The 121,573-nt window shown below is 47.5% G+C and overlaps 3 protein-coding genes, 1 long non-coding RNA gene and 1 pseudogene across 9 annotated transcripts in view; 3 read left to right on the forward strand and 2 right to left on the reverse strand.

Annotated features, from left to right (window-relative positions):
- Positions 1–3,462: 3,462 nt before the first annotated feature.
- LOC149122212 (uncharacterized) lies at positions 3,463–68,882 on the reverse strand. Of its 3 annotated transcripts, XR_016220308.1 has the most exons (4): positions 68,277–68,881; positions 44,085–44,136; positions 4,176–4,287; positions 3,463–3,700 (listed from the first exon to the last, which is right to left on the reverse strand). It is a non-coding gene; the product is annotated as an uncharacterized LOC149122212 (long non-coding RNA). The 3 variants fall into 3 exon arrangements; XR_016220310.1 differs by lacking the exon at positions 44,085–44,136 and having other exon boundaries at positions 68,277–68,882; XR_016220309.1 differs by lacking the exons at positions 3,463–3,700; positions 4,176–4,287 and adding an exon at positions 42,543–43,224 and having other exon boundaries at positions 68,277–68,584.
- Positions 6,688–7,257, forward strand: LOC100357536 (peptidyl-prolyl cis-trans isomerase-like 1 pseudogene; annotated as a pseudogene).
- Positions 7,683–24,698, forward strand: LOC100358832 (uncharacterized). The gene is made up of 12 exons (XM_089312860.1): positions 7,683–7,718; positions 8,425–8,700; positions 9,051–9,273; positions 9,364–9,981; positions 10,201–10,308; positions 12,600–12,649; positions 15,073–15,229; positions 16,327–16,428; positions 16,966–17,237; positions 17,625–17,692; positions 19,522–19,715; positions 22,646–24,698. Exons 1-12 carry the CDS (start codon positions 7,683–7,685, stop codon positions 24,430–24,432), a joined length of 3,891 nt encoding a protein of 1,296 aa, XP_089168986.1. The 3' UTR covers positions 24,433–24,698.
- Positions 68,883–99,771: 30,889 nt separating the features above from the next.
- LOC138845117 (uncharacterized) lies at positions 99,772–106,282 on the forward strand. Its single transcript, XM_089313351.1, has 2 exons — positions 99,772–100,718; positions 102,496–106,282. The coding sequence occupies exons 1-2, from the start codon at positions 99,772–99,774 to the stop codon at positions 102,533–102,535; spliced, it is 987 nt and encodes a 328-aa protein (XP_089169477.1). The 3' UTR covers positions 102,536–106,282.
- Positions 106,283–119,479: 13,197 nt separating this feature from the next.
- LOC100358570 (zinc finger protein 510) overlaps positions 119,480–121,573 on the reverse strand; it is a 21,814-nt gene continuing 19,720 nt past the window's right edge. For all 4 annotated transcript variants that reach the window (XM_051838697.3, XM_017339038.4, XM_070056286.2 and 1 more), the window contains one exon: positions 119,480–121,573. This exon is cut by the window's right edge and continues 559 nt beyond it. In XM_051838697.3, the coding sequence (XP_051694657.1) occupies positions 120,373–121,573 (1,201 nt within the window). In that variant the 3' untranslated portion in view covers positions 119,480–120,372.

The raw sequence follows: 121,573 nt of genomic DNA on the forward strand, positions 1-121,573 counted from the left end.
GAGAGAGGGGCGGGGGAGAGAGGGGGAGAGGGAGAGGGTGAGGGAGAGAGAGAGGGGAGAGGGAGAGAGGGGGAGAGGGAGAGAGAGAGGGGCGGGGGAGAGAGGGGGAGAGGGAGAGGGTGAGGGAGAGAGAGAGGGGAGAGGGAGAGAGGGGGAGAGGGAGAGAGAGAGGGGCGGGGGAGAGAGGGGGAGAGGGAGAGGGTGAGGGAGAGAGAGAGGGGCGGGGGAGAGAGGGGGAGAGGGAGGAGGAGAGGGAGAGGGTGAGGGAGAGAGAGGGGAGGGGGAGAGAGGGGGAGAGGGAGGGAGAGAGGGAGAGGGAGAGGGAGGGAGGGGTGGGGAGGGAGAGGGAGAGAGAGAGGGAGAGGGAGGGAGAGAGAGGGAGAGGGAGAGAGAGAGGGGAGGGGGAGAGAGGGGGAGAGGGAGAGGGAGAGAGGGGGCGATATTTCATTTGCTGGTTGTTGGGGAAATAAAGGTGGTCAGGCTCCCCATCCAGATGCTGATACAATTCTCTGTGTAACTATGTGGCGGGCTGCCATGTTGTGAGATGTTGGGTGCAGGGACCTCTGTGTGCTCGCCCACCACCATAATAGAGAGGTGTGAACCTACAGTCGGCTCCACAGCTGTTTACTGGCCTGTCCGAATCCAGACGTGACCTTCTTGGGGCTGAGCTCCTGCAACACACCTGGCATTGTGGGTAAGATTTGTCTCGGGCCAGTGTGGAGCCTTCTGCCCGCCAGAGGTGGGATTTGGGGTGGCTGACCCTGAGTGTGTGGTGCTCTGTGGCAATGGCCTTGTCTGCCTGGGTGCCTCCCAGGAGTGGGCCCCAGTGGATGGCTCACCCCCAAGCACGCAGAATGAACATGGCCAGGCAGCAACAGGAACCATGGGGTGGGTCTTTCTAACTGCCTGGTGGGCAGAAAGTGATGCTACAGTGCGACCAGAGACCCGAGAATGGAGCTTGCAGGGCAGAGAGCATCAGAAGGCGAGGAAAGACCCCATTCATGCCGTGGAGCTGAGACTGCCACTGGCGGGACCACCCCAACGCCGGAGACAACCCAGTGGCTGCAGCCACGTGAGTCCTCCAGGGACAAGGACGATCCTGAGCCCCCATTGCTACCCATTAGCCCGGGCAGCAGTCACTCACAAGGTTAGGGTTCATCAAGAGAGAGTTCCTCAGGTCAGCCGCTGCCCCTCCTCGTTCCTTCTGTACCCCCAGGCAGAACTAGCAGATCGCAGATGTGCGTTTAGGCAGAAGGCCCCCCTGCATCTTTGCAGTCTGGATTCTTTGATGAGGATGTAGGGGTGGACAGGATTTTGCTCTAAGCCTACATACGGACTGGAGACCTGCGCTCATGCAGAGTGGCACAGCCAGGTATCCCGGCTCAGCAGGGCCCACACCACACCTCCTCCACCCGTCACCCTGGCACCACACTGTCTGCCCCATCACTGGGGATCAGGGGACCCCCAGTTCAATTTTTCATGTAGTTTCAGCAAAGCTCTAAGGACATTGGCCCTTTAAAATGTCCCACTGCCTCGGCGATACTAACTTAGGACTCTCACAGATTTGGAAGCAGCCATACCCATTCTTCTAAGCCACTTCAGTCATGTGGGCTGAGCAGTCTAGGGGTCCAAGATGCAGGGACAGGGACTGGTGGGTAAGATGAAGGTCGTTCCTGGGGCAGTCACAGACAGAATTCACGCCTTCCTGACCCCAGTGACCACGAAACAGCCTCAGAAGTTTGTAGGCTGGCTGGGACACGGGAGAGTGTTTATCCTGCTACTGGCACAAATTCTGGCCTTTGTACCATTAGTGTCAGGTAGAAATGGGGCAAGGAGCAGCCTTCACAGCAGCTTAGCAGGACGTACGGGCTGCCCAGGCCCTCAATACGTTTGACCTGTGGGAGACGGGACACCAGGGAAAAACTCACTGTGTACCATGTGATGAGCCACTTGCCACTGGCCCAGCCAGGGAATGATGGGGCTGGCCCCCTAGACAAAGTGCATTGGTTGGAAAAGGCTCCAGAAAATCATGCTGTCCAATGGTTACGTTGGCAACTGCTACACACAGAACAAAGGCCGATGTGGGCTACAGTGAAGTCCTAGAATCTGCCGGAAGGATCTAGACACTTGTAAAAGCTGTGCTGTTCATTCCCAGGAGTATCCCTGTCGAGTGGCAATGGTCACCAGAACAGTGATGTGGGGGCGGCACTGTGGCATAGTGGGTAAAACCATCACCTGCAATGCAGGCATCCCCTGTGGGCGCTGGCTCGCGACCTGGCTGCTCCACGTCTGATCCAGCTTGCCTGGGAAAGCAGCAGCAGATGGCCTCAGTGTATGGGCCCCTGCCATCCATGTGAGAAACCCAGATGGAGCTCCAGGCTCCTGGCTTCCAGTGCTGGCCATTGTAACCATCTGGGGAGTGAATCAGTGATGGACAATTCCCTCTCTCACTCGCTCTCTGTGTAACTCTTTCAAAATAAATAAATACATCATTTTTACAAGGTGGCAGGTAGACATTTCTGGCCTCTGCCACCATCTGATGGCACAAGCACACTGTAGACACTGTGTAGACACTGCTGTGGGGCTGCTTTTTGCTGTTCCCATTAGGTAGCACCACCAGTGAGTGGTCCCGTGTGTCTAGGAAAGATTGTGTGCCACATGTGGAAGACAGGTTGCTGGCAGTGACTGTGGGGCCCATGTTACAGGCTCAGCAGTGCAAACTGGGACGCGATGTCTTGGCACTGGCTGGAAATTACACCTATACCTTCCCGTCCACACGGAGCTGGAACGGTTGTCCTTAGCTTGGAGCTGTGAACACCCTGGTGGACTGCACACACACCTCTGCAATGGTAACCACCAGCTCGGCTTGCTGGGTGGGCTCTGCTACTGGACCACCCTGGGAAGTCTCTACAGCCAGTAACAAAAGCTGGACTTGGTTGGGAAGTGTTCTGACCATTACAGAACAACACTTGGACCCACATGAGCCCTAGCGCAGGAGCAGCACCACCACGGCTGTGGTATTCTGTGTGTGTGGGTAGTCTGAGTTGGCTTTCTTTTCTCTCTCTTTTTTAAATTTTTAGTTAGTTTTTAACAGATACAATGTGATTTGTGGATACAAGTCTTTTTTTAAAGATTTATTTATTTATTTATTTGAAAGTCAGAGTTACACAGAGAGATGAGAGGCAGAGAGAGAGAATTCCATCCACTGGTTCACTCTCCAATTGGCCACAATGGCCGGAGCTGTGCCGATCCAAAGCCAGGAGCCAGGAGCTTCCTCCGGGTCTCCCATGTGGGTGCAGGGGCCCAAGGACTTGGATCATATTCCACTGCTTTCCCAGGCCACAGCAGGGAACCAGATCAGAAGTGGAGCAGCCGGGTCTTGAACCAGCACCCATATGGGATGTAGGCACCTCAGGCCAGGGCATTCACCCGCGCTGCGCCACAGAGCTTGCCCCGCAAGTCTTTTTTTTTTTTTAAGATTTATTTATTTATTTCAAACACAGAGTTACAGAGAGGCGAGAGAAAGAAACAGAAAGAGAGAGTCTTCCGTCCACTGGTTCACTTTCCAGATGGCCACAATGACCAGAGCCAGGCCAATCCAAAGCCAGGAGCCTGGAGCTTCTTCCTGGTCTCCCATGTGGGTGCAGGAGCCCAAGGACCTGGGCCATCTTCCACTGCTTTCCAAGGGCATAGCAGAGAGCTGAATGGGAAGTGTAACAGCCAGGACTCGAAGTGGCACCCAAATGGGATGCCAGTCCTGCAGGTGGCAGCTTCACCACAGCACCGGCCCCTGGGTTGGCTTTCACTGCATGCTCACTCATGTTTGGTTTTCTTTGTTTTTGTTTGTTTGTCTGTTTGTGGCAGGTAGAATTAAAGACAGTGAGAAAGAGAGAGAGACAGAGAGAAAGGTCTTCCTTGCATTGGTTCACTCCCCAAATGGCCACAATGGCCGGAGCTGCGCCGATCTGAAGCCCGGAGCCAATTGCTTCTTCCTGGTCTCCCACGCGGGTACAGGGACTCAAGCACTTGGGCCACCCTCCACTGCCCTCCCGGGCCACAGCAGAGAGCTGGACTGGAAGCGGGGCAACTGGGACTAGAACCGGAGCCCATATGGGATGCCAGTGCTGCAGGTGGAGGATTAACCTAGTGCGCCACAGCACAGGCCCCTCACTCACGATTTGTTGCTGTAGCTTATGATGCTGTTGTGGACTTCAGACCCAATGTTCCACGCTCTTCACACGCAGATTCTCCTGGAGTAACTGACCACAGCCTGTGAGGTGAAGAACCCTGAAAAGACAGAGTATTTAGAAAATGAAGTTAGTCAGGCTCCCTCACCCAGAAGCTGATACAATTCTGCTACTTAACTATTTGGCTGCCTGCCTGCGTGCTGGGGGCAGAGATGAGTGCAGATTTTCACCGCAGATGCCCTCTGTGTGCGCTCCCCCAGGGCTGGGTGTTGGGCTGATCTGCGTGTGTGCCTCCTTGTAGCAGGAGTCTCCTAACAGGAAGTAGTCTTCTACATAAGGCCCAGGTGGAATTTCTTACCAAAATCCTGAGCTCTGAACAAAGAAGGGTTTTCCCTCGCATATGGTTTTAGCCTCCTTGTCTCCCTTACAGGGACTGGGAATTCTAATGTAACATGGCGGCCACAAGATGGATACATTACACATGGGAACAGAGTTACTGAAGATGTTTTCTTTCCACACTCTTACTTGTTGCAGTGGATTCGTTTCTGAGAGGAGGAGCGTGGTGGGGGCAAGAGGCGCAGAGTCACCACCAGAACCCAGGAGTCAGGTGAAAGCAGGCCTGAGGCAAGCAGCCTGCAGACTCGTTTATTTCAGTTGCTACAACAGCTTATATAGCCAAGGCAGCCAATCTGGTCAAGGAGCGGTCTGTGCCCTAACCAATCACACCCTGTTGCCAGGTAGTTTCTGAAGCCATCCAATCACAGCCTGTTGCCAGGCAGACTCCGCTGTCATGTGGTTTCTGAAACCATCCAATCATAGTCTGTTGCCAGGCAGTTTCTGTTGCAGCCATCTTGGCACGGCCTTCTCATTCCACCACACTTACTGAGCTGTAAGCTGTCTGGCGAGGGTTAACATCATTGCATCTTCTCTTGAAGTAGAACAGCTGGGACTAGAACCGGTGCCCATATGGGATGCTGCTGTTGTGGCAGAGGCCACTGCAGCAAGAATCGAGAGAAGCGGATCTGCAGTTAGCTCTGGAGTGGTTCTGCAGCCGGTCAGAAGTCAGAGCCGGGCCATGCCAAATGCAGGAGTCAGGAACTCAAGTTAGATTTCCCCGGTGAGTGGCGGGATCCAACCACTTGAGCCATAACCGGCTGCCTCCCAACGTGTGCATTAGCAGGAAGGTGGAATCAGGGGCAAAGTGGGGACTTAAACCCAGGCAACTTGAAGAGAATCACTGAATCCAGGCTAAATGCATGTCGTCTCCTTCCTTCTGACTAGTTTACTGTAGAATGTTAACTTTATTGCTTCTATGGCTGAATAATATCCCACTGTGTGAGAGAATGTCAACAAGCTCATAGAAAGTGCGCTATGAAAAAATGTGCATAGATTTCATACATTTTTGGCAGCAAAATAAGCATCTTTTAAATTCATTTTCCATGAGCTTTTTGAAGTGTCCTCATATGGATACACAAATTGTGCACCTGTTCACTCACTGATGAACATTCAGGGAATTTCCAATTTCGGTTATGACAAACAGTGGGTCTACGGATACACAAGCACATTTGAGTGCAGCCTGCACTGCACAACGTTTCAGTCAGTGAGAGCCCAGATACACAACAGTGACCTCATAGACCGTACCACCGAGGCACGCTGTAATCATCTTAGTTTTTGTAGTACACAGCATGGCATTTACACAGCCAAAGCTGCACGATGGTGGATTTCTCAGGACATAAAACTCTCATTCATCAACGCATGAGTGTACTTGCTTTCAATTGTTTCTAGACGTGGGACACCGGTCCATAAGGTATTTCTGTATTTAACTTTTTGAGAAAATCCCAAACTATTTTTCATAGCAGCTAGCTATGTATGTATGAAGGTTTTAACATATTAAGGCTCTAATGTCTTCACATCCTTTCCAATAATTATTTTCCCTTTCACAGTCTCCAACTGGGTGTGAAGTGGTATCTCCCTGGGTTTTTGATTTTCACTCCCCTAACTGGACAGCTTTTCACATGCTTGGTGAAAATCTGTACATTCTGACAAAAAATGATTGTGAAGTTTGTACTTTTGTTTCCATCCTATAAAAGTTGTTTATATATTCTGGGTACTTGACAGAAATGGGTCTCCAACTTTGTGTGCTACCTTTCCATTTTTAAAAAATTATAAAATGTACTATAATTAACTGTACTTGGATCTCGAATTTATTTATTCTGTTTAGCTGAAATTTTGTGTTTTATTAACCAAGACAAAGATATTCAAATGTATATCTTTCTCCAAATTTGGAAGGATTTGTGTTTTTTTAAAAAATGAGCTTCTTTAATTTTTTATCATCCTCTTCTCCAGCTGGAGTTCCAAGAGTTCAATATACATATTTGCTCTTTTGACACTATATCATAAATGCTTGCTTTATTCCGATTCATTTTTTTCTCCTCTGGCAGTGTAATTTCTTTTTCCCCATTTTTAATATTATTTATTTTTTATTTTTAAAGGTATTGGTTAGAGAGAAGGATTCCGCCAGCCTCGCCATGGCGGCGACTCCCCCAGACTCCTGGCAGCCGCCCAACGTTTACTTGGAGACCAGCATGGGCATCATTGTGCTGGAGCTGTACTGGAAGCATGCTCCAAAGACCTGCAAGAACTTTGCTGAGTTGGCTCGTCGAGGTTACTACAATGGCACCAAGTTTCACAGAATCATCAAAGACTTCATGATCCAGGGGGTGACCCAACGGGCACAGGTCGAGATGGTGCATCCATCTGTGGCAAACAGTTTGAAGACGAACTTCATCCAGACTTGAAATTCACTGGGGCTGGAATTCTCGCAATGGCCAACGCAGGGCCAGACACCAATGGCAGCCAGTTCTTTGTGACCCTCGCACCGACCCAGTGGCTTGACGGCAAGCACACCATTTTTGGCCGAGTGTGCCAGGGTATAGGAATGGTGAATCGAGTGGGAATGGTGGAAACCAACTCCCAAGACCGCCCTGTGGACGATGTGAAGATCATTAAGGCATACCCTTCTGGGTAGACCTCGTGGGCACACCCAGGTCTTCGGCCAACCAGCTTCCGCGTGACCTAGAATGACATGTAACTCTACAGCTCATTTTGGCCTGGCATATCATGGAGTTAGGGAAGCCTGGGCAGAAGTGCACCCTGACAGGATGCAGGTCACTGGGTGTGACCATCCTTCTCCTCGTGTGTGTCTGCTCCAGCCCACCTAGGACAGAATGAAGCAGACCCACTTCTGAGTGCTGGACCAAACTCCTTCCTGGGAGATTCATATTCTGGCCCACACTGCAGTTGTTTAGTGGCTGACAGTCACAGAATTCAAAACCAAGTCATGCCTCTGTGTATGCCCCCTTTCAGTCCCCTGTATTTGTAGGGAATGTATGCATCTCTCTTTCTGTTTTCCTCTCAAAACCAGAAATCAGCACTGCTGTTCCTGACACTTAGACATCCCACGCAAAGCCACATTGAATTTTTGCCAAGTGCAAAATGCATCCAACAATCAAGTTTTTAAGGAGGTGTCAAGTGAGGAATGATAATGTGTAATCAAGAAGTGAACTTATTTAAAGGAAGCAGAAGCATTGACCATTTTTTCCCTAGGAAGGAGTAGACATCTGTAGTGAATACAAGGATAGATTGAAAAAAAAAGCAGTTCTGTGGTAAAGAATCTTCCATTAAGTTTTTTTTTTTTAACCTAAGACTTTAAAGAAATCAGATGAGATTTTTATACATGAAGTTTTGTTTTCTTCAGAGTCTTTTTTGGGGCTGGCATTGTTGTGAAAGCAGGTAAAGCCATTGCCTGTGACACTGGCATCCCATATGGGGTCCCGTTCAAGTCCCAGCTGCTCTACTTCCGATCCAGCTCCCTGCTAGTGTGCCTGGGAGAGCCAGCAGAAGATGGCTCAGCCCCAGCCGTTGTAGCCATTTGGGGAGCGAACCAGCAGATGGAAGATCTCTCCACCTCACCCTTTGTCTCTCAGTAACTCTGCCTTTCAAATAAATAAAAATAAATCTTACAAAAAAAAAGGTATTGGTTAATATCTTAGATTCTCAGGGTTACAGAAAATGAATAATTCCTACAACACAACTCTCATATTAATGTGATATTAATAAAAAGAAAACAGACTCCAAGTAATTCATAGATACAATTATAAGAATAAAATGATTATTTCCTCCCTCGGCTCAGGGGCGGGAAACCTCAGTCCAGCTCTGGGGTACCGGTGACGGACAGGCATGGCTCCGCCCCTTGTCCCGCCCCAGTAGCTCCCCGACCAATCGGCGGCCCGCGCCTCCCGGGGCGCCCCGCGCGGGTCTGACCTCCCCCACACGAGGGGCTCGCAGAGGGCGCGGCCGCGGCGAACAGCGCGTGAGGCGAGCGGGATGCACCGACGGGAGCCGGGAAACCCTGAAACCCCCAGCCCAGCGCCTCACATCCCCACCGCCTGAGAGACCCCGGATCCTGCCACCCCCTAACCTGATGGGCCCCCAAGGCCCTCAGCCGGGGACCGTGGGCGCGCCCCAAATCCCCAGCGCCTCACATCCCCTCCGCCTGAGAAACCCCGAATCCTGCCACCCCCTAAGCTGATGGACCCCCAAGGCCCTCAGCCGGGGACCGCGGGCGCGCCCCAAATCCCCTGTGCTGGTCCCAAACCCCTCAGCATGGGGGACCCCGAATCCTGCCACCCCCTAAGCTGATGGACCCCCAAGGCCCTCAGCCGGGGACCGCGGGCGCGCCCCAAATCCCCTGTGCTGGTCCCAAACCCCTCAGCATGGGGGACCCCGAATCCTGCCACCCCCTAACCTGATGGACCCCCAAGGCCCTCAGCCAGGGACCGTGGGCGGGCCCCAAATCCCCAGCGCCTCACATCCCCTCCGCCTGAGAAACCCCGAATCCTGCCACCCCCTAAGCTGATGGACCCCCAAGGCCCTCAGCCGGGGACCGCGGGCGCGCCCCAAATCCCCAGTGCCGGTCCCAAACCCCTCAGCCTGGGGGACCCCTCAGCCCTCACCACAGAGACCCGGTTTCCCCACCGCGAGAGCCGCTCAGCCTGGAAACAACCCTGCGGCTTCCGAGGCCCCAGTGACCCCTCATGAGGGACCCCAAAACTCCTCGGCCCGAGACCCCAAACCTCGGCCTGAGAGACCCCAACCTCCGCCGCCTGTGGGGAAGTCCCTCCCTCTGACCGGCGGGGCCTGGACGGTCCACAGGGTCGCACCCCCACCCCACCCACCCACCCCGTCCAGCCCCGCGTCCCCGACCCCGCGACCTCGGGCGCCCCGCGTCTTCCCTGCACCACGAAGCGCCAGGGGGCAGGAGGGACGCGGCCTGCGAAGCGCCCGCCAGCCCCGGGGCTGCCCGCTGGTCCGCCCGCCCCGGCGCCGCCGCCCCGAGACGGGCCTGGCTCAGCGCCTTCTCTCCCGCAGGAGCCCTGGACGCAGACGGGAGTTGTGCGGGGCCCCGACCATGAGCGCCGCGGCTCCCGCGGAGCCGAGCCCGGGGGCAGACGCAGGCCAGGCGCGGGGGAAGCCGGAGGTGAGAGCCCGGGCCGCGCAGGGGTCAGCCCGGCGCGGGGAGGGCCCGACAGACGCTCCGCGCGGGAAGACAGGCTGGCTCCGCGCTCCGCCGCGACTCGGGCGTCGCCCAAGGGATCCGGCGTCTTTCAGGTCCAAGATGCCTTCCGGGATATTTCCATCTACTTCTCCAAGGAAGAGTGGGCAGAGATGGGCGAGTGGGAGAAGATCCGCTACCGGAACGTGAAGAGGAACTACTGCGCGCTAGTAGCCATAGGTACCCGGTCGGCGTGAACCCCTCGGTGCCTGCCTCTGCCCACCGTTCCCCTCTGCGCGGGGACGAATCTGGACGCGGAGTTTTGCAGTCTGGCCGTACAGAGCTCGCATCTGGACCTGGACTCTCCCAGTCCATCAGGCTTCGGGGTGCTTGTCCTGCCACCCTCTTTGTTCCTCCTCCCAGCTCTGCCCGCAGGGTGAAGATGTCGCTTCTTTCCAGGTCTCAGAGCCCCGCGACCGGCTTTCATGTGTCACCGAAGGCTGGCAGTCAGAGCCCGGGCGGATGACACGGAGGACTCCGACGAAGAATGGACGCCTAGGCAGCAAGGTGAGCGCCAGGAGGGCTCAGAGGCGACCGGAAACCAGTCTAGGGATCAGGCCCAGCAATGTCTCCAAGTTAGCAAAGGACACCTGTTACCTTCAGCACAGGGTGCAGCAAAACACCACTGCAGTTAGAGGCAACATCGTAGAACAGCAGCTGTGTTATGTAGAGACAACAAGTGGTACATGTATGAAATCTGAAAGTGCATGAAATAACAAATTCAGGGCAGCTTTGTTACTAGAAGGACGGACTGGCAGGTGGCTTCACGGTAGTTGGTTAGTTTTTTGCTTATCATTTTGAATTTTGTTTTTTGATTTTGAAATGAAGATAAAACTATCTAAAGCAGCCAAAATTGGCTGAATGGTGATGGATGTATAGATTTTTCAGTGTCACTCTCTATTTTCTCTATGTTTAAAATTTAACACATTTCTTTTAAAACTTATTTTTATTAAACATTGTTAATCAAGAGGCAATTAATCTTAAATTGCACATCCTCCCAAAAGCTTCCTAAGACTAATCTCATAAGTTTGATTACTGAATTAAATGTTTTAGAAGAAGTAACATAATATATAATCTATCCATGTATACTTAATCACACCACCTCATACTGTCACCTAAGAATGAACCTGTTTTCATTCTTGGAAAAGATTTGAGAGAGCTGTTTAATTTCCCTGATCTTTCCAACAAGTCACCACAGTAGGCATCCTGGAAATAAAAAGATGTGTAATTGATATAGAAGTGAGCAGTTCATTTCCTCTTCTACTGCTTGGGCAGGACAGTTTAGAAGATAAAGTCGATCTTCCTGAACTGGAGAAAGCCAACTTGGATTAAGTCTATGGTTTCCCATCTATGGATTTCAGATTCCTTAGGCTGTCGAGAGTAGAGTAAGAGGTGTGAAAGCCCACTGTTTGGTTGCACACAAAGACTTCAAAGTGAAAAGAAAGATTTTAGTGGGTAACATACCTCCATGGTTTACCACACATCTGTGCATCTTTATCTGGACTCAAAGTTTCCACCTTACTACTCAATTTGTTGTTGTTTTTTTTTTTTCATGTGATGAGAACTCACATAACACAACTGTACCCTAATGGTTTTAACAGTTTTAAGTGTTCAGTGTTGTTAATTATATGTACATTATTGTGCAACAGAGCTTTCAAACTGTTTCATCATACATGACTGAAAGTGTACTTGAATAACCACCTCCATTTCCTCCTTCCCCTATGGACTGAAATCAGCAATCGTGTTGGAGAATCAGAAAGTCAAAGTGAGGATTCAAGCACACAAACTTCTGTTTGGTTACAAATTTTACACATGTCTTACAGGGCTGGTGTGTGCATTGAGTAAGGTTTAAACAAAATAGATTTATGTCATGGTTACCAATCAGATTTAAAAATCAAGGAGAGATACAGTAACAGTTACAGTCTGGGTTTTTTATTAAGGGAGCACACTACAGTCTCAGGTTCTGATGTTGCCTCCATGCAGGGAGAGGCAAACAATGCTTTTGTTAATCATTTTTCCTATAAAGGCCCTAAAACAGAAGGCTTACTCCTGCTTAAGTTACAGCAGATGTTTCCTGTGTCATAGTTCAAAAAATGTGTTGCAGCTGAGGAGCTGAGTGCATGGTATCCTGCAGCAAAGACAGTGTCCTGATGACTTATGCCTCTTCAGTCCCCTTTCACGCTCAAGTCTGCATCCAAGACCCTTGAAAACACAATTCTACTCTGTTTCTATGAATTTCATGACTTTAGATACCTCATATAGGTGAAATCACCTATTTGTCTTTGTGTGTATTTGTCTTTTTGTGACAGGCTTACTTCATTTACTAAAATGTCAAGATTTATCCATGTTGTAGCATGTGGCAAGATTTCTTTCAAGTCCTCAATCCATTTTGAATTAATTTTTGTACAGTCATCCCTCAGTATCAACCCAGGTTCAGTTAAGTTTGTTTTTAAGTATTTTATTCTTTTTGATGCTGTTGAAGAGGAGGTTCCTTTCTTAATTTCCTTTTGGGATTTTTCATTGTTAGTGTACAGAAACACAACTGAGCTTTTTTAAAGATTTGTCTATTGTTATTTTTTATTTGAAAGGAAGAATTACAGAAAGGGAGGGAGGGAGAGGGCGAGATCGTCTGACGACTGATGCACTCCCCAAATGGCCACAGAAAGCATTGTTATGTCACATCGGGATCATATTTGGAATCATCACTCTACTCTCTGGCTCAGAATTCTTCCTCTAATGAGGATTTCCAAAGTTTTGAAACATTTACCAACCAACACTGATTTGTTGTCACCTTCCAGTCAAACCTCCTTGGATGGCCTTCAGAACGGAACACAGCAAACACCAGAAGGTGAGTATCTCCCAGATCCCTTTCACTAGAAAAATTTTCCTCATGGGCCCATCACGGGCAAGAGGAGAAGGCACAGCGTATACTAGGAGCTGCCATTTCCTCTCCGGGTCTCTTTAGCATAATGTCTGACAGCATCATGGAGAGGAAGTAAGAATGGCAAAATAATCACTACCACTTGTTTTGTTTTCATAGTATTTCAGGCCTTATTTTTAAGCATTTTACGTGAATAAACCCATTTAAACCTTCCAACAACCCTGTGAGGCAGGTACTAAAATATACTAGTTTTATAGATGAGGAATCTGAGGCACAGAAATGTTGAGTTATGTGCTTGAGATTACAGTGAGTGGTTGTATAATCCAACCCAAAACTCCTCATCTAGAGCGCTTCCAAGCTCATTAGCACTTGCATAGCTTTGCAAAGTTTGTGCTTTTTAAATCACACATGTTTACATCATTCTTCTGATTATCTCAGTCTGTTTTTCTCTGCTGTAGTAAAGTGAGAGATGCATTAAGCAGTCTGAATAAAGGAAGCTTATAAAGATACGGGCAATTTGTACTGTGAGTGGTCCAAATGAAGAATGAGAAGGGGTCCCCACCTCATAAGGGACCCGTTCTGATAAGAGGAAGCAGTTCCAAGCCCTGATGAGTTTTGGGTTTCCTGATTGAGAAGCAGGAAGTAAGATAATGACTTCAAGTTTCAGACAGGTTCATATGTTCAGTAGAAATGTATCTTCTGCAACTAATTTCAAATCCTCATTCCTGAAGGAGGAAATGACAGCTTCTTCCTCTGAGCTCTATTTAGGCAACTTATTTTTTTTGTTTGGAATTATTTATTTGGCCTGTTGCCTCTGCATTATGAGTTGAGAGCCAAGTTCATTCCAATTCTTCTCTCTCTCTCTTTAACTATTTATTTATTTGAAAGTCAGAGTTACACTCAGAGAGAAGGAGAGGTAGAGAGAGAGAAAGAGAGGTCTTCCATCCACTGGTTCACTCCTCAGTTGGTCGCAACGGCCAGAGCTGTGCCAATCCGAAGCCAGAAGCCAGGAGCTCCCTCCAGGTCTCCCACGTGGGTGCAGGGGCCCAGGGACTTGGGCCATCTTCTACTGCTTTCCTAGGCCATAGCAGAGAGCTGGATTGGAAGTGGAGCAGCCAGGTCTCGAACTGGCGCCATATGGGATGCCGGCACTGCAGGTAGCAGCTTTACCCGCTACACCACGGCACCAGCCCCCAATTCTTCTCAGAACCATGAAGAACCTCTCACTGTTTTCTGGGATACTGATTCAAAATTTTACTAATTAAACAAGTAGTAATAGGTCCAAGGAATGCTGAAGATAAAATCTTTGAGTCAGATTTCAACTTTAAAGATTATTGAAGAGGTAAATTAATAATAGGACTGTAGGAAAAATTATTAATCTCACATTCGTGCCATATTCAATAGCTCATAATGAACATTACCATATCACATGCATATCAGTTTACAGATCAAGAAAACAAGCTGAAGAGAATTAACTAATGGTACACCCTGATTCAACAGAATTGACACAGACACCCATGAATTGCAAAGTCAAATATTATTCTCAGGATATTGCAATTTGCAGATTGAGCACCATGCTCCATTTCCACCAGTCTCACTGCTTCCACGTCCTCCCAGCCTCACTGATGCACATTTATGTTCCAGGTCTATTTTATGCCCTCTCTGTTCTACGTTTCCCCTTCCACCAGATGTCGACTGGTTTATGGAAGATAGCTTCCTTTTCTCTATAAGCCCTTCTGCCTTCTTTCACAGACTTTGTCTGTTCTCTAGCTCATCTTCCCAAGTATTCGCTCTCCCTCACTTGCATCTGTACAAAAGAAACTGAAAACCAGTTGGAGAGAAAGAGCCTTAAGGCATAGATTCTAGCCCTGGATTCAGTGAGATTCTTCATGGCTCTAAGAATTGGGGGCTGGCGCTGTGGTGTAGCAGGTAAAGCTGCCACCTGCAGTGCTGGCATCCCATATGGGCGTCAGTTCGAGTCCTGGCTGCTCCACTTCCAATCCAGCTCTCTGCTATGGCCTAGGAAAGCAGTAGAAGATGACCCAAGTCCTTGGGCCCCTGCACCCACGTGGGAGACCTGGAGGGAGCTCCTGGCTTCGGATTGGCACAGCTCTGGCCGTTGTGGCCAACTGGGGAGTGGATCAGTGGATGGAAGACCTCTCTTTCTCTCTCTCTGCCTCTCCTTCTCTCTGAGTGCAACTCTGACTTTCACATAAATAGATATTTAAAAACACCCACTTAGATGTTGCTTTTCCCTCAAGTATTCACACATTAGATATTTCCAGAGACGATGAAGCACTAAATAAAGTCATGTGTGTGAAAACACACTGCAAGCCCTAAGGAACTAAAGAAATGAAAATTATCTTTTTAATGTGACTCTTACATTAAAGGGGATGCCCAGGTTGCCTGTAAATAATGAATCTAGTTTGAAGGAATTGTCAGGAACAGCAAATTTGCTGAAGACAACTGGCTCAGAGGAGGACCAGAAACCATCGTTCCCTCCTAAAGAAACGAGGACATCTGGACAGCACTCCACACGAAAATTGGGTAAAGAGAAAGTACTTTGGCGACTTCAGTCCCTCCAGGCCCTCTGGATGAAGGCTGATGAGGATGACTGAGATATGTGGGGCATACTTTGAATGGGTCTGGACTTATGCTGGATTAAGCTAGGAGACCAAAAATTGATTGTAATATTGAATAGCAGGTGAACACATTAATTCTGAATTCACGTACTTGGGTTATAGTCCACACAAAAGTATTGGAGCCTTTGGGAAATCATAAATTCTCTGAGCTCCTGAGTGCTAACATGCAAAATGAGGATAAGGATACATAGCTGATATACAACAATTTCCCAGACAGGAAATCAGTTGGCCTAGTAGTGAAGACGCCCATGTCTGGCTCTGCTGCTGACACCAGCTTCATGCTGATATAACCCTGGGACACAGTGATGACTCAAGTGAGTGGGTTCTTGCCATCCATGTGAGAGATCTGGACTGAGTTCCCTGCTCCCAGCTTTGGCTGCTACTGCAGCTATTTAGGGAGTGAACCAGTGGATGGCAGCTTGCCCTTTCACTTCCTCTCTCTGTCTCTCTTTGCCTCTTAAATTAACAATTTTTTAAAAGTTCATGGAAAAGGAATTAAAACCTAAGTTTATTTTAGTGAAAAACCATTTTTTAAATCCATGCGGTTTTTCTGTGAACTCTTTGAAGACACTTCATATTATTTGAAAGCATTAAAAAAATAAAATAATTGATACATGCAAGGTGGCCAATAAATTGATCTTTGATGGTACAAACCACATTTTCTTAGTGAGATATGTCTAGGCCTCTGCTCAATACTTAATATGTACTATATCCTCAAAAATGTTTTATGAATGAACAAAGTGTTTTTATAAGTATAAATGTTGAGAGATTAAATCTGCTGATGGGAACAGTTAGAAACTTAAATTCAGTTAGACATTGTCATTTGGTAAGTGTGGAGCCTTGGTCTCTCTGAGCCAATATTTAAGAGCAGGAGATGAGGTAGAGGGAAGATATGTAAAAGCATAGGTGATAATTTGATGATAGGAGGTTTCACATTTTCAGATAAAGCAGGAATAAACATTCTGTACTCCTAACTTCACTCACCTACTCTCTCCAACTCAGGACTTAGAAGGAAGAATATTGAAGTGAAGATGTACAGCTTTCGAAAAAGAAAGAGTCAGGCATACAAAGAGTGCAGTGAGCCTCAGGATGACGATTACCTCTGTAAGTGACCCTCTGGCCCACTCACACTCAAGGCTCCTATGTCCTGACTCAAAATTCATCTCATCATTTGGCCCCACTTCGTCCCCTTCCTCTTATAACTTGGAGTGCAAGATTGAGGCTGGGGGCCGGCGCCGTGACTCAGTTGGTTAATCCTTCGCCTGCGGCGCTGGCATCCCATATGGGCGCTGAGTTCTAGTCCTGGTTGTTCCTCTTCCAGTCCAGCTCTCTGCTGTGGCCTGGGAAGGCAGTGAAAGATGGCCCAAGTGCTTGGGCCCCTTGCACCCATGTGGGAGACCAGGAGGAGGCGCCTGGCTCCTGGCGTACTGCCCGCCATAGCGGCCATTACGGGGGTGAACCAACAGAAGGAAGACCTTTCTGTCTCTCTCTCTCTCTCACTGTCTGTCACTCTACCTGTCAAATATATAAATAAATAAAAGATTGAGGCTAAATGATGTGAGTGCTGGGCTGTTCCTGAAGCTCTCTATACCCAGCAACAAGCAGTATACTTTTACTAATCCTTGCTGCTCTCCTCTCCAGATTGTGAGAAGTGTCAGAACTTCTTCCTAGACAGCTGTGCTGTTCACGGACCACCCATATTTGTAAAGGACAGTGCAGTGGACAAGGGGCATCCCAATCGCTCAGTCCTCAGCCTGCCCCCTGGGCTAAGAATTGGACCATCAGGCATCCCTGAGGCTGGGCTTGGAGTATGGAACGAGGCATCAGATCTGCCACTGGGTCTGCACTTTGGTCCCTACGAGGGCCAGATCACAGAAGAGGAGGAGGCAGCCAACAGCGGGTACTCCTGGCTGGTGAGAAGTGCTTCCCTCGCCTGTCTTCTGGCTCCCCACATCCCTTCTGTGCCTTTGGTGGGATGTCTCCTCCCACGTATTAGGACATAGATGGGGACAACATGATTAGCTCACTCAGCAGTCTTTGCACAGATGCGGAACTCCTGTGTAAAGATGGCAGGTTACGACAGAGCAGGGCCGTAAGAGACAAAGCAGGTGTCCTCCCTGTGGTCCTCTGCTCTGACTATAAATCAACTCAGATGTCTGCTGATGAGCAGGAGATCAACATGTGGTCACAACTCGTTTCTGAATCCATGTAAGCCCAAAGAGCACTGATGATAGCTGAGTAAAGTAATTCTGAATTCTTCCCACTCCAGGGAGAGTTTAACTTATTTTTCTGAAATTCAGATCACCAAGGGGAGAAACTGCTATGAGTATGTGGATGGAAAGGATAGATCTTGGGCCAACTGGATGAGGTAAGGCCCAGAGCAAGTCGCGTTCTGGGGAGGACGCTTCTCTCTCACAAGCTGAGATTCCTTTCCTTCTCCTTACGCCTCCCTCAGTGACCCCATGCTCCTCGGTTTTCTCCAGACACTGCTCTTCAATATCATGGCCATTTTTAAAAAGATATAAAATATAAATACTATATCTTTTATCAAAACATAAATCTATATGCTAGACAAAACTGGGGCACAAGGATAAGCTTTGAGGAGCCTAGATCTACTGGCTACTCACCCTTTGTCTAATCAACATTTATTAAGCACTTCCTTTGTGGAAAATGGATTTCAATACCTGGACAGCCCATGAAACCTGTGTCCTTAACTATAATTTTCCCATTATTTGGAGAAGTGCACAGTGCCTGAACAACTTAAAGCACAGGAAGTCGGCCGGCGCCACGGCTCACTAGGCTAATCCTCCGCCTGCGGCTCCGGCACTCCGGGTTCTAGTCTCACTTGGGGTGCCGGTTCTGTCCCGGTTGCTCCTCTTCCAATCCAACTCTCTGCTGTGGCCCAGGAAGGCAGTGGAGGATGGCCCAAGTGCTTGGGCCCTGCACCCGCATGGGAGACCAGGAGGAAGCGCCTGGCTCCTGGCTTCAGATCAGCGCAGCATGCTGGCTGTGGCGGCCATTGCGGGGTGAACCAACGAAAGGAAGACCTCTCTGTCTCTCTCTCTCAGTGTCCACTCTGCCTGTAAAAAAACAACAACAACAACAACAAAAAAAAAAAAAAAAAAAAAACCATAGGAAGTCTTCCCAGCCACAGTGAAATCAAAACTGGATTCTGGAGACTGGTGTTATGGTGCAGCAGGTTGAGCCACTGCCTGTGATGCCAGCATCCCACATGAATGCTGGTTTGAATCCCATCTACTCCACTTCCCATCCAGCTCCCTGCTAATGTACCCAGGAAAGCAGCGGAGGATGGCCCAAGATTTTGGACCCCTGCACCTACCCTGGCTGTTGCAGCCATTTGAGGAGTAAGCCAGCGGATTCACTATCATTCCCTTTCTTTTCCACCGCCCCCCATCATTCTGCCTTTCAAATAAATAAAAATAAATATTTTTTTAAAGGATGGGGTTCTGAATCCAGCGGAGAAGTGAGCTGTGGCAGGGCCATGGGTCTCTGCCGAGTGCCCCAGCCCTGCTCTGCTCTGTAAGGGGTTCCCCCTTCATCATGGGATAGGGAAATTGAATAACGAGGACATTGGCCGTTTCTGTGGGAACCTGGGAAGGTAGGGGAATGGCATCTGGGTACTGTGAGGAGATTAAAGGAAGGCAGACTTCAGCCAGTGACTCTCTGGAGGCAAAAAGCAGGCTCACACGGCAAGTTCTGTGGCACCAAACAAATTAGTTTGGAGTTTGGAGAAGCTAGGCATCACTGTACTTTGTGGCCAGTCAAGGTGGAAGTCTGGACTGGGTTTTTAAATGGTTAATTAGGAAAGAGAGAAAAGCGTGCTTGGCAGGATGAGCACTACAAATAGGACTTGGAACTGGGAACTCACTGACCTTGTGAGAGAAACCTGGGCAGAAACAGAAGGTTCTCCCTAGGTACAAATAGGACTTGGAACAGGGAACTCACTGACCTCGTGAGAGAAACCTGGGTAAAAACAGAAGGCTCTCCCTGGATACAAACAAGACTTGGAACAGGGAACTCACTGACCTTGTGAGAGAAACCTGGGCAGAAACAGAAGGTTCTCCCTGGGGCAGGGGTGGGGGGAACCAAGGGGGAGGGTGGAGGCCTGGCCATCATGTGATGAGTTAGACTCAAATCTGACATGGAATGGGAACTCAGCATCTGTCTCCACCTCAGGTATGTGAACTGTGCCCGGAACGACGAGGAGCAGAACCTGGTGGCCTTTCAGTACCACAAGCAGATATTCTACCGCACCTGCCAGGTCATCAAGCCTGGCTGTGAGCTGCTGGTCTGGTATGGGGACGAATATGGCCAGGAGCTGGGGATCAAGTGGGGCAGCAAGTGGAAGGAAGAGCTCACAGCAGGGAGAGGTAGGTAGCACTATTGTTCTTTAAAATGAAAGAAAAGAAGCATTCTTCATGGGAATTTTTGTGGTTCAACTCTAAATAGATCAAATGTAATATAAAGTCAGTCAAATTTCACATCAGGTGTTTTTTAAATTAAGGATTCTTTTTTGAATATTTATTTATTCATTTGAAAGGTAAAGTTACAGAGAGAAGGAGATGGAGAGACAGAGATCTTCCATTCACTGGTTCACTCCCCAAATGGCTGCACCAGCTGGGGCTGGACCAGGCTGAAGCCAGGAGCCTGGAATCCATTGGAGTCGCACAGCGGTGCAGAGCCCCGAGCACATGGGCCGTCTTCCGTTGCTGTCCCAGGTCCGTTGCCAGGGAGCTGGACGAAGTGGAGCAGCCAGGACTCAAACCAGCAAGCATATCAGTATTGCAGGCAGCAACTTAACCCATTGTGCCACAACACTAGCTCTTACAGATTTAAAGATTCATTTTATGGGGCTGGCACTGTGGTGTAGTGGGTAAAGCCACAGCCTGCAGTGTCAGCATCCATTTATGGGCGCTGGATCAAGACCTAGCTGTTTCACTTCAGATCCAGCTCCCTGCTATGGCCTGGGAAAGCAGTAGAAGATGGCTGGCCCAAGTGCTTGGGCCCCGGCATCCACATGGAGACCTGGATTCAGAAGCTCCTGGCTCCTGGCTTCAGATCAGCGCAGCTCTGGCCATTGTGGCCATTTGGGGAATGAACCAGTGGATGGAAGATCTCTCTTTGCTTCTGCCTCTTTGTAACTCTGCCTTTCAAATAAATAAATATAAAAATTTCATTTTATATGTCTGACTCTTAGAAACAACTGTTATATTTCAAATTTTTTTCTGTTTTTATATTTTAAGTACTTTATGCATAAAATGTCCCACAGCACACTGCGTTGAAAGTGTCCAAGGCAAAAAGGACTTCTTTGGCACCTGCCAGCTCTCTCATCAAGGAAGGTTCTTCTGCTCTTTTAGCTGTTTTTTTTTTTTAGATTGATTTATTTATTTGGAAGTCAGAGTTACACAGAAAGAAGAGAGGGAGAGGGAGAGGGAGAGGGAGAGGGAGAGGGAGAGGGGGAGAGGGAGGGAGAGGGAGGGAGGGAGGGAGGGAGGGAGAGAGAGAGAGAGAGAGAGAGAGAGAGAGAGAGAGAGAGAGAGAGGTCGGTCTTCTATCTGCTGGTTCACTCCCCAGATGGCCACAATGTTTGGAGCTGCACCAATCTGAAGCCAGGAGCCAGGAGCTTCCCCTAGATGTTCTTGAATTTTTTAAAAAAGATTTGTTTATTTATTTGATAGGCAGAGTTACAGAGATGGAGAGACAGAGAGCTTCTAACTGTTGGTTCACTTCTCAAAAAGCCACAATAACTGGGGCTGGGTCAGGTCAAAACCAGGAGCTTCTTGGTTTCCCACATGGGTGGCAGGGGCCCAGAGACTCGGACCATCTTCCACTGCTTTCCCAGTGGAAAGATGGGAGGATCAGGGAACTGGATCCAGCAGGGAGCTGGATCAGAAGTGAAGCAGCAGGGACTCCAACGGGCACCCATATGGGATGCCAGCACTGCAGGCCATGGCTTAACCCACTGTGCCACAGCACCAGCCCCTAGATTTTTTTTGAGTGAGATGAAGACAGCTGTGGAGGTTTGCGTTCTGTGTTGAGATGATGCTGTGGTCAGCTTTCAGAAAACAGAGTGTTGAGGGTGACCCCTTCAGAGCGTGTACCTGAGTGAAGCTGGGATCAGAGAGGTGAGAAGTCTGATACAAGATGTATTTTTCAATCAGGACTTCATACTGCATGGGAAATGGGCAAATGCTGAATAAAATAAGTTAGGAATGAATGGCGTGAGGCCTGAGGACATGTTTTCACTTTGTGATTTGCAAAGCACTAACAAACAATTCATGGCCTAGTTGAGGCAGCAAAACCCAGAGTCCTTCAGTCCCTGGAACCTGGATGCTCTCTTGCCCAGCCTGAGTTCCACCTCCCAGTGAGATCAGGCACGTGAGCCCTCTTTCTGAATGGAGAGACTAAAACACGGATCTACTCTCAGGTGCTCTCTTAAACACTATGTGACTTCCACATTTGTGTGTCTCAAGGGTGAGTGACTCCCAACTTAATAGATCCCTTTCTCTTCAACGGGAATGTCATGAGAGAAAATCCACCCTAAGTGACCAGTGTAGTTGTTTCTCAACAGAATAAAATAGCCATAGACATGTCAGGAAAAGTGACCTCCCCATGTGAGCGGAGGAAGGTACAGCAGATGATCAGGGAGGGTCCAATGAAGAAAGCATCTGGGATGTGGGTAGAGGTCTCTGGAACCCCAGCTATGACACAGTGAAGTTGCAGGATGCTACTTGAAAACCCTTAGTCTTAGGGCTGGCACTGTGGAATAGTAGGTAAAGCTGCTGCCTGCAGTGCCGGCATCCCATATGGGTGCCAGTTCGAGACCCGGCTGTACCACTTCCGACCCAGCTCTCTGCTATGGCCTAGGAAAGCAGTAGAAGATGGCCCAAGTCCTTGGGCCCCTGCACCCATGTGGGAGACCCAGAGGAAGCTCCTGGCTTCGGATCAGCTCCGGCCGTTGTGGCCAATTGGAGAGTGAACCAGCAGATGGAAGACTTTTCTCTCTCTCTCTCTGCCTCTCCTCTCTCTGTGTAACTCTGACTTTCAAATAAATACATAAATCTTAAAAATAAAAAAGCCCTTAGTCTGGCCGATACGTAGAAAAGGCCTCTGATGTGGGCTTTCTGGATATCTGAAGATGTAGAGAAAAATAGAATGAAAAAAAAAATACACCATACAGGAATGCTTGGGTTGCTAACATGTACAGAACAAATAGTGGAGCTGGCCTCACTCATGGCAATGCAGATGGCCAGCCTGCTTGTCTGTTTCTGCCCTAACCAAAAACCTCCTCTTTCGGCAGAGCCAAAGCCAGAAATCCATCCCTGTCCCTCGTGCTCTCTGGCCTTCTCCAGTCACAAGTTCCTCAGTCAACACATGGAGTGCAGTCACTCCTCTCAGATCTTCCCAGGAGCACCTGCAAGAAATCACCTGCAACCAGCGAATCCCTGTCCAGGGAAAGAGCATCAGAAGCTGTCTGATCCACAGAGCTGGAATGACAAAAACGAAGGTCAAGATGTCAAAGAAAAGTCCAGATTCTCGTCCAAAAGGACAAGGCAGAAGGCGATCTCAAGGGCTTTTTCCAGCCTTCCCAAAGGACAAGTGGAGACCTCAAGGGAGGGTGAGAGAATGATAGAGGAAGAGCCTAGAATAGGCCAAGAACTGAATCCAGAGGACACAGGCAAATCATCTGTGGGGGCAGGGCTGTCAAGAATTGCAGGAGTCAAGTATAGAGATTGTAGGCAAGGCCTCAGTGACAAGTCACACCTCATTAATGGCCAGAGAGCACACACAGGGGAGAAGCCCTATGCTTGCAGGGAGTGTGAGCGAGGCTTCACAGTGAAGTCAAACCTCATCAGTCACCAGAGGACACACACAGGGGAGAAGCCCTATGCTTGCAGGGAGTGTGGGCGAGGCTTCACAGTGAAGTCAGCCCTCACTACTCACCAGAGGACACACACAGGGGAGAAGCCCTATGCTTGCAGGGAGTGTGGGCGAGGCTTCACAGTGAAGTCACACCTCATCAGTCACCAGAGGACACACACAGGGGAGAAGCCCTATGCTTGCAGGGAGTGTGGGCGAGGCTTCACAGTGAAGTCAGACCTCATCAGGCACCAGAGGACACACACAGGGGAGAAGCCCTATGCTTGCAGGGAGTGTGGGCAAGGCTTCACAGTGAAGTCAAACCTCATCAGTCACCAGAGGACACACACAGGGGAGAAGCCCTATGCTTGCGGGGAGTGTGGGCGAGGCTTCACACAGAAGTCACACCTCATCAGGCACCAGAGGACACACACAGGGGAGAAGCCCTATGCTTGCAGGGAGTGTGGGCGAGGCTTCACAGTGAAGTCAGCCCTCACTACTCACCAGAGGACACACACAGGGGAGAAGCCCTATGCTTGCAGGGAGTGTGGGCGAGGCTTCACAGTGAAGTCACACCTCATCAGTCACCAGAGGACACACACAGGGGAGAAGCCCTATGCTTGCAGGGAGTGTGGGCGAGGCTTCACAGTGAAGTCAGACCTCATTACTCACCAGAGGACACACACAGGGGAGAAGCCCTATGCTTGCAGGGAGTGTGGGCGAGGCTTCACAGTGAAGTCAGACCTCATCAGGCACCAGAGGACACACACAGGGGAGAAGCCCTATGCTTGCAGGGAGTGTGGGCGAGGCTTCACACAGAAGTCAGCCCTCATCAGGCACCAGAGGACACACACAGGGGAGAAGCCCTATGCTTGCAGGGAGTGTGGGCGAGGCTTCACAGTGAAGTCAGACCTCATCAGTCACCAGAGGACACACACAGGGGAGAAGCCCTATGCTTGCAGGGAGTGTGGGCGAGGCTTCACACAGAAGTCAAACCTCATCAGGCACCAGAGGACACACACAGGGGAGAAGCCCTATGCTTGCAGGGAGTGTGGGCGAGGCTTCACAGTGAAGTCACACCTCATCAATCATCTGAGGGCACACACAGGGGAGAAGCCCTATGCTTGCAGGGAGTGTGGGCGAGGCTTCACAGTGAAGTCAGACCTCATCAGTCACCAGAGGACACACACAGGGGAGAAGCCCTATGCTTGTAGGGTGGATGGGTAAATCAGGGGGAAAAAAATCACATTTCAGCAACCACCGGGGGACAAGTGTGGCCACCACACACCTCCACACTGCAGCTCAGAGAGGTCTTCCAAAGTCTGCTGACTCCTGACCTTCCTCAATAGTGCAGAGATAAGAAATAACTGATTCAACATCCCTCCACTTTTATAAGAGATGAGTTAGAAAAACAGGAGAGTTGCCTGAGTGTTCATGGGATGTTGACTTGTGTTTGTTTCCCACACCAATCCCGTTTTGTTTTATTTATTTCTTGGTCTCTTCTAATAAAATTTTGTCTCCATGCAAATCTGAAGCCCAAGCACATGCCTATTCTGCTCTTACTAAGGACAAGAGTTCCAGCTCAGGTCTCTACAGGAATTTAGCCCTGAAAAGCTGTGAGCCTGCAGTCACTCTGGCTAAATTACTGGAGGATCAGCTCAGGGCTCTGGGAAAGAAACCCAGGAACTGATACACAGTCAGGGCCAGGAAGGGGTTGTCTGTCTCCTGGAGTGTGGCTGCTTCCGCCTGGCCTCCACTCTGAGATCCTCCTACCTCGGCTTCTCCTGGCTCCTTTCCTGCTGTCTCCAGCCTCTGCGCCCTCAGAGGCAAAAGCCAGAGACATGTTTGTGTGTGTGTGTTGGGGGGAGTGCAGGTGTGGTGCATCTGCATGTTTGTACCTTGCATGTCTGTGTGGGTGCATGTGTCCCTGCATGTGTGCACAAGTATTTGTGTGTCCTCTTGGAGGCACCAATTACCCCCTTCCTCTGGGTCCTGTGGAGGAGGGGCCAAGGGTCCTGGGACAGGGTCTTTTAGCCCCGAGCTGTGCTGATGGGGGCTGGGGAGTGTCAGCGAGGAGAGGCCCACCAGCTTGTGGGTAGCCCCGTCCCCAACTCATGAATCCATGCATGTGGGCAGTGCATTAGTGTGGGGACAATGGTTGCTCTCATGAGAGGCGTGGAAAACCAGGGAGGAGCAGCAGCCAGTTCCGGGGCCCATCCCAGGCAACACCACTGGAAGTGGGGTGTGGTGGGGGGCGGTGGCATTGCCTTGGCCACCAGCAGAGAACCTGGACTGTGTTACCGGGGGCGGGGGGGGTTTCAGCAGGGGTGGCTCCAGAACACTCCTGGCACCTGCTACCTCTAGCATGTGGTTTTAATGGAAAAAGGATAAGGACTCAAAAGATCCCCAGGGAAGGTGCTAGGGCTGGGGGCCAGGAGAGGCGAGAGAGTCTGGAGGGGCCAGCAAGTGTCCCGAATCAGTGGACTTTGTCAAGCAGGGAAGCCAGGAGTCCATTTGGGGTAGGGCCTGAGGGACCTGCAGGAGGAGGTGTCCAGGACCCTTCAGCATGACTGAGAGCTCACAGTAAACAGGGACTCCAGACTCCTCCTCTGCCTGCACCGGGGCCTTGCAGCCCAGGCAAGCATCTGTGCCGGATCCACCTGCTGCTCCCGGCTATCTGCAGGGCAGGAGGGTAAGCACAGGGTCGTGTGCCAGATAATGAGAGTCCTGTGGCCCCATCATGGGCTCTTGTCCCGACTGACATCCACAAGCAGACCACCAGTGAAGCTGCCCATGACGAAGCTATGGCACAGCTGTCTGTGACCAGCCCCATTGGAGATCTCCTGGCCCAGACCAGAAGCACCAAATAGCCAACTTGGAAAATCAAGGGTATGTGGATGGTGGTTGTTTCACACTGTAAAAGTTTCCAGTGTTTTTTAGAACAGCCCTTAACTCCCTTGCCTCTCTCACTTTGCCTTTCTCCATACTGTTTAAAACCAGTTCTGGGGCCAGGGCTGTGGTGTAGTGGGTAAAGCCACCTCCTACAGTGCCAGCATCCTATACGGACGCCGGTTCTAGTCCCAGCTGCTCCACTTCCGATCCAGCTCTCTGCTATGGCCTGGGAAAGCAGCAGGAGATGGCCCAAGTCCTTGGGCCTCTGCACCCACGTGGGAGACCTGGAAGAAGCTCCTGGCTTCAGATTGACCCAGCTCCAGGCGTTGCAGCCAATTGGGGAGTGACCCAAAGGATGGAAGACCTCTCTCTCTCTCTCTCTTGCTCTGACTCTCCTTCTGTGTAACTCTTTCAAATAAATAAATAAATCTTTAAAAAAAAAGAGAAAGAAACAGTTCTCTTCTTGTCCTGCACCAGCACCCCTGCAGAAAAATGTGGCCTGAGCTCTAGTGACAAGGGGCCTGTGATGTCCCTCCCCTCACTGCTTCTCATACATTCCTCACTTCTGTCCTCAAACTGCCAACAGTTCCTCTCTTCCTCTATCAGCCAGTGGCCTGGCACCTGCTGCACCACAGCTGTCCTCCACACCTCGCCATGAGCTGACCTCATCTGAAGCCAGTCCTGCACCTGGGGCAGGAAGCCAAGCCTTCCTCACCTACTCAAGGTGCTGCCGCAGGAACCTCAGCTGCCTCTCACATCCCCAGGTTCCCCTCTTGGGTTACTCCCGTAGCAAGATAACCTACCTGATTCCTCTCAAATGCTCTTGACACGGTGCCATCAGCTGCTTTTTTCCCCTTTGCAACAACTCTACTTGAAAGATCTGTCTGGAGCTGGTGCTGAGGCGCAGCAGGTTAATGCCCTGGCCTGAAGCGCCAGCATCCCATATGGGCGCCGGTTTGAGACCCAGCTGCTCCACTTCTGACCCAGCTCTCTGCTATAACCTAGGAAAGCAGTAGGAGATGGCCCAAGTTCTTGGGCCCCTGTATTCATGTGGGATGCCCTGAAGAAGCTCCTGGCTCCTGGCTTCGGATCGGCGCAGCTCCGGCCGTTGTGGCTAATTGGGGAGTGAACCAACGGAGGGAAGACCTCCCCCCCCCCCGCCTCTCTCTCTGCCTCTCCTCTCTCTGTGTAACTCTGACTTTCAAATAAATAAATCTTTAAAAAAGAAAAAAAGAAAGACCTGCCTGCACTCAGCCTCCAGAGCTGCTCCTGGATTTGTACCAGTTTCTTCCCTGACCCCAACGGGCCGCCTCCTCAAGGTTTCCAGTGACCTTCAGAGCGGCCTCAGCCTACCTGAGTCCAGGCCCACACTCCCCTGCTCCACCCTGTGCCGCACCTTCCCAGCCCCTCTGTTGAGTGCCCCTTCCCTCCCAGCTGCTCAACCTTGATTGTTCTGTATGCAATACACCCTGCCACTGTGACACTGTCAGTGAGAAAAACACTTCTTTCTAGCTTGTGGGGAAATTTTTCACCAATGAAAGGCCCAGAGATTCACTAACATTCTCAAGGAGAAAATCTGTGAGTTCAGAGCCCCTGACTATTCAGGAAATGAATTGTTAATAAGGCCTTGGGCTGGCTCCCAGCCAGCCTGCACATTTGCTAGCCCACATTCTCACACACAAGGCCTGCCCATAGGGGGCACTGTTCTCAGAATGGCTTCTGCCCCTCCCAGCTTGTCCTGAACACAGGAATACTGTCCAGGCAGTTTTGTTTCCTTGGCAAAGATCTGACTGCTGTCCTGAATCTGGATTGGGAAGGCGGGGCTTCTGCTCGCGTCCTGGAGAACTGGCTGCTGGGGTTTGGGACCACCACGTTGAGCTCTTGACACTTCCTTGAGGGCAGCAGTTCAGTGAGTGATGCAAGTGGCCAGTTCCGTGTGTGCCTGTGGAATACCATGGAGGATGCTTGCCTGTGTTGTTGCTGTCAAGCCTGGGGTTAGATTTCAGAGAACTTCAGAGTCAACATGTTGGCTACAAACACATTGATTGCATTTAGGATGCAGGGACAGTTACAGGACACTTAGCACACACTAGAAAGCTGATTTAAAAGACACCCAGAGGGGCTGGTGCTGTGGCGTAGCAGGTAAAGCCACCACCTGCAGTGCCGGCGTCCCATATGGGCGCCAGTTCGAGTCCTGGCTGCTCCACTTCTAATCCAGCTCTCTGCTATGGCCTGGGAAAGCAGTGCAGGATGGCCCAAGTCCTTGGGCCCTGCACCCATGTGGGAGACCCGGAGGGAGCTCCTGGCTCCTGGCTTCAGATCAGCCTAGCTCTGGCCGTTGAGACCATCTGGGCAGTGAACCAGCAAATCAAAGATATCCTCTCTCTCTCTGCCTCTCTGTAACTCTGCCTTTCAAATAAATATATAAATCTTAAAAAAAAAAAAAAAGGCACCAGGAGCTAGAGTAAAGTTGCTGTCTTTTCACACAATTAAGTCAGTGCTCATTGGATGCAGATTGTGACAAGTTAAAGGGGCATAACTACAAAATAGCTCAAGGGTATACTTTAAAAATTATTTAAAGCAAAGTAAGGAAAAAAAGAGAAATAAGTATCTAAAATAATGTAAATCAAATAACAAAATATCACATTTAAATCCAACCATATCAGCCGGCGCCATGGCTCACTTGGCTAATCTTCCGCCTGCGGCACCGGCACCCCAGGTTCTAGTCCCGGTTGGGGCTCCGGGTACTAGTCCCGGTTGGGGTGCCGGATTCTGTCCTGGTTGCTCCTCTTCCAGTCCAGCTCTCTGCTGTGGCCCAGGAGGGCAGCAGAGGATGGCCCAAATGCTTGGGTCCCTGCACCCGCATGGGACACCAGGAGGAAGCATCTGGCTCCTGGCTTCAGATCGGCGCAGTGCCAGCCGCAGCGGCCATTTGGGGAGTGAACCAACGGAAGGAAGACCTCTCTCTCTGTCTCTATCTCTCTGTCTCTGTCTCTCTCTCTCACTGTCTAACTCTGCTCTCTCTCACTGGATAACTCTGCCTGCCCCCCCCAAAAAAAAAACCATATCAATAATTCCATTAAATACAAATGAATTAATTTTCCAGTCAAAAGATGGTAGTTATCAGAGTGGATACAAAAGCAAGATCCAACTATAGGATATATAAAAAAGATACACAGCACACCTATGTTAAAAGTAAAAGAATAGAAAACATGTACCGGGGCCAGTCCTGTGGCACAGCGGGTTAATGCCCTAGCCTGGGACACCAGCATCCAGAAGGGCGCCAGTTCTAGTCCCGGCTGCTCCTCTTCTGATCCAGCTCTCTGCTATGGCCTGGGAAAGCAGTAGAAGATGGCCTAAGTCCTTGGGCCTCTGCACCCACGTGGAATACCCGGAAGAAGCTCCTGGCTCCTGGCTTCAGATCGGCACAGTTCCGGCCATTGCGGCCAACTGTGGAGTGAACCAGCAGATGGAAGACCTCTCTCTCTCTCTCTGTGTAACTCTGACTTTCGAATAAATAAATGAAATCTTTAAAAAAAGAAAACATGTACCATGCAAACAGAAACAATAAGAGATCTAGATACTATGTTAATGTTAGATAAAATATACTTTAAAACAAGTAGGCCACTGTTTGCAATGCCAGCACCTCATATTGGAGCACCAGTTCCAGTCCCAGCTGTTCTGCTTACAGTTCAGCTCCCTGCTAATGTGCTTGGGAAAGCTGTGGAAGATGGTTCAAGAACTTGGACCCCTGCACCCATGTGGGAGACCCAGATGGAGTTCCTGGCTCCTGGCTTCAGTCTAGCGAAGCCCCAGCTACTGCAGCCATTTGGGGAGTGAATTAGCAGATAGAAGTTCTTTCTCTCTCTCTGTCTCTCTCTGTCTCTCTCTCTCTCTGCTTTTCAAATAACTAAAATAAATCTTTAAAAAACCAAGAAATATTACAGTGAATATAAGGATATTTCATATGAAAAATGACAAAATGCATCACAGCTATCCAATAAAGTATAAGTACCTAACGACAGAGTTACAAAGAATATGGAGCAAAACTAACAGAACTGAAAGGATAAAGAGGAGCTGGGGGGTGGATGCTGTGGCACAGCAGGTTGAGCTGCCCCTGGGGATGTGCCAGGGATCTGTCCTGCTCTGCTCTCTGGGAAGGCTTGACTCAAGGACTCGGGCTCCTGCTTCCCACACAGAGACCCAGGTGGAGTTCCTGGCTCTTGGTTTCAGTGTAGCCCAGCCTGGAAGTTGTACACATGGGAGGAGTGAACCAGCAAAGAGAAGCTTGCTCTCTCTGCCTATCAAGTAAATACAGATACATAAAGTGTAACTGGATATTTTAATACTTCTTTATCTGTGATTCATGGAATAACTAGAGAAACACAATATGGACATGAAAGACATGAGCAACACTATCAGCCAAGCTGACACAGCTGAGGTGGCCAGGACACTTCATGCAGCCACAAGGAAGCATATTTGATGCAAGGACTCAAAAAACATCTTGTAGAGGACATATCTTTTTCATAAAATAAATCTTGAAAACATAAAGAAAATCATACAAATATGTCCTCATAACCATGCTGAATTAACTTAGAAATTGGCTGAGGAAAGAAATGTGGTAAATACTCATGTATTTTTAAATACATATTTTTAAATAATCCACAGGTCAAAAAAGAAAATTGGAAAATATCTTGAACTTGATGAAAATGAAACACAAAGTATCAAAATATCTGGACCATAGTTGAAACAGTGTTTAGGGTTATATTTTTAGTTTTAATTATAAAGAAAAAAGACCCATAATTTCAGTGAATTATATGCCATCAGAAGAAGCTAATAAAAGCGAAGGAAATCAAACCCAAAGTAACAGGAAGAAAAAAACACTAAAGATTAAAGAGGATACAAAAAAATAGAGAAAATGTAATATAATCAACATTTGGTTCTTTACAAAGACCAAAAAATTTGGTAAACCTTTAGCTAAGCTGACCCAGTAAGAAAAAAGCTACAATCTACCAATGCAGACCTCAGATAAATGTGTAGATGATACAGAGTTAGATATAGATTACAAATTGATTGAACAACTTTGTTACAGAAGATTAGACAAGCTAGATAAAATGGATAAATTCCTAGAAAGACTCAAATGATCAAGAATGAATCAAAGGGGCTGGTGCTGTGGCACAGTAGGTTAATCCTCTGCCTGCAGTGCTGGCATCCCACATGGGCACCAGTTTGAATCCCAGCTGCTTCTCTTCCTACCCAGCTCTCTGCTATGGCCTGGGAAAGCAGTGGAAGATGCTCCAAGTCCTTGGGCCCCCACACTGGTGTGGGAGACCCAGAAAAGCTCCTGGCTCCTGGCTTTGGATGAGCCCCAGCTCCGGCTGTTGCAACCATTTGGAGAGTGAACCAGTAGAAGGAAGACTTTTCTCTGTCTCTCCTTCTCTCTGTCTCTACCTCTCAAATAAATAAATAAAATATTTTTTAAAAAGTGAATTGAAAATAAGTAGACAATTTGAATTGACCTATATCTTATAAGGCAATTAATCTGGAATGTAAACATTCCCACAAAGTAAAACAAGACCAGCTGACACTGTTGGTGAACTCCATCACCCACCGGCACAAGACAGCAGTGTGGCCAGCACCACAAAAACCCTTTGAGACAGCAGAGAACGTGGAGACACTGAGATCCGCCCTATGATGCCAGCATCACTCTGGTATCAAAGCCAGACAAAGGTGTCACAGCAAATAAAATTGCAGACCAATTCTTCAACAAATGTGTACTGACACAAAATACTTAGGAGGTGGAAGCCAGCAATATCTAAAATGACCAAGTAGAATTTATCCTAAGAATTCTAGTTGGTTTAATATCAGAAAAAAACACAATACTGATAGAAAAAATGATGAGAACAATACCACTATCTCAATTGATGAAGTTAAAATATTGACAAATCCAATTTTCATTCATCATAAAAATCATTAACAAATTAACTAGAAAGAGGCTTTTCCCACATGATAAAAGATATCTTTGAGGGGCCGGCACTGTGCAGCCACTGTCTGCAGTGTCAGCCTCCAATATGTTCACTGGTTCGAGTCCCGGCTGTTCTGCTTCCAATCCTGCTCCCTGCTAATGCACCTGGGAAAGCAGCAGAGGATGGCCCAAGCACTTGGGCCCCTGCACCCACATGGGAGACTCAGAAGAAGCTCCTGGCTCTTGGCTTCAGCCTGGCACAGCCCCACCCATTGCAGCCATTTGGGGAGGAAACCAGCAGATGGAAGACCTCCCTCTCCTCTCTCTCTCTCTGTAACTCTGCCTCTCAAATAAATCAATAAATCACTTTAAACAATCTTTGAAAATCCTACAGTTGGCACAATGCTCCACAGTGAAAGGCACTTCTGACTCCAAACCTTAGGAACAAGACAGATGTGGCTGCTTCAGTTGCTCCTGTTCAGCTGTTCTGAACGCACGTCAGTGTGATGAGGCCAGGAGGAGGCAGAGACTACCAGGAGGAAGATAATGGGGTCGGCACTGTGGTGTAATGGGTTAAGCTGCTGCCTGTGATGCCAGCATCTCATGTGGATGCTGGTTAAATTTCCATATATATATGCTCACAAGACTAGATATAAACAGAAAATACTGTTAGACCTAAAGGGAGAGATAGACTCCAATACAATCACCATGGGTGACTTCAACACCCCACTCTCATCAATGGACAGGTCACCCAGATAGGAAAAACTCAATAAAGACACATCGGAGTTCAAACATGCTACATATGCAGCCATTTCACCAGCAGCCAAAGCACACACATTCTTCTCGTCAGCACGTGGAAGTTTTCTAGGATAGAACACATATCGGGCCACAAATCAAGTGTCAGCAAATTCAAAAAGATTTAAATCACACCATGTATCTTCTCAGACCTTCCACAAAGGAATAAAAGTAGAAACCAACACAAGAAGAACAGTATAAAACTTGGAATTAAATACTTGGAAATTAAACAACATGCTATTGATAAATCAAGTGAAGAAATTAAAAAGGGAATCAAAACTTTCTTGAAATACATAAAAATGAAAACATAACATACCAAAGCCTGTGGGACACAGCAACAGCAGTATTAAGAGGGAAGTTTACAGCATTCAGTGTTTACATTAAAAAAAGAGTCTTGAAGATCTACTGATCCATCGTGAAGACTTAGAAAAACAGGGATAAACCAAGCCCCAAATCAGCAGGAGGCAAGAAATAAGGATCCGAGCAGAAATAAATGAAATTGAAACTAAAAACAATACAAAAGATCAACAAAACAAAAAGTTGGCTTTTTGAGAAGATAAACAAAATAGATAAACCTCTAGCCAGTCTAACAAAGGAAAAAAGTGAAAAAGACTCAAATAATAAAATTGGAGATGAAAAAGGAGACATTGCAACTAACCTCACTGAAATACAAAAAATCGTAATAAACTACTATGAAGAACTAAATGCTAATAAATTGGAAAACCTAGAAGAAATGGATAAATTTTTGAATTCTTTTACCCTACCAAAATTAAATCAAGGAAGATATATATAATCTAAACAGACCCAGAACAAGAAATGAGATTGAAGCAGTAATCAAAATCTTCCATCAAGGAAAGGTCTGGGACCTGGTGGCTTTACTACTAAACTCTACAAAACATTCAAAGAGGAAGTAACTCCAACACTCTTCAAACTATTCCAAAGCATTGAACAGTATGGAACTCTGCCTTACAGTTTTCATGAGGTCATAATTATTTTTGAAAACCAAAGATATGACACAAAAAGAAAACCACATACCTAGATCCTAAACGAATATAGATGCAAAGATTCTCAACAAAAACTAGCAAACTGAATTGAAAACCACATCAAAAAGATGACACATCACAACCAAGTGGGAATCATCCCAGAAATGCAAGGGTCGTCCAACATTCGCAAATCAACAAATATCACAAATCACATCAATAGAATGAAGAACAAAAACCACGTGGTCATCTCAATAGATGCACAGAAAGCATTTGATAAAATTCAACTCACCTTCATGATAAAAACCCTCCACAAATTAGGTATAGAAGGAACACTCCTCAAAAGTATGAAGGCTGCCCATGACAAACCACCAGCCAGCGTCACACTGTAAGGGGAAAAGCTGAAAGCAGGTGGAGACCAGCATGTCCAGGTTCAGCACTCCTGTTCAGTACAGCACCGGAAGCTTTAGCAAGAGCAATTAGAGGGGAAGGAAACAAAGAGCAGCAAAAGTGTAAAAGAAGAAGTCGAATTACCCATGTTTGCAGATGACACAATGCTGTACGTGGAGAAACCTAAACACTCCACCAAAAAGGTGCAGAATTGATAGACCAACTCAGTAAAGTGGCAGGTTACAAAATAAACAAATATACAAAAAATAGTAGCTTTTTAGTAAGCTAATGATGAACTTACAGAAAGAGAAATTAATAAAGAAATCCCATTCACAACAGCCACAAACATAATAAAAATTTAGGAATAAATTTAACCAAAGAAGTGAAAGAAATCTACAATGAAAATTATCAAACATTGATGAAAGAAATCATCAAGGACACACAAAGAAATGGAAAGATATTCCTTGCTTATGGATTGGAAGAATCAATGTCACTAAAATGCGAATCAATGAGAAATCACCTCACCCCTGCCAAATTGACTAAAATGCAAAACACAGAGTAACAAATGCTGGCCAGGATGTGGAGAAAGGGGACACTCACATGCTGCTGGTGGGAATGCAAACTAGTGCAGCCACTGTGGAAAACACTGTGGAGATTTTTTTTAAAAACTAGAAATAGTTCTTAGTTTTTTGCCATATGATCCCACAATCCCACTGCTGGGTGTTTACTCAGAGACTTGGTTGCAATGCATCAGAGAGATACCATACCTCCATGTTTACAGCAGCACTGTTCACACAGCCAAGATTTGGGACCACGCAAGTGTCCATCATCAGTGGATGGACATGGGAAATGTGGTATGTATACACAATAGATTATTCAGATATGAAAAAGAATGGAATCTCACCATTTGCAGGAAAATGGACACAACTAGAGGACACCATGTTCAGTGAAATAAGCCAGACCCAGAGAGACAAACACTGCATGTTCTCCCTCACAGGTGGGAGCTGATATTTAAAAATCCAACAAAAAAAGAAATGACTGTATCGGTACTGCTGCAAAAATAGTTTTGTAAATCCTTTTTTTATACCTTTGTCAAACCAATGGTTAAGAATGTCATACTTAGTTTTAATGTAGTTTTAATGATCTGTGATTACTTTAAAATTCACTGAATATGTGTGAAATGGTCATTTTTCCATTTAATTATTGTTTATAGCTGTTGTCTATATTCCTCTAAACTGGGGACTTTTTGCTTTTTACCTGTTATACTTCTTATACTGAGAAGTATTAAGCCTTTCTACTATAATGTAATTTAAAAATATGTTATCTCAAAAACTCAATAGAAGAGAAGAAGGTGCTGGCGCCATGGCTCACTTGGCTAATCCTCCACCTGAGGCGCCGGTACCCTGGGTTCTAGTCCCGGTTGCTCCTCTTCCAGTCCAGCTCTCTGCTGTGGCCCGGGAAGGCAGTGGAGGATTGCCCAAGTGCTTGGGCCCTGCACCCTCATGGGAGACCAGGAGGAAGCATCTGGCTCTTGGCTTTGGGTCGGTGCAACGCACTGGCTGTAGCGGCCATTTGTTGGGTGAATCAATGGAAAAGGAAGACCTTTCTCTCTCTCTCACTCACTGTCTAACTCTGCCTGTCAAAAAAAAAAAAAAAAGGAAGAAGGAAAGAGGATGGGAGGGAGAGGAGGGGACTGGGAATATAATCATGTTCTTAGAATTTTATCTACAAATCACACTGAATATGTTAAAATTAATTAAAAATAAAATTTGAAAAATTAAAAAAAAACTCTTCTGTCAGTGCCCTGAGGGTATGTGGGGCCTGCATGGCATCAGCCCATCACATCAACCATGATGGCATCAGCCCACGACCATAGCCAGAGCTCGTAATGGTTCCATGTCATTGTATTGGATGAAACAGTTCATGTTCTGTGATCTTTATACCATGGAACACATCAATTTATGATGCATGCATATTGCTTATATATGATTACGCTAAGGTAGACTTTACACATAGTTTTGGTAGGTATTTCACTGTTTAAAAAAGGCTTATTCCACCAATAACCACCAAACAATACATGAAAGTTTGTTGTTGCACAAACCTGGCCAACACTAATTTTAATCCTTGAGCAGAGTATGGTGATCTGTTCTAGGCTTTAATTTGCATGTACCTTACATGTAATGATTCTGTGTGCTTATTGGTTATTAGGATATCTTTTGTGAATCACTTCAACCACTTTTTTTTAATTGAAGGGTTTCATTGTGGTTCCTTATCAATGTGTGTTCATCTACATATATACATACAAAAACTGTAGATTGGCATGGAATTTGTATACGTGCTTTCATATGTAAATAACAACTTGTACAGTATATATACAGGTAAAATTTCTTAGTCCTGGCGCTGTGACACAGTAGGTTAAAGCCCCAGTCTAGGCTTGCGCCGCGGCTCACTAGGCTAATCCTCCGCCTTGCGGCACCGGCACACCGGGTTCTAGTCCCGGTCGGGGCACCGGATTCTGTCCTGGTTGCCCCTCTTCCAGGCCAGCTCTCTGCTGTGGCCCAGGAGTGCAGTGGAGGATGGCCCAAGTACTTGGGCCCTGCACCCCATGGGAGACCAGGAGAAGTACCTGGCTCCTGCCATTGGATCGGCGCGGTGCGCTGGCCGCAGCGCGCCGGCCGTGGCGGCCATTGGAGGGTGAACCAACGGCAAAAGGAAGACCTTTCTCTCTGTCTCTCTCACTGTCCACTCTGCCTGTCAAAAAAAAAAAAAGCCCCAGTCTACAGTGCTGGCATCCTATATGGGTGCCAGTTCAAGTTCTGGCTGCTCCACTTCTGATCCAGCTCTCTGCTAGGGCCTGACAAAGCAGTAGATGATGGCTCAAGTCCCTGGACCCCTGCACCCACATGGGAGACCTGGAGGAAGCTCCGTGCTCCTGGCTCCTGGCTTCAGATTGCTGCAGCTCCAGACATTGCGGCCATCTGGGGAGTGAACCAGTGGATGGAAGACCTCTCTCTCTGTCTCTGCCTCTCTTTAACTCTGCCTTTCAAATAAATACATCTTTTAAAAGAATTTGCTAGTCCTTGAGCAGCTTGCTGTACTTGTGATCATGGATATGACCTGCAATAAGAAACCAACAAGACAGCACTGTTGAGAATACAGCTTGGCCACGACATTTCAGCTAAATGCAAGGCATTTTACAAGAAGGCAGTCCACTTGTGGCCAACCCCACAGGTTCAAGGAGGGCTGAAATGCACTGTGAAATGCTGTGTTTCATGTCTTTTACCCAACTCCTTGCCTTACATAGCACTCAAGGTCCATGGTTATTGGTGTTGGAGGATCCTACTCAGCTTGGGAATGGACCTGGAATCCTGACACATCCTCCTCAGGACCAAGGTAGTACTTCTATTACTGAAGCAGCCTCACCTGGCCACACTGATTTATTACTCCACAAATTTAAAGTTTCCCCCTTTTGATTCTAGAAGCATTTCTCTTTCTTCTTCGATTTGTTTTCCTTTTTCATTTGAGGATGCTTTGTCTTCTGTACATTTAGGGTATAATCTTGTGTTACTTAGTTTTTTTTAAGATTTATTTACTTATTTATTTAAAAGTTAGAGTTACACACAGAGACAATGAGAGGCGGGGGGGGGGGTGTCTTCCATCTTCTAGTTCCCTCCCCAGTTGGCCGCATGGCTGGAGCTGCACCCATCCGAAGCCAGCAGCCAGGAGCTTCCTCCAGGTCTTCCCACATGGGTACAATGGCCTAAGGACTTGGGCCACCTTCCACTGCTTTCCCAGGCCATAGCAGAGAGTTGGATTAGAAGTGGAGCAGTTGGGACTCAAACTGGCACCCATGTGGGATGCCTGCACTGCAGGCGGTGGCTTTACCCGCTCTGCCACAGTGCTGGCCCTTAGTTTTCATAGCTCACAGTGCCTGACACATGAGTGTTATACAGGTACATGACTCTCTGTGCTGGCTGAGCAAGCAAATCAGAGTGTTTCACACTGTTAGAACTCACGCAATGCAAAAATACATACGTATCTGACTATCACCTGAGTACTTACCTACTTAAAAGTTTGCTTTTCTACATATTGATTTTACAGGTATTGAATCCCTTGAGTGAGCTTAATGGGAGCTTACATTTATCAAAATTGCATTGGCAAGATGGAGACAAAAGATAATCAATGCTAATATTGCTGAGAGGAAGGTCAGCACTTTGCTTCTATTTAGGTTTTCAAATGACTCAAGAGCTTAGGCCTTCAACAAAATAAGGACAATCTGCTGTACTTTGTCTACCTATTCACATGTCAGCCTCTTCTAGAAATACACACCAAAAAAACTACAAAAAATGTCTGGCCAAATATCTGGGCACCCAGTGGCTGAGTCAAGTTGATAACTATCGAGTCACATTGAAAAACAAGAATGTCAGGAATCAGCCAAGGTTTCAGCACTGATAGCTGTAAGATGTTATAGTACATAGAAAAAAAGAAAGAGGGAGCTGGAATGTGGAGTGAGGAAGAAGGAAGGAAGATAGGAGAGGGGTGTTGGGTTGGGAAGAACGGTGAAACAAGAAAAAAACAAACTAGGAGATCCAGAGTGGCGAAGTGTACTGCATGAAAACAATTCAAGAACCAGGTTGCAGTGGCCCGAAGATGGTGTCTCAAACCTTAGCTGAATCCTTGTCCTTTACTTCTTGGTGACAAATACTACCTGGCAGGTCCTTAAGCCAATTTTAATGAATTGAGGCATAAAGTGACAGAGTAGAGATTTTCAGGTGTTTCTAAAGAAACTTTCTCAAATACACACAAAATTCTTCATACACAGGCTGCTTCTCAGTTGTCACAGGAGGGGGAACTGAGGTGTCTTCCTCTCTGCTGGATGTCTACTGAGTTCAGTGTAACAAAGGCAGAGTAGACATAGGTCTACATGTTTGCCTCTCAGTATGTGCACACACTCACCACGGAGGGGCCTGCTTTCAGGGACGGATGCTTCCTGAAGCTTGTTCTCGGATGGTAGAGAGGAGTTCTTGGCCAACACACACTGCACATAGCTTCAGGTTTGTGAAAACAGACAAAGGCTTGCCTGGAGAAGAGAGTGTTTTGACTCTCACAAATTTATACTCCAGCAATGAAAGACAGCTGATGATCACTAAGAAATATCTCAAAATTCTCCCTTACCTGAAAGAATTCCATATGGAAGTGTTCTATCTTAAACTGCCTGTGTGGCTCCACCTTCTGTAACATTGAGAATTCCTCACATATGTCCTTCAGAGGTCAGAGCCTAGTACTTTGCCCCACTGGTGATAGTCTCCAAGAAAAGATTTTAAGTTTCTGCATCCAAAAGCTTGAAATGAAGGAATTCATACCCGCATCTGTACATTTCAATGTTACCTACTATGGATCTGTGTGTTTCAGTTCTTCATCCCATAACAAGCAGAGTTCCCCATACTCTGCCCTGTGTGCTTACACACAAGGAACTCGGGTTGCAGGCTGCACCTTAGTTCCTGGTCAGACTCTGGAGCAGGCTGGCTGATATGACCTCAGAGATGTATCAGTGCATCAGTGAATATGACTGAAGCCAATCACCATCATCAGTAGTGCTCAGTCTGCAGCCCATGTGCTGCACAATGCTGGCTGCTAGGAAAATGGTGCAGTCTTATCTATGGTGCGATCTACACCCTGATCTACATCCTAGACCCTAGCCCCCGCCGCCATTGCTGAAAGCCAGGTAGCCACATGGCCCAACCACCGGTGTCAAGCTCCACCCCCAACCTAATGGGATTCCCTCTCCCTATTTCCCTGCCTGCCCCCTGGAAAAGGGATATTAGACCCACTTCCTGGACACGTGCTCTCCTTTTACTGTCCTCACCCCTTCCCTCCGGTCTGCTGGGTTTTCCCCAATAAACCCTTTCCCTCACTCTGGTGTCCGGTGTGTTTTGTGCCAGCCTTACACTGACACCTCCCCAACCCATCCTCATACTGCTTGGTACCTCAACACAGGGCCAACTAGCAGCAGCTCGACACACGCCTCTCCTAGGAGTGTCTCAGGAAAGCAGTGGGCTCTTTCTGATTGCCCTACTTATTTTCTCATCTGTTCAGCGTGGTCCAGTCCCAACACTTAACAATATTTGGAGAGTGAACCAATGGATGACACATGTTCATCTTTCCATCACTGTCTCTGATAGCTCTTTTAAATTTATATAAATATATATGTGTGTGTGTGTATAGAGAAAGGTCAGAGATTCATTTATAAAAAGAACAACACTGTGAATTAGATGCATATCAAAGGCAGGAGTGAAGAATAGAGAATAAGAATATATTGGATCAAGACTTACGAGAAACTGTCAGAATCATGGTTTCCAGGATTGCCAGCTTTGGAAGAGCTTTACGTCACCACTCCAGAGTCGAAGCCTAAAGTTACTATGACAAAAGCTGTTGTAAAGTCACAGCTACTTGCTGAATCTGATCTGTTGTACATGGCCAAATCACACTTTGATTAAGCCTGTGAATTGGGAGGTAACTATTAAAGAAAGGTATTTCCCATGAAACTTTCTATGTTTACTAAGCATTCAGATGTGTCTTTTATTTCCCTTTACATCAATTCCAGCATTATAAAAATCTAAATATACTAGTGTACTTTAAGAATTGATTTATGTGTGGGCATACACGGATTGCACAGGAGGTGGTACTCATGTCTAGACCTGTTGTTTTTCATTCATTCATTTTAAGTGCATCTTAGCCTCTGTTGTTCCTAATACTGGTACAGTAACATCCCAGTCTTCCTTTTTCAGAAGCTCAGCTTTAGATGCTGATACTAATGGCCACAGAGGCAGCACTGGCCATTTGCTGATCCCCAGTTCTGCATGGACCTGGCACGGTGCACTCCACATACACTGATTCACTGATTTTTTCACTCCTCCCTGAAAAGGTGCGGGCACGTGCTGCTGCTCCTTCACTTCTGCGGTGCGGTCTGCTGAGTGGCCCTGGAATGCAGGACAAGAGCCTTACCTCTTGTAGCATCAGTTTTCCTAAAGGAAATGTCACTGTGCCTTCCTCTGTGATTTTGTGAACATGGTGGTGTCTGTATCTGAGGTACTTAGAGCAAAGCCTGGCACATAATAACAACTTTACGCTTGGTGACAACACCAATGTGGAAGGAGATCTTTGTGCCCAGACATTCCCAAGGTTCATCTTCCAAGATAAAATCCATGTTAGTGAGCTGGGGGCCATAATTCTAAAAGTTCCCTAGACCCAAAGGGACATTTATTTTGATGGAGGACATTCCCTTATGAATTTTTGGAGGAACGCCATCATAAAATTCCAAGAGGAGGTAGTGACAGAGAAAGTTATCTCTTCCGGGTTCTGGACACTGAAGTCAAAGAGCAAAGTCCTGACCCATTTGGTTCCTTCTGGGCCTCTGTGCTTGCCATGCAGATGCCCTCTCACTGTGTCCACACCTGGCTCTTCACCACTACATCCCTGACGATTCTTTGTGGAAGCCCTAGTCTTCTGCTTCTTTGTAAAGCACTCCAGCTGGATTAGGACCTACCCTAGAGGCCTCATTTGAGTTCTACTACTTTTTAAAGCCCTAGTAAACAAATACAGTCACATTTGAACTAGTGGAGATTGGGGCTTCAGGATCAATTTATAGGGATTGGGGAATCCAACTCATTTCAGATCAGTTCTCAACCTCCCTAAAATAACCATGGAAACAGAATGACAGCATTGTGGGATGGCAGGCCAGCATGAATCTGACATGAGCTTCTACAAATGTGGACAGTGGTGCTGAGAAACCTAAGCACTTTGTCCAATAGCCACAATGCCTGTGGGTTACATGTCTAGGCCTCCAACTGAAGAGTGCCAATTTTTAACAAAGAAACTTTATGAGACATTTAAACAAAACGAGGAGTCCAAAAGGTAAAAATAAGAAGGGTTAAGCAACTGAGATCTGCCTTCATAACCGAAATCACATTCATGATACTATCACAGGAAATTGAAGGATAGGGAATTCTAGGGCTTGAATCTTTAATAATAGCAACTGAAAACCTAGAAAATCACATGGGAGTCTAATGTGAAGAACTCTTTACTGGATTTAACCATTTACAACCATCAGGGGAATGTTTAATAAGGAAACTGTGGCTCTGAGTTAACAAAGTGCTGTTCCAGTTTTTTTTATCTTTTATTTAATGAATATAAATTTCCAAAGTACAACTCATGGGTTACAATGGCTTCCCCCCCCCATACTGTCCCTCCCACCCACAACCCTCCCCTTTCCCACTCCCTCTCCCCTTCCATTCACATCAAGATTCATTTTCGATTATCTTAATATACAGAAAATCAGCTTAGTATACCTTAAGTAAGGATTTCAACAGTTTGCTCCCACACAGAAACATAAAGTGAAAAATAATAGATGATTTTTTTTAAATGATGATGAAATCAGATCAGACCTATTGTCATGTTTAATCCCAGTGAGAGTCAAGTTGGGAATTGATAATTTCTTTTTTTTTTTTTTAAGGCAAGAATATATCTGAATCACATAAACAAGTAAGAAGGTATTACATAAGAAAAAAGATATAGCAATTTAAGTACCTAACATGAGCATACTGTTATATCTGAAACAAAAAACGGTAACATTGGTGTGTGTGTGTGTGTGTGTGTATAAAAATATATACAAAATGTGGCCGGCGCCGCGGCTCACTAGGCTAATCCTCCACCTTGGGGCGCCATCACACTGGGTTCTAGTCCCGGTCGGGGCGCTGGATTCTGTCCTGGTTGCCCCTCTTCCAGGCCAGCTCTCTGCTGTGGCCCGGGAGTGCAGTGGAGGATGGCCCAAGTACTTGGGCCCTGCACCCCATGGGAGACCAGGAGAAGCACCTGGCTTCTGCCATCGGATCAGCGCGGTGTACCGGCCGCAGAGCGCCGGCCGTGGCGGCCATTGGAGGGTGAACCAACGGCAAAGGAAGACCTTTCTCTCTATCTCTCTCTCTCTCACTGTCCACTCTGTCAAAAAAAAAAAATATATATATATATATACACAAAATGCATTAAAGAAATCTGTAATATAAAACATTTAAAATGTGGGGAATACTTTAAGATACAGAAGACAATTGTTAAGGCAGGCACACCCACAACTCATAAAAACACGTCTGCAAAGATAAAATGCAACTGAGTACTCCTCAGATGTACAAAAGCTACAGAACTGTTAATTACTGGATATTGCTTCTCACTTGTGCAATGTTTGGGCTGCAACACTGATGAATTCTGAATTAGTTTTTTTTTTCAGTCTTCCTGTCATGAATGCATCTATATAATTTGAATACTTAAAACAGCAACATTATCTGTATCAAAGTCACTTCCTTATGTTCATTTTTTCTTATTTAAAAAAGGCACTCAATTTTACAAAGTTCCCTAGACCCAACAAATAGTGCTTTTGAAGATCTGAAACTCCAAATCAATGTATTCCATCAACTACAAGTATTATCAAGAAGCCCTAACTAATAACACAAATGTGAAAAGCTGGTAAGATTAAAGATTATAAAATTGGTTTATTGTAAAAGCAATTCAAGAATACCCAGTTAAAATTTTATTACAATGCTTCCCAATACAACCAAGAAGCAGTTAAACACTTTCATATGTCACTTTCAATGACATAAAACAAGAAAGACCACATCAAGGCTGTGAATCAAACTAAACAAGAGAAAGGACTCTTAGGTCTCACTAAGGTCAGCACAGGAGGTTTGGTAACATCACGGCACGGTGTCAGGTACCACAGTGTTGCTGCAGCACTGAGGTAATAACTGGGAAAGCTAAAGTTAAGGGGAAATGAAAAGCTGTGTATTCTTGTTGGTGCATATACTTACGTGACGGAAATTTCAGAAAATGTCCTCAATGATAACAAGATGCAAGAAAGGTCTGTATTAAAGAGAAAGAAGTTTATAAAGTTCTCTATCAAGGTCCCACTAAATCTTCACAACCCACTCTCACCCTCCCTCCGAGCTAAAGTTATCCTGCTGATATATAATATAGGATCTTATTTTGTGGCTTACTGGCAAATTGTAGGCACTCCTTCAAAGCAGCTTAAACAACATGCTTTATCATTCATATACTCAATTTCACATTCCAGGTAGAATTTCATTATTGCTCTAAAGCTCAGTGCATCTGTACAGTGGCCATTTCCTCCCAGACTTATGCAAGATATAATTATTTTTGACAGGCAGAGTTAGATAGTGAGAGAGAGACAGTGAGAGAGAAAGAGAGAAAGGTCTTCCTTCCATTGGTTCACCCTCCAAATGGCCGCTATGGCCGGCACATTGCACTGATCAAAAGCCAGGAGCCAGGTGCTTCCTCCCGGTCTCCCATGCGGGTGCAGGGCCCAAGCACTTGGGCCATCCTCCACTGCACTCCCGGGCCACAGCAGAGAGCTGGCCTGGAAGAGGGGCAACCGGGACTAGAACCCGGTGCCCCAACTGGGACTAGAACCCGGGTACTGGTGCCACAGGTGGAGGATTAGCCTAGTGAGCCAAGGCACTGGCTGCAAGATATAATCATTCTGCTGTTTACTTAATAAAAGCCTTAGAGTCAACTTTGTGAATGATCAACCAATGAATCATTATATACAACACAGTGATTGCATTTTTTTCAGTACTGAAACTACTAAAATAAAATTTCTTCCATTTTTACTTATTTGACAGGTAGAGTTACAGTGAGACAGAGAGAAAAGTCTTCCTTCTGTTGGTTCACTCCCCAGATGGCTGCTACAGCTGGAGCTATGCCGATCCAAAGCCAGGAGCCAGGTGCCTCCTCCTGGTCTCTCTTGTGGGTGCAGGGGTCCAAGCACTTGGGCCATCCTCCACTGCCCTTCCAGGCCACAGCAGAGAGCTGGACTGGAAGAGGAGCAGCCAGGACTAGAACCCGGTGCCCATATGGGATGCCGGCGCCATAGGCAGAGGATTAACCTGGTGTGCCATGGCACCGGCCCCCTTACTTCCATTTTTCTACTCCTCCAAATCAAAGGGCAAAAATATTTAGATACAATAATTGAAAAAAAAATCTATCCTCCCAAGCTGAGGCTTTTCATAGCAGCCTTAGCCAGGAAAAGTGATTTTGCTCTAGAAAGCAAAAGACCCTTAAATCACAGGGGTGCTAGCTGGTGCAACTACAATTCATAACCAACTATTACTTCACAGCTTGTACTGAAGAGTTAATTCACGCTCATTTTGTTCCTTTAAAAAATACTCTTTGGAAACCATTACTACTGCTGTAGACACATACTCTAATTATATCTCTTCCTGTAAAAATAAAAGTATATAATCATGATTATCTGTTTCTTTGCTAATTTCAACTACCAAGGTACATTTTTCAGTCTGATCACCTTACCAGCTGACTCATGGTCTTATGGTCTTCTAGATACTATCCATGGTCAATTTTCAGCATATGGCAGTAGGAGCAAGTCTTCTAATACAATTTTACAGGTAATATTTCAATTTAATCTTTAACGTGTTCTTTACAAGTGAAACCAAAGTACTAGAATTGACTTTCAAGACTAAGGTGAAGCCAGCGCCGCAGCTCAATAGGCTAATCCTCTGCCTTGCGGCACCGGCACACTGGGTTCTAGTCCCGGTTGCCCCTCTTCCAGGCCAGCTCTCTGCTGTGGCCCGGGAGTGCAGTGGAGGATGGCCCAAGTACTTGGGCCCTGCACCCCATGGGAGACCAGGAGAAACACCTGGCTCCTGCCATCGGATCAGCACAGTATACCGGCCGCAGCGCACCGGCCGCGGCGGCCATTGGAGGGTGAACCAACGGCAAAAGGAAGACCTTTCTCTCTGTCTCTCTCTCTCTCACTGTCCACTCTGCCTGTCAAAAAAAAAAAAAAAAGACTAAGGTGAAAGTGAACTTCAAAATCTAATGGCAGCAAACCATTATAAAGCTTACTTCTGTCGTGTACGTGATAAACCTACTCAGTGATTTCCCATCAAGACTCAAAATCAGTCCAGGGAAGTTCCAGGGGGAAAATAATCCATTTCTCGTTTGCTCCTTTCTAATCCATCAGAAACTACTGTGTGTTCAGAGGGCATACAGTACTCCTCTAGGCACTGTCCATATTAATAGCCCTCTCTAGAATACTAAACTACCTCAAACATCTACAGGTTGCCCCAATTAAGTTTAGACCACCTGTGAAATATTAACTACAAGCCACATACTCTAACATTCAAAGCTACCATTTAAAAATAAGCTGGAAAGTAGAGAAACCTAAAAGCAAAGATATATTCTGCTATCACACTATTATAAATATTTCAGCATGTGTGTATGTGTGTGTATAGACAGAGTGAATAATCAAGATTTACATAAGATGGCAAAAAACTAAGAATTATAGATTTCACCAAAAGAACTACGTAACTGCTCCAAGCTACAACTATAAACAGACTAATATGGTTAAATGCCTAGGTTCCAACAAAAACATAAAAAATCCACCAAAATCTATACTAGAGTATGTGGCAATAATTAATATATTTCAGGGCCAGTGCTGTGGCATAGTGGGTAAAGCTGCCACCTACAGTGCCAGCAACCCATATGGGTTCCAGTTCAAGTCTCGGCTGCTCCACCTCCGATCCCGGTCTCTGCTATGGCCTGGGAAAGCAGTAGAAGACAGCCCAAATCCTTGGGCCCCTGCACCCACAGGGAGACCCAGAAGCTGCTCCTGGCTCCTGGCTTTGGATCAGTGCAGCTCTGGCCATTGCAGCCACTTGGGAAGTGAATCAGCTGATGGAAGACCTCTCTCTGTCTGTCTGTCTGTCTCTCTTTGTCTCTCTGTCTCTCTTTGTCTCTCTGTCTCTCTTTGTCTCTCTGTCTCTCTTTGTCTCTCTGTCTCTCTTTGTCTCTCTGTCTCTTTGTCCCTCTGTCTCTCTGTCTCTTTGTCCCTCTGTCTCTTTGTCCCTCTGTCTCTCTGTCTCTCTGTCCCTCTGTCTCTCTGTCTCTGTCTCTCTGTCTCTGTCTCTCTGTCTCTCTGTCTCTGTCTCTCTGTCTCTCTGTCTCTCTGTCTCTGTCTCTCTGTCTCTCTGTCTCTCTGTCTCTTTGTCTCTGTCTCTCTCTGTCTCTCTCTGTCTCTCTCTGTCTCTCTCTGTCTCTCCTTCTCTGTAACTCAAATAAATCTTAAAAAAATAAATAAATAACGGGGGACATCAACACCACACTTTCATCCATGGACAGATCAATTAGACAGAAAATCAACAGGGGTCATGCTGTGGTGCAGCAGTTTAAAGCCCTGGCCTGAAGCGCCAGCATCCCATGTGGGCACCAGTTCTAGTCCCAGCTGCTCCTCTTCCCATCCAGCTCTCTGCTATGGCCTGGGAAAGCAGCAGAAGATAGCCCCAAGTCCTTGGGCCCCTGCACCCATGTGGGAGACCCAGAAGAGGCTCCTGGATCCTGGCTTTGGATCAGCGCAGCTCTGAGTGTTGCAGCCATCTGGGGAGTGAACCAGCGGATGGAAGACCTCTCTCTGTCTCTGTCTTTTAAGTAAATAAAATCTTAAAAAAAAAAAAAAAAACAGAAACTCAGTGAAGAAATGGAGCTGATCTGTACTCTGGACCAAAAGGACCTAATTGATATCTATGGCATGGTTTTATCCCACAGTTGCAGGATACACATAGCTTTCATCAGTGAATGAAACCTTCTCTAGGATTTGTTGAGGTGAAGCCTCAACAAATTTTAAAAAATTGAATTCATACTATCTTTTCTGACCACAATGGAATGAAGCTAGAAATTAACATAAGAAATTCTAGAAAATATGCAGCCGGCGCCATGGCTCACTAGGCTAATCCTCCACCTGTGGCGCTGGCACCCCGGGTTCTAGTCCCGGTCGGGGCGCCAGATTCTAGTCCCAGTTGCTCCTCTTCCAGGCCAGCTCTCTGCTGTGGCCTGGGAATGCAGTGGAGGATGGCCCAAGTGCTTGGGCCCTGCACCCACATGAGACACCAAGAAGACGCACCTGGCTCCTGGCTTTGGATTGGCACAGCGTGCCAGCAGCAACACGCCAGCTGTAGTGGTCACTTAGAGGGTGAGCCAACAGAAAAAGGAAGACCTTTTTCTCTGTCTCTCTCTCTCTGTTTAACTCTGCCTGTCAAAAAAAAAAAAAAAAAGAAAATATGCAAACACATGGAGAATGAACAGAATGAACATGCCCCTGAGTAAACTGTGAGTCAGAGAAAATTAAAAAAGCAAATTCAGAAATTCCTGGAAATAAATGAAGATGACAACACAACATTTTAAATGTTATGAGATATAGCAAAAACTGTTTAAAAGGAAGTTTACAGCAGTGGTGTCTACATTAGGAAATCGAAAAGGCATGATAAATAATTAAGGCAAGTCAAAGTCCCAAAACTAAAAAAAAACCCTCAAAATTAGGAGAAAAGAAAGAATTTAAAAAAAAAAAACTCAGTAAGAGAAAGGAAAGAATTAAGGAGAGAATAAAAATCTAACTAAAAACAATGATACAATCATGAAAAGACCTTTTTTTTTGGAAAAAAAAAAACTGATACACCATTGCCCCAACTTAAAAAAAGAAATATGAGAAGACCCAAATCAATAAAATCAAAGAAGGGGGATGTAACAAAGGATACTACAGAAATAAAAAGAATTATCAGAAATTACAGCCAACAGCTCTCTGGCTACAAATTGGAAAATCTAGAGGAAACAGATAGATGATTGGACATAATTTACCAAAATTGAGGCGTGAAATATAGAACACCTAAACAGATCAATGAGGAAGGAGACTGAATCAGTAATAAAGACCCTCACAACAAGTAAAGCACATGGCCAGATGGCTTCACTGCTTTATCCCAGCAAACTTTTAAAGAATAACTATTTTGGGTCAGTGCTGTGGCATGGCTGGTAAAGCCACCGCCTGCAGTGCCAGAATCCCATGTGGGTGGCGGTTCAAGTCCTGGCTGCTCCACTTCTGATCCAACTCTCTGCTGTGGCTTGGAGGAGCTGTGGAGAATGGCCCAAGTCATTGGGCCCCTGAATCAGCGTGGGTAGACCTGGAGGAGTTTCCTAGCTTCGGATCAGCACAGCTAGAGCCATTGTGGCCAACTGGAGAGTGAACCAGTAAATGGAAGACCTCTCTCTCTCTCCCTGTCTCTCCTTCTCTCTCTGTGTTGCTCTAACTTTCAAATAAATAAATCAATCTTTAAAAAATGAAGAATAACTAATTCCAATTCTTTTCAAACTATCCCAAACAACTTAAAGGATCCTCCCCAGCTCTTTGTCAGGCAGGCATCACCTTGATTCCAAAACCAGAAAATGATACAACAAAGAAAGGAAAGTACAGAACAATATCCCTGATGAATACAGCTGCAAGAATCTTCACACACACACACACACACACACACACACACACAAACACTATCTAATCAAACCCAACACATTAGAAAGCTCATTCACACAGACCAAGTGGGATTTTTTTTTTTTACAGGCAGAGAGAGAGAGACAGAGAGAAAGGTCTTCCTTTGCCGTTGGTTGACCCTCCAATGGCTGCCGCGGCCGGCACGCTGCGCTGATCTGAAGGCAGGAGCCAGGTGCTTCTCCTGGTCTCCCATGGGGTGCAGGGCCCAAGTACTTGGGCCATCCTCCACTGCACTCCCAGGCCACAGCAGTGAGCTGGCCTGGAAGAGGGGCAACAGGGACAGAATCCAGTGCCCCAACCAGGACTAGAACCTGGTGTGCCGGCACCGCAAGGCGGAGGATTAGCCTAGTGAGCCGCGGCGCCGGCCTCCGAGTGGGATTTATCCCTGGTATGCAAGGTTGTTTCAACATATACAAATAAATATATTTGACACATCACATGAACAAATTGAAAATTAAAAACCATATGATTATCTCAATAGGTATAGAGAAAGCATTTGATGAACTAAAACATCATTTCATGATAAAAATCTCAAGAAATTTAGGAATATAAGGAACATTCCTCAACTCAGTCAAGGCAATATATGACAAACTCACAACCATCATCATATTGAGTAGAGAAAAACTGGAAGCATTTCTACAGAGAACTGGAAAAAGAAAAGGATGTCCACACAATTGCTATTCAGTATAGTTCTGGTGGTTTTATTCAGAGCCATTGGGCAATAAAGTGAAATCAAATGGATACAAAATTGGGCAATAAAATAAAATAAAATGGATACAAAAATAATGGAAAAAATGGATTTATCCCTGTTTGTAGATGACATGATTCTGTATAAAGGTTCAAAAGTCTCCAACTTTGGTAATATTCTGGTATACAGTCAACACCCCAAAATCAACAGCTTTATATACACAAACAATGCCATGGACTGAGAAAGAACTTCTAAGATCTATTCCATTCACAATAGCTATAGAAAATTTTAAATACCTTGGATTTGATTAACCAAGAAAGTGAACTATCTCTGCAGTGAGAATTCAAAAATATTAAAGAAAAAAAGACCAAAAAATTGACAAATCTTCTGTTTGTGGATTGCAAAAATGTATATTATCTAACATCTATACTTCCCAATGCAATTTATAGATTCAATGTAAACCCAGTCGAAATACCAAAGACACTCTTCTCAGATGTTAAAAAAAGACTTCTGGAGTTCATATGTAAACTCAAGTAATCCCTGAATAGCTAAAGCAGTCTTAATTTAACTCCAGAAGCATCACAATATTATATTGAAAGCCGTACTACAGAGCAGTTTTTATAACCAAAGCAGCCTGATACTGGCACAAATACAGGCACGTAGACCAATGGAAGAAAATAAAAAACCCAGGAATTACTCCCTGTGGATACAACCACCTAATCTTTGACAAGTGAATTAAAATTAGTCCCTGGAAAAAGGACCATCTCGTCAACAAATCATGCTGGGAAAACTGGATCTGAAAATGTAGAAGTATGAAAGAAGACCATTATTATATACCTTGTACAAAAATCAACTCACAATGGATCAAGGCTCTAAACCTGCAACATGATACCACCAAATTATTAGAGATACATTGCTAAAAACTGTAATACATTGGCACAAGCAGACTTCTTGGGAAAGACCCCTGAAGCACAGGCAATAAAACAAAGCTTCGACAAATGGGATTACATCAAGAAACTCTTGTACTGCAAAGTAAACACTCAGCAAAGTTAAGATGCAGCCAACAAAATATTTGCAAACTATGCAACTTATAAAGGATTAATATCCAGGACCTATGAAGAGTTCAACAAAATCTACAACAATAAAACAAATAATCCAGTGAAGAAAAGTGGCAATGGACACAAATTCAAATGGCCAACAGACACGTGAACAATGGATCCCTATCCATCAAGAAAATGCAAATAAAAACCACAATGAGGTTTAACCTCATCCCATTTAAAATGGCTACTTTACAGTTAATATATTCTAAACCCGAAAACATAATATCCATTACAAGCATCACTGGGGGATTTAATAAACTTTTATTAATTGTGTTTAATTCTAAAGTGTGTGAACCTTAATTCTTTCCCTTAAATTACCTGTATACACAGATGTTTCTGTTTTTATCAAGGGGGAGCAGATAGATAACTGTGCCTGCTTTTTAGCTCCTTAAGTGTGTCTGATGTAGATTTAGGGTATGTTAACTGAGAAGTAGGTGACACAATCGAGAAAAGCTGCACGAGTCACAATATAAAAATTAGAACTGTGAAGTTTACCATATTTAACTCTCATTCTAAAGGTTGCCACAAGGCTGAGTTGGAAGGCTCATGTCTGCATGAAACTTTCATTATTTCTAATGTCAATGATGGATGTATTTTTCTGGAATATTGAAGTCTCCCAACTGGTATGAATCCAGATAATAACTAAAAAGTGGTAAAAGACCTCAACAATATTTTCATAGTAAAAAATTCAAATGACTGAAATTTATATGAAAGGCCTCTCAACACTGCTTATCATCAGAAAATGTCATGTTAGCATGGCTAGTACCAGAAATTCAAAAGAAAACAAATGTAGATCAAGATACAGAGAAGATAGAATGCTTGTGCCTTGTGGGATGTAAAATCCAGAGCCAAGAAGGAAAGCAATGTGGAGGTTCCCCAAAATTTTTTTTTATTTTTTATTTTTTTCGCGGGTCAGGGGCCCATGGACTTGGGCCATCTTCCACTGTTTCCCAGGCCATAGCAGAGAGCTGGATTGGAAGTGGAGCAGCCGGGTCTCAACCGGCGCCCACATGGGATGCCAGCACCTCAGGCCAGGGCATTAACCTGCTGCGCCACAGCGCCGACCCCTCCCCAAAATTTTAAGCCACTATCAACAAGATCTGGTAACCCTAACCCTAACCCTAACCCTGGGTATATCTAAATCTGGGTATATGCTAAAGAGCTAAAATCATCATCTCCAAAGTATCTGTTCCCACCTTAACTGCTGCTGTATTCATAACAGACAACATATAAAAGCAACCTGTTTCTGTCATCAGGTGACTAAATAAACAGTGTGTTACTGCTGAGAAACACGCATGTGCATGTGTTCAATGTATGCACAATCACACAAGTATATAAATACAGGATAAGGGATCTTAAAAGGTCATGGGAGGTGAGGGTGTGACTATGCCAACAGAGCTGATCAAACTCTCCCCTCAGATAAAAAAAGAGAACCACCACACAGGATACTCACCCAACCCTGGAGCAATGAACAAGCCTCCTTGGCTACACCCAGCACACACCTCTTGGTATACACTTAAAATGCAGACATTCTCGGCTGGAGCCGCAGATCACTAGGCTAATTCTCCACCTAGCGGCGCCGGCACACCGGGTTCTAGTCCCGGTCGGGGCGCCAGATTCTGTCCCGGTTGCCCCTCTTCCAGGCCAGCTCTCTGCTGTGGCCCAGGAGTGCAGTGGAGGATGGCCCAAGTGCTTGGGCCCTGCACCCCATGGGAGACCAGGATAAGTACCTGGCTCCTGCCTTCGAATCAGCGCAGCGCGCCAGCCGCGGCAGCCATTGGAGGGTGAACCAACGGCAAAAGGAAGACCTTTCTCTGTCTCTCTGTCCACTCTGCCTGTCAAAAAAAAAAAAAAATGCAGACATTCTACTAAGTCACAGAGGCATAGTTCAAAGATAAAAGCCGTCAGGAAAAAAACACATTTCCACAGATGCCCACAAATAAATGCAGAAATTCAAGAAACAAGAATAAGGAAGACAATATGACCCCCAAAGGAACACAACAACATTAGAATGTGAAGGTGGGGGCCAGTGGCAAAGCGGGTAAAGGTGGCACCTGCAGTGCTGGCATCCCATATGGGTACTGGTTGGAGTCCCAGCTGCTCCACTTCCAATTAAGCCCTCTGCTATGGCCTAGGAAAGCAGTGGAGGATGCCCCAAATCCTTGGGTCCCTGCACCCATATGGGAGACCCAGAAGAAGCTCCAGGCTCCTGACTTCAGATTGGTCCAGCTCTGGCCATTGTGGCCACTTGTGGAGTGAGTCAGCAGATGCAGGACCCCCTCTCTCTCTGCCTCTGCATCTCTGTTACTCTGCCTTTCAAATAAATAAATCTTTTTTGACAGGCAGAGTTTGACAGTGAGAGAGAGAGACAGAGAGAAAGGTCTTCTTTTCTGTTGGTTCACCCCCTAAATGGCCACTACGGCCGGTGTGCTATGGCTGGTGCGCTGCACCAATCCGAAGCCAGGAGCCAGGTGCTTCCTCCTGGTCTCCCATGCAGGTGCAGGGCCCAAGCACCTGGGCCACCCTCCACTGCCTTCCCGGGCCACAGCAGAGAGCTGGACTGGAAGAGGAGCAACCGGGAGTAGTACCCAGCGCCCCAACCAGGACTAGAACCTGGAGTGCTGGCACCACAGGCGGAGGATTATTCTAGTGAGCCACAGCACCAGCCTCAAATAAATAAATCTTTAAAAAAAAAAAAAAAAGAATGTGAAGATAAAGAGACTAATGAAATGCCTGAAAAAAAAAATTAAAGCTGATCATGGCCAGAGCCACGGCTCCTCCTATGGCACTGGTACCCTGGGTTCTAGTCCCAGTTGGGGTGCTGGATTCTGTCCCGGTTGCCCCTCTTCCAGTCCAGCTCTCTGCTGTAGCCCAGGAGTTCAGTGGAGGATGGCCCAAGTGCTTGGGCCCTGCACCAGCATGGGAGACCAGGAGGAAGCACCTGGCTCCTGGCTTTGGATCGGTGCAGTGTGCCGGTCGCAGAGCACCGGCCGTAGCGGCCATTTGGGGTGTGAACCAATGGAAGGAAGACCTTTCTCTCTGTCTCTCTCTCACTGTCTAACTCTGCTTGTCAAAAAAAAAAAAAATGTGATCATAGGATGACTTAGAATTAGAAGCAAATTCATGAACTAAAGAAATCTGTACATGACATGAATAAAAATTTTCTCCACCAAGTTGAGATTTTTAAAGAGAAATCAAAACAAAACACTAGAAATGAACAGTCCAATAGAATAAAAATACAGTGGAGAGTCTTAAGAACAGACTCGGAGAGGTAGAAGAAAGAATATCCAAGTCAGAAGACACATCTCTGAAAATTTTACAGTCAGACCAAAAAAAAAAAAAAGAAGAAGAAATTAGAAAAGTAAATAGTGTTGGAGATTTATGGGATACTATCAAATGATCCAACATACAGGTCTTAGGAGTGCCTGGAGGCATGGAAAGTGACGATGGATTAGAAGGCCTTTTTTAGTGAAGTAATTTGCAGAAAACTTCTCCCATTTGGACAAAGAAAAGGACATCCGAGTACAGGAAGCACATAGAACTCCTAACAGACACGACCAGGAAAGACTTCACCATGACACACTGTAGTCAAACATTCCACAGTAAAACAGAGAGAAGATTCTAAAATGCGCATGACAGAAACGCCAGATTACTTCCAAAGGGTCTCCAATTAGGCTCACAGCAGACTCCTCATCAGACACCTTACAGGATAGGAGAGAATGGCGAGATATATTCCAAGAATTAACAGGAAAAAAATTGTCAACCCAGAATTTATGAATGAAGGTGAAATAAAGACCTTCCATAACAAAATAAAATTCAAAGAATTTGTCAGCACTCATCCAGCCTTACAGAAGATGCTTGAGGATGTGTTACACACAGAAACATGGTCATCAACACAAAAGGGGGTGAAGGCAGAAAATCTTCCAGCAAAAGTATAAGGAAATCTAAAGCAAACAATAGGAATATTTATGGAAAAATGGCAGGGCAAAGTCGTTACTTATCAATAGTCACCTTGAATCTAAATTCAGTTCTCCAGATAAAATACATAGATTTTGTTTTTAATCCGTGGAGCCAGTCTATCTATTTGCTGCTGAGAAAAAACACATCACACCAAAGATACACCAAGACTGAAAGTGAAAGATAACAAACCAAAGAAGAGCTGGTGTAGCCATCCTAATTTCAGACAAAATAGAATTTAACACAAACACTGTTAAAAAGTGACAAAAGAGGGCACTATGTAATGATTAAAGGATTAATTCAACAGGAGGATGTGACTATAATAAACATATATGCACCTAATTACAGGGCACCTGGCTATTTAAAAGAAATGTTAGTGGATCTAAAGGGAGACATATACTCCCACACAATAGTAATGGGAAACTTCAATACTCCACTTTCAGCATGGACTGATCAATCAGGCAGAGAATCAGCAAGGGAACAGCAGAGTTAACTGGCGCTACAGGCCAAATGGACCTAACAGATATCTATATAATTTTTCAGCCTACAGATGCAGAATACACATTCTTCTCACCCGTGCATGGAACTTTCTCCAGGATTGACCACAAGCTTGGCCATAAAGCAACTTTCAACAAATTCAAAAAACCTGAAATCATACCATGCATCTTCTATCATCACAATGCAATGAAGCTGGAAATCAACTCAAGAATCTCTAAAACATATGTAAACACCTGGAGACTGAACAACATGCTACTGAATGAACAGTGAGTCATTGAAGAAATCGTAAGAGAAATCAAAAAATTTCTGGAAATGAATGAAGTTGTCAATACAACAGCAAAAACAATGTTAAGAGGAAAGTTTATAGCAACTGGTGCCTACATCAAGAAATTGGAAAGGCACCGAATAAATGAGCTATCAATGCATCTCAAGAATCTAGAAAAACAATAGCAAGCCAAACCCAAAACTCATAAAGGAAAAGAAACAAATTAGAGAATAAACAATTTGAAACAAACAAAAAAATCACCAAAATAAAAAGCAGGTTTTTTTGAAAAAAAAAAAAAATAAATCAAATTGAAACCCCACTGGACCAACTAACAAAAAAAAGAGGGAGAAGACTCAAATCAATGAAATTAGACATGAAAAAGGAAATGTAACAATAGACACCACAGAAATAAAAACAATCATCAGAAATTGCTACAGGGGCCGGTGCTGTAGTGTAGTTGGTAAAGCCACCATCTGCAGTGCTGGCATCCCATATGGGCACCGGTTCAAATCCTGGCTGTTCCACTTCCAATCCAGCTCTCTGCTATGGTCTGGGAAAGCAGTCCAAGATGGCCCAAGACATTGGGGCCTGCACCTGCATGGGAGACCCAGAAGAATCTCCTGGCTCCTGGCTTCGGATTGGTGTGGCTCTGGCCATTGCAATCAACTGGGGAGTGAAGCAGCGGGTGGAAGACTTGTCTTTCCCTCTCTGCCTTCTCTCTGTGTAACTCTTCTTTTTTATTTATTTTGAAAATCAATTACTACAAAGAGTTGCATGCCAACAAATCAGGAAACCTAAAAGAAATTAATAGAATCCTGGCACATACAACCTACCGAAATTGAGCCATAAAGACATGCAAAACCAAAACAGACCCATAACCAAGATGGAAACTGAATCAGTGAAAAGAATCTCCAAACAAAGAAAAGCCCAGGACCAGATGGATTCACTGCTGAATTCTATCAGACATGTAAAGAACTAACTCCAATGATTCTCAAGCTATTCAACTAAAAGGGAGGTAATTCTCCTAAATTCTTCCTATGAAACCAGCATCACCTTAATTCCTAAACCTGAAAAGATACAGAGAACTACAGACTAATTTCCCTGATGAAAACAGATGCAAAAATCCAACAAAATACTAGGGAATTGAATCCAGCAACACATGAGAAAGATCATTCACCCAGACTAAGTGGGATTAATCCTTGGTATGCAGGGGATGGTTCAATGTTTGTAAATCAACCAATGTAATACATCACATTAACAAATTGAAGAACAAAAACCATATGATTACCTCAATAGATGCAGAAAAGGAAGTTGATAAAACATTTTTTCATAAAAGCCTTAAATTAGGTACAGAAAGAATAGTCCTCACAGTCAAGGCAATTATGAGAAACTAACAGCAAGCATCTTACTGAATGTGGAAAAGTTGGGAGCATTCCCACTAAAACCCAGAACCAGAGAAGGATGCCCACTCCCACTATTTCTATTCAATACAGTCCTAGAACTTTTAGCTACAGCCTTAAGCAAGAAAAAGAAATCGAAGAGATAGAAATTGGAAAGGAGGAAGTCAAACTATTCCTATTTGCAGATGACATGATTCTATATACAAGGGATCCAAGACTCCTCTAAGAGACTGTCAGGAGTGGGCACTGTGGCATAGCGGGTAAAGCCACTGCCTGCAGTGCTGGCATTGAGTCCTGACTGCTCCACTTCCAATCCAGCTCTCTGCTATGGCCTGGGAAAGCATTAGATGATGGCTCATGTCTTCGGGCCCCTGTACCCATGTGGGAGACCCTGAAGAAGTTTTTGGCTTGTGGCTTCAGATTAGCCCAGCTCCAGCCAGTGTGGCCATTTGGGGAGTGAACCAGTGTATGGAAGACTTCTCTTTCTCTCCCTCCCCTTCTCTCTCTCTCTCTCTCTCTCTCTCTGCCCATTAACTTTCAAGTAAAATAAATATTAAAAAATTAACAAATCTTTTGACAGGCAGAGTGGACAGAGAAAGAGAGACAGAGAGAAAGGTCTTCCTTTTCTGTTGGTTCATCCCTCAATGGCCACTGCAGCTGGCGTGCTGTGACTGGTGCACTGTGCTGATCCGAAGCCAGGAGCCAGGTGCTTCTCCTAGTCTCCCATGTGGGTGCAGGGGCCCAAGCACTTGGGCCATCCTCCACTGAACTCCCAGGCCACAGCAGAGGGCTGGACTGGAAGAGGAGCAACCAGGACAGAATCTGGTTCCCCGACCGGGACTAGAACCCTAGGTGCCGGCGCTACAGGTGGCTGATTAGCCTGTTGAGCCACAGCGCTGGCAATAAACAAATCTTTTTAAAAAAAGATTATCAGAACTGATAAAATTGTTTGGTAAAGTGCCAGAACAGAATAGAAAATTAACACACAAAAATCAATAGTTTTTGTACACCCAGAAAACTCGATAGCTGAGAATGAACTTACTAGAACAACGGCATTCACAGTAGTTACAAAAGATTAAATATCTTGGAATAAATTTAACCAAGGATGTCAAAGATCTCAATGATGAAAACTACAAAACATTTAAGAAACAAAGTAAAAAAGACACAAAAAAATGGAAAAAGCTTTCGTGTTCATGGATTGGAACAATCAACATCATCATGAAAATGTCCATACTACCAAAAGTAATTACAGATTCCATGCAATCCCAATGCAAATAACAAGCACATTCTTCTGAGATTTTGAAAAAGATGCTGAAATTCATATGGAAATACAAGAGAAGTTGAATAAATAATCTTATACAACAAAAACAAAGCCAGAGGCATCACAATTCCACATTTCAGGACATACCACAGAGCAGTTATACTCAAAAGAGCCTGGTATTGGCAAAAAACAGACAGCAGACCAATGAACAAAAGAGAAAATTTAGAAATCAATCCACACATCTATAACCAACTTATCTATGGCAGAGGAGTTAAATTCAATCTCTGGAACAAGGACAGTCTTTTCAACAAATGAAGCAAGAACCCTACCTTATACCTTACAGAAAAATCCACTAAAAATGGATTAAGGACCTGAATCTATGACATGATATTATCAATTACTAGGTAACACTGCAGAAACTGCAAGACATTGACATAGGCAAAGCATTCATGGGAAAGACCCCAGAAGGACAGACAATCAAAATCAAAATTGACACATGGGATTACATCAATCTGAGAAGCTTCTGCACTGCAAAAGAAACATTCAGCAAAGTGAAGAGGCAATCAATAGAATAGGAGAAAATATTTGCAAGCTACACAACTGATAAAGGGTTAATATCAAGAATCTATAGAATTGAAAAATTCAAACAATAATAAAACAAACAATCCAGTAAAGAAATAAGCAGGGGCCAGCACTGTGACATAGCAGGTAAAGCTGCCACCTGCAGTGCCAGCATCCCATATGGGCACTGGTTTGAGAACTGGCTGCTCCAATTCCAGTATAGCTCTCTGCTATGGCCTGGGAAAGCAGTAAAGGATGGCCCAGGTCCTTGGGCCCCTGCACCCACGTGGGAGACCTAGAAGAAACTCCTGGCTCCTGGCTTCGGATCGGCGAAGCTCTGGCTGTTGTGGCCATCTGGGAAGTGAATCAGCAGATGGAAGACCTCTTTCTCTGCCTCCCTTCTCTCCATGTGTAAATCTGACTTTCAAATAAATAAATCTTTTTTAAAAGTAAATAAGCAAAGGACTTCATCAAGCATTTTTCAAGAGGAAATTCAAATGGCCAACAGACACTTGGAAAAATGCTCCGGATCACTAGCCATCAGGGAAATGCAAATCAAAACCACAATGAGGTTTCCCCTCACCCCAATTAGAATGGCTCTCACACAGAAATCAACAACAAATTATGGCTAGGATGTATGGGAAAAGGTACCCTAACCCACAGTTGGTGTAATGCAAACTGGGGCAGCCACTGTGGAAGACGGTATGAGGATGCCTCAGAAATCTGAATACAGACCTACCATTTGATCCAGCCTTCCCGCTCTGGAATTTACCCAAACCAAAAGAAATCAGCCTATGAAAGTGATCTGTAACCCCATATTCATTGCAGCTCAGTTTACAATAACTAAGATATGGAATCGACCGGAGACTGGAAAAAGAAATTATGGTATAGAAACATAATGGAGTACTACCCAGGCACAAAAATGTCCTATCTTTTGCAATAAAATGAATACAACAGGAAACCGTTGTATTTAGTGAAATATGCCAGTCTAAAAAGATACCATGTTTTCCCTGATCCGAGATAACTAATAGAGCACATACAATGTAATATATTAGCATAAAATGGAAATTTTGAGATTCAATGATTGTTTATAGCCCTGTATCTTCTGTTGAGGAAGTCATACTATTCGTTGAATTCTATTTAATGTAGGGTTAGCTTTATGAGTATTAAGTGAAATGAAAATTGATCTTTGTAAATATTGAGTGGGAATAAGACAGGGATGAAGAAGAAAGTTTGAAGTGTGGGCAGGAGGGAGGGTAAGGTGGGAAGTATCACTGTGTTCCTACATCTTTATGCATGAAATGCATGAAACTTGTATAACTTAAAATTTAAAAAATTTTAAAATTCAAAAAAGACAACAGTCAAAAAATTGGGGGTCTGCATATTCTGAGCCTCAGGTATTAAAGCCTTCACCCCCAGGGCATTGATCCTGGGAGTGGTGGAACCATTAGCAGGTGTGATGTGGGAGGTCACCACATCATTGGGGGTGTCCCCTGGAAGGTAGTTCTCATGAGAGTGTTGTCATTAAGAACCTGACGCAGGGCTCAGCCTCCATCTCCAATTCCTTGCTGGCCACATGGTCTTTCACTCACTCACTCCTCCACTGCCACCCACTCCTCTCAGCACAGGACAATGAGGCTCCCCTGTCATGAGCAGGAATGTCCAAACCCTGAATTTACAGCAAACTCTTTCACTCATCAGTTAAGGCAGATCTGTTACTACATAATAGTGATGAAAAGTTGATTAATGCAGAATCACTCAGAATATACCCTTTTAGGACTGGATTATTTTCTTTGATGAGTATAAGGCCAATGAGATCCATGAAAATTGTTGCTTTTATCAGTAGCTTATTTCATTATTGTCCGATACTATTTTGCTGTATGCTGTATGTTCACACATTGCTGTTTATCCTTTCATGTTTTGGTGGATATTGGTTTTCAATTAATTTAAAAGGCATAGTGATGGAGACAGAAAAAGAGGCAGAGACACAGGCAGGGACAGAGAGACAGAGACAGAGGTCTTCCTTCTGCTGTTCTACTCCCAAATGGCCACCATGGCTGGAGCTGGGATAGGCCAAGGTCAGGAGCCTGGAACCTCATCCAGATCTCCCATGTGGGTGGAGACAGAAGCACACAGGCCATCAAACACTGCCTTCCCAGGGACATTAGCAGAGCACTCAATTGGAAGAGGAGCATCCAGGACTCAAATTGGCACTCTAGCCTGTGAGGCCAGCATCCAACGTGGTGCCTAAAACCCCCACACCACATCACCAGCCCCCGGGGCTCTGATTGACCCTCCGTGTGTGTGTTGAATTAAAAAGCTGCTAGGAACAAGTGTTCAGGGTATTTTGTCAGGTCAGTATAACTTACACATTTTTCTTTTGAGGAGCCTATCAACATCCGATTGTTTTAGTGCCATTCCTCAAGTGTCACATTCCTGGGGCCAGTATTGTGGCACAGCTCTTGCTTGTGATGCTGGTACACCCAACACAATGTGAGCTTGAGTCCAGCTGCTACGCTTCTGTTCTATTTCTCTGCTAATGCACCTGTGAAAGCAGCAGAGGATGGCCCAGTTCAATGGCCCCTGTGACATATAGGGGAGAGCTGAATGGGTACCATGCTCCAGGCTTCACCAAGGACTAGTCCTGAGCTTTTCAGCCATTTGGGGGAATGAACAAGTGGATGGTAGATCTCTCCCTCTGTCACTCTACCTTGAAAATAAAAGGAGTAAATATATTTGTGAACTTTTTTAAGTAGTGTTTTTCTGCCTGGCCTTGCTTTTGTACTTTTATCCAAACAATCTGTGATCAACAACTGCAGCACAGCCACTAAGTTGCTACTTGGGAGGCCACATCAGGTACCAGAATGCCAGGCATGGTCCAGCTTCCTGCTAATCCCCCCAGAAGGCAGCAGGTGTCAGTGGAATACCTGGGTAACTGCCACAAAGGTAAGAGAACAGGTTGGAGTTCCCAATTTCCCCTGTTCACTCTCTACTCTCTTCCTGTCATTCTCACCTTACAATCAATATAAATCACTATTTTTTAAAAGTCCTAGTCTGCATACTTCACTGCACTGAATTGTCAACTTACAAACCTCAAAGGCAGAGAATGCATTGAGTTGGAGATTTGTCACCCACTACTTAGTGCCCCAAGGTCCACAGATACCTGAGAACTGAGGCTGGGCCAGATTGAAGCCAGAGGACCAGAACTCCATCAGAGTCTCACGTAAGCTTCCTCAAACCGGTAACTTGACACTGTACTTGCAGCCTCCAAGGATATACAATAAGCAGGAAGGTGAAGTTAGTACTGGAGACTGGTCTCACACCCCAGCACTCCAACATGGGATGTGGTTATTCCAGGAACATTTTTTAAAAGATTTATTTGAATGACAGTTACAGAGAGAAGTAGAGACAGAGAGAGGTCTTCCATCCACTGGTTCACTCCCCAGATGGCTGCAACAGCGGAGCTGTGCCGATCTGAAGCCAGGAGCTTCTTCCAGGTCTCCCATGTGGGTGCAGGGGCACAAGGACGTGGGCCATTTTCCACTACTATCCCAGGCCATAGCAGAGAGCTGGATAAGAAGAGGAGCACCCATATGGGATGCCAGCGCTTCAGGCCAGGGCTTTAACCCACTGCACCACAGTTCCAGCCCTCCAGAAACATTTTAATCAGGTCAAATGCCTGCCTCCAGTCAGTTTTTATCCCTGGTATTTTCAAACTTCAGTTCACTGATGGCCCATAAGCTGCACCTGTATATGTAGGTCTGAGTTTATATTTTATAGTTTCTCTTATTTGGGTTAAAACAAGATGTATGTAAATGACCAGAATTGACATTTTGAGACTGCATTATTTTTTACAGCCCTTAACTACACTCTTGAGAAACAATGCTTTTTCTAATTACTAGTTGTTGAATTCTGTATTTAGTGGAGGTTAAGCTTGTGACTACAGAATAACCTGAAAGTATGTCATAGTAAAAATTATATCAAAAAATGAGGAAGGAAGGGGAGTGGGAGCATGGGCAGGAGGGAGGTTATGGTGGCAAGGATCACTATGCTCTTATTTCTGAATATATCAAACAGATGAAGCTTATTCACCTTATAAAAATCACTTTTAAAAGACTAGAAGATATTACAACTGCAAGACCAACATTTAAAATCCTGAGATAATTTGCAAAGGGGGACTAGCCCCATAGCCGTGAGTGTGGAGGAGAAAGGGACACACTGCCTGGTTCCTCGAGAGAGGGGCAACTGAAGTCATGGCAGATTTCTCCCAATGCTGCTCAGGGTATGTCCTGGTCCACTCTGACCCTGGAGTCCTAAGTTTAACAGGCACAGGATTTCGTCAAACCCTGAAAGCAGAGATGCCCACAGCAGGACAGCCCAAGACTGAGTCCTCCTATGCAGCATTTGTCTTCACAGAGCCAGAACACCATCCCTAATAGGAACAAGCATCATGAAAGGAGAGTTTAGAGCAAAAGAAATGCGGCTTCTCTGCATCCCCACTCACCACGCCCTCAGCTGCAGGGAAGGCCCGGTGTCGTGGATTTGGCTTTGATCCCTTCCCAGAGCAGTCCCAGGTGGGAATTTCTCCCAAGGGAGAGGACAGATCCCTTCCACACAATTCACCTGGCTTCTACTCAGAAAAAAACACAGTGAGAAAGGATTGCAATCCTTCTTCCATAGCCACCTGGTATTTCAAGCAAAGCAATCCACAGCCTTTTTGCCAAAGCTACCAGGATAAGCTAAAAAAAAAAAGGGGGGGGGACAAAGCCAAACGAGGACAGAAAACACCTACAATGAATCGTGAGCATGCACATGTGACTGCAGACAATACATTCCAAACCTAAACCAACATTGTCTCCTAGACAGCACTGCTATTAATACGGCTTTGCTGTAAAGAACTCTTTGAGAGGACATTCTTCTTCCTTAGGTCACTAGGCCCCCACCTTACACACTTGTATGGTAAAATCACCTGAGTTCTGCTAGGATCAGTAAGGCTGGGGAGCCACACCTCCTGGCAATCACGTTGGTGATTTTCACCATGAAAGACTCACCTGCCTGGATCATGCAAGTCAGATGAGGGCAATGTTCACTTCTGTGACTTTAGTATCTCCTGGGTTTTACAGTTCTCACACATTCCATCCAACCAGATGCATTTTGTTAATTCTTTGTCCTTCATATATCAGGCCGCAATGGCCAACTTATGTGACATTCTCATGGGGCTATATCCGTGTTCCAATTTATTCACCACATAGAATCTATGATGATGACTTAATGCTCAGCCCCTCATATCATCTCCAGAGCACATTCACTGTGGGCCAAGGCAGTATTTCTACTAACTGCCCCAATCCTTGATTCAGAGGTGTCACAGAAGCCAAGAAACTGACAGTGGTTAAGCAGTGCTGTGGTTTCCAGGTGTCCACTAAATAACTGTGGCTTGGAACTTGAACTGTCCAATGGGGCAGGATTGGGAAGTGGCACCTAGTGGACAGTGTGTCAGTAATAGGAGCCTGGATAAATTAATTCATGTCTTTTTCCCAGAAGTGAGTGCTTGCTCTTCCAGAACTGGATGTGTTAGCCCAAGACTGAATTGGGGGGGGGGGCGCTGCCTGCAGTGCCAGCATCCCATATGGGCACTGGTTCAAGACCAGGCTGTCCACTTCTGAACCAGCTCTCTGCTGTAGCCTGGGAAAATAGTAAAAGATGGCCCAAGTCCTTGGGCCCCTGCACCCGTGTGGGAGACCTGGAAGAAGCTCCTGGCTTCAGATTGGTGCAGATCTGTCCATTGTGGCCATTTGGAGAGCGAGGCAGTGGATGAAATATACCTCTCTCTCTCTCTCTCTCTGCCTCTCCTTCTGTTTAACTCTTTCAAACAAATAAATAAATCTTTTTTTAAGAAAGTGAATTGGGATAAAGCCAGGCTACCTCCCATATGCTGGCCCCTTCACTCTCCTCCACTGACTCTCCGCATTCTGCCATGAGATGAGGCAGCCTCAGAGCCTCACCAGCTATAACTGCCAGTTCTTGGAATTCTTGGCTTACAAAACCAGGAGCCAGAGTAAACATCTGTATAAATTATCAAGTCTCATATCTGGCTTACATCAAGAGAGTGGAGCCAAACCAATGGAAAGCCTGGAAAAACAAAAAATTCACATTTATCAGCTGACTTCAGATAGTCAAAGTCCCTAAATGAGTACTGAAAACATGCTAAATGGTCCAGGAGTTCTCTTGCAGAGGACTTGGCATGTCACTCTATAAAAGTAATTAAAAATGAACCTTAATGAAGAATGGTATGAGAGGGAGTAGGAGGTGGGACAGTTTGGGGGTGGGAGGGCGGGAATGGGGGGAAAGCTTTCTATAAAAAAAAAATCTTTTCTTAAAAACAAGTGTTGAGGGAGTAATCAGACCCTCCAAGACAGAAAACCAATGAACATATACCTGAATGCTTAATTAACTTTCCAGTCTTGAATCTCAAATTTTGAAATGTCAACCATGAACCAACAATGGTTTCGCCACCAAGGAAACACCAGAAAAGTGGCATCGATAGTCCTACTTACTCAGGAGCACCTGGGGTGTCTCTCCATCTTCAGAGATCCTTAACTTTTCTATCAGAAACATCCATGGCTCAGGATAGCCAGTGGCTCCTCTGTGAATGTAACACATACCCCTTCTCTGAGTCATGTGTCATCCCAAGGGTATATGCCAACTGGCTCCGGTGTGATGAATCTTTGGAGTAAAAGCCAAGTGGAGAATGGTTCCTATGCTCAGAATTTACGAGATGCAGCAACAGAATATTCTGAGGACCCTACTATTGAGAGAATGCAGCACCTGCCAGCTGGGTCACTCGAGGCACAGTCTTTCACTACCCCGGCCCTTAGTTCCCACTGATGTTCCATGAAGGAAGTACATGACCTGCACTGGTCTTGAATGTTCATCATTTTGCCAGAGGATAATTTCAGAAGTTTGTTATGACACTGATTTGTGCATGTGGAAGGGACTAAGGCTGGCATTGGGGACCCCTGAAAGTGCCACTTCAGTGAACTCCCCAAGACATGTATGCCAGTGTGATACATAAAGGACCCCCAGACCAGTGCAGATTCATGTGTGGGTGGTAGAGTGGCCATGTGTTTGTTAGAAGGAAATATTTAACACAGAATCCAGAGCACTGTGAACAAAGGCAGGAGACCGTGCTTACTTTGAGAAAAGGCCTCGTTCTGAAAGCATTCCCCAAAGGAGAGAGGAAACAGCAAAGTTAATGCCACTGTGAAAACAAAGTTCACCATTATCCTGCTCAGCCCTGCTCTAGGTGAGAGGATGGTGACAAGTGGACGGTTTTGAAGGTGTCCATCCTTTCTTGGAAGCTTCTGGCTGAGGGAAGAGCGATCAGCGAGACACAGCTAAAGAAACCTTGATTTTCAAGATGCCCTATCAGCCTGGTAATTCTACAACTGAGAACAGAAGTTCTCATACTGCACTTAAGTGGGAAACAAGACCCCTCAAACCATGATAGGCTTTTTCTTTCTCAAACAGGCATATGCCATTTAAAGGTGTCTAAGGATATTGCCATTTGGTTTCTTGGTAGGACCAAGAAACTGCTCCTACCGAGCCTCGAAACAGGTGAGTTAATTTGAGTCTTGAACTGAACACACTTGGCCCGCTTGCTGATTACACAGGCCCAAATTTCAACTGTGCTCCTGCTTTGTGAGACAAAGCATTTCTCTGCACTCCACTTTGACTTGTTACCTTCTTAGGTGAGTTTGCTTTATCTACCCAACAAGCTTGTGTGTTCAGGGTGCAATGTTGTTTCTTTCATCTTCATAAAACCACAGTGCCTGACACCTTAGCATAATCCAGGTCCTCAAGATTTCTAAAGAAATTAACCAGAAATGGCAATGTAAGTAGAAACGACAGAATGCAGACATCTCCATGTATGTATATCAGTATATCTATTTAAACATCCATTCACCGCTCTATGTAACTGTCATTTCCCTGTACTGGCAAGGAAAAAACTGCATTATACAGCTACTGACACTCCTAAGCCACTGAAGGAGGATCCCAGGTATACCAAGATGTCTGTGTCCCTATCTGGAGACCCAGGAGAGCCATTCCTTCAATTCTAGGACACTATTAGAATATTCTAACATCAGTTATCTAAGCACTAAGGGAGGAGCTGTCCTCTCTTGCTCACAGACTGCATAGCCCTTCTCTAATCAAGTCTCACCAGGAGGGGCAATTTCCTTTACAAGGCCTACAGGTGTTAAGCCTAGCCAGAAATACCCACACAGAAACATCAAAATTATGCCTGGCCAAATATATGGGCACTTGGTGGCCCAGTCCAGTCATTACATAAAATCACCTTTCACACTAGGATCACCCATGAAATAAAAACGCCATGATTAAGGCAGGACTTTGGCATCCATAGCCATAATCCTTGATATGCATAGGCAGACGGGAGGAGGGAGGGCTGGAAGGGGAGAAGGGTAAAAAAGAGAGGCAAGGGGATGAGTTTACTGGAGGACAGGAAGTGGAGAGTTTGGAAACACCAAGAATCAGAAGACGAAACAATGTCATAGGATGAGCAGGAAGAGTGAACTCAGAGTGCGAGCACAGCCCCCTGAGGCAGAGCCCGAGCTCTAGCTCAGTCCCTCACCCTCACCCCATGGTGAGCAGCACTGCAACCAGGGCCAAGTTTCCTGAACTCAGGAAGCAGCTAGCAGAGATGTGCAGCCTTCTCCTAACAACCCTTGCATGTGGGCAAAATGTGCTTTCACAGGCATCGCCTCAGTTCCCACAGCAAGGAAACTGAGGTCCCTGCCTTCTCTCATCCCAGGGGGTCTCTGAAGCTCAGGACAGCCCAGGAAACCACAGGCACGTAATGAAGGCAAGGCCACGCAAGTTTGCCTCTCGGGGAACACACACACTCACCACGGGCGGCCCTCCATTGGCTGACAGATGACTCCTAAAGCTCGGTCTCTGTGAGAAACAGCCTCACCCATCCACTCAAGCGATTGACTCGACTCAATGAGTGCAACAAGAGCGAGACCTGACACCCGATCTTGCAACGCCTTGTGCTGGTGGCCAGCACACCAGGAGCAGGTTCCAGCAAGCTGTTCATTTCCTAGCAAGCAGATCCCTCCCCCAGTTTCTCACTGGCTGAGTAACAACAGCGTGACAATCTTCCTGGCATTTGCTTCAGCTGTTTGGCCACTAACTTCCTGGTTCTCTAAGCACTCTCAGGTGCATGGAATCTACCAGTCTTACTTTGAAAACAAACCAAGGGTTTACTTCTCACAGCGAGGAATGATGGAAAATTCTTGGGCAAGGCACCTTTGTGCAGAGTAGCTTGCAAAAGAGGGGAACAAGGGCTTGTCTAGGAGAAGATATACTATACTGGCTAACACAGTCTGCACTCAGGTAGGAAACTCACACTCTGATCTGTCGGAAATTTTGCTAAATGCTCCCACTGCTGAATATTGCCTGGGAAGGGTCTATCACGAACTGCCTGCATGTGTGTATTCTCCAACAAATTGCAAATTCCCAAACACACCCCCCGACAGTCTTAGCCTAGTACTTCTCCCAGTGGTGGCACAGATTCCCAGAAGTAGCTTGGGGGTTTTGCCCCCACATGCTTGAAACAATGGGATTCAGACTCATCTCTGTGCCTTGGTTTTCAGCTTCTAAGCAGCTGTGTTTCCGGCTCCCATTCCATGACAAGCAAAGTCCCGTATCATCCACGCCCACCCACACTCCAACACAGGAGCCCACAAAGAACTGTGGGCTGCGTTTTGGGCCCTTGTGAGACTTGCTGTCTCCCACAGTGCACATCAGGAGGAAGCTGGAATCAGGACTGCACCAGATGTAAACCCAGGAAATCCTATGTGGGATGTGGACACCAGGAGGTGACTTATTGCTGCCCCAGGAATCCACCTTTTACTCCTACAACACTGAAGAGGGAATTACATAAAATTAATTATACACAGGCAAGTTTGTGCACACAAGGCATGACTATGTTATCAATAACAAGAAAAGCAGTATTGGACCAGGGCACATAGGAGCAGAATTTTTGTATGCTATTGTAGGTGGCATTGATTCAGACTAAAGGGCTATAGATTTAGGATGCTGTATCTGAACTCAGTATCAACATATTTTTGATAATATTTTAGAGATTTATTTTATTTGTTTGAAAGGCAGAGTTACAGCAACAGAGAGAGGGAGAGGCAGCTCTTCTGTTCACTGGTTTGCTCCCCAAATGGCCTCCTGGCTAAAGCTGGCCCAGGCCAAAGTCAAGAGCCAGGATCCAAGAGCTTCTTTCTTCCAGATCTCACATGGGTGCAGGGGCCCAAACACCTGTGCTATACTCCACTAATTTCCCAGGTGCATTAGCAGGGAGCTGGACTGGAAGTGGACTTGAACTGGTGCCCATATGAGATGCTGGCATCACAGACAGCAGCATTACCTGCTATGGCACAAACACCAGCCCCTAGATAATTTTCTGTACATGTTTCAGGAATTCATCCATACTGGTATACTAAGAGACCAAATTCCCACCCCATGGTGTGTCTTCTTGACACAGTAATTTTCCTCAATATATAATATTTTCATCTCATATACTAATTTCACTAGGACAAGTATCCCCGATACGTACATAGAGTATCCCAAATATGTACCAAGAAGAAAATGAGGCATAAATCAAAACTTTCAACTACAAAAATTCAACTGAATGGAGGAAATGCAGTAAATGGTGCAAACGAGGGACAAAAAAGGTATCTTACAACAAACAGGAAAATTCCAGAAGTAATATCCTAATTGTTTTAATATACATATTTTTGACTCTCCAATGAAAAGGAAGAAATCAGAGTGAATTATTTTTGAAGATTAATTTATTTATTTGAAAGACAGATTTATAGAGAGGTAGCAGCAGAGGCAGAAAGAGAGGTCTTCCATCCACTGGTTCACTCCCCAAGTGGCTGCAATGGCCACAGCTGTGCCATTCCGAAGCCAGGAGCCAGGAGCTTTCTCTGGATCTCCCACAAGGCTGCAGGAGCCCAAGGACTTGAACCATCTTCCACTACCTTCCCTGGCTTCTGCCTCTCTGTAACTGTCTTTCAAATACATAAAATAAATCTTTTTTTTTAAAAAAAGCACTGTTTTGAACAAAAAGCCAGACAATAAAAACAGAGAAGACTCAAGTCAATGGTAGCAGAGATAAAAACGAAACAACGTAAATGATAACACAAAAACATCACCACCCATTATAGATTATTGCAAAAACTACATGCCAACAAATTTGAGAACCATGAAGAGAAAGATAAAACTCTATACATGTGACTTGCCACAGCTGTAGCATGAAGGTACAGGAAACCTGAAGAGAGACCAATAATAAGCTGAGAGTTGGAAGCAGTAAGAAGAAAGCTCCCAGCAAGGAGAAGCCCAGGTCTAGAGGGTTTCGTGGCTTCATTCTAGCAAACTTTCAGTAAGAACCAAACTGATTAAACTCAAAGTAGTCCCTAAAATGCAAGGGGTGGGGAGAACCTTCCAAATTCATTCTAGGAGGACAGCATTACCTTGATTTCAAAAACAGGCAAGGACACAACCAAAAACTAAAACTACAGGTCAGCGTCCCCAGTGAACACAGCAGCAAAATCCTCAACAAACAAAATGAAATTAACAACACACAAAAAAATAATTCATACTGATCAAGTGGGAGTTATCACAGGAATTCAGGTATATTCAACCTGTGCAAACCAAGAACCTATCACAAATCACCTTAAGAAAATGAAGGAGAAAGCTCATATGGTCACCTCAATAGACAGAGAAATCACTTGATACAATTCAACAATCATTCCTGATTTAGAAACCTTGAACAAACTCAGTGCAGAGGGATATACCCCAACACAGTACAGGCTATGTGGGACAAATTCACAGCTAAGAGGATTTCCTCAAAGATATGGAGTCTGAAAAGAATGTCTGCAATCACCACTCTTACTCAGTATAGCACTTCAAGTTTCCACCAAAGCAACTAGGCAACAGAAACAAGTAAATGCATACAAATATGCATAGCAAAGGTGGAAGCCAAATTGTCCCTGTTTGCATGGACATTTTAAATATATACATACTTATATTAATGTTCATTTACTGAGAGAAACACAAGAGGAGGGGGGACAGAGAGAGAAAGAGAGAGAGAGGAACCTTCCATCTGCTGTTGACTCAACAAATGCCTGCAATAGCCATGGCTGAAGCCAGGATCCAGGAATTCAATCCAGGTCTCCCATGTGGGAAGCAGAGACCCAAATACCAGGGTCATTACCTTCTGCCTCCCAGGGTGAACATTATCAGAAAGCTTAAATCCAAAGAGAAGCCAGAATTTTAAACCCAGCACTCTGATGTGGGATGTGGGCATCCCAGTGAGTATTTTTTGTATCTGAAAGGCAGAGCATCAGTGAAATGTAAAAGAAGGGAGAGGGGGGAAATAGAGATCTTCCATCACTGGTTCACTAAATGGCAACAACAGGCAGCTCTGGGCCAGTCAAAGGTCAGGGGCCAAGAACTCAATTGTGGTGGCTCACAGGATGCCACACATGCACAGGCGCCCAAGGGATGGCAGGGGCCCATGAACTTGGGCCAAATTCTGCTGCCTTCCTGGACACATTAGCAGGGAGCTGGATCAGAGATGAAGATGCTGGCACTGCAAGCAGTGGCCTAACTGCTGTGCCACAAAGCCCCCTGCCCCAAGCATCATCTTAACCACTAAACCAAACACCTGCCCCTAAATTATTTTCTGAACACGTTCCACAAGTATGTAACTGCCATTTCTGAAAAACATCTTATAAAGTCTCAGGAAAAATCAAACTCTATCATATTCCATTGTAATAATTACTACATGCTTTACAATCCTGGGGGATCAAATGGAACAAAACCCACTACATATGTAAGTGGCTCTATCTAGGTAGCTCCTTTGAAAGTGAAAATCATGGCTGGCGCCGCAGCTCAATAGGCTAATCCTCCACCTGTGGCGCTGGCACACCGGGCTCTAGTCCCGGTTAGGGCGTAGGATATTGTCCCGGTTGCCGCTCTTCCAGTCCAGCTCTCTGCTATGGCCCAGGAGGGCAGTGGAGGATGGCCCAAGTCCTTGGGCCCTGCACCCGCATGGGAGACCAGGAGAAGCACCTGGCTCCTGGCTTCAGATCAACGCGATGCGCCAGCTGCAGCGTGCCGGCCACAGCTGCCATTGGAGGGTGAACCAACAGCAAAAAGGAAGACCTTTCTCTCTCTCTCTCTCTCTCTCTCTCTCACTATCCACTCTGCCTGTCAAAAAAAAAAAGAAAAGAAAAAGAAAGTGAAAATCACATCTTTATTAGTATAGAAGTAGGAGAGCAAAGTTAAGAGTGTTGAGTCACTGCCAATTTGTCAGTTTATGTGCAGTACATGAAAACATCATGTCTCTTCCTTTATAAACCACAGTAAATGCAAAGCAAGTGCAAGTGGGGACCACACATGCATGCTTTGTGGCTCACAGGTAGAAAAAGTACGGCCAGCCAAAGCCATTACAATTCCAACTGGGGGCCACCTGTGCACATTTGGTGGCTTAAAGGTGACTTACCTAGTGGCCGCCAAAGCCATTGCAAATCCAAATAGGAACCAGGCAGCCTGAGTATACACAGTCACTGACCAAGACATTACAAATCCAACTGGGGGCCACATATACACCTTTGGTGGCTCACAGGCTGCCCACAAATGGGCAGTGGATGCCCAGGCCACTGAAAACCCCAACAGGTGGCAGTGCATGCATTGTTGGTGGCTCACAGGACGCCCATACATGCACAGTGGATGGCCCAATCACTGCAAATAAACCTGGTGATCAAGCATGCAGGCTTGGTGGCTCAAATGTGGCCTCAGCATTGCAGTTTCTGCCCAAGCCATTGCAAATCCAACTGGGACTGTGAATGCATCCTTGGTGGTTCACAGGCTGCCCACACAGGTGCCCACATAGGTGCAGTGGCTGCCCAAGCCATTGCAAATGCAACAGGGGACCACAAATGTAAGTCTGGCAGCTCAAAGTAGGCCTGAGCATGGCCCACTCATAGCGCAAGCCATTCAAATACAACTGGGGACCACACATGCACATGTGGGGGCTCACAGGCAGCTCATGGAGGCATAGGGGCCAACCTAAGCCATTACAAATCCAACTGGGTACCAGTCATGCAAATTCTGTGCCTCACTGGAGACCCGAGCATGCACAGTGACTGGACTACTGGTGTTCTGTGCACATGAGGTGGCTGCCCCCACCAGAAGACACCGCCTATGCCATTACAAATGCAGCAAGTGTCTGCTCATGCATATTTGGTGGCTCACAAGGAATCCACACATGTACAGTCACCATCCAACCAATTGTAAATCCAACTGGGAACCAGAAATGTGTATCTGATTGTTCACAGGCTGCCCAAGAATGCACAGTGGCTGGCCAAAGTCATTGCAAGTCCAGTGAGACTGTGCACACATCTTTGGTGGCTCAGACGGCCCATGCATGCATGGTAAGCTCCCAAACCACTGCAAAACCAACTGGGATCCACACAGGTGTGCTTTGTGGTGCAAAGACAGTCTGAGCATGAGTAATCACCATCCAAGGCCCCGCAAATCCAAATGGGGACTGTGTATAGGTGTTTGGTGGCTCACATGCAGCTCACTGATGTTCAGTGGCTGGCCTAACCCACAGCAAATCCAACTAGAGCAAGTCCAGTGAGGGCCAGCAGATTCAAAGTAGCCATCCACACCTGCAGACCATGACCATTGCAAATAGAGCTGGGGCCCAGACATGCCCATTTGGTGGCACTCAGGCAACCCAAGCATGCACAGTGATTAGACTAATGGCAGCCTGCACTTGAGCAGTGGCTGCCCCAACCACAGGGCTTGCATGAGACATTGAAAATCCAACTGGAGACAATGCATTCTCATTTGATGGCTCTCAGGCAGCTGATGCATGTGTAGCAGCCAGCTCAAGCCACTGCAATTCCAACTGAGGACTGGCGCATGAGGTTTTGGTGGTTCAAAGCTGCTCCCAGAATGAGCAGTCTCCACCCAGGCCATTGTAAATCCAAATATGGGGAGCTGGCACTGTGGCATAGTGGGTAAAGCCCCTGCCTGCAGTGCCAGCATCCCATATGGGCACTGGTTCGAGTCCTAGCTGCTTCACTTCCGACCAGCTCTCTGCTATGGTCTGGGAAAGCAGTTGAAGATGGCCCAGGTTCTTGGACCCCTGCACCCACGTGGGAAACCCGGAAGAAGCTCCTGGCTCCTGACTTTGGATCAGTGCAGCTCTGGCCATTGCACTCATTTGGAGAATGAACTATCAGATGGAAGAACTCTCTCTCTCTCTCTCTCTCTCTCTCTCTCTCTCTCCTCTCTCCTCTCTCCTCTCTTCTCTCCTCTCTCCTCTCTCCTTCTTTCTCTCTCTTTCTTTCTCCCCCACTCTCTACCTCTCTGTAACTCTGCCTTTCAAATAAATAAATCAATCCTTTAAAAAATCCAAATAGGAACTGTACATGTGAATTTGGTGGCTCAATGGCAGCCCAAACATGTGCAGTGACCAGCCCAGGGATTGTGAATCCAACTTACAAGCATGCACAAGTGTTTGTTGTCTCAAAGGTGGCTGGAGCATGGGCAGTGACTTGCCAAAACTATTTCAAAGCCAACTGGGGACTGAACATGCATGTTTGGTGGCTCATAGGAGAACCAAGCATGCACACTCACTGCTAAAGCCATTGAACATCCAAGTTGGGGTTGTATATGCACATTTGGGGTTTCAAAGGTTGCCGCATATAAGTGGAAGGTCCAAGCCATTGAAACTTCAACCAGGGATGACACGGTGCATATGTGTTTGGTGGCTCACAGACAGCCCAAGCATGGGCAGCAGTGGCTGGCCCAAGCCATTGCAAATCCAACTGGGGACCATGAATGTGGGCTTGGTGGCTAAAATGTGGCCCAAGCACCACACTCGCCACCCAAGCCATTGGAGAACCAACTGGGAACAGCACATGTGCGTTTGGTGACTCACGGGCTGCCTGTGCATGCGCAGTCACCACCCACACATTGCGAATTCAACGGGGGCCCATGCATGCACATTTGGTAGCCCATTGGCCCAACCATCGCAAATCCAGCGATCTAGCCGGGTATACAAATGTGGTTGCTCACTGGGGACCACAGCATGCAGAGTGACCAGAGTAATGGTGGCCTGTGCAAGTCAAGTGGCTGTCCCCACCAGAAGCCTCTGCCTATGCCTTTGCTAATCCAACAGGGGACTGAACATGCACATTTGGCAGCATGGGTAATGGTCGGCCTGAGCACCCACAGTGACACTCCTAACTGCAGCCTGCATGCCCAGTAACCACACCCACAAGAGGAAGGTGCACGTGTCCTTGTAAATCTGACTGGGGACTGCAATGGCCAGCCCAATCCATTGCAAATCCACCTGGGGCCAGACAAGTGAGAGTCAGCGCATTCAAAGTGGAGATCCCACCTGCAGACTACCCATGAGCCATTGTGAATCCAACTGGGGACTATACAAGCCCATGTGGCTGCTCACAGGTGACCCAGCATGCACAGTAATCAGCCTAATGGTGGTCAGCACATGTGCAGTGGCCATCCTCACCACAGGTCCCTGCATTAAACATGGAAAATCCAACTGGGAAACACACATGCTCACTTGGTGGCTCACCTCGAAACCAAGCATTCATAGCGACCAGCCTAACAGCACCTGCACATGATAAGGGCCATCCCCACTAGACGACCTTACAAGGTGCAGTACAAATCCAACAGGAGATCGCACATATGCATCTGGTGACTCACAGGCAGCCCACGCATGTGTAGTCGACACCAAGCCATTGTAAATCCAGCTGGGGGCCCAGCATGCACCTTTGGTGGCTCATGTGTGGCCAAAGAACGTGCACTGACATTTCTAATTGTGGCCAGCAATGCCTAGTAGCTGGCCCCGCCAGAGCAAGGCCATTGCATAATTGGAAATCCAATTGGGGACCGCACTTGTGTGTGGCAGCCAAAGCATGAGCAGTCGCTGCCCAAACGCTTGTAAATCAAAATGGAGACTGCACATGCATGTCTGGGGACCCAAAGACTGCCACGCATATGCAGTGGGCAGCCCAAGCCATTGCAAACCCCACTGGTGATGGTGCATGTGCATTTGTGTTCTCATAGGCTGCCCACCCATGCACAGTGCCAGGCTGAAGCCATTCCAAATCCAACTGGGGATGATGTATGCAGATTTGCCTGCTCACAGACTGCCCACACATGCGCAGTGGCTGCCCAAGGCACTGCAAATCCAACAGGGGACCTCCCATGCGAGTTTGGTGGCTCAAATAGGCCTGAGCATGCGCAGTCACCACCCACTGCCACTGTAAATACAACCAGGGCAAACCCAGTGACAGTCAGCTCATTCAAAGCGGCCATCCCCACGCATAGACCCTGCATGAGCCATTGTGAATCCAACTGGAGGACCAGACATGAACACTGGATGTCTCTCAGGTGACCCACGCCCACAGTGACCAGCATAATGGCAGCATGCAGGTGTGCAGTGACCATCCCCAACACAGGACCCCGTGTGAGCCATTGCAATTCCAACTGGAGGACCAGACATGAGCACTGGATGTCTCTCAGGTGACCCACACCCACAGTGACCAGCATAATGGCAGCATGCAGGTGTGCAGTGACCATCCCCAACACAGGACCCTGTGTAGGCCATTGCAACTCCAACTGGGGACAGCACCTGTGCACTTAGTGGCCAAGCGGCACCTTCCCTTGTGCAGCAACACTCCTAATTGCAGCCCGCACATGCCCATTAGTTGTTCCCAACAGAGGAAGGCACAAGCATCCTTGTATATCCAACTTGAGACCCTAACTCTAACTCTAACACCCTGACCCTTCACCCAACCCCAACCCCTAACATGAACCCTAAACCCTAACAGTAAACCATAACCCTAACCTTAACCTCCAGTTTCTAACCCCTAACCCTAATCTTGAACCTCACCTGTCATCCTAACCCAAACCCTAAACCCTACCTCCAAAACCCTAAACCCCAAACTTTGTATCCTAACCCTAACCTTCACTCTAAACCATGATTGCCTAAAACCTTAATATTAATCTTGAATTCACACATAACCTCCAATTCTAATTTCTCCTTGATGCTACTTGCTAGCTCCTAAAAATCAATCGGGAGGCCAGCGCTGTGGTGTAGTAAGAAGCATCCACCTGCAGTGCCAGCATCCCATATGGGCACCAATTTGAGACCCAGCTCCTACACTTCCAATCCAGTTCCCTGCTAACCTGCCTGGGAAAGCGGCAGGAGATGGTTCAAGTCCTTGGGCCACTGCACCCACATGGGAGACCTGCAAGAAGCTCCTGGCTCCTGGCTTTGGATCAGCCCAGCTCCAGCAGTTGCAGCCATTTGGGGAGTGAACCAGTGGATGGAAGACCTCTCTCTCTCTCTCTCCCTCTCCCTCTCTCTTTCCCTCTCTCTCTCTCAGTAACTGCCTCTTGAGCAAACAAATAATTTTTTAAAAAAACCAATCTTTTCACCATGACATTGTGAAACTCAAATCCCTATTGTTTGTGTGATAATTTCAACCCAAAATCAAGCCCAGCCCCCACATTGCAACCTCAATTACATGACATCACATGACAGAAAACTAGAGAAAACTGTTAGAAGTGCATATCCAAAAACCTTCCACAACAACAAATGTAAAGCGATAGTACATTAAAAGCATTACATGCTATATTAAGATACCTCTTTCAGAGGGCTGGAGCTGTGGCATAGTGGGTAAAGGTGCCGCCTGCAATGCCAGCATCCCATATGGGCATGGGTTCAAGTCCCAGCTGCTCCACTTCCTGTCCAGCTCTCTGCTGTGGCCTGGGAAAGCAGTGGAAGATGGCCCAAGTCCTTCGGCCTCTGCACCCACGTGGGAGACTCAGAAGAAGCTTCAGGATCCTGGCTTTGGATCAGCGCAGCTCCAACCATTGGGGCCAATTGGGCAGTGAACCAGCAGCAGATGGAAGACCTCTCTCTCTCTGCCTCTCCTTTTCTCTCTGTGTAACTCTGACTTTCAAATAAATAAATAAATCTTTAAAAAACAGTTATCTCTTTCAGAAAATCAAGGTTGAACAATAAAACACTCATCCACGTAAAACATCACATTTACTGAACCATGGAAAACACCACCTGGTGATCCCAGATGCAGAAATGGCTGGAATAAATCCACAACCACGTAATGATGTTTAAAAATGCCCATTGATCAGATAAAGAAGGGAACTTCCAGGCCTGACACTGGGTGCAGCAGGTGCAGCTGAGGCTTGTCATGCCCGTACCCATATGGGGGTGCTGCTTTGATTCCCAACCTTTCCACACGTGTGACCCAGCTTCCTGATAGTGTTCCTGGGAGGCAGTGGGTGAGGGCTCACGTATTTGGGTTCCCACCACTTACAGTGGGAGACCCAGATGGAGTTCCAGACTCCTGGCTTCAGCTTGGCAGTGTCCTGGCTGTTGTGGCCATTTGGGGGAGTGGTTCAGGGTAGGCAAAACCTCTCTCTCTCTCTCTCCTTCCCTCCCTTCCTCCCACCCTTTCTATCACTCTCCTTTTCAAATAAGACATAAATCTTTAAGAAGAGAGCGAATTCTGGAGAGAATTTCAACAGGATAGGGTGGTTGGGCAAACCACACAGCAAACATCACACTCGGTGATGCTACCTGAAAGCTGTAGGCCTGAGCTGAGGGGCAGGGCAGGGCAGGGCAGGGACGCCCACATCCCTTGTGTGTTCAACACCACACTGCACTTCTCTGCAGAGCAGTGATGAGACAGGAAGATGACACTAAGGAAAACGTGACACAGCATCAGAGCTGGTAAACCCGCCCAAGGAAGTGAACACCACAGCACCAATACACAGAAATCCACCTCACACCAGGAACGAGCAATCAGGAGAGTAAATTTTAAAACTGTATTTTAAATTATGTCAACCCCAACAACATGCTTAGGAATAAATTTGATGTTGGAGCAAGACTCTCACCCTGAAGATTATAAGTTATTACTGAATGATATTAAAATAAATAAATGTGAAGACACACCAACCTCACCCAACAGAACACTTAAAACTGTTTGACTGTGGTCCCACAATGCAAAGCAAGCTGCAGGGTCAACGCGATTCTCATCACAAAGATCGGGCCCAGAGATGGGGAAAATTACCCTACATTTCCAGGGACACTACCTAAACGGTGAAGCAATCCTGGAGAAACATACACTGAGGAGATTCACACTTCCCATTTTCAAATCTTAACACAAAACAATGAGACTCAAATAAAGTGTGATGCGGGCAGACTGGACCCCACACTGGAGGAGGAAACGCTGCGCAGGGACCTGGGGCGCTTCTGGGTCAGGCGCCCCCTGGCGGCCACGGGGCGCGGCACAGGACCTCAGCGTGCTCTTTGCAGTGCCTGGGCGCCCCCTGGTGGCAGTTCCCCTGATCCTGCAATTCACGGCCCTGGTCATTCCAAGCCCTAACTCCGGAGGGAGATTCAGTTGGAGACAGAGCCCACCTCCCTGTGCCGTGACAGGTATGGATGCAAATGACACGAGTCAAAGTACAAGGCCAGTGCGCAAAAGTCATTTGATTGGCTCTACATCAGTAATAAGGTATAAGAAAAATTCAAATTTGAAAACTGGAATATGAAAATTTAAAAAGCAATACTTTCAATAATTGCACTGGATAAAATGGAGGTCCTTAAAGCAAAATTAAAAATTTAAGTATAAATATGTGTCCAGAAAATCCTTAAACACTGTCCAAAGAAGTCAAATGAAATACAGATCAAGGCAAATATTCATTATTCATTGGTCAACTCAATGTTGTTAAGATGAAAATTCTTTTTAATCATTAAAAATATTTATTTATTTACTTACTTATTTGAAAGGCAGAGTGACAGAAAGTGAGAGACACAGAGAAAAAGACAGAGAGAGATCTTCCATCTGCAGGTTCACTCCCCAAATGGCTGCAACAGCCAGAGCTGGGCCAGGCTGAGGCCAGGAGCCAGGAGCTTCTTCTGGGTCTCCCACATGAGTGCAGAAGCCCAAGCAATTGGGCCATCTTCCACTGCTTTTCCAGGTGCATTAGCAGGGAGTGGAACAGCTGGGAATCAAACCGGCACCCATAAGGGATGCCAGTGCAGTAGCTGGTGGCTGCTACACCAAAAGGCCAGCCCTGAATATACTTTTAATATTGATGCAGAAACTAAGTGAAACCACAGATTCCCAGGAAACTGTATCAAATCCCAGAACAGATGGCATTTGCTTGACAAAGTCCAGCTGTGAAAACTAGCACATCTGGATGCCTGGATCCCAAAGGTTAACATGGAGCCATGGTGATGGAATGTGGTGCTAGTGTTGGAGTGGACAGATGGCTAGGTAGAGGTGAATACAGGGTCCCATACTGACCAGTGCAAAAGCAGCCAACTGTCAGTGGGACAAAGTCAACTCAACAGAAAAGGAATGTCTGCTCCACAGCTGGTGATGGGACGGACAGCTGGAAACCATGTGGGGAAAAACAGACACACACCTTAGAAAATTAAAAACTCATTCAAAGTGAACCGTGTGCTTGTATTTAAAATGTGACCATAAAAATTCTAGATTAAAATGAATATGAACATGTACTTCATAAGTCTCTAAGTGTGAGCCTAAAAACCAACCCATAGGAGAAAATAACTGACAATGCAGACTTTGTTAGAACTAAAAATCTGCTCTGTGGGGCTGGATGTTGTGGCTCCATGGGTTAAGTCCCCACGTGGGATGCCGGAATTCCTGTCCAAGTGCCTGGTTCAGGTCGCAGCTACTCCACGCTTCCAATCCAGATTCCTGCTAAGGCACCTGAGAGGCAGAAGGTGGCCCAAGTGCTTGGGTCCCTGTCACCCAAGGGGGAGACCTGGGTGGGGTTTCTGGTTCCTGGCTTCAGCCTGGCCGAGTCCCAACTGTTGCAGGCAGTGAATCAGCAGATGGAAAATCTCTCTCTGCCCAGTTATGTGTCACTCTCCCTCTCAAATAAATCTCTTAAAACTTCTATTCTGAAAAATACGATAAAGCAAACAAGAGGACAAGCCACAGACTGGGAGACATCACTAAAACGGGCATACCTTGAAAAAGACTGTGTCCAAAACACACTAAGAAGCTGTAAAATTCAACAGCAAGAGAGCAAGCAATCAAATCACAAATGAGGAAGACCTAACAGACACCTCACCACAGAAGACATGCAGGTGTCAATCAAGCACGCAAAATAGGGCCCAAGGTCACTTCCATGAGGAAGAAGCAAATGCACACAAGGACGTAGCCCTGTGCCCTGATACAACTGCTGTGAAGGGTGTGGAACCGGAGCTCGCAGGAGCTCACCGCTCCGGAAAGCAGCCTGGCGGCTCTCCAAAGCTGAACACGGTCTCACCAGATGACCCAACACTCGTGCCCTAAGAATTTAGAGACAGGTTTGAAGAGGGATGTCCAATAGCAGCATGTAATTATGCACAGCAGTTCTACTCGTAATGGCCAAATCCTTGAAGCTGTCAGTGTTCCTCCAATGCGTGGGTGATGACAGCATAGTGCATCCCTGAGCAGTCAAGCAGATGGGACCTTCTGTCTGTCCCTGTGCCACTCAAATACACATCACACACCACCCACCCCTCCTTCCAAGAGTTAACTGGGCGGGGGGAGGGGGTTGGCCAGTGCGGAGTGGGCAGGAAAACAGCAGCAGTGGAAAATCTCCCCTTCAGAAAGCTCCACTGCATGGAACTCACCAAGAGCTCAGCTCCCCGGCCACCCCTGCCCGATGGGACAGGCCATCCTGCACTGACCACACCACTCACCTGAGGGGACAGGCCACCCTGCTCTGACCACACCGCCCGAGGGCACAGGACACCCTGCTCTGACCACACTGCCCGAGGGGACAGGCCATCCTGCTTGACCGCACCGCCAAGGGGACAGGCCACCCTGCTCTGACCACACCACCCGAAGGCACAGGCCATCCTGCTTGACCGCACTGCCAAGGGGACAGGCCACCCTGCTCTGACCACACCACCCGAAGGCACAGGCCGTCCTGCTCTGACCACACCGCCCAAGGGCACAGGCCACCCTGCTCTGACCACACCGCCCCAGGGCACAGGCCACCCTGCTCTGACCACACCGCCCCAGGGCACAGGCCGTCCTGCTCAGACCACACCACCCGAGGGGACAGGCCATCCTGCTCTGACCACACCACCCGAGGGGACAGGCCGTCCTGCTCTGACCACACTGCCCGAGGGCACAGGCCATCCTGCTCTGACCACACCGCCCGAGGGGACAGGCCATCCTGCTCTGACCACACTGCCCGAGGGCACAGGCTGTCCTACTCTGACCACACCGCCTGAGGGCACAGGACACCCTGCTCTGACCACACCGCCTGAGGGCACAGGCCACCCTGCTCTGACCACACTGCCCGAGGGGACAGGCCACCCTGCTCTGACCGCATGCGCAGTTCTCACACTGCTTCCTCCAGGACAGGGAAACTTGGCCAAATTGTTCACACATGCAAGGGGCCAGCAAGCCCTCCCTGCCTCTCGGGAGACCCCTCAGGGAATGCTGGGGCACCTATCTCTATTCTGGATAAAGCCCTGTAACTCACTGCTACACATGAACAAAACACACACCTCCCCTCCCAGGGAAACTGGCTCAGCCCAAGGAGCATCCTGGCAGAGGCCACCATGTGGGACACCAGGCGACAGGGGCCACCCAGCCATGCTTTCTACCACACAGCAGGAGATGTAGGCACCTGATACAGACACTGGAAGATTCTCCTCCGTGAGCCCCACAGGTGTAGGGTGTTAGGAGGGGCAGGGTCACGTCTGGGTCAGAGAGGGCAGCAGGGCAGGCTCATGGAGACGCAGCCAGGGAGCACGAGAGGGAATGGAAACACTGATGGAGGAACAGGCCTGCGGCGTGAGGGAGAGCAGAGGCCACAGCCGGGACGGTCGCTCTGGACAGCACTGGTGGTCGCTACACGGGTCAACCCCTGCCCAGCCTGGGACTGACTCCTAGGTGTGCAGACGACACGTGCACAGGGCCAGCCTTACCCACACGCCCACCCCCAGGGACTGGACGAGCAAACTGCAGTTATGCACACCACGGAGTTCGCTGAGCAAGAGAGAGAGCAGTGAGGCACCAGCGACAGGGACGGAGTAAATGACAGCAGCGTCTCCAACACGAGCTGAGGGCGGAGAGGTGAGGCGCACAGGAAGCTCAGCCCAGCGGCGCTGTGTGGGAGCTAGCAAAGCCCTGGCCTGCGAGGCGGGCATCCCATGTGGGCGCCGGCTTGAGTCTCGGCTGCTGCACTTCCGACCCAGCTCCCTGCTATGGCCTGGGAAAGCAGAAGATGGCCCAGGTGCTTGGGCCCCTGCACACACGTGATGGACACAGGAAGCTCCTGGCTTCCGCCATTTCAGCTATTTAAGGAGTGAACCAGTGAATGCAGGATCTCGCTCTTTCTATGTAACTCACTTTCAAATAAATAAATAAATCTTTAAAAAAAAAGAAGCAGCTCAGCCCTTCTCTGTCGCACCAGGTGCTCCCACATAAATTTCAAGACTGGAGTGGGGTTACAAGGCGCAGCTGTTCCCTCTCATTTTAAGTCTTTGCAGTCTTACTTTTCTGTCATGGGCTTTTCTTTCTTCCTTTTTTGGCAAATTAAAATAAGAATTTAGATGTTTGTGGGAAAAGTAGCTGTTTGAGCTGGACTGGCTCTGAGTCTAACCGAACAGTACAAATTCCAACAAGAAATGCGGGCCCCTCCCCACAATTCCAACCCCACCCTCCAAGAAAGACCCTAAAACCATCTTCAGTCCCGCAGAGCTGCAAGCACCCAGGGTGGCCATGGGTGTGCCCACAGCACCCTCTGCAGGGCGCGTCGTGAAGTTCACCGCCCACCAGGGACCAGCTGCGCTCTAGAACCTCCTGGAGGTCCCAGGGCAAGGGCCAGCAGCCAGGGTTCACGGGAAGCCGGACAAGGATCAGCACGTGGCTGCAGAGAGTCAGAGGGAGAGGCCAGGGCCTGAGCAGGTGGCACAGGAAACGAGGATGACGGGAAAGCCCGCCCTGGTACATCTCACCATCTAACAGGTGGACAGAAGCTACCCAAGGTCAGGGCAGCACGGTCCGGGAGGAGAACGGGCGTTCCACCTGGACTCAGACACTGAGGGCACTCCTGCTGCCAGAGGCACCTCGGGCGCCCTGCCTTATTAGAGTCCATCTTCCAGAGGGCCCTGCGGGCGTCCCACCTCGGGGAACTCCATCTCCCAGAGGGCCCTGCGGGCGTCCCACCTCGGGGAACTCCATCTCCCAGAGGGCCCGGCGGGCGTCCCACCTCGGGGAACTCCATCTCCCAGAGGGCCCGGCGGGCGTCCCACCTCGGGGAACTCCATCTCCCAGAGGGCCCGGCGGGCGTCCCACCTCGGGGAACTCCATCTCCCAGAGGGCCCCGCGGACATCCCACCTAGGAACTCCATCTCCCAGAGGGCCCCGCGGGCTCCCCCCTTGAGGACTCCATTTCCCAGAGCACCGTGGGCGTCCAGCCTCTGAGAACGTCTCTCGGAGGGCTGAGAAAGGGTCCACCTACGAGGACCCCCATCTCTCAGAGCCCCGAGGGCGTCCTGCCTCTGACCCCGTCCTGACTCCTCCCGGAGCCCAGCCCGCGACAGCCTCAAAGGACTCCATCTCCCAGAGGTCCCCGCTAGCGTCGCTCGTCAGAAGACTGCGTCGCCCAAAACGCCCCGCGCGGTCCTAACTCAGACTCCATTTCCCAGAAGCCCCCGTGAGAGTCGCGCCTCAAACGTCACTGCCCAGAGCACTGAAGGCTCCACCGCAGACTCCATTTCCCAGCGGCCCCTGTGAGGAACGTCGCTTCCCATGCCTCGCGTGTGCCCGCTTCAGACTCCATCTCCCAGAAGGCCCTGCGGGTTCCTAAACTCAAGACATCACCTCCCATGCCCCGCGAGCGCCCGCTGCAGATTCCATTTCCCAGAGCACCGTGGGCGTCCAGCCTCCGCAGACTCCGTCTCTCGGAGGGGCCAGAGAGGGTCCGTCTGTGAGGACCCTGTCTCCCAGATCCCCACAGGCAAACTCCTCAGACTCCATCTCCCAGAGCCCCAGGCGTCCTCCTCAGACTTCATAGCCCGCAGGTGTCCCACAGTCCGAGGCGGAAGTTGGTCACGCGCCCTCTGGTGGCCGCCATCCTAGTTTTCGAGGAAATGAACAAATTTAGGTCCTTACTGATAGGACTGAAGGCCTCCGTGTTGGAAATTTGCACTGAAAGGGGGCGCACTACCCCATGTCTTCTCTGAGAGTCGTGATGCAGCAATTACTGTTTGTGAATTATTTGCAAACTATATGGAATGCCATAAATACGAAAGTGTAATTCTTAAACAAAAATCAACTCAAAATAGTCCATATGCTGAAAATTGAAATGAAGAAATACAGAAATTCTAGAAAAATGTAGACCAGAATCTTTGTGGTCTTTGATTTGGTAGGGAGTTCTAATCACAATTCAGTTCACAAAAGAACAAAGTTGTGAACATGGACTTCATAAAATTAAATTTTCTTCTGTGAAAGGCCCTGTTCAGAGAACAAAGAGGGTGCAGAAAGGGAGCAGGCACCGACAGAGCAGACACTGGTGAAGAGCATGCACTCGGGGCAGGCAACTGGTCGAGTGGTTAAGATGCCCAAGTTCCACATCTGAGTGCCTGGGCTTGATTCTGGGCTCTGGCTCCTGACTCCAGCTTCCTGCTAATGCAGATCCTGGATGGCCTCAACTGAAAGCATCAAACTATTTGGTTCCTGGTACCCACGTGAGACAACTGGATTGAGTTCCTGACACTTCACCATCAGGGGCCTGTTGCAGAAATTTCTGGAGTTAACTGGGTTATTCTCTTGTCCTTTCTCTCAAAAGAAAAAAAAATGTGGATATCAGGGGCCGCCACTGTGGTGGAACAGGTAAGCCACCGCCTGTGATGCCAGCATCCCATACAGGTGCAAGTTCAAGTCCTGGCTGATTCACTTCTTAACCAGCTCCTTACTAATGTGCCTGGGAAAGCAGTGGAAGATGCCTCAAGTCCTTGGGACCCTGCATCCATGGGGCCTAGTACTGGTCATTGCAGCCATTTCAGGAATAAACCAGAAGGTGGAAGCTCTTGCTCTCTATCTCTGCCTTTCAAATAAATATTTTTTAAAAAGGAGTAAATCACAATCTACTTAAATTATTTAGAACATGCGAGCATCAGAGAATGGAATGCAAAAGATGACAAGGAATCTGGGTCTCAGATGTGTGGAAACACTGACCGCAGGTGGTGGGAGACGCTGCTTGTCTCAGCCACTCTGGAGATGAGTGGAGTCCACAGACCCCAGGGGGAGGAGATTCTCAGGGGTTCTTCCAGGGGAAAGAGGCTCCTGGATCCTGGCTTTGGATCAGCCCATGTCCAGCTGTTGTGATCATTTGGAGAGTGAACCAGCAGATAGAGACTCTCAGGATTCTTCCAGGGGAAGGAGGCTCTCAGGGTCCCCAGGGGAAGGAGGCTGTAGGTGTAGCATGGACAAGGAGCTCCATCTGGCATGCCAGTCTCAGGCAGAGTGGAGTCATGTGCCCTCTGCTGGCATCTGGGGACCCCATTGCTCAGTATCACAACAAAGTGGTGACCATGCCCCCCCATCATGGTCCCACTGAAGCTGTAGATTACTCTAATGGTGGGTCCCTGACACTATACAATTGGAATTTTCAACAGCACCATAAAAATTGAAGTCCTAAGGTGTAATGTAACAAAATATATACACACATGCACTCAGAAACCTTGAGACATGATAGGGAGGGGTCAGCACCCTGGCACAGCAGGTCAAGCACTACGTACAGTGCCAGCATCCCAAAGAGGCTCCAGTTTGCGTCCTGGCTAATGCACCTGGGAAGGCAGCAGAAGATGGCCCAAACGCTTGGACCCCTGCCACCCACATGCATAACCCAGATGAAGCTCCTGGCTTGCCAGCCCCAGCCGTAGGGAACATTTGGGAAGTGAACCAGCAGATGGAAGATCTCTGCCTCTCCTTCTCTCTCTCCATAAATCTGCTTTTCAAATAAACAAATGAATCTTCAAAAAGAAAGAAACACTGCTGCAGAACAATCAGAAGGAGTATTAGTAAGTACAGAGCTATTCCTCATGCAGGAGTAGAACAGTGCTTACTGTGAAGACAGGACCGTCCCTTCTCATTTGACCTGCAGATTCAGTGGAATCCCAATCACATTCCCAGCGAAGATGCCAACAAACTTTAAAATCCTAGAACAGATGACATAAGACTGAAAGAGGGGGGCCGACATCGTGGCTTAGCAGGTAAAGTCACAGCTAGTGTTACCAGCATCCCATATTGGTACTGGCTGGAGCCCCTGTTGCTCCACTCCCAATCCAGCTCCCTGCTAGTGGCCTGGGAAAAGCAACAGAAGATGGCCCAAGTGCTTGGGTCCTGCACCCATGTGGGAGACCAGAAAGAAGCTCCTGGCTCAGCCATGGCTGTTGTGGCCACATGGAAGTGAATCAGTGGATGAAAGAACTCTCTCCTCTCTCTTCTCTCTCCTCTCTCTCCTCTCTCTCTTTTCTTCCCTCCTGAAACTCTTTCAAATAAATAAATAAATCCTTTAAAAAAAGAAATTATGACAATAGTTGTCATGAAGGAAAAGCAAACTAGGAAACAGGGAGATGGGAATGCATATCTATGAAATGGCTAAAATCTTTTAAAAGAAACACTAGCAATTACAATAAAAATTTTCATTCATCCCTGTCCCACCGTCCCTGTAGATCTGAGGAGATTCCTATTGAAAACAAGCATGTCAACACCATGCAGGAAAAACAGAGGGCATCCGACTTTATTGAACACAGTAAGCCCACCAAATCCATTGCAGCCAACTGCCAAGCCAGTCAACTTGTATGATGACACTGCACAGACATGATTGAGTAATGCTGGAAGCCATACAAGGAAGATTTAGTCTCAGAGGTCACCTTGTGGATATCACACCAGTAGCAGGGGCCATCACGTGGACATAGAATCAGTATTAGAGGTCATCGTCCAGACCTTGTACTGGTTTCAGTGGCCACCGTGTGGATATCTTCCTGGTAGCTCTACGTCCTGTGCTCTCCGTGCAATTTCTTCCCCCGGCCCCCAGCCCTTTCTGTGTCCAGCACTCTTTTAAGACTTGGCAGCACTGAGGCGAGAGACTGCAAGCTTTTTACACACCATGGCAGAGAGCAGATCTGAGATTTCATCCTTGCTGGGGACCTGGCGCATGTCCCACACCCTCAAAGGCTGCAGTCAGCCAGAAAAGGCAGGTTCATACACCCTCTTGTGGCTGCTAGGATTTGTCTCAGGACACACACAATGTGTGCCCCTCCTGGCTTTCCTAGGAAATGAAGGATATTTAGCCCTGTACTCAAGACTACTCATTGTCACAATTTTGGAAATGCAAACTGAAATGAAGCCCAGTATCCTGTGTCTTTTCCATGAATGGTGATGGAATACTTATTTGAAAACACAAGCTTTGAGGCCAGTGCTGTGGCACAGAAGGCTAAGCCTCTTGCCTTCAGTGCCGGCATCCCATATGGGTGCCACTGGAGTCCTGGCTGCTCCACTTCCAATCCAGCTCCCTGCTAGTGCACCTAGGAAATCAACCAAAGATGACCCAGTTACTTGGGCCCCTGAATCCATGTGGGAGACCCGGAACAAGCTCCTGGCTCCTGGCTTTGGCCTAGCCGAGCCCTAGTGACAGTGGCCATTTGGGGAGTGAACCAGCAGATAAAAGATTGATCTCTCTCTTTCCTACTCTGTATCTCTGCCTTTCAAATAGATAAGTAAATCTTAAAAAAAATTCACTCAAAATACTTCATAGGCTAAAGTTTCCAATGCAAAGTATAAAAATCATAGGACAAAAAAGAAATGAAGAAAATCTACATGGTCTTGGACGATTTTTTAAATTATTTTATTTATTTATTAAGGCAGAGAGAGAGAGAATCTGCCATCTGCTGATACACACCCCAAACGGCCATAACAGCCCAAGATAGAACAGGCCAAAGCCAGGAGTCTCCAACTCCATCCAGGTCTCCCACAAGGGTGACAGGAACACAAACACTTGGGGCTTCTTCAGCTGCCTTCCCAGGTGCATTAACAGTGAGCTGAATCAGAAGTGGAACAGCTGGCACTTCAGCAGGCACTCATAAGTGATGTCAACCTCGGGCTGTGGCCTAACCCACCGTGCCACAATACCCGCTCCGAAGCTTGAATAATTTGTAACACATAACACCAAAAGCCAATTCCCAGAGTAAAAAAAAAAAATGAAATTGTGGGGCCGACGCCGCGGCTCACTAGGCTAATCCTCTGCCTTGCAGCACTGGCACACCAGGTTCTAGTCCCGGTCAGGGCGCCGGATTCTGTCCCAGTTGCCCCTCCTCCAGGCCAGCTCTCTGCTGTGGCCAGTGAGTGCAGTGGAGGATGGCCCAAGTGCTTGGGCCCTGCACCCCATGGGAGACCAGGATAAGTACTTGGCTCCTGCCATCGGATCAGCGCAGTGTGCTGTCTGCAGCGTGCCGGCCGTGGCGGCCACTGGCGGGTGAACCAACGGCAAAGGAAGACCTTTCTCTCTGTCTCTCTCTCTCACTGTCCACTCTGCCTATCCAAAAAAAAAATGAAATTGTGGACTTTGCAAAAGTAAAATTTCTGTATGATGGATCATGTGTAGAGAATAAAAAGGGAACATTTAAATTATTTGGGATGTGAGAGTACCCAGGGATGGAATGAGACAAAGAATCTATTACAAATGTATGGAAATTTCACTAATTATGAAGACACAGCTAAACCCACCACCTGTGAAGAAGGGGCCCTCACCAGGCTCACATCTCCCGCAGCCTTGGTCTTCGGCTTTCTGGATGCTGGGATTGTGGGCAATAAACATCTGTCATTTGTAAGTTACTAAGCTGTTTTGTGACAACAGCCTGGAAGGACTAAGACAATGGGTTATTATAAAGGTGTGGTGAAGGACACACATGCACAAAGTATCCAGGATGAGGCCCACAAGGGTCCCAAGGGCAGGGCTTCCACCCCATGGAGCTGGGGCTCCACCCTCTTGGCACTTGGATGTGTTCACCACCACAGAAGCCCCCTGAAGCACATCTTTTAGGGATTCCTATGGGGGCTTCATCAGGCAGGCATGACTGATGATTCACTCCCTCTCCAGCCCTCTCATCCCAGAGGATCAGGGAAGGGACTGGAAGTTCCAGGTCTCTAATCACAGCTTGGTCTTTCTAATAACCAGCCCCGTCCTGAAGCTATCCAAGAGCATCCAAGAGCTATCCAAGTGTTCTCATTAGAACAAAAGACTTTTCCTATCAACTAGGAGAGATCAAAGACTTAGAAAGAAATGAAAAGACCAAACACATATTAGAACACAAGAGGCTTGCAGGACTCCTATCAGGACATTGTAAAGGTTTTAGAAGCACTACACTAAACACTGGGGACAGATGCACCCACGTGGGAGACTGGAAGGAAGTACCTGGCTCCTGGCTTCGGATTGGCGCAGGGCTGGCCATAGCAACCATTAGGGGAGTGAACCAAGGGAAGGAAGACCTTTCTCTCTGTCTCTCTCTCACTGTCTATAACTCTGTCTCTCCCTCGCACTAACTCTGCCTGGCAAAAAAATAAAACAAATTGGGGACAGAGACTGAACATGAGAGTACTTCAAAAAGTTACTGGAGATGGAATAAAAGATAAATCTATTTTGCTGCAAAAACATTTGAAATCAAGCATTTTTTTAATTAGAAGCTTATGGAAAATATATGTTATGAAAACCATATGCATCGATTTCAAATTTTTTATGAAAAATATTTATTTATTTACTAGAGAGGCAGATTAGAGAGAGAGAAAGAAACGCTAGAAGGAGGTGGAGGGGGGAAGCTGTGTCTGGCTTTGACCATCCTTAAAGGTACCCTGAGGTCTCTCACACCTCCCCCCATCCCAGTGTTCTGGGATAGCCCTTCAAAGTCCCAGGTACTGATTCTGTTTCTTCCCTCCCTAGTTGTGGGCAACCCTTTAGCCCACTCAGTTGGGGTTTCTCTGTAGGGTGGCCCACACTCCTGCTGGAATGTATATTTATTCCCCCATTGCCAAATGAACTTTCCTATTTGTACACAATACTGGTCCCTGCTTAGTATTTCTCTACAGGGAGCAAGAACTTGGATTAAAAATTAATAAATTCAGGGGACACTGCTGGGGCATAGTGAGTAAAGCCGCAGCCTGCAGCACCAGCATCTCATATAGGTGTTGGTTCAAGTCCCAGCTGCTCCACTTATGATCCAGCTTCCTGCTAATGCACCTGGGAAAGCAGCAGAGGATGGCCCAAGTCCCTGAGTCCCTGCACTCACGTGGGCAACCCAGAAGCTCTTAGCTTTGGTCTGGCATAGCCATGGTCATTTTGGCCATTTGTGGCATGAACCAGCATATGGAAGATCTCTCTATATATATATACTTCTCTACCTTTCAAGTAAATGAATCTTTTCAAAAGTTAATAAATTCAGTTTCCATATCAAGGGCAAGTGCCTGGTGCTCTCTGAGCCAGAGGTTTGGCCCCTGGTGGCCCTGGGAGCAGAGCGGGAGCATTTCCTGTGCACAGAGGATGGGCGCCCCTGGTGGTCGCTGGAGGCAGCTGCGGGAATCTGGCGTTCTTTGTATGCAATGTTTGGGCGCCCCCTGGTGGCGATCCTGACGAATCTGAAACTGCTCTGGTTATTCCACGCTGCGGCTGGAGATTCAGACAGAAACAGAGCCCACCACCCAGCGCCTTTATTGAAATGGATGGAAATAACACCAGGAAATGCCAACTGATTTCCTATATATCAGTAATAATGTCTTAAAAAATGGAATTTGGGGGATGGTGTGGTGTAGCAGGTTAAGCCATTGCCCATGATGTCAGCATCCTATAAAGGAGCAGTTCAAGTCTTGGCTACACTGCTTCTGATCCAGCTCCATGCTACTGCACCTAAAGCAGCGGGAGATGGTCCAAATACTTGGGCCTGTGCTACCCACATGGGAGACCCACATGGAGTTCCAGGCTCTTAGTTTCAGGTGGACCAGCCTCAGCTGTTGCACTTTCTGGGGAATGAACCAGCATATGAAAGGTGTCTCTGTCTCTCTGTCTCTGTCTGTCTGTCTGTCTCTCTCTCTCCCCCTACACCCCCCCTTCTCTCCCTCCCTTCCTCTCTTCCTACCTCCCTCTTCCCCTTCACTCTGTCTTTAAAATAAATAAATCTTTAAAACACTGGAATTTTAAAACTGAAGTAAATATTATAAGGCAATACAGTTTACAACTACACAGCCTAAAAATGAAGCCCTTGCATACAAATCTTTTAAAAAGTACAAATATGCATTCATGAAAATCTTGAAACAGTTTAATGAAGTGAAACAAATGTAAATAATTACAGATATTCCTTGTTCAGAATTGGCAGACTCAATATTGTTAAGATGAAAAATCTTTCAAAATTGATATACAGATTCAGTGCAATATCAATCAAGTCCCCATGAAATTATCTCAGCCTAGCGTAGATGACATGGGGTGATGAAACACATCTGGATCCCAGCACTTATCCTGGAGCCACAGTGATGAAGACAGTGTGAAACTGATGAACAGACAGCCCCGGGTAGACACACAGTCCACTGATTCTGTCACAGGGGCAAAGGCGACACAGTGGAGAAAGGAATGTCTATTCCACAATTGGTAATGGAATATTTAGAAAGCACATGGAGGAAAATGGGCATAAAATAAACTTCATAGCCTATTTATTTACATTTAAATTTTGAGAGTAAAAATTCCGGAAGAAAATGAACATGACTATGGGTTTCAGGATAAATTATTAGTTTTTTTAATATTTAAGTGTTTTTAATTTATTTGAAAAGTAGAGAGACAAGCAGACAGAGTATCCATTTCCTAGTTCACTCTCCAAAATGCCCACAACAGCAGGACTGGTTTGTACCAAACTCAGAAGCCACAAATTCAATCTGGGTCATCCATGTGGCAAAGACCCACTTGAGCCACACCTGCTGCCTCTTGGGGTGCATGTTATCAGGAAACTGGAATCAGGAGTGGAGTCGATACACAAGTCTGGGCAGTTCATCACTGGATGCTGATATCCCAAGCCATCTCTTAATCCACTATGTCAAACAACCACCTGTGATATTTTCAGATGCAACACCAAAAAAAGTCCATGAAGTGAAACAAATGATAATGTAGACTATAATCCAATTAAAAAGGTCTACTCTGAAAAATTCTGTTAGTGAAGCAAAGACTAGCCACAGGCTGGGAAAAATAACTGGAAAACATCTATAAGAAAAGAGTTGTAATCAAAATACAAGAATCTGTAGCATAAATAAGAAAACAAACATCAACATTAAAAATAAAGACCTGAACAGACCTCTCACCAAAGAAGATATAAGCATACAAAATAACGCTCTACACCACTTTTCATGAAGAAAAAAATAAATTGAAACAACGACCTAGCCCTGCACGACTATGAAAATGACTAGCATCTCTTCTAAAGATGCAACATCAACTGCTCTGAAGGGCATGGAACAAGACCTCTCACTCATCACCTGTGAGACGCACAATAGCGCCTGTTCTGGAGAAGCTCGTTTCTTCCAAAGCTAACCATCGTCTCCCTTACGATCCAGCACTCAGGATCCTGAGACTATAGAAATCAGCTTTAAAGATGGAATGCCAAAAAACAGCAATTGCATAGCAGTTGTAGTCACAATGGCCACTTGCTTTAAGGAGTCAGTAGGTCCTTTAGCAGGAGAGTGAAGAACAACACCGCGTGCATCCGTGCAGTGGAGGCTCTGGGGTTTCTGGCATCTCAAAGCCTCTGCGACGCTGCCCACCTGGGCTTCCTATCCTCCTGTCCTTATGCCTTCCCAAGGGTCCGAGTGGACTCTGAAAACACCTACAACACAGAAGGTGCGTTCAGCGGAATGCAGGGCTGCCTCAGGACTGGAGGAAAGGCCTCAGTCTGAACCCTGGCCCCTGACAGCCTCCTCGGGAAGGACAGGAGGGCTAGGGACAGCCTCACAAGCCCCATAGGGCCACACCTGCCAGCGAGAATCTGGAGGTGGCTCCTGTTAGTTGCTTTGTGACCAATTCATTCCAACTTTTGATTTAATCTCTTTCTGCAGCCAGCTACTTAATCTAGAGCCTGGATATTGTTAACCTGGGCTCCACAGTACAGCTGTAGCCCAGGGTCAGGTCTCCGGATGCTACCTGAGAATGTGAGACCCATGAACAGGTGTCCAAGCCACACAGGAAACATGTCCCCCTGTGGCATTCACTTATCTGATCGTGAGGTGGCCCAGGTCCCACGAGGCCTCATGAGCCTCACACTGATAAACAGAGCAGTCTGGACTCTAAAAGGCCAGCTCCAGGTGTCGGTGCTGTGGCGTAGTGGGTAAAGCCACCGCCTGCAGTGCTGGCATCCCATAGGGGCAGTGGTTTGAGTCCCAGATGCTCCATTTCCGATCTAGCTCTCTGCTATGCCTGGGAAAGCAGTAGAAGATGGACCAAGTCCCTGGGCCCCTGCACCCACATGGGAGACCCCGAAGACACTTCTGGCTTTGGACCAGCACAGCTCTAGCCACTGAAGCCAACTGGGGAGTGAACCAGCAGATGGAAGACACCCCCCAACCCCGTGTGTGTGTGTGTCTGTGTGTAACTCTTTCAAGTAAATAAATAAATCTTAAAAAAAAAAAGGCCAGCTCCAGAAAGTGATGCACACTAGTACTTTATACTTGGTTAAGCTGAGGGTGACTACAGTCACTTCTGCCCACACTCTGACCCCAGATGCCTAAGATCTATTTGGAGGCCTGTCTCACGCCCATGACTGACATCAGGCACTGCTGAGAATCCCCATACAACCTCTGGAGGTTCTTCAGGCACACAGAGCAGGAGGGGTACCTGTCTGAGCCAGAAGAGGCTTTTGCCTTTTGGTGGCCTGGAGCTGCAAGCAATCCTGCCCCAGATGGAAAATAGAGGACCCCTCAGGAGAGGTGCCCCCTATGGTTCAGTGCCCAGAGACCAGACTGCTTTCCCTCACTTTCAAAACTTCAGTACTCTCAACCCTAGAATGGATTCAGAAATGATCCCAGTGACACCCCCAGACCAGCAGTTAGGCCTCCTATGATCGGCATGGGCACGATAAGGGGGGTACCTGGGCCAGCAGGGAGATCACTGCCAGAGGCAAGGACACTGATAAGCATTCACTTGTGTCCCCCAAATTCACAGGCTCAAAGTCTATCCACAATACCTGTGTTCATAACCTCGTATGGAAATGGTCTTTGCTGATGACCAAGTTAAAATTAACTCAATGTTAGGAGTCTCATTGCACTATGATTGTGCCCTTGTCAAAGGACGGGGTAGGTCTGGACCGAGGAATGCACACAGAGAAAACACCCTGTGAAGACAGAACTCACAAGTCAGGAAACTAGGAGGCTGGAGTGACTCTTGGAATGGGCCCTTCTCTGGCACCTTCAGAAGCACAGCCCTGCAGACACCTGGATCCCAGGTTTCAGACGGCAGAGCTGTGAGACGACAATCACTGTGGTTCCAAGCCACCCAGCGCACGGTGCTCTGGTAGGCAAATAATACAGGAGTATTCTGTTCTATCCACCTTTCTCTCTCCAGGTCACCCCTCAGGAGAGACAGACAACCCACACCAGCTCCTCCCCAGGAACAGCTCAACCCAGACTGCCTCATGGAACCACAGGAACCACCCCGGCTCCAAAGAAGGAATCACAGCAGCCTGGCTATGAAAGCACGGCGCTACACACACATGCGCCTCTGCAAGGCTCAGACCACACTCTGGACTCAAGAGGGAACATGACCCATGGCACTCTAACCCCAGCTTGAAGTCCATTATAATTTATGCATGAATCATCTTAGTTGAAAGACAGATTTTCTGTCCTCTAGTTCATTCCCCAAATGCCCACCACAGCCAGTAGCCCACAGCCAGTAGGCTAGACTAGGGTGAAGCCAGGAGCCAGGACCTCCTTCTGGGTCTCCCGTGTGGTAGAAGGAACCCAAGTATTTACTCTATCAACTGCTGTCCTTGAGGCACATTAGCAGGAAGCTGGATTGGCAGAATAACAAGGACTCAAATCAATGCATTCTGATATGGAACACAGAGTGTAGCTTAACTCCGTGCACTACAACACCCACTCCCATGAATCATCTTTGCCTGGTTTATTAACATCAATAGCAAGGAGCCTTCCTCAGTCATGAGCCGTGGGTCCAGGTTAGCAGGGAAATAAAGGATGCTTCTAGGAAGGCCTTACCTGACCGTAGGGCTGGGGCTGACTCGGCTTCGTGGCAGACACAGGGCCAGGAATGGCAGACATGGCTAGGGACAACTCTGGGGGCTGGAAAAAGGACGGTGTCAAGACGGGTTCTGTCTCAAGTGGATGCCAGGTGACAAGACCCACCCAGTCGTGCTTCCTCCACCTATACCAGGAGCCATTCTAGGTGCCTGGTTCAGATAATGAACAGATTCTCCCCTCAACATCACCACGTGTGTACAGAACATAGTATCAGTCATAAAGGGCAGCTGTGGTGAGGGTGTCAGAGTAGGCTTCAGGGAGCACAGGAGAGGGACGAGAGACCATGAAGAAGGAACAGAGCAGACACCAGAGGCCACCACGACTAAATCAGGGGAAGCAGGAAGGACAGAAGGATCGGACGGTTGCTCACAACAGCCCACGGCCCACGCAAATTCAACACGCGTCCTCCGTGTGGCCCAATAAGGGAATGCAGTTCACAGTCACTTAGGACAACGGTCAGAGATTCCTAAACAAGGCAAACACCTGCCCCCATGTGGCTCGTACATGTGAACCATGAGAAACGAAGGCAACTGTGCACAGGAGTATTCACAGCAGCCTCATCTGTAACTGCTCCCAAGCCAGAACATCCAGACACCCATTCACAGGAGAGTCCATCACAACCCATGGCTCACGTGCACCACTAACCACCGCTCAGCAGTAAAAAGGAATGAACTACTGTCAACAAGGCTGCGTCCCACAGTGGTCACACGAAGAAGCAAGACTAAAACAACGCAAACAAAAAGTCCCACATCCATGCTACCTGAGCATGTTTACAGGAAATTCTCCAAAACACAGCTAATTTTTAGTGACAAAACAGATACATGATCCTGGGGCTGGTAGGTCCTTGGAGATGAGGGTGGGAAGGCGCTATGTTCACAACCTTCATCACAGTGTGGCTGCATGGTGGATATGAAAGTCACACATAAAACAGTTGCTCTGGCCAGCGCCGTGGCTCACTTGGTTAATACTCCGCCTGCGGCACCGGCATCCCATACGGGCACCGGTTCTAGTCCCGGTTGCTCCTCTTCCAGTCCAGCTCTCTTCTGTGGCCTGAGAAGGCAGAGGACGATGGCCCAGGTGCTTGGGACCCTGCACCCACTTGGGAGACCAGGAGGAGGCACCTGGCTCCTGGCTTCGGATCAGCACAGCTGTGGCCGAGCTGGGGCCAGAGCCAGGAGCTGAAAACTCACTCTTGGTCTCCCACATGGGTGGCAGGAACCCAGTTACTTGAGCTGTAACCACTGCCTCCCAGGGTCTGCATTTGCAGGAAACCGGAGTCAGGAGCCAGAGCAGGACACTGAACAAAGCACTCCCATAGGGGATGCTGGCATCTTAACCAGCATCTTTACTAGCGCCAACGCCCGCCTCCCTGGCTTGTACTTGGATGTCGTTCTGTGGTGCGGGGCAGCAGGACTGAGACGCAGGGGTGTTGCCACTGTACCAGTCCTGGTGAGAATGACCTCGGCAGGGAGAACACGCCACACTGAGCGCCTGTGGCTCTTGGAACAGCTGGAGCTCTGGAGCTGGTGACAATCCCCTGGCGGGTGCCCCTGGAGGAGGGTGGCAGCAGCTGGGAAGGGACTGGGGTTTGAATTCCCGCCTCAAGTACCTGGGAGGAGGGAAGAGTGGACCCAGGGTTTCCTATTTTGCAACAGCCACGGATGCAGCAGAGTTGAGATGGGGTCTGGGGAGAGAAGAGGCCTGTGGCCCTGAGGGACCCTGACACACACAGTGCCTGTAGGAGACGACAGGCAAGCAGGACACCAGGGACACACTCCACATTCTGGCAAAGTGGGTCAAGAAAGCTCTGCAGAGAGGGGCAGTCACTGGCCCCAAGGCTGCAGCACGATGCCGTCTGTTTAGTGACCAGGCAAGAGCGTGGCCCACTAAGACCAATTAGGGGGGTCAGCAATTAGGGGTGTAGGCTAAGCCATCAACTCAGATGGGCACCGGTTCATGCCCCAGCTGCTCCTCTTCTGATCCAGCTCTCTGCAGTGGCCTGGGAAAGCAGTGGAAGATGGCCCAAGTGCTTGGGCCCCTGCACCCACTTGGGAGACTTGGAAGAAGCTCCTGGCTCCTGATCGGCGCAGCTCTGGTCATTTGGGGAGAGAACCAGTGGGTGGAAGACCCCTCTGTCTCTCCCTCTTTGTATAACTCTACCTCTCAAGTAAGTAATTTTTTAAAAATCTAAAAATTACAAAAAAAAGACCAGACCAATTAGGATGGGCCAGCGGGAGAGGCTGTCCGGGGCTCTGTCGAAGAGCGGCCGTGTCTCACAGTCGAACGCCACACGGAACACGAGGGAGGCCGCGAGGGCCTCCAGGAGCCGGCGCGGGCCGGGAGCTCCAGGCAGGGCAGAGGCAGGGGTGGGTGTCTGCGCCACGCCAAGGGACGCCGCAGCCCCCTCCCCAAGGCTGCCTGCTCCGCAGAGGCGGCCCACCGGGGCGGCACCCAGGAAGGGCTGCCCGCAAGGGCCCCACGGCCCCAACTCCTCCCTGCGTCCGGCCCCGGGACCCCCCGCCGGCTGCCGCAGCCCTCGGACTCCGCAGTCCCTGGGGCTCCCGCGCCCCCTCCGCGCGGGACGGACGCGGCAGCCAATGGGAAGGCACGCCGCGCTGGCCCCGCCCCTCATGCACTACCAGAGCCGGAGCGACCGCTCCAGGCTCTCTGAGGAGGCGAGGGTGGCCGGGGACTGTGATGCCTCGGCTGGCGTGCTGGGGCCTTAGAACCGCTTGTTTCCCCAGCAGGGGCAGGGGGCCGGGGGCAGCGCCACCGCCACAGCTTCTCGAGAGGAGGAGTTGCGCCCTCACGGGCACTGTCGCACGGGCTCCTGACCACTGACCCCAAGTTCCCGCGTCCTCCGTGGCAACAGGGCTGCACGTCCCAGAGTGCCTGTCGGGCGGCTGGGCGGTGGGACTCCGTGTCCCAGAATGCTCAGCGGGCGGCTGGGCGCTGGGACTCCGTGTCCCAGAGCGCTCAGCGGGCGGCTGGGCGGTGGGACTCCATGTCCCAGAGCGCTCAGCGGGCGCGTGGACTGTGGGACTCCGCGTCCCAGAGTGCTCAGCGGGCGGCGGGACTCCGCGTCCCAGAATGCTCAGCGGGCGGCTGGGCGGTGGGACTCCATGTCCCAGAGCGCTCAGCGGGCGCGTGGACTGTGGGACTCCGCGTCCCAGAGTGCTCAGCGGGCGGCTGGGCGGTGGGACTCCGTGTCCCAGAGCGCTCAGCGGGCGGCTGGACGGTGGGACTCCGTGTCCCAGAATGCTCAGCGGGCGGCTGGGCGGTGGGACTCCGCGTCCCAGAGCGCTCAGCGGGCGGCTGGACGGTGGGACTCCGCGTCCCACAGCGCTCAGCGGGCGGCTGGACGGTGGGACTCCGCGTCCCACAGCGCTCAGCGGGCGGCTGGACGGTGGGACTCCGCGTCCCAGAGCGCTCAGCGGGCGCGTGGACGGTGGGACTCCGCGTCTCAGAGCGCTCAGCGGGCGGCTGGGCGCTGGAACTCCGCGTCCCAGAGTGCTCAGCGGGCGCGTGGATGGTGGGACTCCGCGTCCCAGAGCGCTCAGCGGGCGCGTGGACGGTGGGACTCCGTGTCTCAGAGCGCTCAGCGGGCGGCTGGGCGGTGGGACTCCGCGTCCCAGAGCGCTCAGCGGACTGGCGGGCGGGGACTCCGTGTCCCTGAGCGGCAGGAGGGGAACCTGTCCTGTTTTTTCAGCTCCGAGTGCCTCGGGGGCCAGGCGAGGTGGCCGCAGCCAACCCGTCTGACGCTGGACGCCCCGGCCTCGCGTCGCTGCTGCCTGAAGCCCCGTCAGGTCACGGAGCAAGCGAGGCAGCCAGAGCTTGCGTTCGGGGCAGGCGCCAGGGCGTCCCGGGACCTTGGAAGGTGCGAGGAGAGAGCGGGCAGGTTTGGGACGCAGGTAGAGGTTGGGGCCTCCATGAGCGGCTGGGCCAGGACGCCCAGGTGTCAGCCAGGGCCATGCCGGGCATGACCGAATTGCAAGCAGGGAAGCTGGGGCCCGAAGGTGGATGGCGGCTGGAGGATGCCACGCGGCAGGCCGCTGAGGGCCACGGCGGCCGGTGTTCTGGAGAGCAGGTTACCGTCTGACAGCAGTTCCTCCCAAGGCTCAGATGAAGCTCGGAGTTTTAAGGGCGATGCAGTAACCACCTCCACGAGCCAAGCTGATTTCAGTTTTACTACCTTAGCAACTTAGGTTTTGACCTTAGAGTTGGGAAAATAAAGCAACGCTGCAAAGTCCTGGTTACCCGTGAATTCGCTGCAGCTTTGTACCACATGGAAAGCTCTTAAGTATCTAAGATTTGAGAAACAAGCACATTTTCCTTTTCAGTTTTCTCACAGTCCTTCCTCTTATGTGTGTAAATTTCCATTTGTTTAAGTAACACAAGTTGCTCTTATCTACTTCAATTAAAACAATAGGAACATTGTACGTTTTATATGTTAGGGTCTCAAATATTTTTTGGATGCCTGAATAAACAATACTAAGTTTTTTTTCTAAGTTACAATAAATATACACTATGTACTGTCCAAGAGTACTTCAAAAATTCGTGGGGAGAAGGCAGGTGGAGGTGGGTGTTTGGTTCAGTGGTTAAGAAGCTGCTTGGAGCTCCTGTGTCCCACCTCTGGTCCCAAACCAGCTTCCTGCAATTGTGCACACTGGGAGGCAGCAGGTGACAGCTCAACTACCCGAGTCCCTGCCACCCTTGTGGGGGACCCATATTGGAGGTCCCAGCTCTAGGTTTCAGGCTGACACAGCCCCAGGTGTTGTGGGCATCTGGGGAGTGAACCACTGGAGGGAATTGCTCCCTCACTCTCACCCTTTCAAACAAATAAAAATCATTTTTTTTTAAAACTTTGTGGGAAATATGGCCAGTGTTAAAGTGTGGCAGGTTAAGCTACTGCATATGATGCTGGCATCCCAAGTTTGAGTCCTGGCTGCTCCACTTCCAATCCAGCTCCCTGCTAGTGCCTGGGAAAGCAGCAGAGGATGGCCCAAGTTCTTGGGCCCCTGCACCCATGCGGGAAGCCCCGAGGGGACCCCTGGCTTCAGCCTGCCCAGTCCCAACTGTTGAGGCCATTTGGGAAGTAAACCAACAGATGGAAGATCTCTCTGTCTCCTCTCTCTGTAACTCTGCCTTTCAAATAAATAAATCTTTAAAAAATTTTTGTGGGAAGTAATTGGCATTGACTCTAGCAGGATGTCAGCATCTCATTCCACAGTGCCTGTGTTCAGTTCCCAGCTCCTAACTCGTTTCCTGCTGATGCAGACCCTAGGAGGCAGTTCTTGCCACCCATGTGGGACACCTGGATTGAGTTCATCTCATCTGGGCAGTGGACCCGTGGATGGGAGCTTCTGTCTCAGCTCCCTAATACATGGTCTTTCAGCTGCACGTCTGTCACCAGGCTTTCACTTTCCCCCAAATTTTTTTAATACCACTAAGCATTTATTAACACTGTTAAACAGTCCTTGCTAGAAATAAACCATAGCAGGACTGACTTCTAGATACAACCTACAAATATGTACATGTAAAATCTTATCCATGGTATAACAAGTTGCAAAAACTGATGACAGAGTTGGTATGTAACATTTCCACTGGTTCATTTTACATTTACGAATGTTATCCTGCCTTTATTTATTTTACAGCACACATTACAAAGAGAACATAACATCTGCGGCAACATAGAGGATCCTTTTTTTAGTCTTACCTTAAACTGTAAATTCAACTGAACTTGAGCGCTCTGGACAGAGAACCAGCATACAACCTGCTGTCTTGACTACCTAATGTCTCCTGGGTAAATGCGTGTGTGGGGAGCAGGCCTCTTCCTGATACAGGTAACTTTACTAATGTAAACGTCTTCTCAAAGGCAAAGCCTGCAGTAGGCATTTAGCTGAGTTGTTAGCCTGCCGTTTGGCTCCTGGCTCCAGCTTCCTGCTGATGCAGACCCTGGGAGGCAGCAGTGATGGCTCAAGTAGCTGGGCTCCTGCCAAGCACCTGGGAGCTCTGGACTGCGTTCTTGGTCCCAGCTTTTGCTTCACCCAGCGCTGGCCCTTGCAGGCATTTGTACGGTGAGCCAGCAGATGAGAGCCCTGTCTCTCTCTCTCAGAGAAAAACAAAAGCTCAGTTCTTCAGAGCTACTTCTGTGTCTTCAGTTTCTCAGAACTCCCGGTTCAAAATTTACCAAAGAAGTGGCATATTCTGGTTACAGTCATACTTTTGGGGTGCTGAGCAGCAGTAATGGAAAACCTACAGTGTACTTCTCTGTTGATCTTACAACTTTGCAGGTACTTGGGAACATAGCTGAGTCACCTAAAAAGGAGCCACAAAATGGCTGTTCTAGTGGCTAAGATCCAAGGGACAACCATGGATGACATCACCAAGTGACTTTAGATTGTTGATGCCAGTGGTCTAGCCTGGTGTTTGAGGACTTTCCCTCTTTGTCATCAGTAAGGACTGTTGTGGTGGCCAGGTGCACAACCAGGGCTGTGCTACAGTCAAAGAAAATATACTCCAGCATACATCCTGCATCCAGATGAAGCAACCAGTCAGGGTTAGGGGCAGGGTTAGGAGGAGCAGGATGAACACCCAACACAAAGCTAGATGCCAACGTACTGGCAGGAGTCTATGCCCAACTTCTCTTTTGTACCTGTGTGAGGGCAACTGGAATAATTTCCTGATACTGTGCTCTCCTCCCAGTAAGCTCAGGTCCCTTTAAAAATGAAAACAAAAGTTGTAGTGACTGACAGATGTGTAAAAATGTAGTAAGTTGATGAGTGTATAAAGGCTGTGAGCTGCTGAGGTGGGGGGATAGATGGGTTCTTCAAACAGGTGCAGGATGTGCCGCAGGGGTACGGAGGGGACATCTTTCTGCACTGTGCGGGGAGCAGGTGACCTGCATTACCATACCACTGAGCACAGAAAGCCACCTGTAAGGACAGCCATGCAAATGACACAGACCACACTCACTTCCTGTGAAACACAGGGAGGCCAAGAGAGAAGGAGCAGGACCTAGGGGAGGCTGGCTGTGTACTGGGGAGGGGGCAGCTCTGCGGCTGTGCTGCTGGGACCCACCTTGCAGTGACAGCAGAGGCGGCTGTGGGAGATGCGGTATCCCAGGTGTCTCCAGGGCCAGATCTGTGCTCCCCAAGGTGCAGTGGCCACCCTGGACCAGGACATGTATCCCCGCCAACCTCCCCGAACTCTGAAACTGCATGCACTCTCACCACCTCCCCTAGGCGCCCCCACCCCAGCCTCTGCAGGGTCTTCTGTAGGAAAAGCCGCCCTGAGGAAGGGGGTGTGACAGGCCTCTAAGGTGGTCCTCACCTCCTTAACCCCTGGGACGTGCCAGTGAAGAGCCCAGCCCGAGGGGTCCACAGCACGTAGAACAAGAGAATCCCAGCCGCCACGCGGTTCACAGTGGGCCGCGAGGCACAGCTCGGCCCTGCGGCTCTCGGGGAACCTGTGAGGGAGGGGCCCTGAGAGGGGCGGGGTGGGAGCTCTGGCAGCAGAAGGGATTCTGGCCACGCGTCTTTCGCAGGAATGACAGAGAGTGTTCTGTGCTGAGGGAGGAAGACGGCGGCAGGTGGGAGGCCGTGCGCGTTCTGCAACTCCATTCAGAGGACAGTTCTGGTCAGGTGGCTCCTTTGTGACAGCGCCTGTCAGGGACAGAACCTATCCTGTCTGGCGAGGGAAAGCCAGGCTGGGTCTTCCTGGGAACTCAGCTGGCAGGCCCATCCTCACCAGCTCCAATGTCTCCCCACACTGTAAAGTACCCGAAAACCTGAGACCAGCTCACACTGCCACCAGTTCCCCACAACATCCTCAGAGCTGTAGGGTGGGCTCCCGCAACTGGGGTCTCCACTGTGAGGCCTCACAGCACCCACTTTTCCAACCTGTTTCCTCCTGTGGGAGTGTGAGGATATAATCCAAGCCGGCAAGGAACTGACAGCTTAGCTACAGGTGAGCCACAGGCACTTGGCTTTCTAAATGCCACAGTGTACCCCGTCTCTCCAGCCCTTCTGGGGTACAGTCCCCCACACAGGCTGCACAGTCCTTCACTGCCAGGCCTTTGCTCACAGCGCTGTCTCTGCCTGGAAGCTGTGCTGCCCTCCTCCATCTGCAGAATTCACGTCCCAGCACAGGGCTCAGCTCAGCAGCTTCCTGGCGAAGCCCCCTGGCATTCTGTCCCTCTCAGAGATGGCTTAGAAAGGCCTGCTGGGAGGGACCGGCACGGTGGCACAGCAGGTTAAGCTGCCACCTGCAACACCAGCATCCCACATGTTTGCTGGTTCGAAAGAAGAAAGAAAGGAACAAGAGGAAGGAAGGAAGGTAGGCAGGCAGGACTGGCACGGAAGGAGGCACGACTCCCAGCTGTGGTCCTCTCCAGGCACTAAGCCCCTGCCCAGCACCGTGCCCAAGGACCTGACCCTTGCTGGCTGACCTGCCACTCTTGAATCAACATCTCTGCCCTACGTTCCCCTTGTTGCCTACTCTGGCCAAGCCCATGTCCCTCCAGATTGGCTGGGGGCCCAGGGCCGTTGAACCCCAAGCGGACTTTCCAGTCCCCCACATCTGGTCACAGTCCCAGGAGCACCCCCCAGCAGCACATTCTTCCTAATCTGTTAGTCAGTTCACCAGTTACTTAATGGACCAGAACGACTCTGGATCCCCTCTTCTGAATTTGCCACTCCGACTCCTTTGTGTGAAGGAACCAGCAGATCAGCTAAGTCTCAACCCAGGCTGAGCCAAGGAGGAGGGGCCGGCCACTGGATGGGACACCTGAGGGCTGGATTTCCAAGAGACCTTGCCAGGGCCCGGAGGAGTACTTATTAACTGTCCCCTGTTGGCGAGAGGCCCTGCTCGCAGAACAGTGCCCACCGCCAGTCCCCGGACCTGGCGCAGCCACAGGCATTGGGAGGTGAGCATCCACCTTCTCAGTGCGAGGAGGCCTCCTTGGCAGAAATGCCCAGCAAGGACCCTGAGCCTACCAAGCTGGCAGCCACTGTGTGCCAGTCAGTTCAGGGGCTCCTGAAAACACGAGGCCTTTGCTAACAGCACTGTCCACTCCTGAGTACTTCACGGTTATTTTCCCTTCGGAATCCGTAAAAACAAATACTGAGGCAAGCTACTGTCAACAGAGTGAGGACCTGGCACTGAGGTGAATCAGCAGACATAGAGAAACAAGGACAGAACTCTCAGAAATCGCTGCCTTTTAAACACATACCAATGACAGTGACTGCCCTGCATAGCAGGACGGGGGAAAGAAAGAAATCTTTCCAATGGCCGGCGCCGCGGCTCACTAGGCTAATCCTCCGCCTAGCGGCGCCGGCACACCGGGTTCTAGTCCCGGTCGGGGCGCCAGATTCTGTCCCAGTTGCCCCTCTTCCAGGCCAGCCCTCTGCTGTGGCCAGGGAGTGCAGTGGAGGATGGCCCAGGTGCTTGGGCCCTGCACCCCATGGGAGACCAGGAAAAGCACCTGGCTCCTGGCTCCTGCCATCGGATCAGCGCGGTGCGCCGGCCGCAGCGCGCTGGCCGCGGCAGCCATTGGAGGGTGAACCAACGGCAAAAGGAAGACCTTTCTCTCTGTCTCTCTCTCTCACTGTCCACTCTACTCTGCCTGTCAAAAAAAAAAAAAAAAAAAAAAAAATCTTTCCAATGAAAACGCCGGCCAAGACATGATGGGGCCTCCTCTTCCTGGCACCACACTGGCACGTTCAGAAGACCCAGCTGGTCCCAGGAGAGCTGGAAGGACACTCTGTCCAGGGTCAGCAGTGAATAAAAGCACTGGGAAGCAGCACAGCCTTTGCTTCAGACCTGCAGTTCCAACAGGAGCTGCAGCACAGGGGCACTGCAGAGCCCACCGGATCTGGCCTCCAGGATGGCAAGTGCAGGTCAGCCTCTCCCACGGCTGCCAGTTCTGTGATGCCGGACCTACCAGGCTTCTTCCAACAAAATGAAGTGCTGCGTCCACCTGCTCCCTGGACACAAGGGCAATCCCCACAGAAGGAGAGCATTCGACAAACAGGAAACAGAGTCCGAAAGACTAGTGCAGCTAGACAAAAAGCAGAAACACAGAGTAGCCAGAATGGGATTAAATTCCTCTCCCTTCCTATCAAAAAAGCCCGTAGGTTTCTCAGTGCCACCAATTACTGCCCTGTAGCCTACCAGCCGCAAGTGAGCAGCACGAAGAGGAAGAAGGTCTGAACTGCAGCTTGCATCCCTCTGCTCTGGCAAGCAATTCATTTCACCTCACACAGGCCACCACCAACAGCAACCCGCCCCTCACAGTGAGTGACTCCAACTGCAGTATCAACAACGTGTAGCTAAAGATCCCGTGCTCCAGTGCAAATGCATGTGAACCTCTACTTCACCAAGTGCATGGGAAATTCTGGGCGCTGGGCCTCACTCTGTCACGTGGATTCCCACATTCTGCTCGGCCTCAAGGGTCCGGCAGAGACTCCAGAGTGAGCCATTCCGCCCCGGTGGCACTGTTCGTCACCAGTCACCCAACAGCATTCAAGCCTTGCATGTTTTACAGCTTCTGGATCCCTGGTACCTGGTCGTGCGTGTGGTCACCAAACACCCAGGCTAATAACTGCTCTAGGACAGTGCTGTCTTGTTTGCGTGCTGTTAGGAGACCATCAGTGATGTTCTGGCCCAGCAGTTTGCTCTCATGGTTCCTTTGCTGCTTAACAGTCTCACTCAGGGGGAGATCTCTGCCACTGATCCACACTCTCCTCAACAAGGCAAGGGCTGGAAGGCCACCCACCTCCTCCACGACTAAGCACTGACTGCTCCAGGAACGACACCTCATGTCTGGAAAGACAGAAAGTCACTAAGTAAGGCAGCACAAAGGTGCTGTGTGGCAGCAAAGCACCCTGGTGTCAGTGAGTAGGACTGCTACAGGACGAGCTGGAGCCTCCACAGAACCCACCTGGTCAGAACCATTCCCTCCCGCCGCTGCCACGGCTGACATCTGCAGCGGGGCCGTCTCCTGTTAGACTCAGACTTCTCGCGGCCATCCAGAGACCTGACTGCTGCTCCTGTGGCTACATTCTGCAAGCTGCAGCCTGAAAGAAGTAAACAGGTTTATTTCCATTTCTTTTGCTTAAGATTTATAACTTACTGGAAAGGCAGAGTTACAGAGGAGGTGGGACAAAGAGGCAATAGAGAACGTTGATCCACCAGTTCACTGCCCAGTCACAATGGACGGGGCTGGCCCAAGCCAAAGCTGAGAGCTTAGAACTCCATCCGGGCCTCCCCAACGTGGATGGCGGGGACCCAGGGACTTGGGCCATCCTCCGCTGCTTTCCCAGGTGCACCAGCAGGGATCTGGATCAGAAAAGGAGCAGCCAGAACTCGAAATGAGGCTCCTACAGGACGTCAGTGTCGCAGGCAGCAGCCCAACTCGCTGCAGCACAACACTGGACCTTGTGTGCATTTCTAATGAGGACTGTAAGTGACAGCTCCCAGACACTTTAGGTGATCCCATCCTTCTAACTACTGGGGGCAAGGTGCTAAGTATTTTATGCAGAAACATTTCAGCAAAGTTATTTCAGTTCAAGTGATGGTTCAGAGAGCTTGAGACCTTTTCATTAAAGGAACTGGCTTCCTCTCCTTGTTGAATTCCTTAGAATAACCATTCCCTTTACTAAGAAAAACAAACAAAAACACCTTGGCCTTCTCACTATCAACTGCAGATTCGCTGGGATTCTCCTTTTACTATTATTCACAGACACTGGAAAGAGAGATTAACTCTTTAAAAGACTACAAGTGTTAAATAACGAGTTTACATGCCTTCACTGAGGCAACTTCTAGAACATAAGGCACAGAAGCTACTGTTTCCATGATGGTGACTTAAATGTGAAATTTGAGGGACCAAAATGAACCGAACTTGGTATCTTGGCAAGATTTCTTGTTACCTTGGAGTGGTACTTTGTGAGATGTTTACACAAAGTATGAAGGAGGCTATCAACAAATAAACTAGAAAAAGAAACAGAAAAAAAAAAATCCAGGTTTTACTTCCATTTCTTTAAAATATGAAAGTAAATAGTAAAACATTCAGAAATGTTATAGGAAAGGAAATTACTTCTTCTTTTTTTTTTTTTTTTTTGGACAGACAGAGTTAGACAGTGAGAAGAGAGACAGAGAGAAAGGTCTTCCTTCCATTGGTTCACCCCCTAAACGGCTGCAGCGGCATGCTGCGCCGATCTGAAGCCAGGAGCCAGGTGCTTCTCCTGGTCTCCCATGGGGTGCAGGGCCCAAGCACTTGGACCATCCTCCACTGCCCTCCTGGGCCACAGCAGAGAGCTGGACTGGAAGAGGGGCAACCGGGACAGAATCCAGTGCCCCAACCGGGTCTAGAACCCAGGGTGCCAGCGCCACAGGTGGAGGATTAGCCTAGTGAGCCATGGCGCCGGCCTAGAAAATTATTTTTTTTTTTTTTGACAGGCAGAGTGGACAGTGAGAGAGACAGAGAGAAAGGTCTTCCTTTTGCCGTTGGTTCACCCTCCAATGGGCGCTGCGGCCGGCGCATTGCGCTGCCGATGGCAGGAGCCAGGTACTTATCCTGGTCTCCCATGGGATGCAGGGCCCAAGGACTTGGGCCATCCTCCACTGCACTCCCGGGCCACAGCAGAGAGCTGGCCTGGAAGAGGGGCAACTGGGACAGAATCCGGCGCTCCGACTGGGACTAGAACCCGGTGTGCTGGCGCCGCAAGGTGGAGGATTAGCCTAGTGAGCCGCGGCGCTGGCCTAGGAAATTACTTCTTTTAAAAGTTACATAAAACAATGTTTTACAATAAAATAAGCAAAAACTGGACTACCTTAAATGAAAATCCTATTCATCAAATGACACCATTAAAGGGTACAGAGAAGTGACAGAGAAAAAACAAACTTCCTCAAATATAACCAGTTCTTAAAAAATATTTATTTGAAAGACAATGAGACATAAAGAGAGTACTCCCATGGTTTACTCCCTAAATGCCCACAACAGGCAGGACTGGTCTAAGCAGAAGTAAGGAGCCATAAACCCAATCCAGGTCTCCCACATGAGTGCAGGAACCCGATTACGTGAACCATCACATCACCTTCCAGGGTCTGCATGAGCAGGAAGCTGCAGTCACAAGACAGAGCTGGGTATCCAGCCTGGCACTCAGGCTGCATTGTGCTGCAGCAGAGTAAGCCACCACTTGCAACCACAGCGTCCCATATCAAAGTGCCAGTTCAAGTCCTGGCTGCTGCACGTCTGACCCAGCTTTCTGCTACTGCACCTGGGAAGATGGCGCATGATGGTCCAAGTCCTTGGGCTCCTGCACACATGTCGGAGACCTGGAAGAGGCTCCTGGCTCCTGGCTATTGCAGACATCTGGGAAGTCTATTTGTCAATCAGAGCTATGTCCCTCCCTCGCTCTCTCTCTCTCTCACTCTCTCTCCCACCACCACCCTGCCTTTCTAATACATAAATCTTTTAAAACAAAAAACAAAAACCCAGGCACTACAATATGGGACATGGGCACCCTAACCAGCATGTTAACTGCTTAAACACCTGCCCCCACTGCTTTTATTAAGATAGAGACTCCAACAGAAAAGTAGGCAAGAGGCTTGAAAATCTACACAGAAAATTTCCAAGTGTTTAGCAATCATATAAAATGTGCTCAACATTATTAGAAATTAGAGAAATGCAAACTAAAGCCACTTAACATAGACAAAATTAATGAGACTTCTTCCCTGAAAAGGGGGCACAACTGAACCCTCATGAAGTAAAACTGGAGTGTAAGCTGCATCTGGAGAAACTGGTTGTCGAAAATACAGAACACCTCACCACCACAGGCTGACCGAGAGAAATGCCACACGTGTGTGTCACAACATGGTGAGATACAAGTAATGCTCATCCAAACACTCGAGACCCAGGGGAAGGGGCAAGAGGAGGTACGTTCAGAAGAGCTAAGTGGGAAGTACACACAGAGCGTTCTCCAAGACAAGGCACGAAATTAGCCTTAGATTTAAGAAGACTGAAATCATATCAAATATCTTCTCAAACCACAGTGGCATGAATATATAAATCAGTAACAGGGGAAACAATGAACAATTCACAAGTATGTGGAAATTAAACAGTGTGCTCCTAAACAACTATTGGGCCAAAGAAGAACTTAAAAGAGAAATTCTAAAAATACACTGCGAAAAATAAAAATTGGAACCTAACACATAAAACTTAAAGGAAGTAGAAAAAGCAGTTTAGAGAAGAAAGTTTATGGCATTACATATCTACATCAAGTAATAAGATCTTGGGCCAGCATTGTGACGCAGAGGGTTAAGCTGCTGCCTACAATGCCAGTGTCCTATCCAAGCACCAGTTCAAATCCTGCCTACTCTACCTCTGATCTAGCTCCCTGCTAAGGCACCTGGGAAATCAGGAGACAGCCTGTCCTTGATCCCCTGAATCCGTATGTGAGACCCAAAGAGGGTTCCAGGCTCCTGGCTTCAGCGTGGCCCAGCCCTTGCCATTGCAGCCAATCAGAGAGTGAATCAACAAACAGAAACTCATTCTCTCTCTCCAGTGGATGAAAGAACTCTCTTTCTCTGTGTCTGTCTCTCTCTCTCGCTGTAATTCTACCTTTCAAATCAAAATCTTAAAAAAAAAAACACTCAATCTAATAATTTGCCAGGTTTAGTAGAAGAAAATGACAAAAATCAAAAGATATAAAGAAACAGACTATAAAATTTAGAAAACACCAATAAAACTAAGTTGTTTTTTAAAAAGCTAAACAAAATTGACAAATCCTTAGCTTGTCTAAGAAAAAAAGACTCAAACAAACTCAGAGAGGAGACATTAAAACTGCTAACACAGATGTACAAAGCATCAAATAAGAAAATTATGAGCAATTATGAATCAATAACACTGATAACCTAGAAAAAAATGAATAAATTCCTAGGAACATGACCCACCAAGACCAAATCCTGAAGAAATCATAAATATTAACAGATCAAGAATGAGTAAGGATACTGAATCAATAATAAGTTCCCCAGCAAAGGAAAGCCCAGGGCCAGACGGCTTCATGGCTGAATTCTACAAACATTTAAATAACACTAATTCTCAAAATTTTCTAAAAATTGAAGAAAGCATACTTATAAACTCATTTTATAAAATCATCATTATCCCGACATCAAAGCTAAACCGACACTACAAGGGGTGGGGGGAACCACTATCTCAGATGAAAATTACTCAAGAAAATACTACTACATTATATTCAACAGCACAATAAAAAGACTTTACCTTCATTAACTGAGATTTGTCCCCAGATGCAAGGATGATTCAACATATGCAAATCAGTACATGTAATTCATCCTATTAACACAATGAACAAAATTCATATGGCCAACAGATGCAAAAAATGCATTTAGCAAACCTGAAATACTTTTATGATAAAAACTGCCAACAAATTAGGTGTAGGGGAAACATATTTCAACATAATCAAGGCCATAAATGGCAAAACTGCAGCTAGCACCATGCTCAACAAAGTCAAAAGCTTTTCCTCTAAGATCAAGAATGGGATAGGGCTGCTCACTCTCAACAATTTGATTCCATTAAGTACTAAAAACTGTGACTCCACTAAAACCTGTTAGAACTCAAAAATCACTTCATTAAAGTTGCAGAGTACAAAATTACACTTAAAAATCCACACTCAATGGGGGAAGGGTACTATCTTTGACATACAATATTGGGAAAACTCGTTATATACATGCAAAAGAAACTGGACCCTATCTCAACATTTATACAAAAATCATGGAAGAAATGGGTTAACACTTAAACATAAGACCTGAAACTGCAAAACATAAGAAGACATAGGGAGAAAGCTTCATGACATTGGCCCAAGCAATGAATTTTTGGATATGGCTCACAAAAGTACAGCAAAAAAAGTAAAAATAAACTAATGGGATTTTAAGAAACTAAAAAGTTTCTGTAAAGCAAAGAAAGGAATAGAGTGAATAGACAATCCAAATATTGTGAGAAAATACTCACAAATCATACATCTGATAAAGGGCCATTACACAAAATATATAAGGGACCCAAACCACTCTGTAACATGAAATCAGCTATCCCTATTAGAAAGGCCCTGAAGACATTTCTCAAAAGCAGACATACGTGGCCAACAGATTGATGAAAAAAATTCCCGGGGTTGGTGCTGTGGTGCAGCGGGTTAAAGCCCTGGCCTGAAGTGCCAGCATCCCATATGGGTGCTGGTTCTAGTCCCAGATGCTCCTCTGCCAACCCAGCTCTCTGCTATGGCCTGGGAAAGTAGTAGAAGATGGCCCAGGTCCTTGGGCCCCTGCACCCACGTGGGAGACACGGAAAAAGCTCTTGGCTCCTGGCTTTGGATCAGCACAGTTCCGGTCGTTGCGTCCACCTGGGGAGTAAATCAGTGGATGGAAGACCTCTCTGTCTCTACCTCTCTCTGTAACTCTTTCAAATAAATAAAATAAATCTTTTAAAAAAATTCTCAATGTAATAATCAGGGAAATACAAATTAAAATGATGAAATATCACCTCATACCTGTTAGAATGCCCATTATCAAAAAAATGAAAAAAAAGCAAGAATTAGGAAGCAGAGAAAAACGACTCCTTTGTGCACTGTTGTTGGGAATAGAAATCAGTACAGCCAGTCTGAAAAGAGCATGAAGGTTTCTCAAAACACTAAGGGCTACCACAGGATCCAGCAATGCCACCTGTGGGTACCTATCTGAAAGAATGTGCCAATGCTGACTACTGCATTATTCATAACACACTACCAATGGGCTCACCATTGGATGAATGGTTTTTAAAAGTCTGGTACAGGGCCGGCGCCATGGTGCACTAGCTTAATCCTCTGCCTGAGGCGTCGGCATCCCATATGGGTGCCGGTTTGAGTCCCAGCTGCTCCTCTTCCAGTCCAGCTCTCTGCTGTGGCCTGGGAAAGCAGTGGGAGATAGTCCAAGTGCTTGGGCCCCCGCACACGCATGGGAGACCAGGAAGAGGCACCTGACTCCTGGCTTCGGATCGGCATAGCTCTGGCCATTGCGGCCATTTTGGGGGTGAACCATTGGATGGAAGACCTTTCTCTCTCTCGCTCTCACTGTCTGTAACTCTACCTGTCAAATAAAAGATAAAATATCTTAAAAAAAAAAAAAGTTTGGTACAGGGGCCAGTGTTGTGGTATAGCAGGTAAACCAACCACCTGCAATGCCAACATTTCATAGGGGCACCAGTTCTTGTCCCAGCTGCTCTACTTTTGATCCAGCTCCCTAATGGCTAGGGAAAGCAAGAGAACATGGCCCAAGTGCTTAGGACCCCACCATCCACGTGGGAGACCTAGATGAAGCTCCTGGCTCCTGGCTTCAGCCAGCCTTAGCCCTGGCCATTGCAGCCATTTGGGGAGTGAACCAGTGGACGAAAGATCACTCCTGCTCTGTAAGTCTGACTTTCAAATAAATACATCTTGGGGGAAAAAAAATGGTATACCCACAAAGGTATCCCATTCAGCCTTTAAAAGAAGAAAATTCTTCCATTTGTGACTACAATGATGAACATAGAGGACATTATGTTAAATGACATAAGCCAGGCACAGAAAGACAAATACAGCATGATCTCACTTGTATGTGCACTATGTAAGTCAAATTCAGAGAAAGAGAACAGAATGGTGGTTATGAGCAGATGAGGGAAAGAAGTGAGGGTGTGAGAAGAAAGGGACACAGCTGTCCAAGGGCACAGTTTCAGTCAGACAGGAGGAACACGGGATGGAGCTTTACTGCACAGGATGGAGACTGGTGATGCAACTTCCAAGTGGGTTTCAAAAGCCCTCACCAAAAGGAATTCATATGTATGATGCAATGGATATGTCAGTTTGCCAGACTTGATCACTGCACCATTTATAAAACATCACACTGGGCCCCACAATTTATATAACTCCTATTTGTTAATTTAAACTAAAAATTTTAGGGGCAGATATCATGGCATAGTGTGTAAACCTGCTGCCTGTGATACTGGCATTCCATATGGGCAATAGTTTGAATCCTGGCTATTCCACTCCAATCCAGCTTCCTGCTGTTGTGCCTGGGAAAAGCAGCAGAAGATGGTCCACATGTCTGGGCACCTCTACCCATGTAGAGACTAGGATGAAGCTCCTGGATTCTGGCTTTACCCTGGCCAGCCCTGGCCACTGCAGCCACCTAAGGAGTGAATCAACAGATGGAAGATCTGTCTGTCTCTCCCCCTACCCTTCTCTCTGTAATTCCACCTTTCAAATAAATAAATGTCTTTTAAAAAATAAAATAAAAATTTTAAAAGCATAAACTGTCAAACCGGATTTAACAAACAGGTAAAAACAAAATATACGTGTACAGAAAAAAAATACTTTTGAAAAAAATATTTATTTGAAAGGTAGGCTTAGAGGGAGAGACAGAAAGAGAAATCATCCATCTGTTGGTTCATTCCCCTAATGGCCACAACAGCCAGGGTGGACCAGGACGAAGCCAGGCGCCCAAATATTTGGGTCATCACCCACTGCTCTTCGAGTGCATGTGTTAGCAGGGAGCTGGATCAGAGGCACAGCAGTCAGGACCCCAACTGGTTCTTCAAAATGAGACGGAGGTCAGTGCTGCAAGCAGTGGCTGAATCCACTGTGTCACAATGCCAGCTCCCCATAAAAACACTTTAAATTCAATGATACAAAAAGGCTGACATTTAAGGGGCAGAAAGACAATACATCATGTAAAAGGACTTTGAATGAGTTAGATATACTGGCTGGCCATCTCCAAAATGGACAGAATAGACTAAAACAAAACAAATCTTGAGACAAATAGATATTTTATAGTACTAAAAGGCCCAACCAATCTGAACAACTAACAATCCTAACATATGTACCTAACAAAAAAAGCTCAACATTAAATAAAGGGCAAAAGTTCACAGAGAATTAGACTGTTCAATAATAGGTCTTGCAAATGTCAATATCCCACTTTCACTAATTAAGAGAAAAAACAGTAAGATTGACAAGGATATAAACACAATGAACTGACTTAATAAATGTTTCCACTTCATCTATATAATTCATATACATTTAGATACAGACACCACACACATCCAACAACGGAATACACATTCTGTTCAAGTGAACACGGAATATTGTCCAGAAAAGACTATTTGATAGTTCATAAAACATCCTACATTTATCCTAAATTCAAAAGGATTAAAATCATACAAAGTATGATTTCTGACCATAGTGGATTTGAACTGAAAATCAGTAATAGAAAGATATTTAAGGAGTTTACAAACAGTTGAAAGTAAGCAATATACTCTAGGCTAGTGAGTTACAGAAGAAATAAGGCAAATTACGACTGAACATGAAAACACAACATACAAAAACAAACATAATGCAGTTAAAGTAGGGGTTAGAAAAAAGTTACAGATGCAAATATCTACATTTTTAAAAGACCTGAAATCAATCAGCTAGTCTTCCACACTAAGACATGAGCAAAAGGGAGAACCAAAGCTGAGAGAAAACAAGAAATAAAGATGAAATTGGAAAGGACAGAGAAATCATACTTCGTTGCTCACTGGTGGGAGATCAGCAGTGGACTGGCGGCAGATGGGGAACGACATCCCTGCTCACCAAGACTGCAGAACCTCTACACCCAGCCCAGCCCTCAGGTTCTCTTCAGGACTCCATTCTGCCTGACTTGCTCCTGTCCCCTCTCTGGATTCCCCCTACGCCTCTGAGAAAGTAACACCGCACCTGCTGTCCACAAACCCAGCACTGAGTCCCGGGGAGGGCCAGGCCAGCCTTCACCATCTACTGCTCTTGTCTACTCACCTCCTGCCAGGCCTGCTCAACTCTCTGGGACAGGAACAGAGCAGCATGCAGGCCATGCCCTGCTTCTACGTGGAGAGTGAGTCCATTCAGATTTCAGGTATGCTAGCAAGACATTGAGTTTTAGGCCACAGGCAAAAAGCTGTGCCACTCACCACTCAGCAAAGTCACCTCCAGCCCTTGTCCAAAGACTCAAGTGTCACATAAGGGGCCTAGATGTAAGACGCATATGTGGTGGGCAAAGGGCAGGGGCAGGAAACCCAGAACCCCTTCACAACAAGCAGCAAATGAACAACCACCCATACCCAGGGGTGTTCCCTGTACTTACAGGGCTGCTCCGGTGACCAACGACCAGAAACTACTCCACACTGGGACACAGACCAGGCTCTCCATCTGGACAGGATGTGTAAGGCATGAGTTATGCCCTCCTCACATTCCAAGCTGCGTGCACAGTTGGTCATGCCATCCCCAGCCACTCCTTCCATCCTCCTGACCTCATTTCTGGGCCCTGAAGAGCCATGAACTAGGCCCAGAAGAGAGGCTGTGCAGTGACACCCTTCCCTGTGTCCCCGGTTTCAGCCATGCCCCAGTGCATACCTTTTCTCTCCCATTTCTGCCCCTACCTTGGAGCCTTGGTCTTCTCCTTACTACTCACAGAAATTCTAGGAGCAGTGAGGGAGCCTCTAGACTCCAGGCTGCACTACTGCAGAGACTCCAAGGTGGAACCATCAGTAAGTCTACAGGCTGCATGATTCCTGTAGCTCTTCTCCTGGGGGATTGCAGAGCCTGGGCTCTGATGAGCTTCCATGTGTTCCTCAGCCCATAATTTACCTTCTCCTAACTGTGGGATATTTACTGTGCAGCTGGTAATATTGTGCCAGCTTGGTAGAAAAAAACAATGAAAGTATGTGGGGGAGGACTGCTTGAATATTACTCAGCTGATAACTGAGGTCTCCACTTCCATCTATTACTGCTATTTCTTACCCCTATTTTCTATACCTCATTCAATTTCTTAATGCTTATATTTATTTGAAAGGTAGCATGTGTGTGACAGAGAGAGAGCAAGAGAGAGAGAGTGAGAGAAAAGATTGCATTTGCTGGTTCACTTCCCAAATGGCCATAACAGCCAGTGTTGGAACAGGCCAAAGCCAGAAGCCTGGAATTCCACCCAGGTCCCCCACGTGGACTGCAGGGACTCAAGTACTTGAGCCATCACTAGCTACCTCCCAGGATGCACACTCGTAGGAAGCTGGATCAGCAGCAATGCAGCCAGGACTTGCATCAGCACTCCAATATGGAATGCAGGTATCCCAAAGGGTGGCTTAACCCACTGTACCACAACACTTGCCCATCTCAGTTGCTGAACCCAATGGAGAGAGAATACTGTAGGGTTCTCCCAAGAGGATGGTAAATATGTCTGCTCCTTTAAAAAATTCCCTGTACATATATGCTAAGGCTCAACCGTGAGATGTGCATTTACAGATGCTATCATTACCTGAAAACGTGGACTTTTGATCAGTACAGACTTTGCTCTATCACTAAAAGTGTTTTCTGCCTTAAAAACAACTCTGCATGGGGCCAGTGCCATGGTTAATCCTCCACCTGCGGCGCCAGCATCCCATATGGGAGCCGGGTTCTAGTCCCAGTTGCTCCTCTTACAGTCCAGCTTTCTGGCGCCGCGGCTCACTAGGCTAATCCTCCACCTTGTGGCGCTGGCACACCAGGTTCTAGTCCCGGTCGGGGCACCGGATTCTGTCCCGGTTGCCCCTCTTACAGGCCAGCTCTCTGCTGTGGCCCGGGAAGGCAGTGGAGGATGGCCCAGGTCCTTGGGCCCTGCACCCGCATGAGAGACCAGGAGGAAGCACCTGACTCCTAGCTTTGGATCGGCGCGGTGGGCCGGCCGTGGCGGCCATCTGGGGGGTGAGCCAACGGAAGGAAGACCTTTCTCTCTGTCTCTCCCTCTCACTGTCTAACTCTGCCTGTCAAATCAAAACAAACAAACAAACAAAAACCTCTGCTTTGTTTTAGCTAGTTTTTCTCTAAAATACACATAATTTGTTTCCCATTACTTCTGTATTTATCCTCATTTTTGTTGTTTGCGTCTCATGATTTGTATCTGGGAAATTCCCAGAAGGTATGACAAGGGCCAATGGAGCACTGGAGGTGAATGGGGGTGAACTGCAGGCCTGTCCTCAGGACGGGAGACAGTACAGACACAGGTACAGCTAGAATATCTACTAATGCATTTGTAGCCCTTATACCTAGGAATGGCCAGGTCACAAGGCTCATGTGTACTGAGAGCTAAGCCCAATGCAAATCAAATCAGAATTCAGGAAGGGTTCTGGAGGGAGCCAGCATTGTGGTACATTAGGTTAAGCTGCCATTTATTTGCGAACCCAACAATCCACAAGAGCATAAGTTTGAGTCCCGGATGCTCCACTCCTGATCCAGCACCCTGCTAATGTGCATGGGAAAAGCAGAAGATGGCCCAAGTACTTGAGTCCACCATATAACAGATCCAGAAAGAATTCCAGGCTCCTGGCTTTGGCCTGGCCCAACCCTGGCCATTGTGGCCTTTGGAAGAGTGAACCAGAAGACAGAAGATCTCTCCCTCTCTCTCTCTCTCGCCCCTTCACCCCATCTATCTCTCCTTCCTTGTAACTCTGCCTTTCAAATAAATAAATCTTTTTGTGAAAAGGTCTCTGTGGACATAGAAAGAAGTTCACAAATACTTTAAATAAAATTACAGATCAGTGTGAGGGATGATAATGAAACAATAAAGACTATATTAAGAGGAATATAAAGCTACTATAATATTCAACATTATCATATTTTTCAACAAGTGCCTGCAAACAGTTCAGTGAAATAAAAAAGGAGTCACACCTACCAGATAAATTCAGTCAAGTCAAGGCTCAATTAAAACAGGAGTAACCCATCTAAACAAAGTATAAGCAAAACGACCAAATAAATAAAAGAAAAAAAAAACACACCAGCACAGTATCATTCACAGGAAGACCGCCTGGACTTTAGGCCAATTGGACACTCTGCTCACAGCCTTTCTTCATCCTGTAAACGCAGAATGCAGATACTGCAGGCAGCTGTAGGCCCATACAAGTCTGGGGTTATCACAAATACAGTGATCACCAGCAACTCTGTACCATGGAAAAACACGTCTCATGCAGAGCTGGATTATAGTTTTATGGCCGACACTTAGGAATCATATGATGCCCCTGTGGTTATACAGCTGATCTGTACTGGAATAATGTGGGCAAAGAATAAAAGAAAAATAGCCACTTCAAATACTAATTTAGTAAATGATGACGGTTTTTTAAAGAAGTGGGTGTTATGGACTCAATATTCCCAAAATTCACATGTGAAAACAAGAGCTGTTATATAACCACACCCACAGTAGGAGTCTAAAAATAAAGGCTGTATGTACAAGAAAAGAGAGTACAATATGGAGAATACACAGCCAGTCTCTGTCACGCAGTATTACTCCCCTGTGTGCAATACCTAATACCTGTGACGTGTGACTTCTGCCAAAAAGTTTTCCCATATGCATTACACTTAGGGTGCCTTCTTTGTGTGACATTTGTCGAGGTTTGACTTACAAAAGGTTTCTCCCCATTTATCACGTTTATAGAATTTCCTTTTGTGTGATTTATGACATTCAATGAGCCCTTAGAGTAGAAAGTTCTGCCATTCTTTATATTCATATGCTTTCCCACGTGAATGAGTTCTTTGATGGGTCCTGAGGTATGACTTCCGGCAGAAAGTTTTCCCACATTCATTACACGCATAGGGCTTTTCCCCTGTGTGAATGCTCTGATGCATAATGAGGTTTGACTTGCGACAGAAAGTTTTGCCACATTCATTACATTCGTACGGTTTTTCCCCTGTGTGGGTTCTGTGATGCCTGCTGAGATGTGACTTCTGGCAAAAAGTCTTTCCACATTCACTACATTCATAGGGTTTTTCCCCTGTGTGAGTTCTCTGATGTATAGTCAGGTCTGACTTTCGGTAAAAGTTTTTTCCACATTCATTACATTCGTAAGGTTTTTCCCCTGTATGAGTTCGCTGGTGCATGCTGAGATGTGACCTCTGACAGAATGTTTTCCCACATTCACTACATGCATAGGGCTTTTCCCCTGTGTGAATTCTCTGATGCTTGCTGAGGTTCGACTTCTGGTAGAAGGTTTTCCCACACTCATTACATTCATAGGGCTTTTCCCCTCTGTGAGTTCTCTGATGCATGCTGAGGTGTGACTTCCTGCAGAAGGTCTTTCCACACTCGTTACATCCATAAGGCTTCTCCCCTGTGTGAGTTCTCTGGTGCATGCTGAGGTGTGACTTGTGGTAGAAGGTTTTCCCACACTCGTTACATCCATAGGGCTTTTCCCCTGTGTGGATTCTGTGGTGCATGCGCAGATGCGACTTCCTAAAGAAGGCTTTCCCACATTCATTACAAACATAAGGCTTCTCCCCTGTGTGAGTTCTCTGATGCATGCGGAGATGTGACTTGTGGTAGAAGGTTTTCCCACACTCGTTACATCCATAGGGCTTTTCCCCTGTGTGAGTTCTCTGATGCATGCTGAGGTGTGACTTCCTGAAGAAGGTTTTCCCACACTCATTACACTCATAGGGCTTTTCCCCTGTGTGAGTCCTCTGATGTCTGCTGCAGTTTGACTTGTGGTAGAATGTCTTTCCACATTCATTGCATTCGTAGGGCTTGCCCTCTGGGTGAACTCTGTGATGGATAGTAAGGTTCGGTCTACAGATGAAAGGTTTCTCATATATCCCTATATGTGGTCTCTGATTTAGTATAAGATCTGCTTTGCTAATGAAAGTTTCCCCAAATGCAGTACATTCAGAGAGTTTCTCG

The sequence above is a fragment of the Oryctolagus cuniculus genome, chromosome 14, assembly GCF_051225735.1.
Source record: "Oryctolagus cuniculus isolate XC-2025 breed Fujian yellow rabbit chromosome 14, ASM5122573v1, whole genome shotgun sequence".
In the NCBI taxonomy this organism is placed as follows: Eukaryota; Metazoa; Chordata; class Mammalia; order Lagomorpha; family Leporidae; genus Oryctolagus; species Oryctolagus cuniculus.

Bases quoted from the DNA above. Each gene is read 5' to 3' on its own strand.
- LOC100358832 (XM_089312860.1), top strand. From the start codon at position 7,683: ATGCATCCAACAATCAAGTTTTTAAGGAGGTGTCAA. The intron at 9,274-9,363 runs GTGACCCCTCAT...CCTGTGGGGAAG, and splicing joins CTGCGGCTTCCGAGGCCCCA to TCCCTCCCTCTGACCGGCGG. The intron at 15,230-16,326 runs GTAAAGAGAAAG...TCTCCAACTCAG, and splicing joins GCACTCCACACGAAAATTGG to GACTTAGAAGGAAGAATATT.
- LOC138845117 (XM_089313351.1), top strand. From the start codon at position 99,772: ATGCTCAGCGGGCGGCTGGGCGCTGGGACTCCGTGTCCCAGAGCGCTC. The intron at 100,719-102,495 runs GTGCGAGGAGAG...TTTATTTTACAG, and splicing joins GCGTCCCGGGACCTTGGAAG to CACACATTACAAAGAGAACA.